General features: G+C 40.8%; 1 protein-coding gene, 1 non-coding gene and 3 pseudogenes across 4 annotated transcripts; 2 read left to right on the top strand and 3 right to left on the bottom strand.

The window, feature by feature from the left end:
- The first annotated feature begins 24101 nt into the window (after positions 1 to 24101).
- RALA (RAS like proto-oncogene A) lies at positions 24102 to 97236 on the top strand. Of its 3 annotated transcripts, XM_042963883.1 has the most exons (6): positions 24102 to 24384; positions 32866 to 33016; positions 78843 to 78995; positions 81667 to 81875; positions 86788 to 86962; positions 95249 to 97236. In XM_042963883.1, exons 3-6 carry the CDS (start codon positions 78882 to 78884, stop codon positions 95369 to 95371), a joined length of 621 nt encoding a protein of 206 aa, XP_042819817.1. In that variant the 5' UTR covers positions 24102 to 24384; positions 32866 to 33016; positions 78843 to 78881; the 3' UTR covers positions 95372 to 97236. The 3 variants fall into 3 exon arrangements, with proteins under 3 accessions (XP_042819817.1, XP_042819808.1, XP_042819820.1); XM_042963874.1 differs by lacking the exon at positions 32866 to 33016; XM_042963886.1 differs by lacking the exons at positions 24102 to 24384; positions 32866 to 33016 and adding an exon at positions 76142 to 76299.
- On the bottom strand, positions 56457 to 60318 carry LOC102971166 (annotated as a pseudogene).
- Positions 62211 to 64228, top strand: LOC102970863 (annotated as a pseudogene).
- Positions 97237 to 97942: 706 nt separating the features above from the next.
- Positions 97943 to 98978, bottom strand: LOC102970574 (annotated as a pseudogene).
- A 17340-nt stretch (positions 98979 to 116318) lies between these two features.
- Positions 116319 to 116420, bottom strand: LOC122236796. The gene has a single exon (XR_006215049.1). It is a non-coding gene; the product is annotated as a U6 spliceosomal RNA (small nuclear RNA).
- Positions 116421 to 122819: the final 6399 nt, after the last annotated feature.

The following is a 122819-nucleotide window of genomic DNA, read 5'->3' as shown; positions in this document are numbered from 1 at the left end:
ATGCCTTGACAGTTCTGTGCAGTTATTGCCTTACCCATTTTCATGGTGGTTTCTTTGGTTATCTGTAATGTGTGATTGTTTCTATTTCTGTTTTTCTTTTGTTTCTGGTCAATCGCTTCCAAATTGGAAATAATTTGGCCATCCCTGACACATCATCTGGGATTTGACTATTTCTTTTACATTGACTGAAACTAAGGAGTTGTTTTTGTTTATTATTCTTTCATAATTTATTCCATTTTGTTTATTGAAATAATTCTTTCAAATGTGAAAGTAGTAACACTTTTTAGTATACAGTTGACCCTCGAACAATGCAGGCATTAGGGCAGCCAACCTCCCGCACAGCTGAAAATCAAAATGTAGAACTTCGACTCCCCCCAAAACTTAACTACTAAATAGCCTGCTTAAACAAAAAAATGTTTTAACATTTATTTTTGAGAGACAGAGAGACAGAGAGACAGAGAGACAGAATGTGAGTGGGAGAGGGGCAGAGGGAGAGAGAGACACAGAATCCGAAGCAGGCTCTGTGCTGACAGCTCAGAGCCTGACACAGGGCTTGAACTCATGAACAGTGACATCATGACCTGAGCAAAGTTGGATGCTTAACTGACTGAGCCACCCAGGCACCCCTAAACAACCTGCTTTTGACTGGAAGCCTTACCAATAACACAGTCAGTTAACACGTAGTTTTTACATTACGTGTTTTATATACTGTATCCTCACAATAAAGTAAGCTGGAGAAAAGAAAATGTTATTAAGAAAATCATAAGGAAGAGAAAATACATTTGTAGTAGTTTACGATTAAAAAAACAAACAAACCCGTGCATAAGTGGACCCATGCAGTTCAAACCTGTATTGTTCAAGAAACAATTGTATTCTATTCTAGGTGTGACTACAGCACCTAGATTAGTGTTTGGTAATATTCATTAAATATCTCAAATGAAGGTGTGAACATTTCAAGTCAAAACCTTTTTTTAAAAATCCTTTTTTTAATGTTTGTTCATTTTTGAGAGAAAGAGACAGAGCATGAGCGGGGAAGGGCAGAGAGAGAGAGACACAGAATCTAAAACAGGCTCCAAGCTCTGAGCTGTAAGCACAGAGCCCGATGCGGGGCTCAAACTCACAAACTGCAAGATCCTGACCTGAGCCAAAGCCGGACGTTCAACCAACTGAGCCTTCCAGGCGCCCCTCAAATCCCTTTTTTAAATCCCCCAATTCCTAGCACTGGTTATAATAATACATACACAAATTGATTTTTTTCTGTCATAGAAACCAGCAAAATGTTTATCATGATTTTAATAGAAACAAAACTATTAAAAATGTGTTCTTAACATTCTCTTAAGGGCACCTGGTTAAGCATCCAGTTGGTTAAGCATCCGACTTTAGCTCAGGTTGTGGTCTCACAGTCCATGGGTTCAAGCCCCACATCAGGCTCTGTGCTGACAGCTCAGAGCCTGGAGCCTACTTTGGATTCTGTGTCTCTCTCTCTGTCTCCGTCTCTCCCCCACTCATGCTCTCTCTCTCTCTCTCTCTCTCTCTGTCTCTCAAGAATAAATAAACATTAAAAATATTTTTTAAAAACATTCTCTTAAAGAATTTTTTTTTATTTTTTTAACGTTTATTCATTTTTGAGAAACAGAGAGAGACAGAGCTCTGAGCTGTCAGCACAGAGCCCGATGTGGGGCTCGAACTCACAAACTGTGAGATCATGACCTGAGCCGAAGTCGGACGCTTAACCGACTGAGCCACCCAGGCGCCCCAAGAAGAATTTTTTTTAAGTAAATTGGATCTTTCCATTTCTACTGTAGGATCCAAAAATTGTTTTTTAAAACATGAAAATAGAACTTCTGTATTTAAATTTTTATTCCTCCCAGCTACTCCTTATATAAGGCTAATCCATTTTGATCACTAATGCTGTTATGAGCCTTTAGGTTTTCCAGAACTAAAGATAATTTGCTTCAGTAGCTGATACCCCTGTTATAAAGTACTCTTGTGTTTGCCAGGATGGACCATGACGCCAAGGGCAATTCCAGGAACTCGGCCCCAGTGTCTAGAGCAGTAAAAAAGCCCCTGCCAACACTCAGCATTTAGGGAACTGCAGCCTTATTTCAGGAAGCCATGCTTGGAGGCAGCCAGCAGATGGTAAGGTCACACATCATAAGACACCAAAACAATGACTCACTAAAAGTCCCTTTCCAAACCTAGGGAGTTGGAGGAAGTAAACACCTGACCTGTGTCACTAATATAATATGTAAGTGTCATACTTTACAGTTTGTGATTGTAAAAGCAGGAAATTCAGAGAACAAGGCAATGTAATTTCAGTACAGCCCTGCCCCATCTGCATCAAAATCCCATGTGTATATAAATGAATTATTACTGAATATATACTATATATTTTAGTCTATTAAGTATTTACTAAGACGCTATGCTACACAACAAAAGCCACAATAATAGAGTTAAGATTCCCAACACAACTTAAATAGTAATCGTTTTATGGGGCGCCTGGGTGGCTCAGTCTGTTGAGCATGGGACTTCGGCTCAGGTGATCTCACAGTTCATGAGTTGGAGCCCTGCATCAAGCTCTCTGCTGTCAGTGGGGAGCCTGCTTTGGACCCTCTGTGCGCCCCCCTCTCTGCCCCTCCCCCACTTGCACTTGCTCTCACTCTCAAAAATAAATAAGCTTTAAAAAGATGCGTTTAATCATTTTAATTTGTGGAGGTATTTGAGATGTAATTATCATCACTTACACAAATCTCACAGAGTTGTCATGAAATTAAATGATAAAATCATGATGCTTATTGAGCAGTTAGATTATGTCAAATATTGGCTAAAGGTTTTACATGGAAACTGTTATTTTATTCTCATTGAGTAGTAATGTTGTCCCTGTTTTATAGATACCTTAAGAGGCAGGAAGATTGAACCTTCTACCTGGCTCCAACCCCGCTCCTCTTAATTACTGTGATCTTTAGTGATACCCCTCAGGCCTCCTCATTAGGGGACGCACATTGGTGGCTGCCCACAGAGCTTAGTCATACACTTTTCACTGGCTGCCTTTATTTCTCCACTTTTCCACCGCATTTCCTGGGGCCCCCTATTGCAGTAGTTTGCTGGGGCTGCCATAACAAAATACTACTGTCTGGGTGGTGTAAACAACAGAAATTTATTTCCTCACAGTTCTGGCGACTAGAAATCTGAGATCAAGGTGTCAGCAGGCTTTGTTCCTTCTGAGGCCTCTGCCCGTGGCTCGCAGACGGCTGCCTTCTCCCTCTGTCCTGATTCGGTCATCTCTTCATGCACTCATGCCCCTGGTTTCTCTCCATTGTCCATACCTTCTCTACTTATAAAAACATCAGTCATGTTGGATTAGGGCCTACCCTGAAGACCTCATTTTAGCTTAATCACCTTTTCAAAGTCTCTAAATATGGTCACGTTCTGAGATACTGGGGATTAGGACTTCAACATATAAACTTGGGAGGGACACAATTCAGCCCATAATCTCTACTATATAAACTACTTCAACTGAAACCTTGTTCCAGGCATGGCTTCTTGGGAACACAAAACATGGAGGACACTGTTTGACACACAGTACTAAATATTTCTTTAGCATTTTTTTTGTAAAGTGTTGTTGTACTGGCAATGGATTCTCTCAGTTTTCATTTATACTAAAAATGCCTTTATTTCCTTTTTATTCTTTTTGTTTATATTTTTTTTAATTTAATTTATTTATTTGGAGATGGCACGAGTTGGGAGGGGCAGAGAGAGAGGGAGAGAAATCCCAAGCAGGCTCCTCCCTGTCAGCACAGAGCCCAGTTCAGGGCTTGAACTCACGAATTATGAGATTATGACCTGAGTTGAAATCAAGAGTTGTATGCTTAACTGATTGAGCCAACCAGGCGCCCCTCATTTTTATTCTTGAGTTTGGAGCCTGAGTTCTGCTCCAGATGTAAAATTCTAGATACTTTTACCAGATATAAAACCGACATAAAATTCCAGGGTTTTTTTTTTTCTTTTCAGCACATTAAATAGGCTGTCATTATTTATCATTGATGCCCTGTTTATAATGTGCTGTTTTTCTCTGGATACTTTAAAGATTTTAATTGTGGATTTCAGTAGTTTCATGAGGATGTGCCTAGGTGTGGTTCTCTTGGTACTTAATGCCAAGCACCTTGGAGATTTCACCAAATTTGAAAACACTTTGGCCATTGATTCTTCAAATTTTTAGTCATTCTCCCTCTCTCTCTCCTTATAGGACTCCATTTACACACAGTGTTAGACCTCTTGATATTGTTCAACAAGTCACTAGGGCTCTGCTTATTTTTCCCCAGACTTCCTTCTGGGTTTTTTTTTGTTTTTTTTTTTGGTTTTTTTTTTTTTTTTTTTTTCAGATTGGATCATTTTATTGTCTATGGTATTAATTCTTTCTTCTGTTATCTCCAATCTGAAGTTAAGGCTATCTAGTGAATTTGTAATATTGGGTATTTTAACACCTAGTTCTAGAATTTCCATTTGGCTAATTCTTTTTAGTTTCTGTTTCTCTACTGAGATGTCCTATATGTTTGTTCACTAAAATTATATTTTCTTTTATGTCCTTAAGTATGTTATAGTAACTGTCTTTAAAATATTTGTCTGCTAATTATAATCTGAAACCTCCTAGGGTTGGTCTCTATTGATTATCTTTTCTTTTGAGTATTGATCTCATCTTCGTGTTTCTTCTTTTCTCTAGTAATTTTGCATTGTGTGCTGGATATGGTGAGTGACACAGTGTAGAGACTGAACTTCATTATGTTCTCAAGAATATCCCTTTTTATTACAGAAGACAGTTAACTTGGCAGAACTCAGGCTCCAAACTGATTGTTCTGTGTTAGGCAGCACCTGAAATCTCTCTATTCAGTTCTCTTAGCCTTAGAGCAGCCTGGTTTCTACCCTGCATGCACATAGCACAGGGATCAACCAGATGTTCATGCAGAGTTTATTTTTTATTTTTTTATTTTTTGGGGGGGATTTTAATATAATTTTTTTATTAACTTGTTTTATTTTTTATTTTTTTAATTTAAATCCAAATTAGTTAGCATATAGTGCAACAACGATTTCAGGAGTAGTGCCCCTCACCCATTTAGCCCATCCCCCCTCCCACAACCCCTCCCGTAACCCTCAGTTTGTTCTCCATATTTATGAGTCTCTTCTGTTTTGTCCCCCTCCCTGTTTTTATATTATTATTTTCCCCTTCCCTTATGTTCATCTGTTTTGTCTCTTAAAGTCCTCCTATGAGTGAAGTCATATGATTCTTGTCTTTCTCTGACTGAGTCATTTCACTTAGCTTAATACCCTCCAGTTCCATCCACGTAGTTGCAAATGGCAAGATTTCATTCCTTTGGATTGCTGAGTAATACTCCATTGTATATATATACCACATCTTCTTTATCCATTCATCCATCGAGGGACATTTGGGCTGTTTCCATACTTTGGCTATTGTCGATAGTGCTGCTATAAACATGGGGGTGCATGTGTCCCTTCGAAACAGCACACCTGTATCCTTTGGATAAATGCCTAGTAGTGCAATTGCTGGGTCGTAGGGTGGTTCTATTTTTAGTTTTTTGGGGAACCTCCATACTGTTTTCCAGAGTGGCTGCACCAGCTCGCATTCGCATCGTGCAGAGTTTATACTCATAAACTGGAGACCCCTCTATGGCTCTCTCCTTTCTGGATTATTCTCCTTCACATTGTAGTTACTTCAAGCACCGACTCTGAATATTTAACCTGTAAGATTACGAGTTTCTAAACCTTAGCCACACCACATGATGCTGACGGAAGTCAACCCTTAGGTAGAGTCATAAAAAATGGAAAATTCATCTCATGTCCTTCCCTTCTTCCAAGTGTCGACTCCTTCCACATTCTGCCTGCTTTGGTCACTTTTCAATGCTTTCATAGAGTTGTTTTCTTCTATTTTGCACAGAGCTTCTAAACATTACCTATGGAATGGTTGATCTGATACAAGCTACTCAACCATTAATAGAAGTGGAACCTCACATTTTTCTTTAACCAAGAAAAATCTGCTCCATATCTAGACATCTGTATTGTATTTACTTATATGATCCCTGTTACTCCCTACCAGAATGTGCTTTTTTATTCACCTCTTAGAGATAAAATATTTGGAAAGAAGACAGCCTCTCCCCTCATCTTCTGGTGCTGCTATCCATTTCTCTGCTTGAAAAGAAGCTGTCAGGCTACTTTTTCTCAAGAACCTCCCTACTAATATGACTTTGAATGGTCCTGATTTATCCTTCCAATTCTATTCCTGTCGATTAATGAATAGAAACATTATAGACGGGATTTTTTTCCAAGTTTGAGGAAATGCCTGGGAACATTTCCAAGCTTTCCATTCAATTATTTTCTTTTTATTGATAAAAATATTTCTATAAATTTTTCCTAGAGGACTGTATAGTCAAATTCTGAATAAAGGGGATTCGAGTTCATATGCAATGGCATAACCATGAAAGGAGAAAGGATTGTCATGTGTGCCAAAGAAGATGGAGAGCCCTGTAGAGGGACACAACCAGGCCACACAGTCTACTCAATTCAAGAAACCTAGAAGAAGAAGGAGAAAGAGAAGTAGAAGGAGGAGGAGGAGGAGGAGGAGGAGGAGGAGGAGGAGAGAAAGACTACAATGGAGGAGGAGGAAGAGAAGGAGGAAGAGAAGAAGAAGAAGAAGAAGAAGAAGAAGAAGAAGAAGAAGAAGAAGAGAAAGAAAGAAAGAAAGAAAGAAAGAAAGAAAGAAAGAAAGAAAGATTGATTGATTTATGTGCCAAACTATGCTACTGGTCTGGTCTTACTGGGGCTGAGGGGAGGGGAAGATGACATTGGAGCACACCATAAATGTATAATAATAATAATAATTATTATTATTATTATTATTATTATTTTATTCTAGAGAGAAAGAGCATGAGTGGGGGAAGGGGGCAGAGGGAAAGAGAGAGAATCCCAAGCAGATTCTCTATGCTCAGCACAGAGGCCGACTCGGGACTCAATCCCATGACCATGACCTGAGCTGAAATCAAGAATCAGACACTCAACCAACTGAGCCACCCAGGAGCCCCAAGGATGAATAATATCTGAATAAATGACCAAAAAGTTCCTAAACAACTTTTTCAGTAACTGCTGTATTACAGATGGAGGGGGAAATGAGGCCCTCACTTCCAACTCCCAAGTACGATTATTGTTGATATCATCACACTTATTCAAAGCTGTGTGTGGTAGCAGGTAGACAGATACATGGCTGACTTTCAAGCCTGGAATGATTGGGCTTAAAGATGGAAAAAACAGAGCTTTGGTATCCAAGGAACACATTTGGAAACTGTGTTGCATCAAGCCCTCCTGAGATGAGAAGGAATCATACCTACTTCTTTCTGGCAAAGTCTGTGTGCAGCATATTTCTTTCTCTAGCTCAAGCATTTAAGTTCCTGCCCAGTTGTTAACTTTTCTCCATTGACGACATCTTTTTCTTCATGTCTCTGGTGTTAACAATTGAGTTAGAAAAGACAAAGGCAGTCACACGTGGCTGAATTCTCCATTATCAAAAGAATATATTTTTTTAGAGTTTGCAAAAGAAAGGCATTTATTATTTGGAACATTTGGGCACTGACAGAATAGAGTGTTACCAGATCTAGCGATCTGTTAAGTAACCTCTGACAATAGATCTTACTCATGAGGTAGCTAAAACGGTTCCTTCTCCTGCACCACGTTCCTGACCCCGCTCACCCCACAGCCTGGCTTGGGCTCTGGCTTCTGGGTTCCCTGTGTATTCTGTATCCTATTACTCACCACATTGCCCTGAAATGCCCTATTTACCTCTGTGTCTCCCCTATTAGACAATCTGCTCCTTGAACATATGCTCCTACCTCTCACTTCACTTTGAATCGTTGGCTTTTCCATCAGTACCTGGAATGAAGTATACCCTCAATACGTGTTTGTTGAAGACATGAATGACTGTGCCCAGGACACAAGTAATGTGGAGAAATTAATTGACATTATGATAAGTAAACAGGTTGTGTCTGTTAAAATTTCAAGGGAGAGATTTTAGAAACAAATACGATTCTACAGCTCTGGAATTGACCTTCTTTCTATTTGTGCTTCCAGTAATCATTTGTACCTAGACTTTTAAAAGACATTTCTGGAATAGGTCACAGTAACTGTGGGGTTTGCCATCATTTAATAGATTGGAAATGCAAGGCTTGTCCCTGAAATGGGGTTATTTTTGAACTATGCTTTCTTCACAAAAGAAAGGGTTCTATTAAAGTCTTTACAAATGTAAAAAATGTATACAGTTAATCTAGATACTCTTCATGTAATTATTCACCATGTGCTACATAATCAAACAGAATAGTTTCACCCTCAGTGCCGTGTGACTTATTAGAAAAAAGACAGTGGAATATATGGCTGGGCACCTGTTTAATTTATTATGGCTTTAACTTTGAGGACTTATCAGCACTGAGAACTAGCTGGCCTCAGTTTATTACATTTTGTTTTTCTTCACAAAGGCGCCATTGCTGAGTTATGTTTTTGCCTTAAATCCTGGAGAAGTATACCTCTGATCAGCCAGTTAACCCTTATCTGTTGTCTCCAGGTCATTAAGAAACCAACATCAGCAGTAGCACCAAGGTGCTGGGTTTTTGATAGGGGACGGGGTGGAGTCAAGAGAGACAGCCTGAAAACAGGATTGTTTTCTGTTCTGGAAAGAACTTAATCCCACCCCTCCACTTTCCAAAAAAAGGTTTATCTCTAAAAGGTAAGATGCTTTCTGTTCTTTGTCCTAGAAGAGTATTCCAACTACCTCCCCACAACACTTCCCAGTAGAGAACCTGGGTTTAGTATACTCTGTGGCTCTGCAGTGCAAAGTTACTTTCTGGGTAGAAAGGGAAGCCCTCGGGGCGCCTGGGTGGCTCAGTCGGCTAAGCGTCCCACTTCAGCTCAGGTCATGATCTGGCGGTCCGTGAGTTAGAGCCCCACATCAGGCTCTGTGCTGACAGCTCGGACCCTGGAGCTGCTTCGAGTTCGGTGTCACCCTCTCTCTCTCTGCCCTTCCCTGCTTGCACTCTAACTAACTCTCTCAAAAATAAATAAGCATTAGAAAGAAAGAAAGAAAGAAAGAAAGAAAGAAAGAAAGAAAAGGAAGCCCTCTAAGGAAAGGGGGAAGAAAGGCAAAGTGAGATACATAGGAAGAAATGCTGACAAAGAAGTGGGTTTGTGAATGTTGGCAAGTTAAAAAGAAAGGAACAAAGAGAAAGGGAAGAAATTACAACTCCACCCTGGACTACCCCTAGGTATTACTTTACATACTGTTCAAAGATGAAAGGAAAGACATCGTTTCAGTTCTTCCCACCACTACAAGATGCGTGTTGCTCAGCCAGTTAAGCATCTGACTCTTGATCTTGGCTCAGGTCAAGATCTCACCGTTTGTAAGTTGGAGCCCATGTATCCGGCTCTGTGCTGACAGTGCAGAGCCTGCTTGGGATTCTCTCTTTCTCTCTCTGCCCTTTCCCTACTCTCTCACTCACTCTCTCTCTCAAAATGAATAAATAAACTCTAAAACACACACACACACACACACACACACAAGATGTGTGTAAACGTACTGATTATGTAGCAGGGGAATCTAGCTCAAGTGCCAGACCATCTTAGGTTTAAAAAAAAATTTTTTTTAATGTTTACTTATTTTTGACAGAGAGAGAGAGAGAGAGAGAGAGAGAATGAGTGAGGGAGGGGCAGAGAGAGAGGGAGACACAGAATTCGAAGAAGTCTCCAGGCTCTTAGCTGTCAGCACGAGCCCAATGCGGGGCTTGAACTCAGGAACGGCGAGATCATGAACTTAGCCAAAGTCAGACACTCAACCAACTGAGCCACCCAGGCGCCCTGGACCATCTTAGGTTTAAATCCTCACACTGCCATTTGCTAGACTTCTCAGAGCCTCAGTTTCCTCATTTATAAATAGAAGTGATTATATAGTTCCTACTTTGTAGTGTTTTTTGTTTTTGTTTTTGTTTTTGTTTTTGAGAGAGCAAGCACATGTGCAAGTAGAGGAGAGGCAGAGAGAGAGGGGGACAGAGGATCCAAAGTGGGCTCTGTGCTGACAGCACAGGGCTCAAACTCATGAACTGTGAGCTCGTGACCTGAGCCAACGTTGGATGCCTAACCAACTAAGCCACGCAGGTGCTCCTGTAGTGTTGTTTTAAGGGTTAAATGAGGTAATTTACATGACGATGCTGCATAGAGTTCAACAAATATGGTTATTATTATTGTTTCTAGCTATCTTACCACATGTTTTATGATCATTTATAGTCCCTTTGTGCTTTATTTCACTCCCTCAGAACTGAAGAAGGGCACAAATCCATAAACTAAAAGTTTTTGAGGGCAAGGAGTGTATCTGATTTATTATGGTATTTCCCGTATCTAGCACAGTGCTTGGCACACAAATGGTCAATATTCGTTGAAGGAATGGAAGAACAATTATTACAAAACATCATTTCAATTACAGATGTTATGGGTTGAATTGTGTCCCCCAAGATTCTTAGGGGGAAGCCCTAATCCCCAGTACCTCGGGATGTAACTTCATTTGGAAATAGGGTTGTTGCAGATATAATTAAAATGAGGTCATACGGGAGAAGGGTAAGCCTCTAATCCAGTATTACTGGTGTCCTTAATTGAAAGGGTAGATTTAGGATGGGGGTTTGCCTGGGTGGCCCAGTCGGTTAAGGGTCCGACTCATGATTTTGGCTCAGGTCACGATCTCACAGTTCAGGAGTTCGAGCTCTGTATCGGATTCTGTGCTGACAGTGCAGAGCCGGTTTGGGATTCTCTCTCTCTCTCCATCTCTCTGCCCCTCTCCCACTTCCCCTCCCCCCAATAAACAAATAAATAAACTTTAAATAAAATTTGGGGACAGACACATACACCAGGGAGAACACCACGTGAAGATGAAGACAGGTATGGGGTGATGCATCTGGAAGCCAAGGATCACCCATGATTGTCAACAGACCACCAGAGAAGCCAGAGGGGAGGCGTGGAACATTCTCCCTCCCAACCCTGTCCTAGCAGAAAGAACCAACCCTGTCCATACCTTGAACTTAAAACTTCCAGCCTCCAGAACCTTGAGACACAAATTCCTTTTGTTTAAGCCACGCAGTTTGTGATACTTTGTTACGGCAGCCTCAGGAAATGAATTCAATAGGTCAGTTGCAACATCATCTTCAAACTGACTGTGTTATGTTGATTTGTAAGTATAGTGTTCGGTGGTTTGAACCTATTCTGAAAGAGAGGCTCTAATATTATTTTGCATAAGCAAACATTATTCAAACCAAACATAATCAAGTGCAAAATGAAATTGCTTCTTGGGTAGGCACAATTCTAAAAAGTTGTCTAAGCTTTTTGCAACCAGCAGCATATTACTAAGCTCTATGCATACTCGGTATCTGACATGACAGCTGACGTTATGTACAGAAAGCAGACTGAGATCAGCAACAGAACAAATCTCATTGTTTAATTATACTCAAGTTGAAGCTCTGTAATCACCTCTACTACTTTTATGAAAACATCGTAAAAGGTTTATGGAGCCAAGGAACACTAGTAAACAAATCTGCTTATGGCAGTATTTCTTTTGAATTTTCAAGAATAACTGACAGTAAGTGTAACAATAAACTATAAAGAACAGCCCAACTTCCTTGACCTAACTGGTCTTTGTTGCATTGAATCCCATTGAAATTAAGCAGACACTTAGGGGGAACATTATATAGATTTGACACTGACATGAAATAACAGGAGTTTGAAGTATATTCATGAATATTAGAACTTCAAGGAGACTAATGATGAAACATACTCAGCAAGTATCAACACACAGAAATACTCAATAAATATTAAATTCAGGAATGAATGAAAAAAAAAAAAGGAATGGATTAAGAGAGCAGATTACTTTTGAAAACTGGAACCACAAAAGTGTAATTAATGGGATTTTTTGTGGAGTAGTCATTGTCCTGGGATCATGTCTGCTACCTTCATCCTTTCTGGAAGCAGACTAGAGGTACTCAAAAAGATAGCCAATCAGAAAGGATGTAAGAGCCCTAGCAGAATGCTTGGTTAGAGAGACATGGTTGAATTTAGCACCAACTAAGCCAACACGGCCTCTCCCTGAAAATTCACCAGTCTGCTACTGCCGGAAAGATAACACATTCCAGCCCAATCCAGCCAATACCCCACTGAAGCGAAAACAGTGACACAGCTTGGCTTCCCTGGTGCCTAAGAGACTTGCTGAGATGTAGGTAGACAATACATGTCTAAGATGTTCTAAAGGCCAAGTTTTATTTTATTCAAAGTTTTACCACGAATAGAAACTGGTGATAAAATGAGGAATGCCCGTGCTGTAGAGGTCTGTGGCAGCACAAAAAGATTCAAAATTTCTGAGAAGATTCACACCGCAAATATTCTAGCACACTCATTGTATTAGCATTCTTGTCCATCACAGTGGGGGAGGGGGGCAGGGGAGGGAAATGTCATTTAAAACTAATAGTGACCATAGCTGTTTCTTTCTTCTAAGATGAACTGGCAGAATTCATATCAGCAGGAACATTACTCTCTGTTGCTTCCTTCCTTTGGCAGATACTGGTCGAAGAGGAATAACAGAGGGACTGAAATTTCCAAGTATCTGCCCCACTTTTCTATGCCCCCAACAGATAAGATCCAAAGTAGATGGCTCTTAATTTGGCAGTACATGTAATGAGTTTTGATATGCAAAAATAAACCCGAGTCCCTGAGTAAGTGAAAAACTAAATTAATTTGAAAACAAGGCCTGAGAATTGTGATGAAGTGCTTCTTCCTGAAGAGATTAGCTTGAAGAATGAAACCAGAGACTACTGACTATGGAAGGTGACCAGTAAAAATTTCCAATAGACAGAATTCCCTAGGATGTTTAAAAACAAGAATTCCTAATAATCCATTTTAAGGTGTTTTACTGGAGTAAAGTAAACTCTATTTCCTCATTCTGAACCTTCAATAAAGTTTGGTGTGTGCACTCACACACATACACACATACACATACCTCTGTGTGTCTGATCTGAATAGATTTTATATTGAGGAAAAGAAGCCATGTTCCATGAATGGGTGAACACAGTACATAAGGAGACATTTTGCCACAGGAGAGGAGATGAGCAATCAAGAATTAAATAGAAACAAGAAGTTGGACTTGAAGAATGTTAGCCTGAGGAACCTCAAAGAAATGTTGGGAGGATTTTGGATTTCCCACCAATTGCAAGATGAGGGTTAACTCAGTTTTTGAAATGTTCAAGGACAGATTTTATCAATTAAGATGACTTTGGCTTGCAAGTAACAGAAAACCCTGGCTCAATTTGACTTAAATAATAAGGTAGCTAATTATGTCATATTACTGCAAGGATAAAAGAAGAAGGGCAGAGAATATTGAGATGGGTTGGTTGACATTAAGGACTTAGGTCCTTTCAATATCTTCACTCTGACATTTCTAGCTGATAGCAAAGTGGGTAGAAGTTCTTGGCAATACATCAAGATACAATATCCAGAGTCAGGAAAGAGACCATTTATTGGAATCTTCCTTTTATGAATGAGGAAATCTTTCCAAGAAGCAACTCCAACAGACTTTCCTACACATCTAATTGGCCAGAACTGTATCACACGCCTGCTGTGAAACCAACCTGCTGACAAGGGGGGTTGCTCCCATCCAGAAACACCCTAAATGGCTTAGGCCAGTCAGGATTGACTCCTGAGTTGGGGATGAGTCATCTTCACCTAAGTCATAGGCAGATATAAGTAGATACCTAAAAAATTAGGATTGTTAGGTATATAGTGTGAGCTCCACTGGTGTTTGTGTCTCGAGGAAAATGACACATTGCGTATATACAGTTTAGAGAATCATTTATGTAAAGTGCTTGAACAACTTGTACTAAGGCTAGTTTATTAGTCGTATAGTCATAAATAATGGTTTCGGTGGTTCTGTCAACAAGAAGTTCCTTTTGTTTTGTGGGAAGAACAGAAACAGAGACTCAAAGTTGATTTTTTTTTTCCAGCATAAAGGAAGTAGGACACATTTAGAAAAATGTGCTCAGTTCAAGGCATCATGTTTAAAGAAAACTGACAGAACCAGAGTACATGAAGAAATCCTATATTAGGAGGATGAGAAGGGATATTTGGAGAAAAAAGCCACTTGGGAGACTATAACTAAAGTCTCAATTTATTTGAAAAGTTAGTATGTGGAATGCAGCATAGACCTATTCTAGTACTTCCACAGGTTAGAGGTAGGAAAATTGGCTGTAATTACAGACAGACACCCTTCAGGTCAAACTAACATGGCCAGCCAATAGCAGTGTTGTTGAGAGATTCTTGCTTTGGTGGGAAACCAGATCAGGTCAACGTGACTTTGAAACCTACTGTAAGCCGACACCCTACCTCATGTGTAGGCTGTGATGGACATCTGGGTATCCAGATATCTGGTCAAAATTATTCTCAGTGTGTATGTGAGAATGTTGTTAGATGAGATTAACCTTTCAATCGGTAGACTAAGTAAAGCAGACTGTCCTCCCAGATGCGTGTGGCCTCATCCAATCGGTTGAAGGCCTGAAAAGAACAAAACGGCTGACCCTCCTGAAAGGAGAAGGGAACTCCTCCTCCCTGATTGCCTTTAACCTGGGACATCAGCTTTTTTTCTTCCTTCAGAGTCAAATGGAAACATTGACTCTTTTTGAGTCTCTGGCCTCCTGGCTTTTGGACTAGAACTTACATCATTGGCTCTCCTGTGTCCCCAGCTTACTGACCACAGATCTTGAAGCTTCTCAGCCTCCATGTTATGTGAGCCAATTCTATAGAGAGAGATGGATAGTAGTCTCCTGTTGGTTCTGTTTCTCTAAAGAACCCTGACATACATGGACTGAGAACTTTTCACAAAGCAAATCTTTTCTTCAGTTCTTACAGGTGAGTAATTCATGCTCTGTAAATTAACTTTTTGCTTATTGCTGGTTTGAGGAAGACTAGAACTATGGTTCTACTTCAATTTTTATTGATCCATTCATCATCAGTGAGTTCTTTTCATTAGAAAATGGAAACGGGGTGCCTGGTTGGCTCAGTCGGTGGAGCATGTGACTCTTGATGCTGGGTTTGTGAGTTCGAGCCCCACATTGGGTGTGAAGATTACTTAAAGATAAGATCTTAAAGAAAAAACTGTTAACAGGTGGGCTACAGGATCTTTTGCCTTCCTCCAGAGGTCATGGTAAAATAATTTTTGAGAAATTCTCTGGTCTAGACCACTTCAAAAGTCTCCTAGAACTTCAAAATCCCATTATTATATTAATTTATTGGTTCCATAATTTTTTTCTTTGCGACTTCACGCTTTACTTTTTTCTGCTCAGAAAAAAGAAACACAATGAGTCAGAAGTGGAATAGAGAAAACTATAGGTTGTATTTTAAAATGGTCATTTCAAAAATATAGAGGGGTGCTTGGGTGGCTCAGTTACCTTCAGATAATGCCATCTTTGTACAGCAGTATTTGTGCAATTATTTGAATATTTTACCACGTTTGAGCTTTATATTTTATAAAAGTTAATGACAAAAATTGAAAATGTTGCCATTAATACTACAGTTGAGACAAAGTCCAAAAAAAAAAAATTTAGGTTTTCCTAATGTTGTGAATTGTTAGCCCAAATCAGATTCTTTGCTGAACTTGGAGTTGATTTCCTGTGAATTCAAATATGAAAGGAAAGAACTATATGAGAGCACATTTAGAAAACACTGGAAATTTATCCTTGACAACTGTGTCTAAAAACATAAAATACAGTGACAAAGGAAATGGAGAGATTGTTAAAGTTATGGATTGAAAATTAACATCCTTAAGTATTCCAGAGATTCAAACACAGAAAGAACATGATATAAACAGAATAAGGATGCAACTCACTAATGAACCCATTATCAAGAGAAAACTGGAATTCAAATTTTTGTCAGTAATTTTCTGAAGTTTATAAAACATTAATAGTTATGGTCAGTACTCTACAAAATACACATCAACTTCCTTCCAACATGAAAATAAATTTCATCTACTAAATGTCGCCATAAATGGGAGAAATGGAATGTGAGTTAAGAAATTTATCATTTTTAATGTTTAACCCAGGTTTTAAATATATTAGGTATACATATGGCAGGGGTTAAAAAATAAAGCCTTTGTACAATAATTAGAATATTCTAGTATTTATATTATTGAGTTACGAGCCTGGTGTAATAGGTCTTAACTTTTGCTCATTTAACTTTCATACATTTTGGGGGACCACAGTATGTACAAAAGCAGACAATTACTTGTATTCTTGGAGCTAGATCCCTCTCTCTCGGGGAGTTGAGGGAAACGTGACCACAGATGAGAATACAAAGATAAGCTGATGTTGGATTGTGTAAGGCTGTAAAAGACACACAAAAGAGTTCAGACTATCCTGAGACTAATGGAAGTATTGAAAGGGTTGAGGCAGAGGAGTTCTATGAACCTATTTGCTCCAGAAGATCATGATAGTTGCAGTATGAAGAGTGGATATGTGGGGGGAATACACTGAACTCACGGGATCTGCACTGCAGTGATAGTAAGCAGGTAATAATGGTCAGGATTAGGAAAGTGGCAGTCGAAACGGAGTGGAGTGGATGACTGTGATATACCGAAAAGGAAGGTTTAACAGATTGTGATGATAGAATGGATGTTGAGGAAGATGGAAAATTCAAAGTACACATTTAGATTTCTGGTTTGGGGCATTTGGGTGGGTGATGGCATCAGTTCAGTTTGGACACTTTGTGTTTGAGCTGGGTATGTATGAAACACCCAAGAGATACCAAGTAGGGAATTGAATATCAGTTTCAAGCTTAGGAGTGTGATCCTGGCTAGGAGTCATCAACATATGGATAGTAAAGCCACCAGCATAGATGAGATCATCCAAGAAGAATGTGTAGACTAGATTAAGTGATAAGAGCCTTACCATTCCTTGAATGGCAATATTTAAACAAAGACATAAGGTCCAAAGGTCAAGAAGGCGGGCCAGAAAGGAAACTTTGAAGTGTGGCGTCACAGAAGCTAAGAAAACAGATTGTTTTAAAAAAGGCAGAGTGGGGGAGGATGGTCAACAAATTCAAATGCAGTTGAAACATTAAGAAGTGAGAGATATTATACAATAAGGATGATATTGGTGACTTTATCAGAGTAGTTTCAAAGCAGTGTTGGGAACAAAAGCCTGATTACAACTGGTTGAGGAGTAACTTGGAGGTGAGGAAGGAGAGATAGCAAGCACAGAAAATTCTCCGAAAATTTTTCTTTAGTGAAAGAAAGGAGAATCTGGGTAGAAGCTAGAGGGAGGGAAGATATGAGGGAGATACTTTCAACAAGGAAACAGTAGAGTGAGAGGTTGAATACACAATAAAAAGAGAATAATTGACTGAGTGTGGCCCTTCAGTAGATGGGAGGAGTTGAGGTCCAAAATACAGACAGAATGACGTGGAAAGAATGAAGGACTGGATATGGATCAAAAGCTGGGGGCTGGGTTATAAAAACTAACATGCACTATCTCATGTAATTTTTAATTCTTATAATAAACTATTCAGGGTATTTTTAAAAGATTTTAATTAATTTCTACACCCAATGTGGGGCTCAAACTCACAGCCCCGAGATCATGAGTTACACGCTCTACCAAACTAAGCCAGCCAGGCACCCCCAGTATAAGTATTTTAAAAGGCAGAGAATGATAGAATTTGTTCAAGTGTCCTGCTTATTAATAATATTTTCTCTTTCAAGACTTAAACCACCTAGATTTAAGGGACCTAGCCAAACATTCCTTCCTTTGTAAGGTCTGTGGTACAAAGTCTGAAATACAGTAAATATTGAATAAATGCTAATTAAATTCCCTTGGCTGACTCTGGACTCCAATAATCAGCTGCTTCACCACTGACAGCATCTAATTCTCCCTTCTGGCTTCTCAGATCTGTACCTTTTGGTCTAATCCTCTGTACCTACTGGATCCTCCCTGACTTTGTAAATACCTTCTGTTCTGGTCTATCCCCACCTCCCCACCTCTACCCTTTTCCAGGACAAACTGATTTATGACAGTATAATTCATTTTTATGAAGTATATTAACCACTAAATTCATATTCTGCATGAAGATATGAAGGTATTCTGTGCATGTGTATACGCCCCTGCGCCCTCCCCCCCCCGCATCCCCCCCCCCCCCCCCCCCCCCCCCCCCGCCAAATATAAGAATTCGGGAGCCATTAGAAATTGCTGCTGGGCATGTGATGATTCCTCTGAAAAGTAACACAACTTATGAAATTGAACAAAAACTAAGATGGGTATCAATTTTAACAGATGCTAACCAAAGGCTTATTTTTATAGGCTTTGTCAAAATACATGAAAGAGCCCTTAAGATTGGGTTCTTCATATACTAGTGATGAAAATGTACAATCTTATTTATAGTTAACAAGTATAAAAGTTTGCTCAAGGTTGAAAGATGACAAAGAAACCTGTAGAGAAGTAGAGAGATTAAAATAGAATCAAGTTTATCTATTACCTCATTCCAGGGAAGTATTTTATTTGAAAGATCAATATGAGCAGCCAATGGCTTCTAAACAATGAATACTTGATTACAGAACAAGAAGAATTGATTTTGGAGCTAGAATAGTGACAAGAGGACAATGTAAAATACAGTCCATCATCTCACGTACCTTAGCTATAACTGTATCTTAAATAAAATCATATGAGAATACTACACAGCTACAAGTCCGAAACTTTAGTACGTATGTTATTAACATTTCTTTTAATAGATCAGAAAAGATGAAAAGAATCAATATAGAAATATTTTCAGCTATACAAATTCCAGAGCTTTCCTGATTAAAAAAAAAAAAAAAAAAAAGGCTGAGGATTCCACCATTATTTACACACGTTTTTTCTACCCAGAAAATGTTTATTATCTAAAACAATCTTACCCATGTTAACCCTAGGCAAAGTGAATGCTGTCATTAGGCAACAGACTTGTTATTTGACACTTACATGTACTTGCCACATGCCAGGTACTGTTCTAAGTACTCTACAGGTATTCACTCATTTAATCTTAAAACCATGTAACAGAATATGGCAAATAATAATTTAAAAAACTAAAATTGCTATTTTTCTCTCCTACCCCATCATATGTAGTCAGTAAAAATACAGAAAAGCCCAGTGAAAAGATATTTAACTTAGACTTGTAAGATTTGAATTTGTTTCTGGCTCTATTTATGGTTCTGGGTGACCTCGGATAAGTTACTGAAAGCAGAGCTTCCCCAACCTGACTGATGATCAGAATTCAAAGGAAGGTGTAATAGTTTATATTTGCTAGATAGATAGATAGATAGATAGGTAGATAGATAGATAGATAGATAGATAGATAGATAGATAGATATAGATAGCTATAGGTAGATAGATAGATGAAATAAACTTTACTTTGAGAGACAAAGACAGTGCAAGCAGGGGAGAGGCAGATAGAGAATACCCGAGCAGGCTTCACGCTGCCAGCTGTGGATCCTAATGTAGGGCTTGAACCCATGAACCATGAGATCATGACCTGAGGTGAAACCAAGAGCCAGACGCTTAACAGACTATGCTACCCAGTTATATTTTTATTTATGTAACTACATACATAAGGGATCACCCAAGACTTTCTGACTTTGTTTGGAGTGGGATTTCCCTTTAAAGCTGTACAGGTGACTCTGGGGAGTAGTGACACTTGGGGACCACTGATTTCAGTCTTATCCTCTAATTTCCTGACAGAAGTATGGAAATATGTGGTCCACAAGGGTGGACATGAAGAATTATAATAAAGGCCTAAGTTGTCAGACCTCTGTTCCTTATACATTCTCACCAGAGTGGCCACAAAAAAGGAGGGGGCTACTTGAATATTTAAGCAAAAATATTAGAAACGGTATCATACAAGTGACTGTCATCTATGGTACCTGTATAAGCCTACCCCTCCAAGGCCTGATGCCAATAAAAGTGAAGGAGGAAACTGAGGCAATGGCCTCACTAAGTTAAATTATAAAGCAAACCAAAACAAATGATCTTTTCCTCAATGTGTGGAAAACGTGCACACACACACACACACACACACACACACACAAACACACCCCTAAAAGTTTCCGAGGTGATTATAAATATGGGTTTTTTTCTTTAAGTATTCAACGGATCATCACAAGATACTTTTTATTTTCATCCCTAAAATGCTTTTGAGTATTTATGCCTGACATCATAAAGAAGACAAAGATGAATAAAACAAAGTTCCTGCCTTTTTGGTGAAGACACAGCCATAAACACAAGAATAGCAGTTTAAGTTTTAAAATTTTAAGTTTGGCTGAATTTTAGATTCTGCAGGCAAGCAATCTTAAGCCAGAAATGTCCCTATTCTAAATATATTCTGGCATAACTGTCATATCAAGCTGGTAACCATGGTATAAAGTCCTACAGGGAACAGTGCATTTGCAAATCTCAAAAATTTGACTTTGACTCTGCTACTTGACAATTTGTAGCAAGTCTTTAAGCCTCTGAGCCTATTTTTTTGAACAATGCGAGCCTCACAAAGTTGTTGTGAAAACAAAATGAAATAATATGTTATGGTGTCATGAGTACTATAGACAGCATTCATAACTCTACTAATGATAAACATGTATTCTGAATTTCTTTCCCATCAATAGTGACAAATTGCTAATAACCAACTGCTTTCTTATCTGGCCAATACACCCAAAGAAGCTTTTGTTGTTAACAGTTGCTCCTATACCTGTACTTATTGTACATTAATATTTTCATGAATTGGCAGATAATGAGCGTGTGCATAAAATGTGCACATTATATTGCCATGAATATGTTTAAATGTGTTTATATATGCATATACCTTTCAAAAAAAATACCAAAGCCACTAATCTAATGGGCAAAATTTCATCTACTTTAAGGATAGACATTGGACAAAAGTTCACAGGCCTATACATTTTATTTTGTATTTCTGATTAAATAATGATGGAAATGACAGAAGATTCACAGGAATGTTTCATGTTTCAGACAACCATGGAATTGCATGTCAAATTCTTATTATTCTATAGGGACATGAGTAATGCTTTCATAGAAAATTCCAGTTAAATGACTGCAGTAAACTAATCATTTATTTCTAAACAAGATTCCGACAAAAGCATACCTACCTATACATCCTCCCAAAGCATATATTAGCTATAACAGCAGTGAATCTAGGACTGTAGTTACTAAAATTTCTTTTATTTTTTCTCATACTGTATTTAACACATAAGGTTTGATCATAAATAATAAAAATTAAACACATAAGTCAAAAAGAAATCTAACCCTATCTTTTTTTTTTTTAATCGAAACCCATTTCAAAAACAGAATCCTTCATGTTGAGTTGCTCAGGCAACAAATTTAGGAATGCTCATGAGTTCTTCAGGATATTAGTGCTAATTATTAATAATATGTAGTTACAATCATACCCTTTCATCCAAGTACCTCAAAGAGCTTTTAAAGTATTAATTTGTTATTTCTTATATCTCTGAGAGGCAGGCCAGTAGAAGGCTATTATTATTTCTATTTTACAGTCAAAAACTAGGGCAGGGAGAGGTTAAGTGACTTTGCTAGGGTCATATGGTGAGCAAAGAACAAAAAAGGGACTTGAGGTCATTGTTCTCATTTCCAGTTCACTATGGTATCCATTATACAGTGGTTTAAAACACCTACATGTATTTCTATTCTAGAAAGACTGAGAATAATGTATTTGAATAATCTAAGAACTAAAGGTGAGAGTTCCTCATTTTTTATGTTCAAAAATGCGGAGTAAAAACTAATAATTAGTCTCTGGTTTGCCGCTGTAGCTATTATTTATAGGGCTTTTGTTATTTGTAGCTTTCTGAAGCCTCGGCTCAAAATAATCCATTCTATTTCTGACTGCTTTCAGCTAGGTTAACATGGCTATGAACAACCAAAAAGCAGCTGAGACAGGCTGACTAATGAACTTGTGGTTGTCTTTCATTGTGTTCCCACTGCTCACTCTTCTTGAAGTCATCCTTCTTCTAATTCTCCATTCAACAGGTATTTGTGCAACCTATCATCCTCAGTCCTTAGTCTGTGGCCACTTTAAATAAGCTAATGTCAAAAGTAAATATATAAATAAACTATTGTCAATGATTAAATTTTAAAAAAAAATTGTGAAATTAATCATGATACTTCATCTCTTGAGTTTGTAACGCTATACTAGGTACCATCGTCATATTCAGTTTCTTGTAAGCCTGACCTTTCTGGTCCTTACAAGAACATTAAACATTTGAGTATTAGCATGGGGGATTTTAAAAATGTTCTATTTCAGCAATTTGCCCAAGAAAAGGTAGCATGAAAGAAGTGGTTTTGAAACTGTGCTCAATAAAGGGAGACTGCAGTGGGCTTGGATGTGGTGATACAAAACCTGTGATGTTTTTAACTTCAGCCCAGAATCTCCCTCAGAGCTTCCAGACCCATGTAGCAACTGCCATTGGACTGCACCCTCGGTACTTCACTCACCAGGTCCCAAATGGCACTTTTCCACATCCCCTGCGGAGTCCAGCCATTCACTATCTCCTTTTTACAACTTTACCCTCCCCCCAAACCAAAACAAGGCATCATTATTGCTACTTCCGTTCCCTTACCCAGAATCTGCCCTCAGCAATTACATTTACATTCAGTTGATCTGGCATCCTGATATTTTAGGAATCCATGTTTTTTGGATGCCAACTACCATTCACATAATAGTCCTTATCCTTTCTCTGGATTTCTGTAACGTCCCTTGTCTACAAGCCCTCCTGCCCTACTCCTCCCCTCAACTAACATCCTCCACCAACAGCCTAAATTGTAAATCTATCCAGGCTCATTCCTCTATCCATGGCCTCACCAAGACATGAAACACAGTTCACGATTTGGTTCCTATCTGCTTCTCCGGACTCATCTTTTTTCAGTAACCCAGGCTTGAACTTTAAACCCTGTAATTACTACTCAGACTTCTAAACACGTATCATCTGTCCCTGGGCTGCATGTCTTTTTCGTTAAGATCTGGATTTGCCATCCCATCTCTTATGTTTGTGCTGGGAAATCCCTTATCTTGAAACTCTAACAGTTAGTGGTCATCTATTCTTTCCTCCGTACACCTTGATATATACACTTCCAATCATAATTGCTTTTATGTCTGCGCATCAGACTGGGCATTCCTTGAAGGAGGTGTGCAAAACAGGGAGTGGGTACTCAATAGGGGTGGGGAGGGGGTGGAGAAAAGGTAATAAATAAATGGCAGGAGATAAGACTCTATTTGCTAACGGATGTTAGGCAAAAGATCTATTTCGAACCTGTGGAAGGATTCAAATAAAGCAACAGATTTAGTGGAACTACTTCTAACTTAAGCTACCAAATCACAACACGGAGCCGCCGTTTGATCTCAGCGCCACACCAGACACCAGACCTGCGGTGTCCAGGGGGTTCAAGTGCTCTCAGCAAAAGATCACAGACCATCCGCGGGGGGCGAGTTCTCCAGGGATCAGCAGATAGATATGAGGCCCAGCCCAGGTACCGAAACCCTCCAGCCAGGGCAGGAGACTGACCAAACCATCTCCAAGGATTCGGCCCGCGACGAGCCACGTCGCCAGCTCCCCTTTGGGAAACCCCGGCCACAGGACAGAGCGGCCTCCACCCTAGGACAGCCAGGGAGAAGCGGCTGCCCCCCGGAAGCAAGATGGCGGCCTCTGCTTTCCCCTCCTTCCCCGGGAACCCCCTCCCGGTCCCCAGAAGAGAGACAAGGACGTCGCGGCGCCGACGCTGAGATCCGGGAACCTCCGCGGGGCCCGCGGCCACTCCCGGGCCCCCGGGAGGCGACTCCACCTCGCCGGACGCGGGGAGTCGGGTGTGGGGCCGTCCAAAGGGCAGCGCAGCCCGCCCTCGGCACGCAGAGGGTGGACGCCTGCTAGCCCGCGCCCTCCTGGCCATTGTTCTCCAGCTCCGGCCCCAACACCCCCCTTCTCCGCTCGCGAACAGGAAGTTACTCCCCAGCCGGCCCCGCCCCGCTTCCCAGCGCCCCGGAAGTGATCTGCGGCGGCTGCTGCAGAGCGGCCAGGAGGAGGGTGGATCTCTGGAGAGCGGAGCGCCCCTAGTCCTCCTCCTCCTCCTGCCGCCCAGGCTCCGCCGCCGCCCGTCGGACTCGTCCTTCTGCCTCTCGCGGCGGGGAACCTCCCAGACGACCAGGGCTGAGCTCTCTCCGGCCGAAGCCAGCTCAGCCGCGGCTTCCGGAGCCCGCGGGGCGGCAGACCGGCTTGCGGTGCAGGTGAGCGATGCCTGCCCGGGCCGCCCCGGGAGAGGTTGGGGCCGCTGGGGCGGCGGCGGCGGGGGTGTGTCCGGGCGGCGGCCGGCCGAGGCCGAGGCTCAGGGCCCGGACGCGGAGATTGCAAGTGCCGCGTTCTGCCCGGGGACGAGCCCAGGCTGGAATCCGGGGCGCGGTGTTCGCTGCTGTGCGGGCGAGTGTACGCCCGAGAGCCGGCGGCTGCGGCGCGGTCCTCCGAGCCCAGCACCTCCTTGAGTTGGCCTCGTCGGAAGGTCACCCCGCATCTCTGGCCCGCCGCGCCGAGGTCCCCGCCCGGGCGGTGCCCGCGACCTGGGGGGACCCATCGCCACCGCCGCAGTCCCCGCGCCTCACTCCGCCCCTCTCCCCTCCTTCCCTTTCTTCCAGTCCTCGCGTGTACCAGAGCAGTTGCTTTTTAAGCATCTCCGCCAAGGTTTTGTGCCAGTCTAAGGAATGGCTTTTTCAGACTGAAGTCATTAGATGCTCCGCATTGAACTGCACTGGTTTACCCATATTAGGGTAATCCAGCCTCGAAAACGAAGAAGAGAATATAGATGTTGAGCGAGGGGGTGTTTCCTTCGTGGTTCGTTCCTTAAGGTTTTCCAGGAGTGGAAGATGTGATTTGTATGCTTTAGGCTGGGTATATATGTGTAAGTGGGCAGGGATGACAGCACAGAGAGGTGGCAGTGTTGTTTCAAGGTTGAAGGAGAATTAGGGAGTTAACTGGCCTTTGCTGGGAAACCTGAACGTCCAGACTTGTGAGAGCTTATCCAAGTGTCTTTAGGGTTGTGTGAGAACTCCAGTGCCACGCCCTACGTGTCAAGCTGAAAAGCACCCAATTTACAAATTGTGTTTGGTTGGGGGAGGGGAGCTTTATAAAACGTGTGTCATAAGTTAATTCTTGTCGTGAAAGTACAGTACAACTTTAATCGTGTTCCCAAACTCGGATAACAAAATTTGTTAGTAAACTCGCAGAAGGCTTTTTTTTAGCTTCTTTTTTAATGTATTTAAATGTATCTTACTCGTTTATGTGGGTCTGTCTCTATTAATACAATATTACTATAAAATGACTTGTGACTCTTCAGACATTATTTTTAGACTTTGAATTTTTTCAGGGCAGGAACCATGTCTTATGCATCCATGTGTTCCCATGCTATGTCCCTGGAACAAAGAAGTTATTCCCATATTTCCACTGAATGAATGTGTAGGTGATCCCACAGTTGTTGCCTCAGGAAACATTTATTTTGTTGGGGTTTTTGTTTGTGTTCTAGTTTCTTGGCACATACAGACTTTGCTTTGTCTTAATGTTTTTTTAGCAGGGTTAAAGGACGATTCAAGAAGAATCCTTTGCTGTCCTTCCAAAACTGTCCTCCCCTGAAAGGTTAAAATTATATTTGGGCTATTGTGATTAGGCATTATAATAACTTGTTGTATTCCAGTCTTAAATACTTACTACTTAAGCATGTTTATCCAGAGTTATTAAGAGATTTTCTAGTGACAGTAAGTTTATGTTTGGAGTTGATAACTGTTCCCCGTCTTAATCAGAAAGAGGAAATTGGGAGTCACCACTGTTTGGAAAACATGGTACGTCACAGAATTGGTTACAGTGGCTTATTTCTCCCATGGGTACATGAAATCCTCTGACATCCTGGTATGACCTTGGCATGATTTACCAGTAGGCACTTCCACATTTCTTTTCAGAGATCCAGGTGTTCTCTAGTGTGACTGCTGAATGTGCAATCATTTGTATCACTTATTTTGAAGTAGTTCATACAACACTTCTTTGCAGGGCTCTCAGGGAGAAAGGGCCTACTTATAGGGAAGAATCTTGTCTACATTTGTTTATGGGGGAGTTTTTGTCTCTAGAGGGTAGGGTTATTTTCACTTTAGGGAGGTCCAAAAAAAAAAAAAAAAAAGTGCTGATATCTTCTTTCCCCTCCAATTGTCTGGTGGCGGTCCTGCACTGGTTTTCCAGCTCAGCTTCTGCAGAACATAAATAAATGTACCAGAATCACTTCTTGTATGTGTATCAGTGTTCTACACACTTGTATTCCTTAGTGGATGGAGGGCAAGGACAGTCACTTTTAGAATACAATGATATATTTTTTTTTTTTTTTTTTAATTTATTTTTGGGACAGAGAGAGACAGAGCATGAACGGGGGAGGGGCAGAGAGAGAGGGAGACACAGAATCGGAAACAGGCTCCAGGCTCCGAGCCATCAGCCCAGAGCCTGACGCGGGGCTCGAACTCACGGACCGCGAGATCGTGACCTGGCTGAAGTCGGACGCTTAACCGACTGCGCCACCCAGGCGCCCCAGAATACAATGATATTTTTAAGGAGGGAAAAGATTATGATTTGGAAGAAGTAGGGAGACAGTTTATGGTTTTTATTGTTTTATAAAATGTTTTAACTCTCAGACACTAAGGTGAGGGAAGCCTGCAGTTTCTTATCTCCGAAACATCACCACTATACAGAGGTCAGATTTTTCTATTTTAATTCAACAACCCTCTTGGTAATAAATCCGTATACATTGATTGCCTGCCAAGCGCTATGATAAGAGCTTTAGTTATATTATTTTTAAATCTCCACAGTACCTCTGTAAGATAGGCAGTTTTGCCGTACTTTACTAAGACTAAGTGAAGTTATTATTGGCTGGAGGCTAGTAGCTGGTAATTATTAGAATCTGGATTTGAAAGTAATGAATTCTGAGAGCATTGCATATTGCAATTAATCCTAAAAGGCTGAGGAAAAACAAGATTCTGATTGAGCTGAGCTTCAGGAATGTGAAGATAATGGGCCCTTCAGCACTCTTGGCCATCCAGTGGGTCCTGGGGTTACCACTGTTTATTTCCAGCGTGCCTGCAAATACAGTGTTCTCATCTGCTGTGTATGCCATGATGAAAAAATGGTTGGATATTGTTCGGATAGGTGCCCTGGAGGAGTAGAGTATTAGGAACTCAACAGTGGTGTTGATACCGCTTTTTTACCTCTGAAGTACCTGAATAATCCCTACTTGAGAGGACTATGGAAAACCTATTTTGTAGTGACCTTTCCTGAAATCTTGTTTTTCAGTTCTTTCATTAAAGGAGGTTGGGGTGGGGGAGGTTGTAGGGGAATTGGGAAGAATGGTAAAAGAGGCAGGGTTGTCTTGGGTCTGTTTTTACCATTTCGGACCATATATCGTTTTCTCTTTGGGTTTAGTGTAGAGGCTTAAAGGTGGCAGAACTCTTGTAAGGGTCTAATTGCTATTCACCCTTTCCCAGCCTGTGCATTTCTTTTTCCTTTCAAAAAATGCACTTAAAAAAAAATTTTTTTTTTTAACATTTATTTATTTTTGAGACAGAGAGAGAGAGAGAGAGAGAGAGCATGAACAGGGGAGGGTCAGAGAAAGAGGGAGACACAGAATCTGAAACAGACTCCAGGCTCTGAGCTGTCAGCACAGAGTCTGACGCAGGGCTCGAACTCACGAACCATGAGATCATGACCCGAGCCGAAGTCGGACGCTTAACCGACTGAGCCACCCAGGCGCCCCTCAAAAGATGCACTTTTAATGGGCTTGATTTCAAGGATGTGTTCATCTCTTGGTTTAAAAAAAAAAAAAAAAAAAAAAGTATGTAGCTCTAAGTAAAATATGGCTCATTCTCCAGTCCCCATTAGTAATAGTTTTTCTTTTTTTCTTTACATCTAAGACACCTTTTTTACTACCTTATGACACTCATAAGGATTTGGCTACCATATAGAAAAAAATGAAATTAAAGCTCCATGAGTTTTAAGAGTCACAGGAATACACTTTAGAAGAGAATTTAAATCTCTGATATAATTATACCCAAAGGTATAGTTGCTCAACATCAAGATTGTAGTCTGTGCAAGCCAAAATCAGCAAGCTGACATAAAATATTGTGATATTATTCTTAAAGGCCTTCACAGTTAGAATTCACAGTTAGAATTGTGACACACACAATCTCTTTGAAATCTGAGGTCCAGTTGGGTTGCCGAATTCACTTATTGAAACTAAAGGTCAGGGTTTGACAATGTCGTGTTGGAGAATAAGACATAGTAGGATTATGAAATGACTTCTACTCCCAGATGCATTGTGAAGGGTGGGCAAAGATCCCCGGTTTCAACAAACATCACGATTGTAGTCATCTAAGCCACAGGATCCCTGCTTTCTAACGCAGTTGAGTAGCTGGCATAGTAACTGATTGAAAATGGAGGTTGCCCACTACTGATTGCAAATACTTTAGTTCAGCTGCCCTGTCTAGGTCCGTTCTGGATTATTGCAGCAGCCTGTTAGCCTCTTGGTGCCACCCCACCTCCATCTTTTCTCCACACTTGGTTAGAGCAGTTATGACACTCCCCTACTTTAAGCCCTTTCGCAGCTCTTTCTTGCCCATTAACAAAATCCAAACTCCTTTTATCCCTAAATCTCATATAAAAAATTCTCAAGACCTACTCCTTACCTAACTCTCTAGCCTCATCTCTTCTCTTGCAGGGTATTCTGTTCCAGCAATACCAGGCTTCTTGAATGCTAGCGTTTTCCTAGTCCTCCATTTCCTCTTCCGTAGTTAGTTCTAGCCATTCCTCCTTATTCCAGTTTAGTAATGCCTACTTATCTTCCAGCACTCAGTTTAGTATCTTGATTAGATTCTTTCTCTTGATCTCATCCCTCAAACAACAGGAAACCAACCAACCAACCAATCAAATAAGAACCCCAGGAACTTTCAAGACTGGGCTGGTTCCTCCTATTATGTGCTGCCGTAAAATCTAACATAGCACTTACACTATGGACAGTGCCTTCATTAGTCTATTGTAAATTTTGTTGATCACAGTCCATAGTAACCTCATAGGTACATACATAAATAGACTCTTAAAAGCCTTCACAAGGGGCACCTGGGTGGCTCAGTAGGTTAAGCATCTGACTTTGGCTCAGGTCATCATCTCACAGCTCATGAGTCCAAGCCCCACATCAGGCTCTGTGCTGACAGCTCAAAGCCTGGAGCCTGCTTCGGAGACTGTTTCTCCCTCTCTCTCTGCCCCTCCCCTGCTCACACTCTGTCTCTGTCTCTCTCTGTCTCTTTCAAAAATAAACATTAACAACAACAACAAAAACCTTCACAGGCCTTTATCAGAATCTTTAGTTCATGACATCCTTGTCATATCAATAATTTTTTCACAGCATCCCTAGGTCAAAAGAAACACCTAACAGTTTATTAAATAGGCCCAGACAATTTAATAATTATTTATGTCCTAAAGATTTAGTAGCTATTTGAAAAAAATAATACACATAAATTAAAACAAATTACTTTTTTTTTCTTAACTGCAGAATATTCCATGGCGTATTCAACCTATGTCCTGTACTTGGACATTTAAGTAATTTCCAATATTTTTCAATTACAAATAATGTTATAATGAAAATCTTTACATATGTGTGTCTTTGTATTGTTGGAGGTAAATATTCAGGATAAATGCATATATAAGATTTGTTAGATATTGACAAATTCCTCTTCTTAATGGAACTCTACTATTTTGAATACCTTCCAGCAATGTGTAAGAGTTCCACAGCCTCAATGGACTATATTGTCAAGTTTTTGAATTTCTGCCAATCTAATAGGTGAGAAATGGTATCTCAGTATAGTTTTAATTTGTAAATTGAACATCTTTTTGTACATTAAAGGGTCATTTTTTTTACATTTAAAAATTAAATGTTCATGTTATTCACCTACTTTTTAAGTAATTTTTGGTCTTTTTCCCTCAGGTTTTAAAAGTTCTCTTTATTTAAGAATGTTAACCATTTAGGGGCACCTGGGTGGCTCAGTCGGTTAATCGTCGACTTTGGCTTAGGTCATGATCTCATGGTTCGTGGGTTCAAGCCCCATGTCGGGCTCTGTGCTGACAGCTAAAAGCCTGGAGCTCGCTTCACATTCTGTATCTCCTTCTCCCTCTGCCCCTCCCCTGCTCACTTGTGCTCGCACTCTCTCTCAAAAATAAATATTAAAAAAATTAAAAGCAAAAAAAGATTGTTAACCATGTAACTTTGATGTATGTTGCAGATACTTTGCCCACTCATCTTTGGCATTGCTTACAGGGTTTTTTGGACGTGTGAAAGTCTGTTCTTGTGTAGTTAAATATATTAATCTTAAATTTTTTGCATCTGAATTTTTCATCATCATTAGAGAGTCATTCCTTATCCTCAGGTTATAGAGGAATTCACCCATGCCGCCTTCCGGTATTCTTATAGTTTCATTTTCCGCATTTAGTTTTCTGACCCATTTGGAGTACATTTACGTTTATGGTGTGAGGAATGGGTATAATGTTATCATTTTCTACATGGCTCTCTAGTTGTCCCAGTGCCATTTAGTTTTTAAAAATCTTGGCTCCCTTTGTCATATACTAGAATTTTTATGGAGTTGGGTGTATTTTACTCTGTTGAACTGTTTATGCACCAGTACCATACTGGTTTAATCATGGGGGCGTTGTATATGATTTAATATCTGGTAGGTCTATGCCCCATTATAACTTGTCCTCTTCTGTGTCGTCCTTGCTGTTCTTGCGTGTTGTATTTTTCCATATGCACTTCGGTGTCAATTTTTCTAAGTCCATTCATTAAAAAGATCATTGCTATTTTTATTGAGATTGCATTAAACTTATGATTTAACTTAGAACTGATTTCTTGATGGTGTTGGAGACATCTTAACCTAGAACAAGCAATGTTTTTTCATTTTCTTAAATCAACTTTTGTGTCTTTGGGGAAAGGTCTATGGTTTTCTTCGTATAAGTTTTGAACATTTCTTGTAGAGTTTATTCCTAAGTGTTTTATCTTTTGTTGTTGTTGTTACCGTTATAAATAGAATTTTCTTATACATTATATCTTCTAATTGGTTATTATTCATGTAAATGAATAGTGCTGATTTCTGCATGTTTTCCTGCTACTTTGCTAAAGTCTTATTGTTTGAGTTACTTTTATCATTGCTTCCTTTAGGCTCAGATATACTATCGTGTCACCTGTAGAGATTTCAATCCTTTCTTTTCCAATGGTTATGCCTCTAAATGTTTATGTTATCTAATTGCATTGATTAGTATCTCCAGAACAATGTTAAACAGAGGAATAACAGTGTCTTCAATAAGACATGCTGATTGTTTTATTGTATTATTTTTTTCTGTGGATATACAAAAATCTACATTGTACTAGATATTATCTTAGCTATGGAAGTGTCTTTCAAAGCCTGCAGTCCTTCACTGTCTCTGTAAGAGACACTAAATGGAGATGCATGTGGTTAGAGGCAGGAAATACTGACTTTCCTAGTGGACAGAGCAAAGTACAAAGATAAGCAAGGTGAGGACTAATATAAGGTTTCCCAGTTCACACAACCAGTCCTAAGTTTTGTTCTTACCTTGCCACATAGTTCTTCTGAACTTCATTTCAGTCTTCTCTCAGCCAGTCATGCTTGCCATAGGGTAACCTCCTTTTCTCCTCTAGGCTAAAGCTGCCATGGGTCTGTGAAGATCTAAGGATTCCCTTCTAGGCTTTCGCAGTCTTTTTTTTTTTTTTTTTTTAAATGTTTATTTATTTTTGAGAGAGAGAGAGAGCCCACTCAAGCTGAGGAGGGACGGGGAGGGGGGACAGAGGACCCAAAGCTGTACTGGCAGCAGAGAGCCTGATGTGGGGCTTGAACTCACAAACCACGAGATCGACCTGAGCTGAAGTTGGATGTTTAACCAGTTGAGCCACTTAGGAATCCCTAGGCTTTCACAGTCTTAAGTGGTGTCCTCATATTGTAGACAGATAAATTAGGCTTACCTTTTATTGATGTGGTCATGGCTTGGCTCCTTGGGTCTGTAGGTCATATGGCAAGTCAGGTTTATAATTAAATGAGCTTATCCCTGGGAGTGACCTAGAGTACACAGATGTAGGGTTGTTCCAGAGAAGTTTGTAGAGCCTGGATCATCTGTTTTTTCTCCACAATTCGTTTTGGAAGACCCAGTCTTCTAGCTGGAAGTGATGTGTTTGTGTGGAATCAAGTGTTGGGTGGGCATCCAGCATATATGGTGTCCACATGCCGGTTATGGATACACACCAGTGTTGCCTCCCAAGTTCTAGAGGGTGCTTTCATTCGACTGCCATCTAAGTCACCCAGAAAGTTCAAATAGCACATTTTCCGTAAATTCTTATAATTTCACAATTATCTAGGTCCATTGGTGAACTCTCAGTCCACATCCTGTTTCTGTGTTTGTCATTCTAAGCATTTCCTTTCCCAGGAGTGCAGGGAAGGATATTTATTAATTTCTTGCCTCCTGGGCTGACGTGCTCCTCCCCCAGAAGTCCCTGCAACTCTTAGTCCATGGTCTGTTGTCCATCATCATGGTCCCAGGAGCGCTGGTAGGTGGGGTGTTTAATAATCCCTTTTGGTCCCAGCTTTGAGGAGCTCTCACTCACCAGGCCGTTTGTCCATCTCTGCTTTTCCCAGGACCCATGTTGCCTTTTTCTCTCTGGGTCACATTGCCTCACTGGCATGCAGTTCATCCTTGAGAGGTTTTGGGGATGCCTTGCTGTGAAGACCCTCAAGTCTCACCCTCCGGTAAATTGATGGCACCTTGATGGCAGAGCTTGGGCAGGAGGTTGGTTTTTTCCTGTTCCTTCCCCCCCTCCCCCCCCTTACTTTATCTACCCTCACCTTTTAAGTCTGAGGACAGTCTGTCTCCCCTCATCCTTCTGCGTAAGACATTTGTCTGTGACAGAAAATCTCCATTCCCTGAGGTCTTTGGCTGCCGTAGTCTTAATGCTTGGATTGTTGGAAACTTTCCCACTACCCTGTTAGTCTCCAAGGTCTTCATATGTCTCCATGATACAACTAAGATAATTCTTCAACTCTTCTACAACTAAGAATAACTTCACTTATTCTTATTTGCTGCTTGTGGGTTTTAGTAGCTTTTTTGGTCCTTCAGAATAAAACAAAACTTGGTCATTTTCTCTGCTTATATCCTTTTATCCTTTGCTTTGGCTTAGATCATAAAACCCATTCTTGTCTTTATATTTTGTTTTTAAAGTTTATTTGCTCACAACTGTTTAAATTCTTTGTACAGTAACTGGTCATTTATATTTTTTATTCTGTGAATTGTCTTTTTATGTCCTTTGCTTATTTGAAGGGTATGGGCGCTAGATTTTTTTTTTTTTTTAAATAACAGATTTATTGAGATGAAATTCACATACTGCAAAAGTTACTCTTTTAAAGTATAATTTGGTGGTTTTTAATACAGTCACAGAATTGTGCAGCCACGGCCACTATCTGATCTGACCACATTTTCATGACCCCAAAAAGAAACCTCATGCTCATCAGCCTTCACTCCTGATTCCCTCCACCGGCAGCTCCAGGGAACTACTGATCCACTTCCCATCCGTACAGATTTTCCCATTCTGGACATTTCTGGATTCCATGAATGGAATCATACAATATGTGGTCTTTTGTGTTTGGCAATTTTCACTTAACATAATGTTTTCAAGGTTCGTCCATGTTGTAGCATGTATCAGTACTTCATTCGTTTTTATGGCTAAATAATGTTCCAGTGAGTAAATATACCACATTTTGTTTATCTGTTCATCCGTTGATGGACATTTGGGTGCGTCCACTTCTTGGCATATATTGGATAATGCTGCTATGAAAATAGATGTACATGTTTTTGCATGGACATGTGTTTTCATTTCTCCTGGGTGTGTGTGTGTGTGTGTGTGTGTGTGTGTGTGTGTGTGTGTGTATATATATATATATACACGTATATAGGAATGGAATTACTCGGTCATATGGTAACTCTGCGTTTAACATTTTGAGAAACTGCCAAACTGTTTTCTAAAGCACCTGCACCATTTTACTTGCTCCCTATTGGTGTATAAGGCTTCCTAGTTTCTCTGCATCCTCACCAACATTTGTTATAGTCCACCTCTTATTAATTATAGCCATCCTAGTGGGTGTGATTATCTTCTTTCATCTGCTAGAATACTTTGTCTAAGCTGCCCTGTGTGTGTGAAGTAATGTACATCTTGGCATATCCTGTCTTTTTCTTCTTAGACATTTTAGTTTGATGTCCAGTTCCAAGAATGTTCTCTTTGTTGTAAAAACTGTAAATGTGGCTTTTTGTTGGAACTTCTAAGTGAACTTTGCTTTTGATTCATAGCAAGGTTTTTGCATTAGTGTGTCTGATGAGTTTCAAGCTGTTACAATTTTCAGTTGTTAAAAGCACACTGTTACAAATTGTTGCATAACAAGTACCTAGACAAAGTGCCTAATAGAGTGAAGGGGAATCATTCATAATCAACACTGACAGTGTTTTCAAGAATTGTTGGTGCTGTGTTGACTACAAAATTGGGGAACACCAATTATAGACAAGAGTAACCAAAAATGGTGCTAGGTTTAATAAACTGAGCACTTCTGTGCACATGATCTCATTTGATCTTTGTATCAGCCAAGAGAGATATAGGTGGGATGGGAAAATTTATTGACCTTCAGTCAAAATGTTTTACTGAATGTACTTGTAACGTAAAGATTTCCACACCAACCAATACCTATGTTGCTTTGTCTTAAATTATTTAAAAAGTATTGGTTAGCATTAGCATTTTCATAAAGCTCTAACTTGCTCACAGCGTAGTTATTTTATTCTTTTAGTTCCCATTTGTTCCCTGTTATTATCTGTATCTGAACAGGTATGGAATAGAGATGATGGTCTCTGTACCTCAACTATGTGCCTCTTTCTGAAATGCATAGAAAACTGCACTGGTGATTCTTTTATACTTGGTTACCTTTTAACTCTTCCCTGGCCCCCCAGCTTTGTATTTTGAAACATTTCCAACTTACAAAAAACGTTAAAAGAGTAGAATATTGAATGCCTGTATTTCCCAATCATCCTCTCTTCACCGATTACCGATTATTATTTTGCCCTGTTTACTTTATCTTTCTAAGTATAGATGCTTTTATTTTTCTCTACTTTGAAAGAAGTTGGAGACCTCATGAAACTTCACCTCTGTGTACTTCATCTTACGTCTTCTGAGAATAAAGGCATTCTCCCGTATCATCATAATACTGTTGTTTAACACATAAGTAATAATTTCATAACATCATCTACTATGTAGCCCAGATTCAGATTTCTCTAGTTGCCACCAATTGTCTTTAAATAGCTGTTTTTCCTCTGATCTGTTGGCTTATTATGTCTTCCTTAGTCCCTATTTCATTTTTTCTAATTAACTTTTTTGAGATACAATTTACATATCATAAAATTCACCCATTTAAGTTACAGTCATTTTTGGTAACTGGTTGTGTAACCATCACCAATATCCAGTTTTTAAACATTTTTATCACTTCAATAAAATCCCTTTGCCCATTTGTAGTTATCCCCATCCCTACCTCCAGCCCCAGGCAACCATTAACTTACATTCTATCTCCACAGATTTGCCTTTTCTGGGCATTACTATAAATGGAATCATACCATGAGTAATCTTTGGGTTTTTTTTACTTAGCATAATTTTTTTCTGGCTCATCATTTTGTGGCATGTGTCACTAATTCTTTTCTTTTTATTGGTGAATAGTAGGTAAGTATTCCATTCAATAGATTCACCACATTTTGCTATCCATTTACCAGTTGATGAACATTTGGATTGTTTCCCTTTTTTGGTTGTTACGAATAATTCTGCTATGAACATTCATGTACAAGCCTTTGTGTGGACATATGTTTTTATTTCTCCTTTATACACCTAGGAATAGAAATAAATGCTCAGTTGTATGGTACATTTATGTTTAACCTTTTAAGGAGGTGCTAAACTGTTTTCCAAAGTGGTCTCACATTATTTTGCATTCCCACCAGCAATGTTTGAGAGTTCCCATTTCTCTGCACTTTAAAAAGAAATTTTTTTAATGTTTATTTGAGAGAGAGAGAGAGAGAGAGAGAGAGAGAGAGAGAATGAGCGGGGGAGGGGCAGACAGAGAGGGAGACACAGAAGCTGAAGCAGCTCCAGGCTCCGAGCTGTTCGCACAGAGCCCGACGTGGGGCTCAAACTCAAGAACCGTGAGATCATGACCTGAGCTGAAATTGGACACTTAACCGACTGAGCCACCCAGGGGCCCCTCATTTTTCTGCACTTTTAAGAATGGTTATTAGGTTAGTCTTTTTAGAAATTATTATGGCCAGTCTACTGGGTATAAAACTGTATCTCGTGAGGTTTTTTTTTGCATTTCCCTAATGACTAATGGTGTCGAGCACCTTTTCATGTGTTTATTAGCCATTCACAAATTTTCTTTGGTGGAATGTCCTCTCAAATCTTTTTCCTATTTTTTAAACAGGTTATCTTGTTATTGAATTGTGAGTTCTTTGTGTGTTCCAGATACAAATCCTTCATAGATATTTGAATTGCAAAGACTTTCTGCCAGAGAATGCTAAGGGTTTTATTTTGGTAATGATGTTAACCATGAACCTTGCTTATTTTTTCTCATTTGCTGTGGGGCTTTTCTAGACAATTGGAATAAGAGCTAGATCTTTTCTTAATTCTTTCATGTGTCTAGCTAGTACAGAAGTAGAATAAACAATTAAAGACAGTGATAGTAACTGTCACCTTCGTTCTGCAGTTAAGCAGTGAGAAACTTCCTTCTGAACCACGAGAAGCAAATAGACACACACTATGGGTATTAGGGCTCTTTCAGTTGTAAGAGTCAGAAATCCAGTTTAGACTCTTCAGCAAAACAGAATTTTAGTGCTTTTCTCTCGCTTCTTCAGCTCTGCTTCTTTTTTCATTCTTTTGGCCGACTCTTCACATGTGGCCACTTTCGTCTCCAGATTCAGTTCTTCCCAGCTCAGCAGAAAGAGCCAGTCTTTCCCCCTGGCCCAAGAATGGAGTACTCTGGCCAAGTTAGGTCGCTTGCCCTGCTTTTTGCTTTTGAGAGATGTGGAGCATCCAGATTCGCAGTCCTGTTGTAACGCGCGGGAAGGAGGGAGTAGTTCCCTCTAGAAAGAGGTGCTGGGCAGACAGACTATATATGTCTGCTTCTTCAGGGGTGTTGGGGTCATTTTTTGCCCACTTTTATGAAATTAAACCAAAAGTAATGAGTAGAAAGTTGATACCTGGAGTTTTGGGAAAAAACCACATTTGTTATCTGATTAATTTTAACACTAAATTAGCCTTTACTAGTAGTACTTTTTCTTACCTAAACAAACTCATGTGATGTTTCCTTTGCATTCCTCATACCCCTTTCCCCCTCCCACTGAGGTGAGAGGCAAGCGAAGTTAGCAGTAATAACAACTTGGTAATTGTGGCTGATTTTTCTGTACTTCTTTTGAGAGTTCTTTTATGTAGTTTTCTTTAGCTCTCTGAGGCAGGGTTATATCCAACTGTCTCGGAGTGCCTACATTCCTACAGATTGCTGAAATCAATTTTTTTATAATTAGTTTCCTTCCTCTCTTTCATTTACTTGGATTCTCAAGCTCTGTCACTGTCCATATGTTGAATGATTCATCTTTGAAGTGATTTTTTTTTTTTTTTTTAAGTCAGGATAGTTCCCGGTTCCTTTTCATGACATTGGGTGTGTGATGTGCATGGTGATGGTGAAGACACTGTTGATGAAGTTGTGATTTTCCTGCTCTAAAAGGAAATAATTGTTATCACTGAAAGTGTTTCTTATCTAAAGTCTTTAATAGCTATAACTGCTATATAAATACCGTCATGAAGTTGAACAAATAACTGGATGCCGTGTCCTTGTTGTGTTGCTTCTGTGCTCTTCCAGTACTCCTTAGGATTTGTTTTCAGTATGAAACTTAAATGCAGAATTGAGAACTTGTGGTTTGAGGCTGTCTGTCTAAGACATATCATTTCTCATAGAATTAAAAGAGCGTACCTTGAAAGGTTTTCTAATGTATTCTTCCACTATTTACAAAAATCCCCTCAAAACTACCCAGCCACTAGCCATTGCTTAAACACTTACTGTAGTGATCTTGTGGAGATCTGGGTCCTTTTTAGATATGTTCATTTAAAAATTCATTCCTGGGGTGCCTGGGTTGCTCATTCGGTTGGGCGTCCAACTTCAGCTCAGGTCATGATCTCACGGTCTGTGAGTTCAAGCTCCACATGTGGCTTTCTGCTGTCAGTACGGATCCTCTGTCCTCCTCTCTCTTTGCCCCTCCGCTGCTTGTGCGTTCTCTCTCTCTCTCTCTCTCAAATAAATAAACATTAAAAAAAATTCATTCTTGTTTTGAACTGAAGTGTATTATCCTGTGACTTCTCTTTGTTCCTGATTTGCTCTCTGAAGAAGCACTTAGTACACAAACACATTTTTGAGCCCTTGCTAAACAGTGCATTTGTTGACAGAATCGAGAACAGTCATTTTACAGATACTTTTCTTCAAATAATTGAAAATAGCAGTGATACAACTGCTTTGCCGGCTTCCCAGGTATCTGCCTGTTCAGGCCATACGTCCCTCATTTCTTGAGTTAGTTCCTAACTATCCTGATCACAGGCTTCCAGAAATCATACAGTAACATTCACTTCTTTTGAGGTCAAATTTTACAGCTTAAAATATGAAACACTTAAAAAAGAAGGAGGAAACTAGAATCTACATTTCCTTCTGTGGCCAGTCCCTGACCCTAAACAATTTCAGATTCCTTATTTCCATTTAATCGTCCAGATTTAACCATATGAGGTGGAAGGTGAGGAAACTTAAAGGCTACACTATTAAGAATCAGGAAGTAAAGTTTAAAAACAAATGAAAAAAAAACAACATACCTTTGAACATCCAAAGTAGAAATGCAGAGTCCTAGCACTGAAGGCTGGTACGCATCTGATGCTCACGGGAATAATTATGCCATCTTTCAGAACTCTTACTTTATATCTAACTACAATAAGTCTGGTAATTTGCGCCCAAACAGTTTTTAGGAGTGAAGGGTGCTGCTGAAGGCAAGTACAGGGGCAGTAGTGATCAGTGAGGGACAGCTCTGAAAGGAAGGGAAGGGGTAGAAAGACTTAGAAATGACAATAGGAGAATTCAGAGTTCCACATTCTAGGGCTATTAAATCCAGGGGAAAGTACCCCGGTTCATAATAGCCTCTAAGAATTTCAGAATAGCCTCGAGGAATTTGTGAGACATACAATTCAGAGTTTAAAATTTTTGTTGAATACACCTCAAAAATTAAAATACCATCCTGCCTGGACACTGCTTCTGGTGGGCCAAATCGCTTGTTTTCTCATCGATTATCATCTCTTCATTAAATTCCCATGATGATTATTTTTTTAATGTGTGTATGTTAAGCATTAAGTAGAATAAGGCACCCAGTAAATCGTGGCTATTCACTTGTTGATGATTGAGTGGGGGAAGTAGTCTATACAGTTAGAGTTTGTCATTTCTTACAACTTTGGCTGAACCACCACCATTTTCCCACCTTGATGTTAAGGTTTATCACAACGTGACTTCCCTTTGTGTGGTAGCACATTCTGGTCCACTCCCCCTGCCATCAGTCGTTAAATATTTAGAAAATGCTGTTATTAGACTAAGCAAAACATGGTTTAAATTTTCATATAAAAATGTATGTGAATATGTAAAAAATTATCTAGTTAACAGTTGCTTTGTTTTGGATTAGGAAATAAAAGTATTAGATTATATTACTCCAGAATTACTGTAGGGTTTATCCTTCCTCTCCTCCTCTTCCAAACCCCAGCTGTTCATTTGGTTGCTGTTTTGCTATAACTAATCAAATAGCTACTGCCCTTTATTCTTATAAGCTTCAGCTGGATCTAATCTTATTACATCTTTAAATCTTTGATGAAAATATTGACAATTTGTTCTTCAATCAAAAAACATTAAGATATACGGTGCCCAAATATTTATGGGGTCTTCTTTTTGGTTGTTTAAAACCTAGTAGTAATCCTTTGTCAGAGCGTTGCTACCATTGAAGATTATAAAATAAAAGCTTATCTATACTTTTAGTGAAATTTCAGTGACTTCATATTAAGAATGGTTTGTCACGCAGTGTAGAATGCACCTGACACAGTAGTGAAAAATGTAAGAAGCCCAACCTCCGCTTATAAATTACTTTGTGCTGTTTCTTGATGTTGACGGATTAAGAATAAGAAGTAGGATACATTCAGACTTTTCAATGGCTTTCCTTAAAAACTAGACTAATTGTAATATCATTTGGGTTCAGAACTCAGGACTCATTTTTTCAACTTGACTGTCAATGTAAAATATTTTTACTTATATTAAAATGCTTGGGCCAAGGATAAACAGCAGCAGGTTTCCTTTTTGTAGTTTATTTTTGCTATATCTATTAGTCAATCAACCTATGTTTCAAGTTTCTGTTACAGTGTGGAAGGTGGGGCAGGAGGGTTTGAAAGAAGAATTCCCTTTTAAGGCAGTCATATGAAAGTAATTTTGAGATGAAAGTTGGTACTAATGTGTGTTTTCTTCATTCCAAAACTGGGACATGTTGGCAGTAATGTTTCATAAATGAAGTGAAAAAGGGAAGATTGATAGTATTTGAGAAGGTTTTTTCCTTTAGAAATTATAGTTTGTTTTTTTCATTCTTTAATATTTGAAGCTGATAGACATCCATTTGTCAGTAGAATGAAAAGTTTTTAAGAGAAGTATAGAACACTTTGGGGGAGACAGTATGGTATGGTGACATGAACATAGGTTTTGCTTAACAAAATGTTTGTTGAATGAATAAGCACCTGTTGTGTGTCAGGTACTGTGCTGGACACATAAAAGGATAGGTACTCAGCCTAGGCTTAAGTAACAAGGAGAGTTTTCCCCAAGTGGTCACCAGGAGGACCAGCAGGACTTTGGTAAAAGAAATGGATCAGGACAATCAGGTAATCAAATTCATGCCATTAAATTTAGAGTGAGTGTGGTGTATTCCTGCAGGGTGAGAAGGGGAAAGCAAAAAGACCCTGAGGGAGAGGGTTGGGAGGGTTGTAGAGAGATCATAAGGCTCCTCATCACAGGCCCTTGGGACCCATCAAGAGAATTTAGGAAGCATTATGATCAGATTTGCATTTTGATTATTCTCTATGGCAGTGCTTCTGAAATTATCTTTGGTGAAGAACTGTTATAAAAATTTTCAATATGTATCACACATATTTACATATGTATGTTTATAAAATACAATACAGATGAATTACTAGGAAAATGAAAATTTCAAAACAGAAAGCAAGCCCATTTTAAAAGTTAGATTGACAGGGTGCCTGGATAGCTCAGTCAGTTCAGTGTGAGACTCTTGATTTTGGCTCAGGTCATCATCCCAGGGTTATGGATCGAGCCCTGCGGTGGGGCCTGCACTGAATGTGGAACCTGCTTAAGATTCTCTCTCTCTCTCTCTCTCTCTCTCTCTCTCTCTCTCTCTCTCTCTCCCCCTCCCTCCCTCCCTCCCTCTCCCTCTCCCTCTCCCTCTCCCTCTCCCCCCCCTTCTACCCCGCTTGCATGTGTGCTCTCTCTGAAAAAACAACCAAATGATCTCATTAAAAAATAAAATAAAAGTTAGATTGAATAGACATAAAATTACTCTTAAGTTCTCTAGAAGTTTCCAAATGTATACTCTCAAATTTGTTCTTTCCTAGTCATTAACTAGTTAGGTTTTGAGTACCTCTGCCACGGGAGAATTATCTCTTTTTGATCACGTGCCCCATCACTACAGAATTCTAGAAACTCCCATGTGTATATTTACTTTTAAATCACATACATGTACTGCTGTGCAGTTATACAATATACATTATAAATCATAAAATATAAGTTAGAAAATAATGTTAGAAAATAAGTTATATAAGCTATTTTAAATTTAAAAGTTTTATTAATAGAATAAAAATTTTTGTTGGCACAAAAGCATTGTTTAGTGAAAGCAGTGTAATCAACTGTGCTTTATTATAACTTTTGCAGGTCTTGTATCATTCATATGCCAGATAAATAGTATATTAAATCGTCATGTTGTATACAATTTCTATTTGTCAATTTTACCTAAATGAAGCTGGAAAAAATAAGTAAAAAAACAACTATTATTTGGCCCTCTTACAGGTGCTGGGAGATATAGTAGACCATAATATATACAAAAAAAAAAAAAAATCTCTGTTCACATGATCTTCATTCTAGTGAAAGTTAACACTTTGTAAAATGGTGATTCAAAGGCTTGGTTTTAGGTGCAGTCTGTTTTATATTCATTTTAATGCTTGTCACATTTGAAATAGATGCCTCATAAAGATACAGATAAAAAATGGGAGAATGATGTTGTTAGTTGTGTTGACTTAATGATAGTCCTAAGTTAATTTTATCTAACAATTAAGGACAGAGGTTTAATGAAATATCTTGCTAATTTCCATTTTCTCTGATGTCAGTTCTTGCAGACTCATCAAAACGTGTTTCCTTTTTCGTGTGTATTTGTAATACATGTTTTCAAAATCTAATGAAACTATAGATTTAAACAGGTTAGAAATTAATTTTCAAGTTGGTGTTCAGGTGAGGTTATCTTTTAAAGTGGGCACATTTACATTCATAACAGTAAAAGCTTGCCAACTCCTGGTATATCCATTCACTAATATCACACTGTCTTAATTACTGTAGCTTTCTAAGAAGTCTTGACAGTTAGTAGAGTAGGAGTCAGCAAAGGTTTTCTCATAGGGCCAAAATATTAAATATAGGCTTTGCAGGCCATGTGGTCTCTGTTATACCCACTCACCTCAGCTGTTGTAATAGACAGCAGCCATCGTCCATACGTAAACAGATGGGGATGACTAGATCCCAATAAAACTTTATTTACAAAAATAAGTTATTTTGTCATAAACCTAAAACTGCCCTAAAGAATAGTCTGTTGGGGTGCCTGGCAGGCTCAGTCGGAAAAGCAAGTGACTGTTGATCTTGAGGTCATGAGTTCGAGCCCCACGTTAGGTGTAGAGATTACTTAAATATTTTTTAAAAATAAATAGAGTCTTTTAAAAAGAAATGCAGACAGAAGAAACAGCATCACTTTTGTGTTGTTCTTGTGGAAGATGCATAACTTGAATCTAAGCATCAGACAAAACTCAGTTTTAAGAGACGTTCTATAAAATAATTGGTTAGTAATCTTCAAAATTGTCAAGTTCATGAAAGTCACAGTATGAGAAATCATGCCAGACCAAAGGAGGCCAACGAGATGCAGCAACCAAAGGCAACAAATGATTCTAAGCCAGTGCAGAATCATGGATGGGGTCTGAGGATTCCGAGATAGGACTGTGTTAATGTTCATATCCCAACGGTAATGACTGTATTGTGATTTTCGGGGATTGTCCTTGTTTGTTGGAAATAAGCTCAGAGTGTTCAGGTGAGATGAAGCAGCATACCAGCAACTTACTCTTAAATGGTTCAGGGAAACATCTTTCTGTATTGTACTCATACCTTTTCTATAAATTTGAGATTGTTTCAACATTTAAGAAATACATATCATTAAAAGTAAGTAAAATAAGTTTATTACAGAAAAACACCCAAACAGCCTAGCTTGCCAATCACTGCATACTTTGGTGGTTGTTCTTCACAATCATCTTGGATGTTGTTGGTGTTATTGTTTCCATACAAATTTTAGAAGCAACTGCCAATTTTCACCAAAAAACCTGCTGTGATTTTTATTAGGATTGCATTAAATCTATAAATAAATTTGAGGAAGAGTGGCTTTTTTTTTTTTTTTTTTTTTTTTTTTTTTTTTTACAATGAGTGTTCTAATCCATAAACCTGAACTAAAGCATTCTTTAGGTCTTCTTTAAATTTTCTCATCAGTGTTTTATAGTTTCCCATACAAAGTTCCTTGTGGTCGCCATTCTCCAAATTTGTGCACCAAAATTTTGCCTCTTGGTATATGGTTCCCTTTCACACTGAATAGGGCTGACCAAATGACATTGTGTGACTTCCAAGACTAGGTCATGAGAGATATTTTGGCTTCTGCCTTGCTTTCTTTCTCTCAACTGGAGAAAACAGAAGTCATGTTAAGAGAACATTTAAGTAGCCCAATGGAGAGGCCCAGGTAGTGAAGAACTCGGAGGCTTTCTGCCACAACAGTGATGTGAATGAGCTATCTTAGAAGCAGCTCCTCCAATGTTTAAGCCTTTAGATGACTACAGCTTAACAACATCTTGATTATAGCCTCATGAGAGCCCGAGCTGGAACCAACTACCTAGGCTGCTCAAACTGTAGGATAATAAATGTTTGTTATTTTAAGTCACTAAGTTTTAGGGTAATTTGTGCAGTAACAGGCAACTAACACAGTCAGATATATTTTTAAGTTTTTATTCTCAAATTCTATTGTTTCCTTTTTTGTGGCAAAATACATATGCCATTTACCATCTTAAACGTTTCAATTGTATAGTTTAGCAGTATTAAACACATTCACATTGTTTTTATTTATTTTAATTTTTTTTTTTTTAACGTTTATTTATTTTTGAGACAGAGACAGAGCATGAACGGGGGAGGGTCAGAGAGAGGGACACAGAATCTGAAACAGGCTCCAGGCTCTGAGCTGTCAGCACAGAGCCCGACGCAGGGCCTGAACTCAGGGACTGTGAGATCATGACCTGAGCCGAAGTCGGCCGCTTAACCGACTGAGCCACCCAGGCGCCCCAAACACATTCACATTGTTATACAACCATCACCACCATTCATCCCCATAACTCTTTTCATCTTGTGAAACTGAAACTCTGTATTGAATAAATAATAACTTCACATTCTTCTCTTCCCATAGTCCCTAGTAACCACCAGTATACTTTCCATCTTGTTGTATTGACTACTCTAAGTGCCTCATATAAGTGGCATCTTACAGTATTTGCCTTCTTGTGTTAGCTTACTTGGCTTTGCACAGTGTCCTCAAGGTTCATTGATGTTGTAGCATGTGTCAGAACTTATTTGCTGTTTCGGAAGCAACTGGGTGGTTCAGTCAGTTAAGCGAAATCCGACTCTTGATTTCAGATCAGGTCATGATCTCATGGTTCCTGGGTTTCTGACAGTGATTCCTGGGTCCCTGCTTGGAATTCTCTCTTCCCTTTCTGCCCCTTCCCTGCTTGTGCATGTGTGTGCTCTTTCTCTCTCAAAATAAATAAACTTAAAAATTTGTTTGCTTGTTAAGCCTGAATAATAATATTCCATTGTGTGTATATATACATATATATATGTACACACACACACATACACACACACACACACACACACATATATATACACACACACACACACACATATATATATATATATGTATATATACACACATACATACATACCAAGTTTTGCTGATTCATCTACCCATGGATGCTTAGGTTGCTTCCATGCTTTAGCTGTTGTGAATAATGCTGCTATGAACACAGGTGTACAAATATCTGAAGACCCTGCTTTCAATTCTTTTGGGTATAAACCAAGAAGTGGAATTGCTGGATTGTGTGATAAGTCTAGTTTTCATTTTGGGGGGAACTGCCATACTGTTTTGTACAATGGCTGTGCCATTTTATATTCCCACCAGCAGTGCACAAGGGTTCTGATTTCTCCATATATTTGTCAACACTTGTTTTCTGGTATTTTTGATAGTGGTCATCCTAATTGGTGTGAGATGGTATCTCACTGTAGTTTTGATTTGCATTTCCCTAATAATTAGTGATGTTGAGTATTTTTTTCATATGCTTGTCAGCCATTTGTTTATCTTCTGTGAAGAAATGTCTGTTTGTTCAAGTCCTTTGCCCATTTTTAAACTAGGTTGTTTTTTTGTTGTTGAGTTATAGGAGTTCTCTGTATATTCTAGATATCAATCCCTTATCACATATATGATTTGCAAATATTTTCTCCTTTCCTGTGGGTGGCCTTTTTACTCTGTTGATAGCATCTTTTGATGCACAAAAGTTTCTAATTTTCATGATGTCCAGTGTGTCCATTTTTTTTTTGTTACCAGTGCCTTTGGTGTCAGATCCAAGAAACCATTGCCAAATTCAGTATTGTGAAGTTTTTGTCCTGTGTTTCTTCCAAAAGTTTTATTATTTTAGGTCTTACATTAGGACTTTGATCCGTGATTACTTTTAAAATACAGAAATAGAATGTTCTAAGTTAGGATCAGATTTTCAACAGTTTTGCTAAATTCACTTGTTAATATTGATAATTTAATTCTTTTGGAATGTTGCCTGTGAGTAATCTGTTTTGCTTCTTCCTATCCAGTCCTTTGCCTTTTATTTCTGTGCTTGCTTTATTGTACTGACTAGAATTTCCAGGACTTTACTGACTGGAAGTGATGATAGGAAGCAGTCTTGTCTTATCCTTCATCTCATGGGGAAAACACTTCCTATTTTACCTGTTAAGTTTTTGTAAAAATTATTTATCAGTATAAAGAGGTTTCCTCCTTTTTCTAATTTGCTAAGGCTTTTCTTGTGAATGAATGTTGCATTTTTGTCTGACTTTTTTGCATCTGTTGAGATAGTTGTGTGATTTTTCTCCCCTTTTGTGAATTACATCAGTTTGTTAGTGGAACCTTGTATTCCTCAAATCCAGTTGGATCATGATTTTTTTAAATGTACCGTTGTATTTTTTTTTTTAATTTTTTTGACATTTATTTATTTTTTGAGAGACATAGAGAGACAGAGCACAAGTTCAGGAGGGGCAGAGAGAGAAGGAGACACAGAATCTGAAGTAGGCTCCAGGCTCCAAGCTGTCAGCACAGAGCCTGATGTGGGACTCAAACTCACAAACTGTGAGATCATGATGTGAGCTGAAGTCGGACGCTTAACCGACTGAGCCAGCCAGTCGCCCCAACCATTGTATATTTTTAATATTTTCCCATTTGTGTTTGTGAGAGATTGGCCTGTGTTTTTCTTTCTTTTCAGGTTTTCATATCAAGATTATGTTGGTGTTACAAAATGAGTGGGGATGTGGTCCCCATCCTTCTCTGTATGTTTAGGGTCTTATTTTTATAAAATGAACCATGTTAATAACATAGCATTTTGTGCATTTCCAGTTTCAGTTTTGTTATGTTAGCTGTCAATTATGCAGAGAATAAATTTCAGATGCAGTGCTACCTGTGTGTGCTTACCCTAGAATCTCTTATTCATCCACATAGCTCCATCAGTGGTATATTTACATTGTTTTTCCATGTAACACACTGTTTTTATGAAAGAAGCAATTTACTTTTGGAGATAACCTTCTCTGAGACCCCTTGCTTTCTTAGCAAATAAAAAGCAGCTCTTGTGTGCTGTTATTTTAGAAGCTAGAAAATACTTTAACTGACATGTTAGAAACATTTGCACCTTAATCTACCTGTCCAAGAATTTTATTCTTCTTGTTAGCCAAAAACCTGTATGTTTTCCAGTATTTGTTGCAAATTCATTTTAATTTGACCTTTTGTTTTCTATGTTATTTTAGACATTTTGACATGACAGGAAGAACAAGTGTTAATAGAATATAATGTAGATTTCACTATTAATAGGAATGCCTTAATGGATGCTTGTGAACATTTATCGTTAAGTTCAGAGTAATTATATAAAGTTTTGCTGCAGTATAACATTAATTTAAAGAGGACTAAAAAACATGGAGGCTTTCTTGTTCCAGACACATAGTTTTGTTTGTGTGTTTTGTTTTTTAAAGTTTATTAATTTATTTTGAGAGAGAGAAAGCACACACAAGTGGGGAAGAGACAGAGAGGGAGAGAAAGAAAATCCCAAGCAGGCTCGGCACTGACAGTGTGGAGCTGATTGTGGGGCTTGAACTCACAAACTGCGAGATCGTGACCCGAGCCGAAGTTGGACACTTAACCAACTGAGCCACCCAGGTGCCCCTCAGACACTTAGTTTCTAAATACCTTAATAATCCTAATTGTCTCATACTACCATTCCATAATTCTTTTATCTAAAATGAATGTGTTTTAGGATTTAGAATTCTTAGAACTTAAGAAAGATAATTTTATGCATATACTAAGTATTTCATAATTTGGTGTAATACCCTTTAATGAAATACTATTTTTGCAGCAAAATGTACGACTAGTCACACTAAGTAAATCAATAGTACAAATAGTCTCTAGTCTATTCAGTTCAGATTTTGCCTCACATCAGTTTGCACCATATTTACAGTGGATGGAGGGACTTCATTATTCAGATCTTTTTGTTTTTTGTATTTTGATACTGTGGCTAAATCTTGGTTAATGAGGAACAGCATGAGGTTTATCGTTTATACCAAGTGTTGGAGACAGCTTATCTCAATGTTCCCCTTCTTTTGTAAATGAAACTCCCAGATATTAGTGGGGCTTGCCCAGAATAAAGACTACAAATGCCAGTCTCCCTTACAGTTAACTGTGTGGCCAGGTGACTAATTTCTGGCCAGTGAGATCAAGCAGAAATGATTTGTGAAACTCCAGGAAGGGCTCTTAAAGTAGAGAGGGTTGCATACCTTAAACTTATTTGTAATGACTGGGAATCCTCTGTACCATGGGTACAGCTGCCCCCTAAAATACTGGAAGCATACTGGTTGTTAGATAATTTTGGAGCAACGTTGTCAGTCCTGGATTGCCTGTCTCTGTATACTTCTATCATCATGGAAATTAATGTCTATTTTTAACCGATGTTTTGGGTTTTCTGTCAGAGGCCAGACCTAAACCTAATAGAATTACATACATAAATGCATATTGCCATTTCAGTCCTCCATTTTAGTTTGGCCTTCTCAGATCTGATTTACTTTGCCATCGTTTTCTTCCATGAAACTGATGAAGAGCTTATACTAGAAGTGAAAATGAGTTAAAGCTCTGCCGTTGTCTTGTTGCTCACCTGTACTTGCACGAATCTTTTCAATTCATGATTTCTTTTCAGGAAGCTTATTAAATTATCTGTCTTGTAAAGATGTTTTAGGTAAAACGTAGAGAATAATTTTTACACATACCTACCTGGCTCATGTAAACTAAAACACACTCTAATATCCCGACAGTGAACAGCTGTGAGAGCACTACTCTCCACCTCTCTCGGGTTGCTCAGTCTTCCCTCAGGGCCTACGTCTCAAACCCCACATAGACCTTCCCCACTTGACAGAGACCCAGCGAGGATGCCAGTGTCAGTATGCTGGCTATTAGTAAAGCTTAATTTCTCATTTTCTAACATTATAAACACATGTAAATACAAGTTCTGATTTTTCCCATATTCCAGTGGTTCATTTTATATTCATCCTGGGGTGCCTAGAAGCCTGCTCTCAAGATCGATATTCTAGAGAATGCATTGGAAGGGGTCAGGCTATCAGGCGAGGATAATACGACTCTTAGAACAACTCAGGCCAATACGATAATGTCCTGAATTGGATCAGGGGAATTAAGAAAAGCAGATGCATTTGAAATGCCGAGGAGGTAGAATGTGTAGGGCTTGAGTGATTAATTACACATGAAAAGTTAAGGAGAGGCATCAAGAATAACGGAAGTTTCTGGTGTGGGTTCCTGAGCCTGAGTGGATGAGGATGCCATTCATTGAGAAGGGGAATATAGGAGGAAGAATATCATGATTTTGAGTTTGAGTTGTTTGTGAATATCCAAGTAGATAGATCTGAGCAGTAGCGCTTGGAAACAGATGGGCTCTGTTTACATCAGCTTGTTAATATCAAAGATTTGTAATATCTTCCACAGTCTTTTGAGTCTAGTATTTTGCATCTATTTGATGCCTGCCTTACAGGGTCATTTTAATAAATACTGCAAAATATTAGAACACGGTGGGCATTCATCCACAAATTTTAGCTTCCTTTCCTTGAAAAATAAGTAGGAGTATGTATTAGTTTTTATGAAGAAATATAACTGAGTATCCCTATTTGTTTAGGAGTGGATTCTTCCCAGTAGGAAGTCTACATAACCTCTGCCCTTATGGGGCTTATTCTGGGAACTCTGGAATTATCCTTCATAGTGACCTGTGACTCAGCTAGGAAGATAATTTTTGTAAATATGCTAGACGTAGAGCCCAGTTAGTTGTCTCTCTGATCAAAACATTCCATCAGTTTCTGTTGCCATCCCAGATATGTTGTGTCCTTGTAACCAAAACTTTTGGTGTATGATACATTAGGAATAGTGTAGGTTGGGATTTCATAGACCTGTATTTGAATTTTAGCTTAGCCATTTATTAGTTGTGTGACCTTGGACATGCTACATAATTTTGGGGGCTCATTTACACAGTCTATTACAAAAATCTAAACAAAGAAAATTCCTATTTACTTTCCAGTGTTAATTGTATCTAACATAAAGCCTTGGACATTTTCAGCCCTTTAATAAGTGTTTGTTTCACTTCTGTGTCACCAGCTTATCAGCTACTCTGACACTTCTCCTGTATAGCAGGACATTTTTTTCCAGGAAGTTAGACTTCCCTGTCAACACACCTTTATAGAGGCTGTGGTCAAATGCCTGTGGGTTTGGAAAGTATCTGTCATTGTATAAGTCTCTGAAGTCAGATGCAAAATTTTGTTTACTGATTTTAAAGGGTCCAAGGCTCCTTGTGCAGTCATTAATGAAAAACTGAAGTCTCTAGAGGCTAGTAGTATGTGGTACAACCTAGGACCACTGACTCGTTGCTAGTCTTCTTTCTGCCATAAGTTACCAGGGGCTTTGATTATGTTTAAAAAATACTTTGAAAGTAGGAAGTGAGAAAAAAATTAACATACAATTTATTTTACCAATAAGTTTTCTATTGCCTTAGAAAGTATTTTTTGCCTCTTCTCACAGTTGACTCATTTATTCAACAAATATTAAGTATCTACTATGTGTTGTGTACTATATAAAATAATGGAGATGTAACAAACAGGAAACAAAGAAAAATTCCCTGCGTCCATGAATCTTCTATTCTACCCAGGGGAGTCCTAAATAATGTGAAGCAATGAGCCATGTGTTTCCCTTCTAGTAGAAGGACTGGTAAGATAACTTAGGACCTTACATTTCATTGTAAGACTGTTATTGTTATTCAGAGTAACATAGAAATTCTTCTCAGGAGTAGATACATTTTGAGGGTAGAGCTTACAGATTTGCCAGGAGATCAGATGTGGGCTATGAAAGAGGAGGCAAAAATGACTCGTATGGCCTGAGCAACTCAAAGAATGGGTTTACTGTTTACTAAGATAAAGGAAAAACTGAGAGAGGCAGGTTGAGGTAGGTGAAATTAGGAGTTTAGTTTTGGACGGTTTGGAATTGGGACAGTTAAATTTGGAATGCAACCAGCTGAAGCTGTCAGAGGCAGCTGAATGGGAGTCTGGCCTTCAGGAGAGAGATGAAATCTGGAGGTATAAAGTTGGGTGGCATCTCTTATTGAAGTATACTGAGTGAGGTTATGAAGGAATGAACGTAGACAGAAAAAAGAGGTTCAAGTTGAACCCTGAGGTCCACCACACTTAGAACAAAGGGGATCGAAAGGGAGCGCCATAGAGATTTGAGGAAAGCCAAGTGATTATGGTGTCCTGGAAATCAAACACAGTATTTTAAGAAAAAGGGAGTGATCATCTGGGTCATCTATAATGAAGGTTGAGAATTGACGATTTGACTTAACAGTGTGAAGATATTCCAGGATCTTAACAAAAGCCTGATTAAGAGGGGAGGAGGAGAGGACCAAATTTAGACACACTGAGCTGGAGAAATGGAAGCAGGATTGAGAGTTTTTGTTTTGTCTTTTAAGATAGTTGAAATAACGTGTATATTCAGTAAAGAGGAACAAAATTGATGCATTGGTTGGGGGGCCAGGGCTTTGTGGAGCAATATATGGAGTCGGCTAGAGGGAACGGAATCTGCTGCCTGAGTTGGAAACATTGGTCTTACTAGTTTTCATTTATAGCAGGTTGGCAAGCCACAGCTCTGGAGCCAAATTCAGCTTACCGACTGTTTTTAAAATAAAGTTTTGTTGGAATGCAGCTGCGCCCATTTATTTAGATGTTGTCTATGGTTGCTTTCAAGCTGTAGCCGTAGGATTGCATGATTGCTGCAGAGAAGCCTAAGATATTTGCTATCTGGCTGTTTGCAGAAGGGGTTTGTCAACCCTAGACTTATAGTAACTGAAAGAGGAGATGAAATATGAGTGGGAGAAGGGAAGTAGAAGGCAAATCTAAGGAACTGAATATTTTGTAAAAGGTATTCAGATGCCTTTTCTGGTTTAGGTCAGACCGGATAGGAAATCAGAACTTTGAATTTAGAGCAAAATGGGTTATAGCCTAGGTGCTTTTTCCTAAGGTGGGTTCTTAGAAGGACTCTGCTCTCCAAAGGTGTAAGCTAACTATATAGTCTGCTATTGCTGTGTTAGAAATTGTCACGATCTTATTGGCTTAAAACAACAAACATTTATTATCTCACAGTTTCTGTGGGTCAGGAATCAGAAGCAGCTTAGCTGTGTGGTTCTGACTCAGTCTCTCATGAAGCTACAATCAAGGTGTCAGCCAGAACTCCTGTCATCTGAGACTGGGCTAGGTCTAGAAGGCTGGCTTCCCGTCTCACTCATGTGGTTGTTAGCAGGAGGCTTCGGTTCCTTGCCACATGGACTTCTGTCCACAGGACTACTCACAACATGGTTCCCCCCAAAGGGAGTGATGAGAGAGAGTGTCCAGGACAGAAACCTTAGTCTTTTATAACCTAATCCTAGAAGTGACATGCCGTCACTTCCACTGTATTGTAATGGTCAAACAGGTCAGCCCTGGTACATAACAAGAAGACACTACAGAAGGGTGTGAATACCAGGAGGTGGAGATTGTTGGGAGACATCTTGGAGGCTAACTACACAGACTCACTTGAATGTCTACAAAATTGTGTGTTATGTTGTGTACTTCCAGCTTTGCCGGGCATACCAATGTTTTCGTAACTGTCCACAGCAGCTATTAGTGACAGTTTGATTATATTAAAGCCCCACCACAAAAACACTGTTTAAATATCTTTTTCTTTTTTCCTAAGCTTTTTATTTTCTGATCACAAAAGTAACATGGCAGAACACTGGAATTCAGATAAGTAAAAAGCCCTGGAAATTACACATTTCTCATGTGCCGCCCCTGTTTAGAGTTCTCTTTCTGAAATTTTATTTCGCAGTCTGATGTTTTTCCTGTTTCTACTAATACATAATCTGTTTCAAGAGTTCATACATGAGGGACGCCTGGGTGGCTCAGTCAGTTAAGCGTCTGACTTCAGCTCAGTTCATGACCTTGCAGTTTGTGAGTTCGAGCCCAGCGTCAGGCTTTGTGCTGACAGCTCAGAGCCTGGAGCCTGCTTCAGATTCTGTGTCTCCCCCTCTCTCTGCCCTGCCCATGCTCATGCTCTGTCTCTCTCTGTCCCTCAATAATAAATAAATGTTAAATAAATAAATGAAATAAAAGTTCATACGTGAATATTATTTGTAAGCTGCTTTCACAGATTTTGTGAACATATTCCAGGACCATTCAGTACTCAGCATCATTTTTATAATTGTTTTATAATCCCATTTTGTGGCTATCCATAATTTAATTCTTCACTTAATTATTATGGATGTTACAGTAAATATCCTTGTCATTAATTTCTCTGTGCACAGCCATGATTATTATGATAGCCTTTTTTTTCAAATATCAGTTCTTACTAATGATTCACATACAAATTCAAGAAAAGTAATAACTGCAGGTATAAAGTGTATTCTATTTGTATTTGTTTTTAAATAGGGCCATGGTGAGGCTTCTGTGTTGAGGATCTGTAGAACCTTATTAGGTTCTCAAAAAGGACTGGGATATTCACGTCCTTGGTTAATTTGCAAAAATAGGTCAGTGACCATAAACTTATCTTACCTAAACCTCTTGGGTTGGATATATGAACATAACACATCTACTGCCCCCCAAACTCCTAAATCTTATAATACATATATAAGGTAAGAAACAAAAAATGTTTGCAGAAATTTGCCACTTGCTGTAGTGATCTTAGTAAGTGACCTTATTATCAGAAGATTGAATTGCTTTAGGTCAGATGTTATGTAACATTGACATGATTGTATTAATCTATTAAGAAAATTGCATGAAGAGTCTGCTAAATTTAGAATTATTTCTGACTATTCCATTTTATTTTTTTTCGGAGGCTTTGTTTGAACATTAGTCTTGGGGAAACTAACTTAGCTTCAGAGACCAGGGTTTAATTTGTCCATAATGCATAACACATTGCAGTTACAAGTAATACAATATAGCATTATCAGATGTGGGAGCAGCGCGACTCTGTTGCCTGTGCCGACTCTCCTTTAGCAGTTCTTCCATAGCCGTTCTGTCCATAGCAGTTCTTTACTGGAGTTCCTGTTCTTCTTGGGGGAATGTCTCAGGATTTTACCACTACCAATTACTTTGTTCTCCAAAGTCATTTTCTAGAGTTTAGTTTCTTTTTCGAAAGTGTATGTACCAGTTATTTGTTGTTAGATACTGGGATTACAGACCTGGCGGGGGGGGGGTGGGTAGCTCTTTGCTGTTGAAAAGCCCCTGATAGTTAGTGTGGTGAGATCCATTGATAGACCTTTTGTCCAGAATGCTCTGGAACCACCAAGGAAGTAGCCACTCAGGCCCAGAGAGCAGTTGGAAGGCTGGAAATGCTGCACAGAAGAGGTTCTGTGTAAACAGCTTTCTTTACCCTTATGCATACATTTCACATCACCCTGTTAGGCCACAATGTTTTCATTGAAAATGTTTTGATCAAGTTGTATGGATCAAGAACTTTTCTCACCACTGATTTAATATGGTATCAAGTATGCATTAAATTGGTTATCTCAGAAATAGCTGAAAAGTACATTTACAGAGTAAGAAGCAATTTAAATTTAATTATCTCAATCTCTACCACCTTCTTTCCTGATCTGTTTGATTCTTTTTCCTGGGAGCTTATAGACGGTTTTGTTTGTTTGTTTGTTTGTTTAAGAGAGAGAAAGCATGGAGGACAGGACAGAGAGAGAGAGAGAGAGAGAGAGAGAATCTTAAGCAGGCCAGCTCAGAACCCAGTGCGGGGCTTAGTCCCATGACCCTGGGATCATGACCTGAGCCAAAATCAAGAGTTGGACATGCAGTTGACTGAGCCACCCAGGCACCTCCATTCACTTTTTACCAGAAAAAATCATTAGAACCTGCCAGTGAGCTAGAATTTGCCTTTGTCTTTTCCTCAGTATTTTGTTTTAAATTCGAAACATTTTCTCCCATTTTTTTTCTTTCTTTCTTTCTTTCTTTCTTTCTTTCTTTCTTTCTTTCTTTCCTTCCCTTTGCTTTTCTTTCTTTCTTTCTTTTTCTCTTCTTTTCTTTCTTTCTTTCTTTCTTTCTTTCTTTCTTTCTTTCTTTCTTTCCTTCTTTCTTTCAGATTTTAAGTATTCTCTATACCCAACATGAGACTCGATCTTACAACCCTGAGATCAAGAGTCGCATGCTCTACCCACTGAGCCAGCCAGGCGCCTCTCATTTTCTTTTTGAAAGGGGAAAAATATTTTTTAAAATTATAAACTCAATCCATTAGATATATCCCAAAGGATGTAATACTTTTCTTCATTTATCAGTGAAAGAAGTTAGAAATTAGCTTAAAAAAAAAAAAGCTCAGCAAATGGCAGACAAATCTCCTTGGAAGTCACAGTCCCATGTAAAGTGCATCCCAGAAAAGAGGAGGGGCAAATCAGGTAGCACCTGCTTTTATGGGTTTCATCAAATACTGGACCTACCCAAGGGGAGGCAGAAGAGTCACCTCTCAAAAAGGAGTGTGTTACCTGATGAGGCCATTACTACACACCTTCCTAAGAGCACCAGTGGGGTGGTGGGGGCTGGGGTTGGGGACGTGTTTTCTAAACTAGATCTAGGAAGTGGAATGTGGAATCAGTTTTGTCCTGTTCCCCTTAAGGGCTGTCCACTGGTTGATGACACTTTTTTTTAAAGACTAAATAAAACAAAACAAGCACACACCCTAAAAATGGAAAAGAAAAAATACCACCAAGATGTCCCCGATTACTCTCCACAGTGGAACCGGGGAGAAGCTTCAGCAACCCAAATTAGTTGTTACAGAGTCATCACAAGCGGGCCTCTCTCTTAAACAACAACGAAAACTTTTTTTTTTTTTTTTTTTGGAAACAACAGAACAAAAACTAGTACTTATCACTTTTCTGACAATACAGAATCACTCAGAATTAACTAGTATCAGGGGAGGCAAGGGGGCCATACCTATGGGCCTTGTCTCACACCAGCGCATGTGGGTTAAGTGCAGGGCATTTGTCATTATTGGAAAGACAAATTTTAATTTTTCATCTTTAGTTTGATTTAAACATTGCTTTTAGTATGATGCTGACACCAGCTGCGCAGAAAGGGCTCTGGAGAGAGGTTCATAGCAGCATACACCTGCGGGTTTTCCGGTTCTGGCTGTGGGCCCTCCAGTATTGCTTCCTCAAACACGTTCATTCCATAGGCATTGCTGTATGAGTTCAGAGCACTCCATATACTCGATAGCCTGCGAGCAGTCTCTGCAGTGACAGGCCTCTCTGATTCTTAAAGTTCCTCAGTAGTGGAGGGGTTATCTCTGAGATCAGTTTGGATCCCAGCAAGCAAGAAAGGAGTCTTTGCACAGTGGTGAATTATCTCAGGCACCCACTTTTCTTTCACGTTTTGAGTGAGGACAGAGAAAAGAGTGAGAAACAGACTAGAGATACATGTGTTTGTGGATAACTCAATGGTCATAATCTGTTATAATCCTCTTGCCCTGCTACATCAAAAAGTCCAAGAATATATGGCTCTCCACCAACCATAACTATGACTGCATAGTTGTCAAAAACAGTTGGTACATGTTCAGATGGAAGTGTGTCCGGTAGGGTATCAGGAGACACATTTTACCAGTGGCACCATCACCCACAACAGTGCACTTACTTGTCTGCCATGCTGAGACAGTTTTGCATCTATTTCGAATATTCAGATTCCACGTTGACTTCAGCTTCTCCACTGGGACCTTTCTATCCTTTCATTTTCTTAACTTTTATCTTTTGAAGGCAGAAAATACGTTTTTAAAAACTGATTTTATTTGAATATAGTCGGCACAATGTTACATTAGTTTCAGGTATAATATAGTGATTCAGTAAGTCTATATGTTATGCTGTGCTCACCACAAATATAGTTGCCATCTGTCACCATTATGGAATGAATAAATCATAGGAATAAAAGGCACATTGTAGGGAATGTAGTCGATGATTGTAATTGTTTATTTAACTGTCTTTTAAAGAACAGAAGTTTTTAACTTTGAGGTAGTCCAGTTTATCAGTTTGTTCTTATGTGGATTTTGCTTTTGGCATTCTAGCTAAGAAATCATTACTTAACTCAAGGTCATATGCCTAATCCAAGGTCATATGCCTAACTCTCTGCTTTCTTCTAGAAGTTTTGCAATATGGATCTCAGTTCATTTTTTTGCATATGGATATCTTAATTGTTCCAATATCATTGTTGAAAAGACTATCTGAGGGCACCTTGATGGCTCAGTTAAGCATCCAACTCTTGATCTCAGCTCAGGTCTTGATCTCAGGGTTGTGAGTTCAAGCCCCACATTGGGCTCCAAGCTGGGCATGGAGCATACTTAAAAAACAAAAAACAAAACCACAAAACTGTCCTTTCTTTATTGCATTGCCTTTTACACCTTTGTCAACAGGTGTCAAAAACTGTAAACAACCCAGATGTCCACCAATAGATGAATGGATAAACGAATTGTAGTAACGCTGTATAGTGGACTACTGTGCAGCAGTAAAAGGAAAAGAGCTACTGATACAGGCAACAACAGGGATGTATCTCAAAATTACATGGAGTGAAAGAAGCCTGATGGAGTTCATACTGCATAATTCTAGAAACTATAGAAAATGCTAATTAATTTATATAGAAAACAGAGCAATGTATTAAGGGGTGTGGCAATGCTAGGGGGGATTACGGTGGGTCATATTTAAATATGTGCAGTTTATTATATGTTACACCTCAATAAAGCTGTTACACATAAAATTCTAAAAATTTTATAGAATAACAGTAGTTAAACTTGATCACTAAAATTTTTCTTTTCCTACTTGTTAATCTTTTCTTCATACTATAATCCCTGTTTTATTGTTTTACTTAAAAAATGATAAGTAGATCTGGACATAGTATTCAGAACATGTGATCATTGTAAACTCGCTTCAAGTATATCTTTTGCTTCAAGTCCTGTGTCATGCCAGTTCCTACAGGGCCTATTAATCTTTCCTCGGTATCATTGTTCAACTACCTACGACCTACTTTGTTATTGTTTAATCCATACTCCCCCCTCACCCAAACTCCCCCAAATGTCCACACATACTTCACTAGTAGAAATTGGAAAATGCATAGGATTAAGATATATAAAGTTTGAGGGGAGAAGCATAAAAAAGGGATCAGGGGCACGTGGTATAAGGAGACAATGTTATAGAATTTAGATTTCAACCTAAGAGCACTTATGGAGTCTTTGAAGAATTTTAGCTAAGCCATGTCAAACTAATTTCACTTTTTATTGTGATAGGTTATAGTTACATAAAAAGGCAGACATTATTAACAATAAGGGGCGTTGAGTCCCTTTGGTATTTTAGTTAATACATAATTTTTGGGGTGGCAGGGTCAAAACTCTTATTCCAGTATCTTAAATGTATTCCCAAGCTTTATACATTATAATTGCATCCTTTCAACAGAAATAGAACTAGTAATTCAAAGTTCAGAACTACCTGAACTTTCCTGTTTCTGCTTCTTGGGTTTATGTGAATGACAACTATATTTAGGCTTAAGAATTTAGTCTACTGGAACTAAATACAGGCTTCATCTATTCATCCTTGCTGGTTTTCAGTAGGAAATCTTGTAAAATGGCCTGTAAGAGGTTTTACTATTTTATTTTTCTTCCTTTCAAACCTTTTGAGTCAAGGTTCACTAATTTGGAATTAGTTATGACTCTCTGTAAGGCACTATTGATTCTTGATATCATCTCCTGATAGCAAGAGATGGCAAGAACCCAGAAAGGAAGAAATGTGATTTCTGAGCAGCAGCCAGTTATCTGGAAACAGGATCCTTTGTTGTTAAAGAGGGTTTACTGGAACAAGTTTCTGTGTCGTCATACAGCACCGGCCACTGCCTAACCCAGACCATGTTTTTCAACACCTGGCATAACATGAAATTTCTAGATCACATGAGACCAGTCCTTCAGGAGGTTACTTGAACTCAGTCATCCAGTATGATGGATTGGTGACTGTGGAAGCCTGTAAGTGGGTACCAGTTACTAATAAACATGCTCAGCCCATCCCTTGAATTGAACTCCGGGTTTTGGGATAGAGCAAGAGAATGAGGATATGGGATACTGGCTTCTAAAGTCATTTGTGAGTACACAGTGATTGTACGCCTGCTCTAACTGCACTGGCACAGATACGTAGATTCTGCGGGATCATACCGTCCTGGGTCAGTTCCTAGTTTTAACTCTACCACAACTTTCTGTGGAATTTCTTGCAAATGACTTAACTCTTCTCTAGCCCTTATTTCCTTTTATGAAAAATGAGAGGATTAAGAATATTTTAAGACTTCCTTCTGTGGTTCTTCAGTTGTATTATGTTTATTTGATTTAAAAAACATCTTGCAGTGAAACTTCTAGGTAAAAATGAAAATAATTTGTTAAAATCCTATCACGTGTAAAATTGGAAGAAAGAGGCTAGTATACTGAAGGAGATATTTTACTGGATGAAATCCCTGGGTAAATCTCACTTTCTGTGGAGCCTGGACCTTCCGAATGTTATCTCTTTGAGCATCAAATTGTCGTCTGTGCTGAAGCCTGTAACCTTAAGTGATAATGAGCTGCAACACCTTTGCTTCTAACCCCTATTTTGCATTTAGGTGCACATGTTTAATGTTTTAATTTTAAATGTATGGTTGGCTTTTGGTGATACAGTTTGAAGAGATTGAAAGCTTACCTGTGTGTGGGTCTACTTCCCAGCCTATGATTCCCAACCGTCCCTGATGAGCCATGACTATCCCCAATGAACCCCTGATACCCACTGTCATTCACCGTCCACCCACTCCCGCTTAGAGTAATTTGACATACACTCTGTTCCATGTTCTGCCTGTTAGATGTATTGGAAATGACCAAGGAGTCTTGTCCCTTTCCTTGGCCACATAGGCAGTTGCTGTATGTGGGACTTGTTTTATTTATTTAATTTAATTTCTTAACTTTAGAGAGAGAGTATGAGCTCAAGAGAGGGGCAGAGGGAGAAAGAGAATCTTAAGAAGGCTCCATGCTCAGCACGGAGCCTGACGTGGAGCTCGATCCCATAACGCTGGGATCGTGACCTGCGCCAGATCAAGAGTTGGATGCTCAACCAACTGAGCCACCCAGGTGTCCCAGGGACTTGTTTTAAATTACTGTTGTCTGGTCTCTTCTGCCTCCATCGATCCATCAAGAACCCCAGTGGTCTTTATTCCAAATACAATGATGATTTGCTCTGTGGTATCATCCCTGACTCACCTCCTCCCCTTCTCAACTGCCTCTCTTTCCCCCTCACTTCCCCACACAAAGTCTGGGGATGTCTTTGCCCACTTCTTGGCTAGTGTTATAAAACTGGCAACAACAGGTGCACAAAACTTAGTGCCTGGTACAAAGTAGTATGTTCAGTAAATGTTAGCTGTTTTTAGTCTTAGGCCACTATCTATTGAATGAGTCATGAGGTGCCTGCCTGTCTCAGTCAGTTAAGTGTCCGACTTTGGCTTGGCTCATGATCTCGCGGTTCGTGAGTTCAAGCCTCACGTTGGGCTCTGTGCTGACAGCTCAGAGCCTGGAGCCAGCTTTGGATTCTGTGTCTCCCTCTCTCTCTGCCCTTCCCCACTCGCATTTTGTCTCAAAAATAAATAAACATTAAAAAAAAATTGTTTAATAAAGTTTATTTTAAAAAATAATAAAATAAATGAATCATATGAAATTGCTGATTTCTAAGTAAAAAAAGAAATCTAATGTTGGCAGTTTTATATAGTTCAACTTTATGATAATATGGAGTGATGATTCTTAACCAAGATACAAATTAGAATGATCAGGTCAGCCTTTTACAATATACACTGTCCGCATCCTAGCTCGTTCAGTGAGGATCTTCATGCATGGGTCCTGGGTAAGTGCATTTTTCAAAAGTTCCCCAGATGACTCTAGCGCATACACCTACTAAAACACCTGTGAGAGAATCTTCCCTTCAGGTTGTTTTTCTTTTAATGTACAAGTTCTTTTATACAGACCGGTATGTTTTTCATATAGTCAATTATATAGTCATGAACTGAAACTTTATTTTCATGAGTCAACAAATTAGTCATTTTTAACTGTAAGATATGATCAAATCTCAAATTAAGATTTATCAGTACTCAATCTTTGGAAGGAAAATCTAGGTGCTAAAGGATGTTTTCATGATTTTCAAGGAATTTCCAAGTCTTTTTTTCTTTCTTTTTTTTTTTTTTTTTTAATTATGGTTCTTTATTTTTGAGAGGCAGAGAGAGACAGAGCATGAGTTGGGGAGGGGCAGAGAGAGACAGAGACACAGAATTCGAAGCAGGCTCCAGGCTCTGAGCTGTCAGCCCAGAGCCCGACACGGAGCTTGAACCCACGAACCGTGAGATCATGACCTGAGCCGAAGTCGGATGCTTAACCACCTGAGCCACCCAGGCGCCCCAACTAAGTAGAATTTAAATAAAAATAAAAATAAAGCCTTGAGTTATATACACAAAGAAAGAAATAAACATAAGCTTAGTCTATTTTCTATATTCGTTGTTAGAGTTTTTAATTAAAAACCGTGATATTTCCTGTCATTTTGCTGTGCCATACGTCTACAGTAAACCGCACAGAGTACGTACCAAATGCTTAATGTGAATGGATGGATGTGTGATGCCGCACACAAGAGCAAGTCAGAATTTCAAAGGTTACTAGTTCGTGTTTTCTTTCTTTCTCTGTTTTGAATGGCTCCCTGTTGCTATTTAAAAAGAACCGGCAGCTGGCCCTCCACTCTGCCTTGCAGTTACCCACTGCCTTCTTGCCACCTGCCCTGGCCCTGCTGTTCTCTGGCTGTGTCCTGTCCAGGGTCACTACCACCTTCCACCCAGGCCTCACCACTGTGGCCTCTGGCAGAGCCGGCTCCTGGTGGACCCGTATGGAGATGGGGCTCCCAGATCCCATCCTGGGAGTCACAGGAGCCTTTAAGAGAAACACCAACAGCAAACAGATCAGTCTGGGAGTTGGTGCCTACTGAGATGATAATGGAAAGCCTTCTGTGCTCCCTAGTGTCTGGAAGGCAGAGGCCCAGATTGCTGCAAAGTATTTGACAAAGAATACCTTCCCATTGTGAGACTTGCTGAATTTTGTGAGGCATCTGCAGAACTAGCCCTGGGTGAGAACAGCAAAACGTTGAAAAGTAACTGGTATGTCACCATGCAGACTGTTTCTGAAACTGGGGCCTTGAAGATTGGAGCCAGTTTTCTGCAAAGATTTTTTTTAAGTTCAGCTGAGCTGCCTTTCTGCCCGAACGCTTCTGAGGAAATCACACGCCCATCTTCAGGGACACTGGCCTGCGGCTACATGGTTAATCAGTACTCTAACCCCAAGACGTGCAGCTTTGACTTCACAGGCGCTAAAGAGGACGTTTCGAAAATGCCACAGCAAAGCGTCCTTCTCCTGCATACCCGTGCCCACAGCCCCACGGAAGAGGACCCTTGCCCCAAGCATTGGAAGGATAGAGCAACAGTGGTGAAGAAAAACAATCTCTTTGCATTCCTCGACATGGCCTATTTACCAAGGCTTTGCCAGGGATGATGGCAACAAGGATGCCTGGGCTGTATGCACTTCACTGAACAGGGCATTCATGTTTGTCTCTGCTAATCCTATGCCAAGAACATGGCTTATTTGGTGAGTGTGTGGGAGCGTTCACTGTAGTCAGGAAAGATGCTGATGAAGCCTACAGGGTGGGGTCACGGTTGAAGATTTTGATCTGTCTGGTGCATTCCAACCTTCCAATCAGTGGAGCACGGATTGCCTCGACCATCCTGACCAGCCCTGACCTGCAGTAACCATGGTTGCAGGAAGTAAAAGGCATGGCCAACCACGTCATTAGCGTGCAGACTCAGCTGGTCTCCCTCCTCAAGAAGGAGGGCTCCTGCCACAACTGGTAGCACATTGCTGACCAGATGGGCATGTTTGGTTTCACAGGACTAAAGCTCGAGCAGGTGGAGAGGCTGACCGAGGAGTTCTCCATCTCCCTGACAAATGATCACCTCAGGCAACGTGGACTACCTTGTCCATGCCACTTACTAGGTCACCAAGTAATTTCCCTGGTTAGAGGGAACAAAGACCACCTTCCTGTCTACAGCCTCTGTGGTTGTGAGATTCACACAGAGGAAGAAGGAGGGTGGATGGTGGTGAGCAAGTCATTTCTTTCAACCACAGTACTTAACACTCAACCATTGAATGTGTTTTTCAGAAAAGAACATGTAGTGAAATGGGGCAGAGGCATCTGTGGCTGGTGTCTGAAACTTTGTGGCTCAAAACCAAACTCCTGCTCATCCTTTAATTCCAGTGTTCCAAAAGAGTGTACATGTGCAAGATAGAGCCCCCAAAAAACCTGTCGATCACGCCAGTGCAATAGATCAGGAGCTTTAACAGAAGCACCTTTTGGTGTTGGGGGCACCTCTGTAGCTCTAGAATGAGAAGAGCACCTACAAGAGGCATTGTGGGAAGACCTAGTTCTAACATGAGCAGTCAGCCCTGTGTTTGTCCTCTGGTGATGGGGCAAGCTTATCAACAGACCTCGTTCCAGAAACCGTGTTTCATGAACTGCTGCCGCTGCAGTGAGGAAAATAAAAGATGTTGTTTCCTGTCTTATTTAAGAAAAGTAAGGGGCGCCTGGGTGGCTCAGTCAGTTAAGCGTCCGACTTCGACTCAGGTCGTGATCTCATGGGTCGTGGGTTCGAGCCCCGCATGGGGCTCTGTGCTGACAGCTCGGAGCCAGGAGCCTGCTTCTGATTCTGTGTGTCCCTCCCTTTCTGTCCCTCCCCTGCTCATGCTGTCTCTCTCTGTCTCTCAAAAATAAGTAAATGTAAAAAAAAAAAAAAAAAAGTAAAGAAAAAGAAAAAAGGCCTTTCTTTTTAATACTTTCAGACATTTTGATGTTGCTCTCTTCTCCCTTATTATTGCTGTTCTTTTCCTGAGGCACAGAGATCTATAACTAGCCTAGATTTTCATCCTATTCTGCTGCTTGATGGACTGTCAGCCCCATCCTATAGGATTGACTTATTTGAAGAAGTGCATAATTTACTTCTCATCCCATACCCTCACTTTCCTTATCAAAGAATAGCATGGAAGAGGTAACTGCACTGGATTTCAGCATCCTCTTTAGTGATTGTCTCCTGACGGGATGTTGCCTCTGCCCAGTTGGACCCCTTAACTTCATTCAGTGCAGTTGTGCAGTGTCTCATCTCACGTCACGAGTGGGCAATGCAGGGCAGAGTCAGGAAAGAGGGTATCTGGGCTCTGGTTTTAACCTTTTGTGTGCCGCCAGCTGGGCTCAGGCTTCACCCTTTGGAAAGATAACCACTATCTGCTCCAATCATGTAGACTTATTGAACCCTGGTTTCTCTCTTAAAATAAAGTTACTGCAGACCCCCCCTCCAAATAAAAATAAATGAAAAGAATTGGCTACCGTATTTCCACAAAATAGAAACTCAGCGAGTGGTCTATTATAGAGCTGTTGTGGAGATTAGTTGGTACAAAGGGAATTTCTCTTTATTGCTGTAGAGTTGATCTTTAGCTTTAAGTTACTGATTTATAAAAATAGTTTCAGTACTTAATTTGCAGAGCATGACGGATCAATATGTCCCTTTATAAATTCTTAGTTTTAGCTAAGCTGTCCCAATGCTATAAAGAAAACATTAGAAAAAAAAATCATATCAACACTTTTCTATAGCAGTGAAGACCACTGGCTGACCTCTTTTTTTCTTTCTGTGTGATTACTTGGTCACTTATATCAGGAAACCTATTTATTCTTAAAATTGATACTGAAAATTGATAATTGATACTGAATACTTAAAATTGATTGCATTCTTTAAAACTGAGGTTTATCTTAACTAGACTCTTTAGTTGAGATTTTCGAAGTTCCTGAACTTGAAATATTTGGGATTCCAAATAAGTCAACTGAAGATTTTAACTCATTTGTACTGAAAGCCAATAGACTGACTCCTCTGTGTCCCCAACTTCCTGTGACATGACAGAGGAAAATAAAATTTATAAACAGAAATTTGTAAACTCACAAGCACTGAGAGTAGGAGCAGATGGAGTGGCCATGAGCAAAGCAGAGACTTTCCAGGTTTTAGAAGGCAGGAAACAGATGGCACTGATGGGTGGGCCAGGGTGGAGGAAGCCCCGGTCCAGCATACCCATGAGGAGAGGCTGCGAGAGGAATCTATGCTTTCAGGAGGAACCGAGCAGAAGAGATGATAGGACATGATATTATGATTGTATGCATTAAGAGCCAACTAGACATCCTGCCCATACACCCTACCCATACAAATGCTGCAACAACATTGGTTCCCATGCTAATTTTGGAAATCTGCTTTCGAAAAAAGTTTCTTTTTAAACTCTCAGCCTGAGGAGGATTAGGAGTTGCAGTGAAAGTGTTAGTGACACATGGTAAACTCTCCTTGTTTTGATATTTGAAGAAGAATCCAACCTGTCGACCTGTTCCTTGCCCACGAACGTTGAAGGAAACACACCCATTAAAATGACAGTGAACATGGAGTCTTTGACTTCTCCAGATCTGTAATGGGAAGTAGATCTCTCCACCACTGGAGGAAACCTGCTGTGGTAGACTGGGGAAGCTAGAGGAAAGAAAGTCTAGTCAGTGGTGACTTGGAATTATAAATGAATTAACAATTATGAATTAACAATTCACAAAATAACCAAATACATAGAAAAAAATTCACCCTCCTCCTGTAATCAAAGATGGAATTAGAAATAACAATGAGATCTTTTTCCTAATATGTAATTAGCAGATTTTTTTAAAGAATACCAATTGCCTAATAGGAATGTTGTGAACAATTATACAGAACTTTTGAAAAGCAGTTGGACATTATGCCTGATAAACCTTAAACAATCCATTCATTCAATTTCTGTTTCTTATGGAAACAGCATGAAAAGCATTTTAAACATAGAAATAGATGGTCATTAATTGTTATACTGAATAATTCTGAACGGCTGTCATGTCTTACACGACTCAGTAAGTGAACTGCTGCACATGCACAAAATGACATACTAAATAGCCATTAAGAATTACAGCCATGAGGTCAACAAAACAACACAGAAAAACAAGTATGACTTAAGTGGAAAGGGATGCAGAAGGCAAACTTGTGTTATAACTTAACCTCCTCCCCACCATGTCTCTGTACTTCATGGTAAAATCCTTGAAGTTGGGGATCCTGACTTACCTATGTGCCCACCCACTCCTGCCCTCCAATGCCTAGCACAATACCTGACTCTGAATAATTCTGTGTTGACTCAGAAGACGGGCATAGGAAAAAGAAACAGGAAGCGAAATAATAAGCCAAAAGATCAGAGAAGCCACTTTACAAAGAGAGAGCTAACTTACTAGTGAAAAATGCATTAAAAAGTGGAATTTAACAGATGTCTTCATGTAAACTTTGATGCCTTAAAAATATTTCATGTGCTAGTGGGGCACCTGGGTGGCGTCATCGGTTGAGCGCCTGACTCTTGATCATCAGGTCATGATCTTGAGGTTTGTGGTTTCAGGCCCTATGTCAGGCTCTATGCTATCCCTGCTTGAGATGCTCTCTCTCCCTCTCTCTACCCCTAGCTGCTTGCACAGATGCATGTACTCTCTCTCTCTCTCTCTCTCTGTCTCTCAAAATAAATATTTAAAAAATATATTTTATGTGCTTATGACTGTTTACTGTTAAACTTTTTGTCAATATTTCTTCTAATGTCTAAGTTTGATCTAAGCCTTACTTAGTTGAATAATTTTTAAGCTGGATAATTCAGACAGGATTAGTTCAATTATTTTTTCTGGTTGCATTTTTTTTAATTAGCAAAGCTTTCATAGACAATATGAAGTTCCTAAATATATCAAGAAGAAACTGAGAGTGTATATACACTAATTTATAGCTCATACACAGTAGAACCTAAAGCAGGTATAACTTATCCAAATTATACTTTTTTTTTAGATCACTAAGCATCCAGACTCTGAGTATTATTTCTTCATGCAGTTTTGTACCTGGTAAATTGAGTAAAAATATTTAATTTATTTAATTTTCAATTAAGGAACATATTCACATGTTTCACAATTCAAATGGTTACTGTTATTTATCCTCCCAGAGTTAGCATAGGAATATAGAAGCAAAATGTATATTCTTTATAAGTATTAACAATTTAATGTTTTTCTAAAGTACATAATCTTATTTTAAAAGCACACTTAGGGGTTAAAAGACAAATGTTAAAATAGCCATCGATAGTAGTTTATAGGTTTTTTTTACTCTTTTACCTTTCGGGTTTCACCCTGTTACTTATTTCTCGGCATTACTGAAATCAAGTCATAATGTGCTAACAAAACTACTGGGGCCAGAGTGAGAAAACCTCTTATATTTCAGCTATACAATCTTAGATTCAATTTTTAAATTATTTTGAACTATTAAAGTGATTTCCATCATTTCCTTGCATGAACTCTTCTCACCACCTACCCTTACCCCACAAAAGGCTGTTGCTTCTTCTTTTCCTTACCCATGTCCATCCACTCTAGTCAGAGAGTTAAGTAATTTGGCTTGAGCTTCCCCTCTCCTTCACCCCACACATCTAATAGGTCCCCATATTGGTTGAGTCTTTTCCCTTAGTGTCTCTTGAATTCATCAGCACTTCCCTAGTCCACACTCAAGTCACCATGGCCCTGTAGGCTTCTAGCTGTTCTCCCTTCTGAGTCATAGTCTCTCGCTTAAAAACTCCTGGTGGTTCTCCACTGCTTTGAGGACAAAAATCATTACATTCCTGGTACATAAGGTTCTGTTTCTGGCCCTTTTTACTTCTTACAGCTTTATCTCCAACCATGGCTCCCAGGTTCACCTGGTCTACTATTGCTTTGTCTTTCAAGTCTTCGCTTAGCCATCACTTCCTCATTTGTTCTAGAAAATTTTTGTTAGTTTTAACTGTGGCAAGGGTTTTACCTTTGTGCTGCTGTTAGTAATTTTGCCCTGAATGGGGGCTGAATATATGCTGCATTAAAGGTACTATCTTCTAAAAAGATGCGTAGGGGCAGTTCAGGTGATGATCTCGTGGTTCAGGCTGTCTGCTTTTAGCACAGCGCCTGCTTCGGATCCTCTGTCCCCATCTCTCTCTGCCTCTCCCTTGCTCACATGTGCACTTTCTGTCTGTTTCTCTCTCTCAAAAATAAACATTTAAAACTAAATAAAAAGATGCTTATCGTACATACGCTGTTTTATTCATGTTAACATTGGCTTTACAAACAAGCTGACGCCCAAGGAGATAAAGTAATTCAAGCCTTTGTGATTTTAGGTCTGTGCTTTGATATCTGACAACGTGTCTGGCAAGTCATGTAAATAACTTTTACTATTCAGACAAGGCAAAATGTTAAGCCATCTTTAAGCAGTTTCCAGCTACTGTAACCTTAAAATAGTATTACTTTCCTTAGTTCAGTCTTTATTATAATTTTGTGTTCTTGTTATTCAGTGAAGCTTGAATAGTTGGAAAATATTATGTTGTTCCATCTCAAAAATAAAACAGTGTTGCAGGGACTTTCTAACTTTGAATGCTGCTCATATAGAGCTTAATTGTATTCTTCAAAATGAAGGAAGACTTTAGGGTGTCAGTTGCTATTAACGTTGTTTCACCTGGACTTCCTTCCACCTTCTCTTTTTAATAATGACTAATTAATAAAGTTTTGTTTATAAATATTAAAAACAATAGTTTTTTTGTCACTTAAAATTTGTCAAAGATTTATTGGGATTCCAAAAGCATGAAACAAAACTATGATAAATTGGACTTCGCCAAAATAAAAGCTTCTCTTCAAAAAACATGTAAAGAAAATGAAAAGATAAGCCACAGACTAGGAGAAAATATTTTCTGGTAAAAAAAAAATTTTGTTCCAGAAAATATAAAGAACTCTTACAACTCACTAAAAAAAATTTTTTTTTAAATGGGCAAAAGATTTGAACACCAAAGACCTATATAGATGGCAGATAACCACATGAAAGGATGCTTAACATGGTTAGTAATTAGGAAAGTACAAATTACAACCACAATGAAATACTAATGCTGATGTCCTAGACTGCCTAGATGATGACAGTACCCTATGTAAAGCAACTGGAAATCGCCTGCTTGTTAGTGGAAATGCAGAAAAGTACACCACTTGGAAAACATATTTAAACAAACGTACCGTGCAGTTTAGCAATCCCACTCTTAGGTATTGCTACCAAAAGAAGTGCGCAGTGAGGCGGGGGGGTGGGGGGGGGATACACACACACACACACACACACACACACACACACAGACTTGTATATGAATGTGTATAGCTTCTTCATCTTTAAAATTTTTTAAATGAAATAACCCAAATAAATGTGAATAGGTAACCAAATTGTGCTATTTCCAGACAGTTGAATACCATCCAACGTTAAAAAAAAAAAGGTATATGCACTTCTGGTACATGTAACAATATGGATGTATCTCAGAAGCCATAGCTGAGTAAAAGAAACCAGGCACAAAAAGCTACGTACAATATGATCAATTTATATAACATTCTGGAAAAGACAATAGGAACTGAAATTGGATCAATGGCTGCCAAGGGATGGGGTCATGGGGGGATATTGACTGCAGGGGGGTCAGAAGTACATTTTAGGGGTGATGGAAACGTTAGGGATCTTGACTGTGGTAGTGGTCACGTGACTACATTTATCAAAACTCATTGAAAAGATGATTTTATTGTATGTATACCAAACTGCCTTTCAAAAAAAAGCCAGTTTTCAACATCAGAAATTACCTTCACAGGGACATCTGGGTGGCTCAATGAGATAATAAGCGTCCAACTCTTGGTTTTGGCTCAGGTCATGATCTCATGGTTCCTGAGTTCAAGCCCTGTGTTGGGCTCTATGCTGACAGCTTGGGATCCTGTCTCTGCCCCTCCCCTGCTTGCACTCTCTCTGCTCGTTCTCTCTTTCTCTCTGTCTCAAAATAAATAAACTTAAAAAAAATTACCTTCACAAATTTCAGGGTAAAGAAAACTCTAGAAGATAGATCAGATGACTCCTAAATCAGGTCCTTAGTCTTTTGATTCAGTGGTGGTGTTTTTTTATTGTGAATACATTTTCATATATTAAAAGTTAATAGTCTTTTATTATCAAAATTTTGTTACCAGTGTACAATCTTCTTGCCCCAAAACAAGATCTGTCTTCATTTATTTGAGTCATCCTTTATAAAGTTACCTAAATACATTATTTAATTGTCTTCATGTATATCTTACACAGTTTGTGTTCATTTCATTCTCTGTTATGTACTCTTTGTGAGTGCTCTTGTAAATCGAGTCTTTTCTTCCACTCTCTGTATATATTGTTGTTGTTAGACATTTGGTTTCCACTTTTTGGCTACTGTGAAGAAAACTATGAACATTCTTGTACAAGTATTTTTGTGGACAGATGTTTTCATATCACTTGAGTAAAATGTAGGAGAACTTTGGGTTATAGGGTATGTGTTATGTTTACCTTTTTGAGAAATTGCCGTTTTTCAGAATGATTATACCATTTTTATACTCCCACCAGCAAGGCATGAGAATTCTGAAAGTTCAACATCCTTTCCTACATTCAATGTGGAGTCTAATTTTAGCTATTGTAGTGGGCATAAAGTAGTGTATCCTTGTGACTTTCATTTGAATGTCCTTCTGATATTGAGCAACTTTTTATGAACTTTTTGGACAAAGAAATATCTTTTATGAAGTGTTTATGAAGCTCAAGTATTTTGCCCAGTTTTTATTGGGTTGTTTATATATATATATTTTTTAATGTTTATTTATTTTTGAGAGAGAGAGAGACAGAGCACAAGTAGGGGAGGGGCAGAGAGAGAGGGAGACACAGAATCTGAAGCAGGCTCCAGGCTCTGAGCTGTCAGCATAGAGCCCGATGCAGGGCTTGAACCCACAAACTGCGAGATCATGACCTGAGCCAAAGTCGGAGGCTTAACCAACTGAGCCACTCAGGTACCCCTGGGTTGCTTATATTTTTATTATTAATTTGTTAGAGTTATTTATATATTTTGGATGCAAGTCCTTTGACAATATTTTCTCCCAGCCTGTGGCTTACCTTTTAATTTTCTCATCAGTCCCTTTTGATGAGTAGAGGATTTTAGTTTTGATAGTCCAGTTTTTCAGTTTTTTCTTTTGTACTTCATATTTTTTGTGTCCTCTCTAAAAAATCTTTTTTTCCCTCAGAGTCTCAAAGATACTTTTCTGTTTTTTGAAGACTATATGTTAGCTTTACATTTGAGTCTATCATACATATCAAATTAATTTTTTGGCACAGGGTGAGAAATGAGTAGAGGTTCTTTTCCTCCTAAGGTTTATGCAATTTTTCCAGGACTATTTGTTGAAAAGATTGTCATTTCCCCCATTTAATTGCTTTGGCCCCTTCTTCCATTATACATTCTAACCGTTTATTTGAAAAGAAATTCATTCTTTATACAACATATTTGGTATAGAACCATTTACCCTTTGAAATCTCTTTTTGATAGCAATTTTGCAGTTGATTCCTTTGGCCTAAGTATGAAATCGTATTATCAGTTAATAATGATCATTTGCTCCTTATTTCTCTTTCTGATGTCATCAGATGCCACTTCCAGAACAATGCCAAAGAGTGGTGATAGTGGACATTCTTATTCCTGAAAAAAGCATTAATGGAAATGCTTTTATTTTATGAAGCACAATGATACTTTTAGGGTGTGGGCTTTAAGGTAGCCAGTTTCTATATTAAGTGAGTACCAATAAATTTCTACTTAAGGTTTTTATGAGCAGCAGACTTTGGATTTTACAAATAGTATAGGCTTTATACAGATAATAATATGATTATTTTCTTCTATCAATTTGAGGAATTCTATTGACTTCTTAAAATATAAAGCTATTCTTACAATATCTGGTTGAATTCTACTTGGTCACTTTGGTTTATTCTTTTAATATGCTGGATTCTATATGGTAACATTTTTTATTTAGAATTTTTGCACTGTATTCACATGATAGATCAGTTAATCTACATTTCCTTTATTATCTCTTTGTTAGAACTTTATGAATGTTAAGCTAGCTCTCTGAGGAGGATTTGGAAGCTTTTTCCATACTCTGGAGCATTAAACACTATTGATAATACCTGTGCTTTATTTAAATGGCTGGAAAAATTGGGGCGCCTGGGTGGCTCAGTCGGTTGAGCTTCCGACTGTGGCTTAGGTCATGATCTCACTGTCTGTGAGTTAGAGCCCCGCGTCAGGCTCTGTGCTGACAGCTCAGAGCCTGGAGCCTGCTTCGGATTCTGTGTCTCCCTCTCTGTCTCTGACCCTCCCCCATTCATGTTCTCTCTCTGTCTCAAAAACAAATAAACATTAAGAAAAAAAAATTTGGGGGGACGCCTGGGTGCCTCAGTCAGTTAAGCGGCCGACTTCGGCTCAAGTCATGATCTCGTGGTCCATGAGTTCAAGCCCCGCGTCGGGCTCTGTGCCTACAGCTCAGAGCCTGGAGCCTGTTTCAGATTCTGTGTCTCCCTCTCTCTGACCCTCCCCCGTTCATGCTGTGTGTCTCTCTCTGTCTCAAAAATAAATAAACGTTAAAAAATAAAAATAAAAAAAAGATGTTAAAAAAGAAAAAAAAGGGGCGCCTGGGTGGCTCAGTCAGTTAAGCATCTGACTTTGGCTCAGGTCATGATCTCGCGGTATGTGAGTTCAAGCCCCGCGTCGGGCTCTGTGCTGACTGCTCAGAGCCTGGAGCCTGTTTCAGATTCTGTGTCTCCCTCTCTCTCTGACCCTCCCCCGTTCATGCTCTGTCTCTCTCTGTCTCAAAAATAAATAAATGTTAAAAAAAAATTTTTTTTTAAATTTTTTTAATTAAAAAATAAAATAAAATAAATGGCTGGAAAAATATACCAATATTGTTATTTGTGCCTGGTAATAAACCTAAGTAGTCTTAAAAAAAAAAAAAAAAAACTCTTTCAAAAAGGAATAGTGTATCTTGTTTCCTTGGTCAGGTATATTCTAATTCTTCTGAAATTGTTAATTTTATAATAAATTCCTTGGAATTTTTTATTGAGCAGATACTGTTAATGCAGATAGGGAGTGCCATGGGTGAGTTGTTGTATGAAATACTTTATATTCTGAGAGTGAGTCACTAATTTGGCCTCTACCTACATGTGATTAGTAATGGTTTGATAGGAACTGAACTTCTGGTGATCATAAACTTTTAATGCACTATTGAAATAGGAGGGGAAGTAAATGATTCATTTAATCTCTTTATTGACAAAGAATCTCTCATTAAGAACTTTTACCAGTCAGAGGGGCACCTGGGTAGCTCTGTTGGTTAAGCAATCGACTTCAGCTCAGGTCATGATCCCACAGCTCCTGGGTTCGAGCCCAGCGTCCAGCTCTGTGCTGACAGCTCAGAGCCTGGAGCCTGTTTCAGATTCTGTGTCTCCCTCTCTCTCTGCCCCTCCCCTGCTCATGCTGTCTCTCTCTATGAAAATAATAAATAAACATTAAAAAAAATTTTTTTTAAAGAATTTACCAGCTAATATTTTTGCTAGACTAATAATAAGTACCTTTATTAGGAAAGTCTAAAGATAATGAGCTCTGGAAATATGAAGATCATTGGGTTTTTCACTTTTGGTGGCCAGAGAATATTTGATACCTTATTTGATAAGAGTATTCTTTATTCAGTATTGGAGAACTAGGTTGATCGTTTCTAGAAAACTTCTTAAAGTTTAAAATAGAGAGTTTAGAATTTGGATTGAAGGTTTGTGGTCTGAAGCACCTTGACCCACTTTATGTGGTAGGCTGAATAATGGCCCGAGATACTCATATCCTAATCTCTGGAATCTGTGAATCTTACTTTCTATGGCAAAAGGGACTTTGTGATTAAATCAAGGATCTTGAGATATTATTTTGGAAAATTCTGGTGGGCCTTAAATGTAATCACAAGTCTCCTTTTAAGAGGGAAGTGGAAGGAGGTTTGACTACCGTAGAAGAGAAGGCAGTATGACCACAGAAGCAGAGATTGTTGTGATGTAGCCAAGAGATGTAATTCTTTTTTCAAAGAGATTTAAGACTGTTTAAGAGCCAAGGAGTGCCAGTCTCTAAAAACTGGAAAAAGCAAGGAATACATTCTCCTCTGGAGCTTCCAGAAAGAATCTGTCCAACTGATACCTTTATTGAGCCTTAAGACTCATTTTGGATTTCTGGCAACCAGAACTGTAATACAATAAATTTGTATTATTTTAAGCCACTATAAGTTTGTAGTAATTTGTTACAGCAGCAACAGGAAATTCATACAGTATGCATACACCTCAGCTAAACATGAGGCAAGACCCTAGACCTGTGGAGTTCAACTCCATAGCCTCAGCACCAAAAGCAGTGCCTTTGTTGATGGAGGAAGGAAGAGAAGGAGGGGGAAAAATCAGGTAATTCATATTTAAATGAATATTTTGAGCATGGTGTAGGTGTCTAATTTCTGAACGAAGCAGAGAAAAACAGCTTGAAAACTCAAAACCCACCCCTAACCAAATAGGTTCTATAGTATTATTCTAGCACATCACTTTAAAAAATTGAACAGTAGGGGCGCCTGGGTGGCTCAGTCAGTTAAGCATCTGACTCTTAATTTTGGCTCAAGTCTTGATCTCATGGTTCTGAGATCGAGCCCAGAGTTCTGAGCTCTGGTGCTGGATGTGGAGCCTGCTTACGATTCTCTCTCTCCCTCTCCCTCTGCCCCTCCCCTTCACCAGGTATCATACTATTTTTGGTGCAGTTGTAAATGAGATTGTTTTCTTAATTTCTCTTTCTGCTGCTTCTTTATTTGTGTGTAAAAATGCAACAGATTTCTGTATATTAATTTTATATGCGATTTTACTGAATTCATTTATCAGTTCTAGTAGTTTTATGGTGGTCTGCAGGGTTTTCTATGTAGAGCATCATGTCATCTGCAAATAGTGAATGTTTTACTTCTTCTTTATCAATTGGGATGCCTTTTACTTCTTTTTCTTGTCTGACTGCTGTGACTAGGACTTCCAATACTATGTTGAATGAAAGTGGTGAGTGGACATCCTTATCTTGTTCCTGAATGATGGTAGCTGTATTTTTTCCATATATATATATATATATATATATAATAAAAATTATGTTGAAGTGTGTTCCTCTAACCTACTTTGTTGAGAGTTTTTTTCATGAATGGATATTGTACTTTGTCAAATACTTTTTCCGCATCTAATGAGATGACGATATGGTTTTTATCCTTTCTGGTGTTAATGTGTTTCTGCCTCTTTTGGATGATTATCATATGAACATCCATTAATAACGTTTTAAAAGCAACCAAACAAAAACTCTGTCCATCTATGGCCACATTTCTTCATCTTCAGAGTAAAAAAGTGCATTTCTGTACCTCCTGTTTTCTCTTCAACACACCCCATTCAGGCTGTGATTCCTACCTCACTGGTGAAATGACTTTCCCCAAGGTTATTAGCAATCTCCATCTTGCCAAAATCTAGTAATCAATTCTCTGTAAATTCTTATCTTCTTATATTTCAGCTCAGTCTCCCAGCAGGATTTGACAGTCAACCAGTTTCTATGTACAATTACTGGATTTCCTCCTGAGTGGCCACTTTTCCTCCTGAACAAGTCTGTTGAGCTGTCTCAGGGATATCTCTTCTGCTGCCTTCTCTTACCCATCTTCATCTTATCCCAAAGTGAGTTCATTCAGTTTTGTGACTTTAAATACATCTGTAGGAGCTCCTGAGTGGCTCAGTTGGCTAAGCGACTGATGCTTGATTTCATGATCTCACGGGTTCATGAGTTCAAGCCCTGCATCGGGCTCTGTGCTGACAGCACAGAGCCTGCTTGGGATTCATTCTCTTTCTCTCTCTCTATCCCTTCCCAGCTCATGCATGCACACATACTCTAGATAGATAGATAGATAGATAGATAGATAGATAGATAGATAGATAAAAATTGGTAGCTACATAGTCATGAAATGATTATAGCTGCCAGCAAGTAAGGATCATAATAGTGAGGATCATTTCCTGATTTATATAGGAACACCAGCAAGAGCATGTTCCATAAGCTACTGAGGCTTAGTATACTTAAGGCTTTTAGTTATTTGAATAAGGCTATCAGTTATCCGAAATACACTGATATTTTTCACTATTTCTGAGCAGTGATAGTCATTCACAATCTAATGATCATGTCCTTGGTACCCAGGAAAAAGGGGGGGACTCAGTTCTTGTCTGTTGAGTTGATGAAACTGCTAGCCTCCAAGTGTAGAGTCTTTACAATACACTTCACAGTGCAAACTGCTTCTGCTAAAATGTTACAGAAATAAGAACGGGATCAGAAATTGCACGGATAGTGTCAGAGTTACGCTCCACGTAGATTGAAAGCAGTCTCAAAGTATAACATGTTCATATTAAGTGGGTAGTAAGATTATGAGTTGTTTCTTTCTTTCTTTAAGACTTTTCTGTTTGGGCAAATAGTCATATGGGCGTGATTTCTGGGCAGAGCCTGAGAAGGGCCCAGCTCTTGGCTTATAGCCAGTGTGTGAGGCACAGACCCACAGTAGACTGTCCTTGCCCAGACTTGCGATTGAATCTCTAGTAGCAATGGCTACTTAATACCAGTACAGTCTAAATTACTCCCCAAGGTTGTCAGACTGAGAACATTTGTTTATTCGTTCAGCACATGCGTAGTGAGTGGCTGACTTTACCCAGCCATGTTAGTCACATTAAGCATAAAGTAAACCAACTAGACTATGGCCCCTGTACTCAACCCGCTTCTGGTATGTTTGGGAAGAAGACCCATATTAAGCAACTAACACATTCAAGCAATTTCAGCTCGTGATAATGGTCGTGAGGGAAAGTATCAGATGCTACATGAGCGCACAGGGCAGAGGAGAGTGTAATTTAGGTCGAGTTTCAGGTAAGACTGAGATCCAGAAACAGAGAGGTCTTAGCCAACTTGCATAAGAATATGCCAAATACAGGATACTGCATGGCAAGGGCCAAGAGGCACAGAAGAGCATCTGAAGAACTGAAGGAGGCCGGCGTGGGACTGATGCAGCCGAGTGGGGAGATGGACAGGACGGAGAGGCAGGCAGGATCAGGTGTGGTCCCGTGAGCTGCAATTTGGGAAAGCTGTCCCGGGACCAAAACAAGTCAAAAGACGCTGAGAAGGAAGGGTGCTGCAGCCGCCCGCAACCCCTCGAGCCTCTAGTAACAGAAAGGCTCCTCACTTGGGCTCCACACAAGCCCCGTGTTTGCCGTGACCTCCCGGCCAAGAGACCTGCTTTGGAGCCAGAGTGACGGGGTGCCGTTAGTGTACAGCAGCACCCCAGCCTCTGGAGGATCCGGTCTCCACACACTAAGCACGTGAGGGCAGTAAACAAATGCACTTTCTGAAGAAACTGAGGGTGCACTGGGTCCAGGGATTTAAGTCAGATCGGCCATCTCCTCCACGATGTCCCTTGGGAGCTCTGATCTACAGTATTGGATTCTGTCTAATTCTGCTACCAAGTTACTGGCATGAGGTTTCTTTTATAAACTAACAGTGAGTAAGCCTTTCGATCAGCAACCTTGGTTTTTGTGTGTTTTTTGGTCAGTTGTTTCTTCCTAGACTTAGAAGAAACATCTCTTTAATTATTGCCAATAAAGGTTAATATGAAGACCAAGTGATTGGTAAGCCTGTTTTCCTAATCTGTGTGATGATGTTCTAATACATCTAATACTTCATTATTGTCAGCGTGTGGTTGTGCTGCAAAATTTTCACCTTTGGTCATAGCTCATTACTGAAAACTAGCTATTGTAGGAGAAATGCCCTTGAGTCACATACTTGTATTGTCATGGTGTTCTCTCATAAGTGATTCTTTTTTTTTTTTTTATTTTTGGGACAGAGAGAGACAGAGCATGAACGGGGGAGGGGCAGAGAGAGAGGGAGACACAGAATCGGAAACAGGCTCCAGGCTCCGAGCCATCAGCCCAGAGCCTGACGCGGGGCTCGAACTCACAGACCGCGAGATCGTGACCTGGCTGAAGTCGGACGCTTAACCCACTGCGCCACCCAGGCGCCCCATCATAAGTGATTCTTGAGCATGCTTCGTTTGCCGTTTGTTGAAAATCACCGCAGAATGAAAACTAGTATCTTGAAGCCCAAGGACACCTTATCTCTTTCCTACACTTGGAATTCTGAGGAAGACTGTACTGAGCATTACTTTTTTTTTTTTTTTTTTTTATTCTTCTAGATTCTTCTTAAGCCTTTGCTGAAAACTCTTTGACACAAGATGGCTGCAAATAAGCCCAAGGGTCAGAATTCTTTGGCCTTACACAAAGTCATCATGGTGGGCAGTGGTGGTGTGGGCAAGTCTGCTTTGACTCTACAGTTCATGTATGATGAGGTAAGTGCCGATTTTATAATGGATATCGAAGTTTGGGCTTTCAGAGAGTATTTCTGTGCTTAGTTTTGGTGCTGTTTTAGGTGTATTCCTTAAGTCCTTGAAAGCTACTAATCATTTTTTCCTGTTTTTAAATTCAGAGCTATTTGTACACATGTTGATTTAACGAGTCAATAATTCAAGATCCTTAAAAACCTTTACTTTAAAAACAAAACAGAACTGGAAACAGTACCTATTTTGAAGCAAGCTAACTTTGGCTTTTTCATTTGAAGTGTTTTAATGGAGATTCCCACCTTGAATTAATAGAACTAGTAGGTAAAGTACCTAATTGAGACTTAAAGTTAACGTACATAGGTGTCCTGTGATAACTTTAACAATAGTAATGATAATAATAATTTTTTTTAAGTTTTATTTACTACTCTCTACACCCAACGTGAGGCTTGAACTCATGACCTAGAGATCAAGAGTCACATGCACCTCCAACTCAGCCAGCCAGGTGCCCCAATAATAAAATAATTTTAATAATCATGGAGAAATCAATTGTGGTATTTGGCTTAGCATATACTCATCATTAAACAAGTAAAGGCTATGGCCCTAAAATATAATCACTAGAAGGTTACAGATTTGTGTTCCTGTATTTATGTTGGACTTTATTTCCCTAGAGTTAAGACAGCAATATAGCCTTTCCCCAGAGGGCTCTTATCAAGCCTAAATGATTTAAGAGTTGATAATCCAGTTTAAACATTTATCCTCAATTCTTCCAATAGAAGCAGGGTTTTATGATTATTCTTTCTTACTTAATCTTCATAACAATCCTGCATGGTATGGTAGTATCCCCATTTTACGGATGAGAAAACAGAACCCCAGGGAGATTACCCAACCCAAGAAGAGTGATCTCCGATGAGTGACCAAGCTCTAAGCCTGGTCTCTTGACAACAAATCCTGCAGATCCTTACCACCCGATGTCTCCTATTTCCTGCTCATCAGCATTCTGTCACACACAAAACGCTTCCATCAGTTATCTTGTTCGCTGGGGACTATAATAAAAAATTTGGAAAGAGAGGAGATTGAAATGGTACTTTAAATGAAATTGCTGATTTATCTGTTCAATCTGTTTTCCCTACTACTCATTTTAATAACTAGTCTTTCAAACTAATCGCTAATTTCAGGCCCCTTCTTGACAATATGGAGGAGGTCAAAAGTAAGACTGTTCACAGGGTGCCTGAGTGGCTCAGTCGGTTAAGCATCCAACTCTTGATTTCGTCTCAGGTCATGATCTCATGTTTGTGGGTTTGAGCCCCTCATCTGGCTCTGCACTGACAGTGTAGTAGTGCCTGCTTGGGATTCTCTCTTACCCTCTCTCTCTGCCCCTCACCCACTGTGTGCATGTTCTCTCTCTTTCTCTCTCTCTCTCTCTCAAAATAAATAAATAAAAAAACTTTTAAAAAAGGTAAGACTGCTCACATACCTTACATTTGATGAATGCTTAACTTTTCATTTAGTATTGATAAATACTAATATTCACCATAGTATCTGATGTGCTATCTGAATATTTGTATTTGATATTCATAAATATGCAAATAAAAATTAGCATGTAAATATGGTAGAATGTCCCATAGCCTTTATAGTTACAAATACACTGTGTTTGTATTTTTAATAATTATTTAGTGAGCGTCTACATGTTTCAGGCATGTTCTAAGCTCTGGGAGATGGAGTGATGAGTAGAATAGTCAAGTCCCTACTCCCAAGGGTTAAATTCTAGTAGAGGGATATAGACATTGAGCCAATATATAGGAACATATCAGATAATGAAAATACTTATAGGAACTAATTAAAAAAACCCTACAAAAGTGTGTATGTATACATCCTTACATGCTAACAATGATACAGTGATCAAAAATATCAAGGGGAGATTTACAGAGTTGAAGATAGATGTGGGAATGTAAAGTTGTTTAGTTGTACTATTATTTTAAAAATCAGATGTTTAGAGAGAGATCTAAAAGTTCATGATTTGCCACTCTACTGAGTAGTATAAGTCACTTTTTTGATTTGGTTCATTTTAGAAAAGAGATTTCACAACTCTCAATGCTTACCTAAATATTGAGTTACTTTCAAGTTATTTCCACAATTCTGGCATGAAAATTTATATTTAGTGTCACATTGAAAAGAATTTTTATGTATTTGATTAAATATGTTTATAATCAGGGTGCCTGGGTGGCTTGGTCGGTTAAGCGTCCAACTTCGGCTCAGGTCATGATCTCATGGTCCGTGAGTTCGAGCCCCGCGTCGGGCTCTGTGCTGACAGCTCAGAGCCTGGAGCCTGTTTCAGATTCTGTGTCTCCCTCTCTCTCTGCCCCTCCCCTGTTCATGCTCTGTCTCTCTCTGTCTCAAAATTAAATAAACGTTAAAAAAAATTTTTTTTTAAATATATGTGTAATAGCTTTTGTAGGTATGGTGTTTTAAGGAAGAAAACAGCACCGTTTTCAAGCTGTAAACAGTCTAGACTTAATCATTTAACCCTGGCTTTTTACAAATGTCGAAGCCACCAAATTACCTAAAATGAAAATTTAAATTAATGAGTTTTTACTATCGGGGAAACCTGAATGAAAAGTACATGGGACCTCTCTGTACTATTTCAGCAGCTTCACGTGAATCTCTATTTCATCTTCTGTAGTTTGTGGAGGACTACGAGCCTACCAAAGCGGACAGCTATCGGAAGAAGGTCGTGCTGGATGGGGAGGAAGTGCAGATCGATATCTTGGATACAGCTGGGCAGGAGGATTACGCTGCAATTAGAGACAACTACTTTCGGAGTGGGGAGGGTTTCCTCTGTGTCTTCTCGATTACAGAAATGGAATCCTTTGCAGCCACAGCCGACTTCAGGTGTGTCAGGGACGAATGCCGTTGTACAGGTGTCCTCCCCAGAAACAAGTGGACAACCAGAGGTGGTTACTTGTTAGTCTTTCCCTCTGCGTGCAGTTGTGTTTATTCCCTCTTTGATGGTAGTGCGTGACTCCATCCACAGTGCATGTACACTCAGGTGTTCCGTGTACGTCGTGTAATCTTCCAGCCATCCCCGTGCCCTCTGTATTGGCGCGTGAGATGGTGGCAGCCTCAGTCCCCAAAGTCTGTTAGGCGTTACTGGAGTATTTCTCTTCAGAGTACAGTACTGATGCTGCTGGAATAGTTGATGCTTGGATCACATAATGGAGCTCTGACCCAGATTTCAGATCTTTCTGCGTTAGTCACTGGCTTTACAGCACCTGTGTGATGCTGAGCGGGCACATCGCCATCCTCCTCACCACACAGATGCCCCGACAGTGCACACCGATTATCTTAATAGAAGTAGGGGCGCCTGGGTGGCTCAGTCGGTGAAGCGTCCGACTTCAGCTCAGGTCATGATCTCGTGGTTTGTGAATCCAAGCCTCACATCGGGCTCTGTGCTGACAGCTTGGAGCCTGGGGCCTGCTTCAGATTGTGTCTCCCTCTCTCTCTGCCTCTCCCCCACTTGTGCTCTGTCTCTCTCTGTCTATCAAAAATAAATAAATGTAAAAAAAAAAATTAATAGAAGTAATAATACCGTAGAGTGGTACACTGGGTTGTGTGATACAATAGTTTTTATATTTCACTTACTATTTGCCTAATCAAATTCTGTCATCCATTTGGTTTGCACGGGGGCGGTTGGTGAAGGGGAGAGGGGTTCTTTTTTTTGTTTGTTTGTTTTGTTTTTTTGGGGGGGAGAGGGGTTCTAAGGGAAATATGCCATGAATAAGTTCTTGAATAGCCTCAGTTACTACATGCGTAATCAAAAGTAGTCTTTTTTTTTTTAATTTTTTTTTAATGTATATTTATTTTTGTTAGAGACAGAGCACAAGTGGGGGAGGGGCAGAGAGAGGGAGACACAGGATCCAAAGCAGGCTCCAGGCTCTAGGCTGTCAGCACAGAGCCTGACGCGGGGCTCGAACTCACAAACCGTGAGATCATGACCTGAGCCGAAGTCGGACGCTTAACCGACTGAGCCACCCAGGCGCCCCAAAAGTAGTCTTTAATTATATATTTTTTATTTCTGTTTAAGTGTTTGCCTTGATATAAGGGACACAAAAGAAGCATGTGGTGAACCCTCTGTTTTCAAGATTCACACAGCCTAGATGATGAAGGCCTGAAACCAAGAGCAAGGTAGTGACAGAGTAGGAGATGTGGGCAGTGATGATTACAGGGACCAGGAGAGGAGAGGAGCTCAGAGGCCTTCTTGAGATAGATGAGCATGAAGGATGAGAAGGATTTCCACAGATAAGGAAAGAAGTTTTCCAGCACTTGAGCAAGAACTGAACCTGGGCTTACATAAAGCCTCCTTTCCGTGTGCATTCGAAAGTGTCAAGAACTCAGGGAATCTCAAGGACAAAACACGTCATTGAGAAACTTTTAAAATGCACATCTATTTGTAAAATTAACTTTGTTGTCTCTAAAGAAGGAGTTATGTATGGGATAAAGTGCACACGGTGGCAGGCCCTGCTAACTTACAGTCCTGGGAGACGTGTTGAAAGTTAGAGAACTGTCAGTGCTTATTCACTCATTCAGCACATATTTGAGCGCTTATTATGGAGCAAGTCCTGTTCTAGGTGATGGGATAAATGTGTCACCGTAGTTGCCAAAGCCAAAGTGGTGTCTCAAGGGAATAAAGAGAGTAAGAATCTTGGGCTGTGGCTTTTACAGAAAATAAGTGAATCATTCATTACTCTTCTGTTGTCCCTCCAGTGTGTTGCCCTTCCCATAACAGTCCTGGTGACTCAGTGGCGACACAGGAAAGGCATTTTTGAGACAGTCCGAGTGGTTGCGCTCCACCTGGTCTGACCTGCAGAGTGTGGCACCAGCGGCGGCTCCTCTCTTCAGCCTTCCTGGGCCTCCTGTCCCCAGGGCGGAACCCACTGCTTGCTCCTCTGTGTGCAGAGTGCCTACCCCCACTCTGAGAGCACACTCGCTGCACTTGTAGCATCAGCTTGATTTGCATGTGTTTTTCCTGACCAGGAGAAAACTCTTGAGAGCAGGACCCATTTCCTATCCACCTGAGGATCCCTGGGACCCATATTTGGTACCGTTCCTGGCATATATCATACAGGGCATGTTTAGTAAACGTTTGATAGAAATGTTAGAAAATGTTCTTTTTTTTTTTTTTCTGGTTCTCACTTTTCTTATGTCAAAAATGAAAAAGTTGGACCAGTTTATAAAAGTACTTTCCTATTCTAAAATTCTATAATAGCCTCTAAAACTCCGCTTAAAGGGAGCATCACATTAAGTCAAATGCGTAGGAAGGTTGTAGATATAGCAGTGCCTTTCTCTGACATCCAGGAAAGTAGCTAATTAAAACCAGCTAATTAACTCTCATGAATATTGTCTTCTCACCTCTGAACCCAGAAGGTCCAGGCTTTCCAACGCCACATTTCTGATAGCATTAATCACACTGTATTTTCAGTATTGGTCTTCCTGGAGCATTGGACTCAGTAACTTATGAGGTATTTATTAAGAAATAAGTTAATGACTATATCTACATGCGACCAGAAGTACTGGTCACAAATGCCAGAGTCAGTCTCTGGTGGTTAGTGAGATTAAGTGGTAAGTCAGGTGTTGTTAACATCTTAGTGTGAGGCTGTTGATCACAAAGGAAACTGGTTAAGGAGGTTACAGCAAATTTGTTGTCACCAGCAGTAGAAAAAGATTTGGACTGGCTGATATCCCCTTCACAAATACGTCATAAATTTAATAGTAGTGATGGTGAGTGTTGATGTGCTCTTTGCAAGAGATCATGTGGATGGTAGACAACATCACAGCCCTGTAGTACAGCTTAGCATGTGTCACCAAGTCCCTGTGCCTGGCTGACATTGTAACTTCTTCCTAAAAGGATGGGTAATAGGCTAAGTACCAGTCAGTGGAAGATGGAGGTGACTATATGGTCTACAATCTGTTCACAGTAGAAAAACTAGGAATTAAAAAAAAAAAAATTAGGGGGACCTGGATGGCCCAGTCAGTTAGCATCTGACTCTTGATTTTGGCTCAGGTCATGATGTCACAGTTCATGGGATTGAGCCCTGTGTCGGGATCAGGAACTGGGTGCGGAGCCTGCTTAAGATTCTCTCTTTCTCCCTTTCTCTCAGCCGCTCCCTCTCTCTCTGTCTCTCTTTTTCTCTCTCTCTCTCAAAAAAAGAAAGAAAAACTAGGAATTCAGGTCCAAAGAGCTGCCTACAAACACTGAGTCTGTTAGAATATTTACAACAACATCAGAAATCAGGTGAATGAAGTGATATGAAAGGTAGTAACACTGCCTAATACTCATACAGTGCTCACCACACACTAGACACTTCGAAGCATTAACAAGACAAGCCAGATACTAGCGAATTTCATGGATTCTAAGGCACCCATTTTTTACATCTTATCTCTTAAAATCAGAAGCACAAAATCTAAGAAGCACAAAATGGACAAATCTGAGATCAAGGCTTGATGAAGATTCATACTCAGTCTCTCAAATGTATCTTATCATGATAGATCCTCGCAAAACCAGGTATACTCTGCTGACCTGTCATCCCAATAATCCCTTTAATTTTCTCATTTTCTCTTAGTCTGAACTATTTGTGTTCCTGTAGTTCCAACGTCTTTTAATAATTTCAGAGGGGAGGCACCGGTAAGTTAGCAAGAAAGTGTTGATTTTATAAGAAAACCACTTTCTCCAATACAGTAATAATAATGATTAAGAACAGCTAGCGTTTACTGAATATTTACTACGTGCTAGGCACAACTCTAAGTACTTTGCGTTTCATCCTCATAGCAACCTTATAAGGAAGGTATTATTGTTAGCCCCATGTTACGCATGGGAAACTGAGGCAAAGAATTACTTTGCTCACAGTCACCTAAGAAGGACAGAGAGCCATGATACCTTTGGAACTGGTGACAGCATATAACTTCTCTGTGAATACAAAAGCTGTACTCCAGAGCAGACTTGCAGAGATTTCTGGCATGTGTGGGGTTTTTTAAAACATTTGGTAGGACCATTGATATGATGTAATAGGAATGGCACTCTCTCCTTCTGTGGTCTTCCTCCCCAAATCCCATGACCCCAATTTAATCATGAGAAAAACATCAGACAAATACCAGTTGAGAGATTTTCTACAAATTAGCTGACCAGCACGTCTCAAAACTGTCAAGGTCATCAAAACCAAGGCAAGTCTGAGAACTGTCAGAGTCACATGGAATCTAAGGCAATATGACAGCTAAATGTCATGTGGTGTCCTGGATGGGATCTTAGGACAGGAGGGAAAAACTGAAAACATCTGAATAAAATTTGGACTTCAGCTAATAATGATGTATCAAGATTGGTCCCTTCGCTATGATAAATGTACCACGCTGACGTAAGGTGTTAACAGTAGGGGAAACAGGGTGTGGAGAATACGGCAACTCTCTGCACTGTCTTCACTACTTTTTGCAAATCTAAAACCATCCTTACGTTGAAAGCTTATTTTCAAAAACACTTGGAGGAAGTAGCCTTTGACACTTTGATTTTGTGCCTCCACTACCATATTGCTACTCTCTTCAGTGTATTTTCCCTTCGACAGTGAAGTGTGTAATTCAAGTGGTTGGTGGTAGAATAAGGAAGAGGTGCAGCACACGCCCTACCGTGCCATGAATGAGTTAATTGTTATGTAGACACACACACACGTAAAGGCTAATGGCAGATGGTGTTAGTTATTTTGTTAGCTTAACCTGTGGGGGTGATATTAATATTTCTTTCTCATTTTCTTTTATCCAGGGAGCAGATCTTAAGAGTAAAAGAAGATGAGAATGTTCCATTTCTGCTGGTTGGTAACAAATCAGATTTAGAAGATAAAAGGCAGGTTTCTGTAGAAGAGGCGAAAACCAGAGCCGACCAGTGGAATGTCAACTATGTGGAAACATCTGCTAAAACTCGAGCTAATGTTGACAAGGTAAAGGGTGGCTGTCCTTACTGCTACATCATGTTAATAAGCTGATTTGCTTTAACTCAGCTGCATTTTGTCCAGAGATTTGTGAAACTTTCAAATGGTGATTTAGTATGTGCTGATTATTATCTGCCCTAAATGCTCAAGTGCAACATGTTAGGCATTTCTCACTTCACCTTGTCCTCAGGCTCCCAAGAGACATTAAAACATGAGACACCACAGCTAAGTGGTTTTTTTCTAGCGCTAACAGGATTTCTGACCCGAATCGCTGCCTTTTCTTAATTTTTCTTTTTTCTTACCCTGAGCGGCTGGATAATTTAGAAGTGTCCTCTGAGCTGACACCTGCCCAGCCCTATTTAAGTTCTCAAAAGTAAAGGTACCTCCAAAGACAAAGGAGCCCCAGATAAGAGGGCTTTGAAATCTGTTACTACACCTATGCCCCTACCCTCACCTCTGTTTCCCCCTGAGCCCTCTTCTTTGTCCACATTGGCCCTTCGCCGAGTCCAGGCCAGGAACACCCTTGCCTTGTTCCTGGGAACCTGCCCACATACGTTATTTCATGCTGCTGCCGAGACCTGCGTCTTCAGTGTTTAGGAAGACTGAGGCACCACCCCCTTGAGCCCTCCACACGAGGCCTCTTTTAGCCTCCAAGCATCTAGGCTCTACTGAGTGCCTCTCAAACTCTAACTGGCAGAAGTGTCTATGAAACTTAATACACATGGATTCCTGGGTCTTACCCCCAGAGATTTTGCTTCATTTGCTGTGGGGTGGGACCTGAGAATTTGCATTTCTAGGAAGCTCTAGGTGGTACAGACTGTGGCCTGGTGGACCACACTTTGAGTAACACTGCTCTGGGTGGCTTTAAGTTTTAGCGAACTGGTCTGCTTGTGCCTGTAGACTCGTAATACCAATACAGAAATCATTGGGTTAAAAAAAATTAGTCTTTCTTTTCATTTGCTATGGGTTTTTTTTTTTTAAGTTTATTTATTTAGTTTGAGAGAGTATGCATGAGCAAGTAGAGGAGGGGCAGAGAGAGAGAGAGACAGACAGTCCCAAGCAGGGTCCGCAGTGTCGGCACAGAGCCCAACACGGGGCTCAAACTCACAAACCATGAGATCATGACACGAGCCAAAACCAAGAGTTGGACACTCGACCAACTGAGCCACCCAGGCACCCCCAATTACTGTAGGTCTTAAGGTAATGTCACAATACTGTCTTAAGCTGATTAAATTTCTTGTCACATGGTGAGATTCCTGTAGTTCCAAGAGATCTGTACAAAATGAGTGTTATAAGATTTCTACATAGTCTATACCAGTTTTCTCCAAAGTTATGGCAAATGTATTTAAAGTACTAATAAAAATAGGTTTTAAAGTTCAGTGTGTTTGGGGTTTTGAAAGGCAGCATTGAATATTAGTGTGTGTGTGTGTGTGTGTTTCGTTTCTTCCAAACTGATGAGCAGTTGTGGAACACACTCTAAAACCTATTCAGACTAAAGACAGTGGGTCCAAGAGGTGAGCAGTAACCACAAAAGCTATGGAGCGGTCATTATAACAATCTCTGTGCTGTCATCTGCTGGCGTGAATTTTTTGCCATATGCATGTATTTTCAAAAGAGGAAAGTTGAAAGTGTAGGGCTATTTTAGTTACTCTGGCTGTGTAACAAAATATACCCCCAAAACTTATGGGTGAAAGTAACCATTTATTATGCTCATGGAATCTCTGGGCCAAAGTTTTGGACAGATCACAGTGGAGTTGGCTCGTTTCAGTTCCACAGTGTCTCATGCCTCAGCTGAAAAGCTTGAAGTCTGGGAACTGGAAGCATCTTCAATTAGGTTCTGTTCTTTTCTTTCTTTTTTTTTTTTTTCAATTTTTTTTTTAATGTTTATTTATTTTTGAGAGAGAGAGAGAGAGAGAGTGTGTGTGAACAGGGGAGGGGCAGAGAGAGTGAGAGACAGAATCCGAAGCAGCCTCCAGGCTCCAAGCTGTCAGCACAGAGCCTGATACGGAGCTCGAACCCACGAACCATGAGATCATGACCTGAGCCAAAGTCAGAAGCTTAACTGACTGAGGCATCCAGGCCCTCTGATTAAGTTCTAAAGACTGTCCACACATGCCTGATCCAGGCAGTTGACACTGGCTGTTGTCCAGGGATGGCTCGGTTCCTCGCCATGTAACCTTTTCTGTTGTGTCCTACTTTAGGCTTTCTTAGAGCAAGAGCCAGTGTCACAAGAGAATAAGAACCAGGCAGAAACCATGTCATCTTTTATGACCTAGACAGGGAAGTTACTCAGCATTATTTCCACTTCATTCTGTTGGCTGGAGTAGTCGCAAGCCCTACCCAGGTTTGGGAGGAAGGGGAATGGTCTCCACGTGCTGATGGAGAATGGTAAGATGCTGGAAGAGTGCGTAGGGAGTATTGCTGTGGCCGGTTTTGCAAAGTATCGTCTGTACTCAAGGGTCACCTCTCCAAAGCAAAATTACATTAAATGTGGACGCTTATAAACCAAGGTACGGGGGCAGAGCAGGGTGGGGGTGGGCGCCTGGGTGATTCAATCGGTTGAGCGTCCAACTCTTGATTTTGGCTCAGGTAATGATCTCGCAGTTCGTGGGATTGAGCCCCACGTTGGGATCCACATTAAACGTAGAGCCTGCTTAAGATTCTGTTTTCCTTTGCCTGTCCTCCCACTTGCACGGATGCACACTCAGATAGATAGATAGATAGATAGATAGATAGATAGATAGATAGAAAGAAAGAAAGAAAGAAAGAAAGAAAGAAAGAAAGAAAGAAAAAGGTACAAGTTCATATGGAATACTGTAACTTGATGTACTACTCACCCTGAGGAGTGACTGCCAGATAAAATACCTCAGTGGCTAAATAAAAGTAACTTGCAGCAACTATTCAGTTTCTAGAATTAGGTTATATTTGGTTTCTTGCTGAGGAAATAATGTTAATAGGTAAAGGAGCTAATATTCAATGGTGTCTGTAAGACCCAGGCACTGTGGCCAGCACAGACCATTTGTCTTTAACTCTGTAAGGCATACTCTTCTCGTGCTCACTGTTTAGATGCGGAAAAGAAGTGGAAAGATTATACACCTGATTCAACTTCAAAAGGCCTGTGATGGCATCTGCTGGCTCTGGGTGCAGCCAACCCTGGTGCTCGTGTCATTTCCACACTGTTTTACTCGACACAATGGTGTCTCCTGTGGTGTCCCCCAGGCTGTATGTCGCCCGCTACTGGAAGCCTGGCACAGATTGTCGGGGGGTGGCAAGTGTTAATACTGGCTCCTATTAAACTGGCATGTATCTTGTTTGTCACAAAAAACGAATACTAACTCCTTACAAGAGTAAGGTCTCATGTCTTGTCCTCATCTGGATTCCAAATAGACCATTGGGTTGAAGTTTCAAAGAGGCAGATTTTGAATCCTCCCTGTGAAAAGCTTCAGGACCATCAGAGTGGTTGAGCCGGCTCGAGAGGGAGAGAGAGAGAGAGAGGAGAGGGAGAGGGAGACGGGGCCTCGCCTGTCGCAGAGGCCATGCCTGTCACAGAGGAGTCACCCAGAGGCAGAGGAACACATGGAAAACCTGCTTGTGGACTCACTGGGTGCCAGGTTCATCTGATGACCTTGTTAGTAGCCTTCTAGCTAAATGCTCCGGCTCTTTAAATCATGGCTCCAAGGTTGCTCTTAATTTTTTTTTTTTTAAGGTTGCTTTTAATTTTTAAGGAACATCTTGGAGTAATGGAAACAGATTGAGCAAGTAGATGTCAAAAAGGAGAGTGTGATTTATTATGTCAGGAGAGCCAATTTAGGTTGGGGAAAGAATTATAGGAGAAATGTAGTCTGTTTATTTTTAAGTGTTTTCATTAAAAACATGAACACATGCTTATTATATAAAGAAAAATCTGTAATATGGAGAAAAAGTGAGTCACTCCCCTCCCCTTCCTGTAAGGTAACCAACCACTGCTGATCAGGTGTGTCTTTCCAGACATTTATCTACACTTACAGACCGGCGTGTAGAATCTGAGGGAAAGCTTGTGTTTGCTTGTTTTCCCCCCATATAAATAGGACTTTTGTAGTGTATGTAGCACATTTATATACATATGGTGTATATACAACATATATATAGTATTTCTGTGTATGTAGATCATGTATTTCTGTAGTTTGCTTTGTAAATTTCATAACAGATGTAGTTGTTTCCATGCCGTTACATATAGACATACCACATTCTTGTAAACATCTAGGAAGTGTTTAATAGTTGGGCTTTTTCGTAATTCAGCCATTTTCCCGTGAGTGACGTGCCGATTGCCCGCTGTGTCTTCTCTCACAGCAGTGCTGCGGTGAGCTTTCTGTGCACCCATGCAAGGTGCATTGTGAATTTTAATAACCGGGTGCCCTCCAGAAAGCGTCCTTACTTGCACCAAAACCCTCTCCCCACTGTCTTCCCAGCACCAGGTAAAGCAACCTTTCAAAGTCACCGGGGAGGTGGCTAAACCATTGTTTCTTGATAATTAATGAGACGTGTTATAGTTGATTCATGGGCCATTCCATTTGTACATTTTCTGTGAACTCTGAAATTACTTTCTTTTCTGCCCATTGATCTTACGGCTTTATTATTTTGATTCCTAAAGCGTACTTTATAGTAAAGACATTAACCGTTTGTCCATTTATGTCTGTTGTGGATATTGTCTCCTAATCCATACTACATCTTCTAACTTGGCTGACTCTTGTCTTTTGCCATGGAAAAACACTAGGGATTATGTTGTGAAATCTTTCAGTGTTTCCCTTTCTAACTCGTGGGTTCTGTGGCTTTCTTAGAAAAGCTGTCTCCCATCCTAAACTTAAAAACAATTAGAAAGTTAAAAAAAACTTACCTATAATTTTTTCCCTTCTTTTTTGTTGGCTTTTATGGTAGATCCTTAATCTGTTTGAAAATTTAATATTGTCTAAGTGCTTAAACAAACAAGGCAGAGGTTTAGATTTAAGCTAATGTCTGTTGCTGCTTTTCAAAAGAGAGGTGTTTGTCGTTTCTAGTAACTTTTGTTTTTTCAGCTGTAAGTATTGTAAGCCTAGCATTCTGAGCCTGTTTGTATGTTTATCTAGTTTTGTCTTATTTTGACTTGTGTGAGAAGGATATCCTGTGATCTCTACTCTGGATTTAGAAGAGCCAAATTTTGTGTATACCAGGTTGCCCTAAAATGGGAATGGGAAAAGAAAGGAGACAGGAGAAGAAGAGGTGGGAGCAAACAGAGAAAAGTAATTTTGAAGAGTCTATATTAAAAAAAGTCAAAGGCAGCCCTGCGCTTTGGGGATGATCATGTGCCTGAGGTTGTCGAAGCCAACCCTTTATTCTTTTTTATTTTTATTTTTTTAGAGAGAGAGAGAGAGAGAGAGAACACGCAAGTGGGGGAGAGGGACAAAGAGAGAGAGAAAGATTGAATCCGAAGCAGGCATCACACTCAGCACAGAACCTAACACAGGGCTTGATCCCACGACCCTGAGATCATGACCTGATCTGAAATCAAGAGTTGGACACTCAGCCACCTGAGCCACCCAGGCACCCCCACAGCCCTTTATTCTTATCCCTAGTTATGCGTGTCCTTCCATGTGGCCATTGGAACAGAGCTTCCATTAGCTTTAGCTCATTATAGTAGCTGATGCAGACTTTACAAGTTCCCCACAGCGTTTGCTAGTTAAGATGACCTTGGCGATTTCTAATAGGGATTCATTTGAAGTTCACTGCAGATACTTATCTAAAATTAGAAATTAAACCTTCTTCTGATGTCTATTCCATAGTGATAAGTCCACATCTGAAAGCCGCAGGGGAGTCCTCGGATATTACACGTAGCTAGTTTGGAAGCTCCCTGCCCTGATGGCCAACTGTGGACTCGAAGCACAGGGTTCTGAAATCTCCATCCTGGGGAAGCTGAGCCCATGGGCCCATGGGGTCTGTGTCACCTGTGTGTTTTGGTCTCCTGCATCCTCTGTGGATGTTCTTTGCTCACTTTTTCCCTGTTTTAACCATTCCCCTCACCTTGTGTGTTGGTCCTGTGTCCATTTGACTTAACCCACTAGTCTCTGATTGTTCCTTGCCTTATTATTTTTTTTTTAATAGCCTCCTTGCTTTCTGACTGTTTGTTTTTCACTCCAGATCAGGAATCGGCCACTTTGTCTAAGAAATGCTGGTTCCGTTGGCAGGAATGGTATTTAGCAGCCAAAGCCTGGGGACTAATTTGCTTATTGCTGTTGGGCTGTCGTTGCTTTGTGTCCCTTCAGTGAAGTGCTGGCACATATGTATTCTTACAAGGAAGCAAATCCTGAGAGGCCACCGTTACTTCTGATTCAGGTTTAGCACTCGGGATTTTGACCCCTCTTCTCTTACACTGGAAGTCTTGGTTCCTAACCCACATCAACATAATTGCTCCCTTACACTGTCCTGTAGCATCTGTATAAAACTGTTCAAAAGGACGATACCACTGCTACTGGTAACAGCCAAGTTACAAAGTGATGTTGGAGATCCGTCTTTTTTATTTGTTGAGCTTTTGTTTTTGTTTTTCTGTTCGGCTTCTCTTCTGAGACGTACATTCTGTATACTGTGTTTTAAAGTCCCTCGAAATAATCCTGTCCCCCGTAGGATTATGTCACCAACTCTACGTATAGTCTTATTTGTTTTAGTTTGATTCTCAGTTTTTGGTCCAGTTTCATTTTTCAAGACGTAAGACATGTCCATTTCCAAAATAGAAGTTGTATAACGAGATGTATTCAGAGATGCCTCACTGTTCCCTGTACCCTGTTCCCTTCATCCTCAAAATAATACTAGTGTTTGGTTTCATTGTTTCTACTTCACATGCAGGCGGATCCACGTAACCCATATTCTACACACACACAGGCTCACTCTCTACCTGTGCTTTTCGGCGCCTTGCTTTTCCAGTCGGTCTCCTTTAGAGAGCTGAAGGCATGTTTGAAAAGGCACACTGGCCGTTACGTAACCCACATTTGTTGACCTAACAGCATTCAGAATGCACAAGCTAACCAGAATTTTTTAAATGTTTGGGTTTTTTTTTTGTTTTTTTGTTTTTTTTTTTTTTAAACGTTTATTTATTTTTGAGACAGAGAGAGACAGAGCATGAACGGGGGAGGGGCAGAGAGAGAGGGTGACACAGAATCGAAGTAGGCTCCAGGCTCTCAGCCATCAGCCCAGAGCCTGACGCGGGGCTCGAACTCACAGACCGCGAGATCGTGACCTGAGCTGAAGTCGGACGCTCAACCGACTGAACCACCCAGGCGCCCCAAAATGTTTGTTTTTAATCGGTGTGGTGTCACTTCTTATTTCATGTTCTTGAGAAAAATAAAAAAATAAAATAGAAGTAATAACTGAATTTTTTAATTCAGAATTTGGGTATAAACCATAAAAGTTATTCATCCATTCATCACACACATAACTATTCGTGTACAGTGTGAGCCCTTATCCTTCTAGGCCCTTGTCTGTCTGCACTCAGACATTTGCTATTGATATTTAACTTTTGAGTTGTTACATTAGTAATTTTTAAATTATTATACTAATATCTCTCCTTTGCCAGTTTCTAGACATCAAGACAGACTTGATAAATTCTTAGCCTCTGGTATCAAAATGACAAAGGAAGCACTCACTTTCCTTAGCTTTGTTTCTAAAAATGGACCTGAGGAAAAACCAGTTATTAAATATAAATTTTGTTAAACATTAATTACTTTTAAAGATGAACTGGTAAGATACATTTATTAATTGTAAATTGCTCAAAGACGATCCATTGAATTTTGTCTTTGGAGCTATCATCACTCGTCTTGAAAGTTGGGATGGGAAGATCAGGTTATATTTTGTGAACATTTCTACCAAAAAGCATAACTCAGAACATTTCCCGATTTTCCCAGTGTACTTGAAGAAGACTCTAGTTTTGTGCTTTCCTGTCCCTACACGCCTCAAACAGGAGCTCTTTTTTTTTTTAATGTTTATTTGAGAGAAAGAGAGCACGCATGGGTGGGGGAGGGGCAGAGATGGGGAGAGAGAATCCCAAGCCGGCTTCACACTCAGTGCAGAACCCAGAGCCCAACACAGGGCTCGATCCCACGACCACAAGGTCACAACCTGAACTGATATCAGGAGTCAGACTCTCAACCAACAGAGCCACCCAGGTGGCCCCCAGACAAAAGCTCTTAAGTAGTTACTCTTACTTATTCCCAAGGTTTACCACTCCGGTTCCAAGAAGTACCAAGCTCATACTATCTGGTGGCTTTATTTACCCTATTTTTTTCTTTCTAGGTATTTTTTGACTTAATGAGGGAAATTCGAGCCAGAAAAATGGAAGACAGCAAAGAAAAGAATGGAAAAAAGAAGAGGAAAAGTTTAGCCAAGAGAATCAGAGAAAGATGCTGCATTTTATAATCGAAGTCCAAACTCCTTTCTTATCTTGACCATACTAATAAATATAATTTATAAGCATTGCCATTGAAGGCTCAATTGACTGAAATTACTTTAACGATTTGGAAATTGTTATGTATCACTAAAAGCATGAATTGGAACTGCACTGAGAGTCAAATTCACTTAAAAAAGAAATTAATGTGGCTTCACCAAGAAGCAGAGTTCAACTTCTCTCATAATTGCCTACATTTATCGCGGTCCTGAATGTAGCGTATGGGCTTGTGTGTCGCGGGCAGTCTTTCTGGAACTGTTAGAGCCGAGACGGGGTGGGAGGGATGAGAGGAAAGGCTACTTCCTCTGGTTTATTACAAAGCTTAAATTTTATATCATTTTAAAATGTCTTGGTCTTCTACTGCCTTGAAAAATGACAATTGTGAACATGGTAGTTAAACTGTACCACTTTTTTTTAACCATTGTTATGCAAAATATAGAAGAAAAGTTATTGGCATGATTGTTGCATATAGTTAAATTGAGAGTAATTCATCTGTGAACCTGCATTAATTACCTGGTGATTAACGTAGAAAAGTGATGTAAACTTGTACATGGAAATTTTTGAATATGCCTTAATTTAGAAACTGAAAAGTACCCGGTTGTGTCATTCTGGATGTGTCCCCGCTGGTGCCGTGGGCCCATTGCCCCACGTGTCCTGGTGAGAGTATTTGCCTGGTATGGAGTACAACTTTTGTATAGACGATTCTTGCAAAATAACTGTCTGCTAGGAGTCTGTCCAAACTTAAAATGTGTGCCATACTCTGGTTCTCGAAAGTAAGGGTCCAGAGCTCCTTGATCGCTTTTCATTAACCATAAGGTAGTTTGACATGAAGGGCCAGCCCATACTTGTAAGATAATTGTAGACTGTGGGGATTCAGTACAGTTGTTTCGGTGAACCCTCGGTCCCTGGAACTCCCTTTTTACAAGTGGTGAGCTTGTGTTAAGTTGTTGGTCTCTCGGGGGCAGGGCACAGGAAAGGTGTCGTTAATGCTAATGCATTTTGCACTAGAACATTCAGGAAGGTGTGCGTGCTTGCGGCCGGTTCATTTCTACATTTGCACTTAGGAGGTGACAGTTTGGCTGCGGGAGAGTTACCGGGAGTCCCTGTAGTCCGTGTTCATAATGGAGAACACCGGAGCCACACTTTCCTAACGCTAACATCACGCAGTGAACCCCGAGTATGGTGCAGAAGGCATGTTTGGCATCTGCAGACCGAACACCAGCCTGTGTCGCCCTGGCGTGCCGTGCCCACTGGAGGAATTCTAGCATGCTGTTTGGGAACATAATTTCAATGGGAAATATACCACTGTCCAGATTTTTGTTATCTTCTTCAGAATGGGGCTAAGACGGCTAATTCAATAAACTTTGTCTTTCTTTTTGCTCAGTCCTGATTTCAACAAGTGAAAAATGCATTCAGGTGTTCCAGGTAACGGGTGTGTATGTGAAGTTAACAAAAATAGGCTTTTTAGGAACTCAGCTCTTTAGATATTACATCTGACTTGTCATGTTAAATATTTGTCCTCAAAGGGTTTTTGAGATGTACATCTTCCGTTTCGTATTTTTCATAGGCTATGCCGTGTGCAGAATTCAAGTTACCAATGTAACCCTGGCCCCGCGGGCCCGGCGGTCTCCGTGTGTACTCATCACAGTCTTATTTAACCAGGGGTCCTAACCACTAACATTGTGACTTTGCTTTGAGACCTTTCCTCTCCTGGGTACTGAGGTGCTATGAAGCCAACTGACAAAGACGCATCACATGTCTTAGGCTGATGCCACTACCCGATTGGTTTATTTGCAATTTGAGCCATTTAAAGACCAATAAACTTCCTTTTTTTAAATGCTTGTGGTGTTACTTGATATTTACAATATATGTAACATGTAAAATTCAGACGACCCGACCTGGGCCTCTTCATCAGAGATTTTAAAGCCACTGAGTGTCTTGAACTCTCAGTTTAGGGCTTTCTTTTGAGTGATGCCAGATTTCCTGGATAATAGAGTCATTGCTCAGGCTCAGGGAGGGCTCAGAAATGGGAGGACCCCATGTGCACGATTACGTGGAAGATACCGTTATGCGGTCACAACTGCGCATTACTTTTAGAAGACTGCCAAACTAAAATGGCTGGGGGCCAGCTTTATATCATGTTCTAATCGGAATGATCCCCAGAGACCATTTAATTTCCAATTGTGGCAGGAGTAACCATGCTGTTACCTACCATTCCTTTCTTTTCTTTCTTTTTCCTTCCTTCCTTCCTTCCTTCCTTCCTTCCTTCCTTCCTTCCCTCCTTCCTTCCTTCATTTCTCCTTTTTTCTTTCTTGTTGATAAAGTAAAAATTTGGATTATTCATCTGTTCATGACACAGTACACAAGAGGCAAAGCGTTTCACATAGGTGTCCCTTCCAACTCCCTGAAATGTTAATTTCTTTCACTAAAAAGACTAGACATGAGAGGCAGACGGTGCTTAGGCAACTGAAATAAAGATGGTGAGGGGACACTGCTAAGGTCATCCTCACGGGGACGGGCACAAGGGGGCTGTCAGTCACAAGCTATTTTCTAAAACTTAGCTGGAAACAAAGCACCACTCCTGGCCGCTCCTGCTGTCGTGGGCCTCGGTCACCCCCATCACACAGGTATGGCAACGCTTTCTGATGGTTGCCCTTCCTGTCTTGCTGGATGCTGTACTATGGGGACTTGCTGTACTTTCTCATGAATTCAGACCTCATTTTCACCAGGTCCGCTGCACTGCGAGAGACCATGATTCTAGTCAGGATTTTATCATGAGTATCCTTGCCCTTCATGGAGTCGTACAGTCAGCAGAATACTGGGGCTTGTCCTGAATGCACTGGACCGGGTTCAGGAAAACATCTTCCAGGTGTCCTTTGACTCCTTGATGCTCTCCAGCATGTCATAGCTCAGTAGCTTTTTATCCCTGGAAGTAGCCAGACACTTTCTGGAGGTGACACACTCTTCACTCATGGTGCGGATCCACTTGAACACATCAGTTCCTTTCCTCTTCACTCCAGCATCATAGAGATCCTGGGCATCTTGGTCAGTCGGTTTATGATCGATGACAGAGTCGTCTTCCATTCTACCCTTTTTGAGGGCAACCGTCGGCTTGCAGAAGTCACCAGATGTGTCAGAAACGATGTCCTCCAGATCAGTCTTGTACATTTCCTTGTAGATTCTGTTAATTTCTTGAAGCTCCTGGTTGGTCCTTGAGCAGATGATCTCAATGAGAGAGTCCCCATCAGTCCCTAGCCCCTTCATGGAGGTTTTCAGCTCAGAAGCATCACACGGAGCAGGTGGCTGGACAAGGCTAACTTCAGAGCTGATGCAAGTTTCTTTTTGGTCCTTCTCTGGTAGGCAAAGGCAATATCCTCTGTTCTTGGTGCGGTTGGTCAAAATGTTGACAATGGTGACCTCATCCACACCTTTGGTCTTGATGGTCATTTCAGTGTTCAGAGGATCACTCTCAGGCTGATCAAGATTGGTGTGCTCTTGGACGGACCTGTATGCACTTGGGAATGTGGAGTGATCACCCTCCAAACTGAGCTTGGAGAGAATTTCATGAACAGCAGACATTTTTTTTAAAGTTTTATTTACTTATTTTGAGAGAGAGACAGAGAACACCAGTGGGGGCGAGGCAGAGAGAGGAGAGAGAGAATCCCAAGCAGGCTCTGCACTGTCAGCACAGATCCCGACTCGGGGCTCGATCTCAAAAACCGTGAGATCATGACCTGAGCCAAAATCAAGAAGAGTCGGACATTTAACCGACCGAGCGGGCCAGGTGCCCCACTTTTCTTAGTTAATTCATAAGCAGTGCCAGAATGAGCACATATAAGTTATAACTGGCATAGTTTTAACCTCACTGGACCCATGTTTAACACCAGTATGGGGTATGATGTTACATATATACCAAACAGAGGTTAGATTAAATTCTGGTCTTAAACTAAATCAGAGTTTCATGTCTCACCATCTGGGACAAGGACATAAAACTTAATATTTGGCAACCATCAAAGCATTTACCAAAAGTTCCTGTAAAGATTTCAAAGTAATGCTTTTGATTTAACCCAGTGTTAGAAGTCTCCTTTAGCAAATTACTTAGGAAGTCAAGAGTGGCAGGTCAATAGAGGTCTTCATTCATGCCTTCCATTTTCTGTAGATTTGTATATCCCCCACCGTGGGCACTGCTGGGAATATAGCAGATGAAGGACAAACATGAGTCAGAGACAATTACAGAGATTCACACGGAAGAAACTACCCCGGTGTCCCATGCCGATGGAGAGGAAGTTAAAAAACAACAACAAAGATTAGGTATTCGGCCTCCTTACTCTGGGCTAGACCGCCTATTTCTTATGATTGTCAACATGAAAAATAATTAAACTGTGCATCCTATATGCAAGATACTGTATATATGTATTTAATTTTAGTGTTAATCCTATGAGGTAGGTGCTATCATTTACCCCTATTTTGCAGATGAAGAAACAGGCCAAAGAACAGCAGAATAACTTGCCCCGGGGCCACAAAGCTAGCAACTGTTACCTGGCACTGGAAGCATAGTGGTCTGGCTCCGTGCACAATGCAGAGTGGAGACGAGAATTCATGGTGGGAGACGCCCCACACGTCCCCAAGGCTGCAGCCGAGAACGAGAGGTGGAGGCGAAGGGGCCTCCTGTGTGTACAGCCTGGTTGCTGAGACAAAGACCAAGCGCCGAGAGGGAAAACTTTGTGCAGAGCTCAGCTGTGGAGTCAAGCCTTACAGCGTTTTTCCCATAACGTCAGGAAGGAGTCAGCCTGCCTCTGGCAGGCCGGAAATCTCCTCCCATATTTTCTTAAATGCAGAATGACTTTCCAGGCCTTTGCTCCAGCAGCCCCACACAGGGCAGGGGCCTGGAGGCAGGCGGGAGGGAGCTTGGCCGTCAGTCCGTATTCTCCGTCTTTACAGGACGCTGTTTCTGGGGATGGGGAGGGGCCTGGGGAGCACTGAACTGTGCTCAAGAGAGGCCATGAGAGAGAGAGCACTGAACTGTGCTCAAGAGAGGCCATGAGGCCTGTGATAACTTGCATGGCTAATCTGATAGAAGAACAAGATTCCTTTTATCAAAAGCCCCGATGAAAACAAACAGCTGAAGTGTAAAGGTGTTTGCAAGCAGCTAGCAGGAAATGCCCCTAAGGGCAGAGTGTTTGAAACACCCAGGGGCCCCTGGGTGGCTCAGTCCGTTAAGCGTCCGACTCTTGGTTCTCTGGCTCAGGTCACGATCTCACGGTTGGTGTGTGGGAGCCCCGCATCGGACTCTGCACTGACAGTGCGGAGCCTGCTTGGGATTCTCTCTCTCCCCCTCTCTCTGTCCCTACCCTGCTTGTGCTGTCTCTCTCTCAAAATGAACTTAAGAAAAAGAAAAAGAAAAGAAACAGCCAAAATACAAGAGTGTGTTGGATTGGAAGGGAAAGGAACAGATAGATATGAAAGCCAACATCTGGGCCCCAGCTGAAAGGTGGGTGGAGGAAGGGTGAAGAATTTCAGCCTGTAACCCCGAGAGTTGTGCGCAGACTGATCTTTGCAAAGGATGCCAGATGTCGTGGAAAGACACGGAGATGTATTTTCTAGAGTCCTGGAGGTTGGCTTAGGAGGGGCCGTAGCCAAGATTCCCTCAGATTACAGGCCAGAAGCGGGAAGTAACTTGCCTAAAATCACACAAGTGATGTAAGAGCCAGAATTAAAGCACAGGTCTTGGCTTCTAATTCCTTGTGAGTGGGGGAGGGGTAGAGAGAGGGAGAGAGAGAGAATCCCAAATGGGCTCTGCAGCATCAGTGGGGGCTCGAGCCTACAAACTGTGAGATGATGGCCTGAGGCAAAATCAAGAGTCCAATGCTAACCGACTGAGCCCCTCCAGGCGCCCCTGAGGGTGCTTTAAATGGAGATAGCTCGGGGCACCTGGGGGGCTCAGTCTATTAAGCATCCAACTCAATTTCAGCTCAGGCCATCATCTCACAGTTGGTGGGATCGAGCCCCACTGACAGCATGGATCCTGCTTGGGACTCTCTCCCTCTCTCTCTCAAAACAAATAAATAAACATTTAAAAATAAAATAAAGTAAAAATAAATGGAGACAGCACAAGAGAGACTAAGGTTTCCAGAACCTGGTGAACCGGATTCCAGTCCAGCCTCTGTTGCTTCTCTCCGGCCTTGAGGAGAGAGTCGGCGGATTTCAGATTCTTGATTGTAAAACAGGCATGCACGGCCTACCTCCTAGGATTACTGTGAGGACCGCAGAGGAGTCCTCACCATTTTTGCTACAGGGCATGGATTTCGTATATGCAGAGGAAGGTTTTCACTGTGCCTGGCCCCCAGTTCCCAACCAAACCCGTGTCTGTGTGACATTCTGTTTGGCATTGATTAAACTGCCCAGATGCCTTCCTGAGCCCATCTATTTCACGCTGACAGGTGAGAAAAAAGGAACTAGGAAACTTGTTGAAGGAGCCAGAGATTCAGGTTGTCCCACATCGGTCCTCAGCGAATCTTAGCCCTGAATGGACCCTCCGATGACGAGTCACGGGGACTGGAAAGTGAGGTCTGCAGAGACCGGGTGGCCTGTGCAATGTCACAGCAGGAAAGGCAGAATGAAGACAGTCCTGCTCTGCTGGCTGAGTCCACTCCATGCGGTTCTATCCCACTCTGGTACCTCATGAGAGTCAGGAATCCTCCCAGCGAGGTGGGGGATACTAGGCATGAGGATCGTGGAAAGAAGGACAGGTCGGATACAGCTCGTGATTCCTCAGCCTCACTGGAGCCCTGGGGGAGAGGCAAAGTCAGGAATCCTTAACATGGGCATAAGTAATCACTCTGGCCTCTGACATGAACCCTCCAGCCTAGGGGAAGCCTTCAGGACACGTATTGACCGAGTCTGGGGAGATCCAATCATTCAACGTCTTTTGACACTTGGTGTGCAGGAGGCACACAGTTGAGCATTGCTGAAGAATTTTGGGCCTGAAGATTTTCTTTTAAGATTTTATTTTTTAAGTAATCTCTACACCCAACATGGAGCTTGAATTTACAACGCCAAGATCAAGGGTTGCGTGTTCCACCGACTGAGTTAAAGCAACCCAAGGTACCAGCTCCAAGAACCAGCACCCCCCACTTCATAGGCTATGCATGAGGTTGCATTTGGGAAGGATGGGGGGCTCATTGACTCAAATCACCAAAGTAGAATCACCTCTTCACCTTGATCCTCCGTTCCGGTGGTCGGTTTGCGATCACAAAAAGCAATCTTCTTGAGTGGCCAGTAGCATACGGGAAGCACACGGGTGAAACAGGTACGTGCACCTACATATACACATCATACCGTGCCTCTCTCTTATCTGGCCCCCAGCGTACAACATTCCTGAGATAAGGAAAATGCTGTAAATCTCAGAAAAGTGACAGTAAATGAAAAGGACAGTACATGCTGAGATGGGCCAAATAAATTGTGAAACCTAAGTCACGGTTGTATGTATTTATTCTGAGACAGAGTAACATTCGTGAGCTTGTATCAACATAGGACTCAGAAAGGCCAGCCCCAGCCAGCACCATATCTGGGTTGCCTCCCTGGGCCCCACCATGCCCTACTGGGTGTCTGCCAGAGAGAGATGGAAACATTCAAGACAATCAGCAACTGCTTTCTGCCTTTGCTCCTCTGCTGGGAGAGGCTTCGGCTGTGTCATTGTCCTGATGCCAAAGATAATGGCTTCTAGGGGAGAAGGCACAAACCTTCTGAGGTCATCGACTATGTGGGCCTTGGAAGGCCATCCTGAGATGGTCAAGGTCGGCAGGTCTCAGCAGTGCAGCAGCATGGGGTGCTTCTAGAGTGGAAATCTCGATGCCAGGAAGCAGGTTCCTTTTGTTCCATGACAGACCATTCATTCATTCATTCATCCATCCATCCGTTCATTCGTCAAACATAATTCTTCATTCTTCTCCATCTTTACCACCAGCATCCTCATGCAAGCAAAATGAGCTATTCCAATAGCCTCCTAGTTTCTCACTGTACCCACTCCAGCTCCCCTCCTGGCCCTGAGTCAGGCCATCCTGGTTACAGCAGTCAGAGCAAAGGTCAGAGCTGATCAGGTCCTCCCTTTGCTTAAACCATCGCATTAACTTCCAATTTTTTTGTTAGGATAAACACAGAACTTAAAAAAAAAAAAAAAAAAAAAGATGTGGTAGGCTGAACAACACCCTCTCAAAGATGTCTATGTCCTAACCCCCAGGACCCATGAATATGTTACTACCTTACATGGCAAAAGGGATTTTGCAAATGTGATTGAGTAAGGCTCTTGAGATGGGGGGTCATCCTGGAATATCTTGGTGCACTCAGTGTAATCACAAGCATCCTTATAAAATGGAGGCAGAAAGGTCAGAGTCCAGGTTGGAGACAGAGACAGGACAACAGAAGCAGACAGCCAAGCCACTGGCTTCCTTCCCTTCATTGGCTTCCAGTAATTCAGGACCCAAGGACATGATGACCCCCCTGGATTATGTATTCAATGAGTTAGCAACAATGTTGCTTTTACTGACCAGCCTGTCCCCCTGGTACATACTAATGCTCAACAAGCACTGATGGGAGTGACTGAGGTTGGTGCAGAGATCAGACAGCCGCAAGGAGCCTCCACACCAGAAAGGAAGCAGTTTCTGTGCACAGCGTCAAACAACATAGGAAGTGCTATCGAAGTGTGAAAAAAAGTGGGGCGTCACTAAGCCACCCCTATCCACGGAGCCGTGTTGTCTATTTATTTAACTTTTTACGATGGAGAAAATCATTCACGCACACCTGTATCTTCCATCCAGTTTCAGTAAGTAGCAACATTTGCCAATTGTTTTCATCTTTTTCCACAACTACTTTTTTTTTTTTTCTGGGGTATTTTAAAGTAACCCCAAGAAATTATTTTACTTTACCCATAAGCACTTCTCTTTTGTTTCTGAATGTTTTAACTTTTTTTTTAATGATTTGCCCAAAGTCATATGGGCTTTTTTTTTTTTTAAGTTTATTTATTTTTGAGACAGAGAGAGAGCATGAACAGGGGAGGGGCAGAGAGAGAGGGAGACACAGAATCAGAAGCAGCCTCCAGGCTCTGAGCCATCAGCCCAGAGCCTGACGCAGGGCTCGAACTCACGGACTGCGAGATCGTGACCTGAGCTGAAGTCGGATGCTTAACAGACTGAGCCACCCAGGCGCCCCTGTTTTAACTTTTTAAAAAAGGCGGCATCATGTGTATTTTATTTATTTATTTATTTTCTTATTTTTAATGTTTATTGTTGAGAGAGGAAGCATGAACAGAGGAGGAGCAGAGAGACAGGGAGACACAGGATCCGAGGCAGGCTCCAGACTCTGAGCTGTCAGCACAGAGCCCAACCTGGGGCTCAAACCCACGGACCACAAGATCACAATCTAAGCCGAAGTCATACACTTAACTGACTGAGCCACCCAGGCGCCCCTATTTATTTTTTTAAGTAATCTCTACACCCAATGTGGGGCTCAAACTCCTGAGATCAAGAGTCTCATGTTTGTTCTACCAACTGAGCCAGCCAGGCGCCACCATGATTTCTGAATATTTTATTTGTTTGTTTTAATTTTTTTAAATGTTTATTTATTTATTTTGAGAGAGAGAGAGAACATGAGGGGAGGGGCAGAGAGAGGGAGACAGAGAATCCCAAGCAGGCTCCGTGCTGTCAGCACAGAGCCCCACGCAGGGCTCAAACTCATGAACCGTGAGATCGTGACCTGAACTAAAATCAAGAGTCAGATGCTTAACTGACTGAGCCCCCCAGGCACCCCGTTTCTGGATATTTCGAAACAAATTCCAGTTCTCACGTCACTTCACTTACAAACACTTCAGGATACACCTCCAATAGGTGAAGGTGATTTTTGTTCGTACACATGACATCATACCTAACAAACCTAAAAATTCCTTCAGATTGTTTAATACCTAGTCTGTATTCAAAATTTTCCTGTTTTCTCCCCCCCAAAGTCTCTTTTTCATTTGTTTCCGTTGGGATCCAAATACAGTCCACACATCATATTTTATTGCATGTTCCAGTCTTTTCTTTTATAAATTTTTATGTTAGAATAATTTTAGATTTACAGGCACGTTGCCAAGATCGTACAGAGTTCCTGCATACCCTTCTCCCAGCTACTCCCAGGTTATGTTAACATAACCAGGGTCTTGTCACAAGGAATAAATTAACACTGGTACAAAACAGTTAAGCTACAGACTACGTGAGATCTCACCACTGTTCCCCCTTTATCTGTTTCACGGTCTAATCTGGAACCCGCACTGAACTTAATCTTCACGTCTCCTCTGTCCCCTCCAGTCAATGACAGTTCCTAACAGAGATGACCAGAAAGCGTCGGGGCACAGGCCTTGTGGCAGAGAAGGCACTCGGTCACTGTGAGCTCCCCACTTTGCCTCACTGGCAATATGTCTAAGTCCCACTCATCTTCCCCGCCATCCTCTTTGCAGTCGGTAGGCATTGGCATATAAAATGGTGGGTCTTACATTCATTCAAAAGACATGAGGTTGTCGACCAAGGCGTGGGGAAACACACACAGCTGGGAGGGCGATTTGGCAGGGTCTATTAAAATATAAAACGTACGGGCCCTAATGCTCACAACACTCCCTTTCTCTGTGTCTCACTAAAGAAACACTCTCACGTGTGCCCAGAGTCATGTTCAAGGTGGTTTCCTGCAGCATTGTTCACTGGAGAAGCACCAGGAACCACTTGTCTAGGAGCAGAGGTGTGGTTAAACAAAACATAACACAGTCATACAATACAGTGCGTTTACAATAGTGTAAAGGAACATGGGGAACCTGGGCGGCTCAGCCAGTTGAGCGTCCAACTCTTGGTTTCCAACCGGGTCATGATCCCAGGGCCGTGGGATCAAGTCCCGGGTTGGGCTCTGGGCTGAACATAGACCTTGCTTGAGATTCTTTCTCTCTCTCTCTCACTTTCTCTCTCTCTGCCCCTCCCCTGTTTGCTCGTGCTCTCTCGCTCTCTGGCTCTGTCAAAAATAAAAAAAAATAAAAGTTCAACAGTGTAAAGGAACAGACTACAACTATTTATCAGCATAAGAAGTTCTCTAAGCCTGTGTGGCTCAGTCCATTAAACGTCTGACTCATTTTCAGCTCAAGTCATGATCTCATGGTTTGTGAGTTGGAGCCACACATCTGGCTTCTTCACTGAGCGTGAGAAGCCTGCCCAGGATCCTCTCTCTCTCTCCCTCTCTCTCTACTCCTTCCCCGCTCACACTCTCTCTCTTAAAAGTAAACTTTAAAAAAAATTCTCTAAAATATCCTTAATTCAAAAATGCATCTTGCACTGTGATACAAACAGTATGATAACTTTTTTGTAAAACCCATATATGAAACAGCACCATATACATTCTTTGAGTTTGTATATCTTGAGAAAAGCATTTTTAAAAAATCTAGATTATATACCTCATATACATAATAATGGTTATCACTGGGCAGATGGTGGAAAAGGAAAGGATTCAGGGATTGAAACCTTATCCAATTTATTTTACCATATTTAAATAAGGAATGCATTTGGGGCACCTGAGTGACTCAGTTAAGTGCCCAACTTCGGCTCAGGTCACCATCTCACGGTTTGTGAGTTCAAGCCCTGCATCAGGCTCTGTGCTGACAGCTCAGAGCCTGGAACCTGCTTCGGATTCTGTGTCTCCTTCCCTCTCTGCCCCAGCCCTGCTCACACTCTGTCTCTCTCTCTCTCTCTCTCTCTCTCTCTCAAAAATAAACAAACATTAAAAATTTTTTTTAATTTTTTTTTAACGTTTATTTATTTTTGAGACAGAGAGAGACAGAGCATGAATGGGGGAGGGGCAGAGAGAGAGAGAGAGACACAGAATCGGAAGCAGGCACCAGGCTCCGAGCCATCAGCCCAGAGCCTGACGTGGGGCTCGAACTCACGGACCGTGAGATCGTGACCTGAGCTGAAGTCGGATGCTTAACCGACTGAGCCACTCAGGCGCCCCTAAAAAAATTTTTTTAATAAATAAATAAGAAATGCATTCAGGTACTACTTACATAACTGAAATTAATCTTTAAAGCATATGATCACACATATCCAACAAAGGCCTTGTATCAAGAATATATAAAGAGGGGCGCCTGGGTGGCTCAGTCGGTTAAGCGTCCGACTTCAGCTCAGGTCACGATCTCGCGGTCCGTGAGTTCGAGCCCCGCATCAGGCTCTGGGCTGATGGCTCAGAGCCTGGAGCCTGCTTCCGATTCTGTGTCTCCCTCTCTCTCTGCCCCTCCCCCGTTCATGCTCTGTCTCTCTCTGTCTCAAAAATAAATAAAAAAAAAAAAGTTAAAAAAAATTTTTTAAAGAATATATAAAGAATTCTCAAAGCTCAACAGTAACACACAAACCCCAATTAGGAAACGGACAAGAGACATAAACAGGTATTACACTAGATGGCAAACACATGAAACACATAAACACATGAAAAGATGTTCATCATCATTAGCCATTAAGAGAATGCAAATTAAAGACACTGTCAAGATAATGAAAAGATAAGCCACAGACGGGGAGAAAATACTTCCAAAAGGCACATCTGTTAAAAGATTGTTATCCAAAAACATGCAAAGAACACTTAACATTTAACAATAAGAAAACAGGGGCACCGGGTGGTCCATTCGGGTTAAGTGTCTGACTCTTGATTTCAGCTCCGGTCATGTTCTCATAGTTCCCTGCATCGGCTCTGTGTTGACAGCTTGGAGCCTGCTTGGAATCCTCCCCTTCTCTCTGCCCCTCCCCTGCTCACTCTCTCTCTCTTTCTCTCAAAAATAAATAAATAAACATTTTTTAAAAAAATAAGAAAACAATTCAGTTACAAAATGGGCCAGAGACCTTAACGGACACCTCACCAGAGAAGACATACAGATGGCAAATAAGGATATGAAAAGATGCTGCACGTCATGTATGTCACCAAGGAAATGCAAGTTAAACCAAGGAGCTACCACTACCCGCCTATTAGAGTGGCCAAGATCTGGCACATTGACAACACCAAGTGCTGGTGAGGATGGGGAACAGAAAGAACCCTCATTCACTGCTGCAAATGCAAAACGGAACAGCCACTTTGAGCCCAGCGATTAATTTTATAACTATTATTCTAAATTCTTGTTCTGTTATATGGCTTAAATCGTTTTTGATCAGTTTGTTAGCTGTCACTACTTCCTGGAGTTTCTCTTGAGGAGAGTTCTTCCGTTTCGTCATTTTGGGTAGTCCCTAGGGTAGCTTCAAACGGCAGGGCACTTCCCCTGTGCTGTCTGGAGTAACTTGTGTTGGTGGGCGGGGCCGCAGTCAGACTGGTGTGTACCTTCTCTTCCCCTCTCCCACTGTGGAGTGGTGTGGCCCCTGTCTGGGCTACTTGCACACTGCCAGGCTTGTGGTGCTGCTTCGATGGGATCTGGCGTATTAGCCGGGGTGGATCCGCAAGGTGCACAGGGGTGGGAGGGGCAGGCTTAGCTCTCTTTGCCCATCAGAGGTCCCCTGTGGGAGGGGGAGAACAACCACTTTGAAAGACAGTTTGGTGGTTCTTACAAATCTAACTATCCTCATGCCATGCAATCCAACAGTTGTGTTCCTTGGTATTTACCCAGAGAAGCTGAAAACTTACATCCACACCAAAACCTGCACTTGGATGTTTACGGTAGCTTTATTTTTATTTTTAAGTTTATGTGTTCATTTTGAGGGAGATGTGGGGGGAGGAGGGCAGAGAGAGGGAGAAAGAGAATCCCAAGCAGGTTCCATGCTATCAGCACAGAGCCCTGCAGAGCCCTTTGTGGGGCCTGAACTCACGAACTGTGAGATCATGACCTGAGCCAAAACCAAGAGTTGGACACTTAACCGACTGAGCCACCTAGGTGTCCCACAGCAGCTTTATTTATTTATTTATTTATTTTTTAATGTTTATTTATTTTTGAGAGAGAGAGACAGAGCATGAGCAGGGGAGGGGCACAGAGAGAGGGAGACACAGAAAGTGAAGCAAGCTCCAGACTCCGAACTGACAGCACAGAGCCCGATGTGGAGCTCAAACTCACGAGCCATGAGATCAGGACCTGAGCCAAAGTCAGACTGACTGAGCCACCCAGGTGCCTCACAGCAGGTTAATTTTTAATTGCCAAAACTTGGAAGCAACTATGATGTCCTTTGATAGGGGAATGGATACATAAACTGTGGCACCTCCAATAGTGGAGTATTCGGTTCTAAAGAAAAATGAGCCTGGAGGAGCCTTGAATGCACACTACTAAGTGAAAGAAGCCAACCTGGAAAGAGTACATATTGTATAATTCCAACTACATGACACTCTGGAAGAGGTAAAAAGTAGTTAAAAGATCAGTGGTTGCCAGGGTTTAGAGAGGAGGGGTGAATGAACAGGCAGAGCACAGATGATTTTTAGGGCAGTGAAAATATTCTGTATGATACCATAGTGATGGATACATATCATTATAAATTTGTTCAAACCCATAGAATGTATGACACCAAGAGTGAAACCTAATGTAAACTCAGGATTCTGGGTCATAATGATGCATCAATGTAGCTTCATCAATGGTAATAAATGTACCGCTCTTGTGGGGATTGTTGGTAATGAAGGAGGCTATGCACCTGTAGGGGCAGGAAGTATACGTCTCTTAATTTTGGACCTAAAACTGCTCTAAAAAATAAAGTCTGTTTTAAAAATGCATGGAAGTGGTCCCTGGGTGGCTCTGTCGGGTAAATGGCTGACTCGGCTCAGGTCATGATCTGATGGTTTGTGGGTTCGAGCCCCGAATCAGGCACTGAACAGACAATGCAGAGCCTGCTTGGGATTCTCTCTCTCTACCCCTCTCACATTCTCTCTCTCTCTCTCTCAAAATAAATAAATGTTCAATTCAATTTAATTCAATTCAAATGCGTGGAAAAAAACCTCTCTATCTGCAGATGACATGATTTTGTATATGTGCTGCCGAAGCAAGCACAGATGACATGATTTTGTATATAGAAAATCCAGAAGGATCCACTGAAAGCTATTACAACTAATAAGTTCAGCAAGGTTGAGAATACAACATCAATATGCAAAAATCAGTTGTATTTCTATATACTAGCAATGAACAATCTGAAACTGAAAATAAGAACAACAATTTCATTTACAATAGTGTCAAAAGAGTAAAATACTTACAGATAAACTTAACAAAAGAAATGCAAAATGTATGGTCTGAAAACTTAAAAAAAATTCTTGGAAGAAATTAAATACAAACTAAATAAATGAAAAGACATCCTGTGTTCATGGGTTAGAAGATTTAATATTGCTAAGATGGCAGTACTTTCTAAAATGATCTACATATTCAATGAAATCCTTATCAAAATCCCTGATTTTTTGCAAGAAGTGATTCTAATATTCATATGTAAATTCAAAAAATTCAGGATAGCCAAAACAATCTTGCAAAAAGAACAAAGTCCTGATTTTATTTTATTTTATTTTATTATTGATTTCTTTAGAGAGGGAGAGAGAGAAAGAGAATGGGAGCAGGAGAGAGGGGTGGAGAGAGGGGCAGAGACAGAGAGAGAGAATCCATGCTTAGTGTGGAACCCAACACGGGCTAGATGCCATGACCCCGGGATCATGACCTGAGCTGAAATCAAGAGTTGAAAGCTCAACCCACTGGACCACCCAGGCACCCCCAAAGTCCTGATTTTAAAATGTATTACAAAGCTAGTGTAATCAAGACTGTGTGGTAGGCATAAGAATAGACATATCGATCAATGGAATAGAATGAAGAATCGCTTGCAGTCAATCTATTTTGGACAAGGGTGCCAAGACAAATCAAAGGGAAAGAATAGTTTTTCAATGAAATAGTGCTGGGACAACTGGATATCTATATACAAAAGAATGAAATTGAACTCTTTGTTCATACCATACAAAAACATTAACTTGAAATGGATCAATGACCTAAACATAAGGGCTAAAACAACAAAAGTCTTAGAAGAAAATACAGACATAAATCTTCATAACCTTGGATTAGGCAAAGGTTTCTAAAGCTATAAGACAAAAAACATACAACAATAGAAAAGTATATAGATAAATTGAACTTCATCAAAATTAAAATCTTTTGTGCTTCAAAGAATACCACCAAGAAAGCATAAAGAATGGAAGAAGATATTTGCAAATCATATATTTAAGGGACTTGTACCTAGATTATATGAAAAACTCATACAACATAACAATAAAAAAATGAATGACCCAATTTAAAAATGGACAAAGGATCCAAGCAGACATTTCTTCCAAAGAAGATATGCAAATGGCCATTAAGCAAATGAAAGGTACTCAATGTCTTTAGTCACTAGAGAAATTAAAATCAGAACCACAATGAGGGGCACCTGGCTGGCTCATTGGGTGGGGCGTGCAATTTTTGATCCCAGTGTCATGGGCTCAAGCCTCACATTAAGTGTAGAGATTACTTAAAAATAAAATCTTAAAAAAAAAAAAACACCGTAAGATCCTACTTCACACCCACCAGGATGGCTATAGTCAAAAGACATAATAAAAAGTGTTGGTGAAGATGTAGAGAAATTAGAACCCTCATACACTGCTGGTGAGAACGTAAAATAGTATAGCTGCTTTGGAAAACAGTTTGGCGGGTCCTGAAAAGATTAAACATAGAGTGACCATATAATCTGGCAATTCCACTCCTAGATGGAACAGCTGAAAAAAAATGAAAACGTACATCCACACAAACACTTGTATGTAAATGTTCATAGTAACATTGTTCTTAATAGCCAAAAGTGGAAACAACCAATCGATTCATAATAACCAATCAATTCAATCAATTCATAGTAGCCAATCAATTCAATCAATAAAATAGCCAATCAATTCAATCAATCATAATAGCCAAAAGTGGAAACAACTGATAAGTAGATAAACAAAGGTGCTATATCCATTCCATGGAATATTATTCAGCAATAAAAATGAATAAAGTACTGATGCCCACTGCAGCATGGATGAACCTTGATGAAATTATCCTCAGCGCAAGAAGCCAGATTACAAAGGGCTAAAATTATATGATTATAAGTATGATATGATTTCTTTTGTATGAAATGTCCAGAACAGGCAGATCTCTATGGACAGAAAGCAGATCAGTGATTAGTAGTTGCTTGGAGCTGAGGGTTTGGGAGAAATAAGGGATAAGTGCTGATTGGTAGAAAGTTTCTTTTTGGGGTGACACAAAGGCTCTACCTTGACTGTGGTGATGGTTGTAGAACTCTTTTAATATATTAAAAACCATTGAACTGTACACTTTGAATGAATGAATTATATGGTCTATACAAGTTGCATACACAAATGAATTCAGATTAAAAAAGAAGTGATGGAAAACTGAATAAGAACTGAATAAGAACAGTAATATGCCAAGGTCAATGTCCTGGTTTTGATGCTATACTACAGCCAAATAGGATATCACTAGTGGGGGGGAGTGAGGTGAAGGGTACACGGGACTCTCTGTACTAATTTTACAGTGTCCTGCGAGCCCATAATCATTTCAGGATAAAAGTTTTAAGATAAAATAGAATTTCCCAAAATCGGAATGCTCTCTCTCCTGAGAAATGATGATTTCTCCATTGCTAGAGTTTTAAAAATGTTGTGACTCTGAATCAGGATCGCAAAAAATATATAGTTCGTTCATTCATTTGAGGGCTGGTGATCAATAAGGCTTTTCTAGGGCAAATTTGGACCGGCTGCTATACAAGCCTAGGTACCCCTCCTCTATTTCCTAGGCCTGCAATGTGTGATCTGGAATGTGGAATTCTCCCAAAGGGCCAGGAAGGGCCACCTGTCCTCAGGGTTCCAAGGCTGACACACAATATCTCAGTTCAGCTCTCCCTGAGCAAACCCTTCTCAGTTCAGCCCCAGCTCTTAGGTAATGAAGCTGGGAGTGGTGGGGTGTGGGGAGCAGCTCTCTCCAGAAGCATCTCTGATAAGAAGCAGAGTGACTTCCCGCTCCAGGAGCCATGTGAAGATAGAGACTGAGTCTTACTCTTGAATATCCCCTGCCTAGTGCTTTGCCCAAAACAAGAGAACTGGCTTGTGGATACAGACCTCTTGAAGTTCCCTCTTGAAGCCAGTGGGTCTCAATTCTGACTACACGTTAGAGCTCTGAAAACATGTTCTATATCCAGAGCAGTTAAATCAGATGTATTTGTTTTTCTTGCTTTCCTATTTCATAGCATCCTCGATGTCATTCTTACATCAGGCTCAGTGATGAGCTTCTGAGGGATGTTTCTGACGATGACCTTCAGTAGAGAGCAGCACCCATCAGTCCCGAGGAGGGTTCGCTTAAACAGGATGTCAACTCGATATCCAGTTTGGGGCTTATCTAAGCTTCCACCAGTTTATTTTATCTATTTTATTTATTTATTATTTAAAAAAAAATTTTAACGTTTATTTATTATTGAGAGAGAGAGACAGAGCATGAGCATGGGGGGTGGGGCAGAGAGAGGAGGAGACACAGAATCCGAAACAGGCTCCAGGCTCTGAGCTGTCAGCACAGAGCCCGACGCAGGGCTTGAACCCACAAACCGCGAGATCATGACCTGAGCCGAAGTCAGACACTTAACTGACTGAGCCACCCAGGCACCCCTATTTTATCTATTTTAATGTACGTGTTAGCAAGCCCTCTTGCTCAACTATAAACCCCAGCTGTTAAAGCCAGAAGTAGACAAGACCACTTAACTCATGCTCTAACTGCAACCCATTGTTCTTATTTCTTATTGCACTTTCTTGAGGCATTGAAGAAGATGTTTTGCAATGACCAGAACATTCCAACTGCCCTGTCAGGAAAGCCCTGATAGCAACGGAATGCCTAGAAGACCACACCCTCCACGTCCCTGCCCCTGCCTACGATCCCATGCTGAACACACACTACCATCCCCCGCTGTGGTCACTTGCTCTCTGCCTGCTCTCTTGCACCTCCCCTGCTCCCAGCACCTGAAATAAATCTCTCTCTCTTTCTCTTTTCCAAACCCTTGTCTCTTGAGTTATTGGCTTCTCTTGTGACAGGCTTATCCGAGTTTGGTCAGCAACAGGGTTGGCAAACCCAGCCAGGAGCTATGTGTCCAGCTCCCTGGGTTCTCCAGGACGGGGCAGTTCAGCTTGCCAGCACCAGGGCTCACCTGCTCATTTCCTGAGTTAGTGGCTGTGATAGGTCATTGGGTAACACTTACACATAGAAAGCATAAGCCCCAAATACCAAAAGTGGTACAGTGAGAAGGAAGTGTACTTCCCACCTTGGCTCCCCAGAGGCCACCATTTGTACCAGCTCATGTTTCTTCCCAGACAACACACCCATATAACCTTAGTAGAGATGCATCTTACAACTCTCGTGTGCTTTGGTGTGTTGTAAATGGTTCTGAAAAGAAAGATACATTTAGGAGTGACAGTAAAACCTTGGATTGCGAGTAACTGTTCTGCGAGTGTTCCGCAAGACGAGCAAACGTTTCTAATAAATTTCAGCTTGATGAAGGAGCGGTGTCTCGCAATACGAGTCGTACGTGTCGCCGAAGGTCACGGGATCACACCTGAGCCGAAGGTGCTTGGAATTCGCTTTGATACGCAAGTGCTTTGGATCACAGGCATGTTTCCAGAACGAATTATGCTCGCAAACCACGGTTTTACTGTACTGCACTCTATCTACTTCACAGTGTATATTTGCCTGGTAAAAAGCTCTGTTTCTCAAACTTATTTGAACCCAGAACTCTTCTTTTGGAGAAGAGTCTTTTTTTTTTTTTTTTTTTTTGAGAGAGAGAAAGGGCACAAGTGAGTGAGGGGCGGAGAGAGAGACAGAGAGAAGTGGGGCTCACCTGGGGCTTGTGTTTTTTTTACCTGATGTGGGGCTCGTGCTCACTTGAGGAAGATTCTTAAAGACATTTTCTAGTACTGGCATTTTCTGACACCACATATAGGAGAATGCTCATGTGGCAGGGTCCTGTTTGATAAATTAGTGAACGTGTCTTCATTCCTGGTCATTCCTGGGCCTTTTGACCTTTCCCCTAATAGGGCATCGGCATAGCATTCTGGGCTCACGACCCCAGAGAAAGGAGGAGTACAGCAACACAAAAAAAATGTCCATTCTGGATTTCTGACTTTCAGATTACATCCTTGGGACAACAGGATGAGAGATAAAGGCTTTGAGTTTCAAAAGTCAAAGCCCTAAGGGACTCGGGGCCGGCAGTTTATAACAGAAGTCACAGATTTGGATGGCTGTAAGGGAATAACTTTTTCCCTGCCTTAGGAGACCCTCTGAATTGAGGAAGGGAGAAAAATATCAGAACAAGATGAGGCACCAGTGAGTGTCCCAGAGAAGGGGAGGACATGATAGAATCCCCAGAGAAGTTTGCTACTTCCCCTTGGTAACTCCGAGGGGAAAGCAAACCCCACGGGGAAGTCCCAAGTCCAGGATGGCACAAAGCGTCTTAATGAGAACTGGGTTTTGCCGCACCGAGTAGAAACTCCACACTAAGGGATTTATACACTTTGAAATTTCTTTTATCTTTAAACAAATTATTTTAATTCCAGTAGAGTTCACACACAATGTTATATTCGTTTCAGGTGTACAATCTAGTGATTCTGCACTTGCATTCATCACCCAGTGGTCGTCACTGAAGGTGCCCTCCTTCATCCCCACCACCTGTTTCCTCCAGCCCCCCCACCTCCCTCCTCTGCTAACCACCAGTTTGTTCTCTACAGTTAAGATTCTGGGTTTTTTGGTCTCTCTTCCCACCCCCATCCCTCGTTCACTTGTTTTGTTCTTAAATTCCACACATGAGTGAAATCAGATGGTATTTGTCTTTCCCTAACTGGCTTATTTCACTTAGCACTATACTGTCTAGATCTATCCATAAAAATATGAAATGCTTCATGAATTTGCATATGTCATCTTGGCTCAGGGGCCATGCTAATCTTTGCATGGTTTCCAATTTTAGTTCTGATTTTTAGTATATCAAAGCGAACACTAAAACTTATTTCTCGTTAACGTAAAAGTCCGGGTTGGTCATCCAGGGCTAGAAGCGTGCTCCACATTGTGAAGAACCCAGGCACCTCCATGTTGTTGCTTTGTCTCCCAAGGCCTCAACATCAGATTTCCAGTTCTGGGCAACAGGATCGAGGAAGAGACAGCGAAAAGACAAAGGGAACCCACATGCTGTTTCCTAAGAAAGGTCTATGGAAGCTCCCATATATTTCTATCACATTCATTTCACAGGAAGTTACTCGCCTGGTGTTATGGGTTGAATTATGTCCCTCACAAAGATACGCTGAAGTCCTAACCCCCATACCTGTGAGTATGACCTCATTTGGAAATAAGATCTTTGCAGATGTAATCAGTTTAAGATGAAGTCATTAAGGGTGGGCCCTAATCCAATATGACTGATGTCCTTGTAAGAAGAGAGAGAGACACGGACACTGGGAGAAGACAACATGTGATGCTGGAGACAGATGTGGCTTTCAAGTGGGATTATGATGTGAGGAAAGCTGTATTCTAAGGAGACTATCTCCTCACTGTGTCATTACAATTCTTAGTGGCTGGCAAAGGAGCCAGCAGGGGCCGGATCTCGAAGGACCTCGAATAGCAGGCTTAGGAGGCCTCCGAGGGTGGAAAATATCTGCAATGAGATGCCTTCGCTTACTCTTTGAGAGGATCCTGAGACAAGGTCACACGCAGAAGGAAGGCCATCAGCAGACCTTTCTGTCTTCCTTTGGTCCATGTGTTCCATAAATGAGCAAAAGATGGCCTTTGTGTATGGGTCCCTAGGTCGTTCATTTCTTCACTGCGGGCCGAGACCCCTTAGCTCAAGAGCCCACCAGCACAAAACTCAAGTTTTTACACACCCTCTTATTTTATTTTATTTAAAATTTTTTTTAATGTTTATTTATTTTTGACAGAGAGAGAGAGAGAGAGAGAGAGAGAGAGAGACAGAGCATGAGCGGGGGAGGGGCAGAGAGAAAGGGAGACACAGAATGGGAAGCAGGCTCCAGGCTCTGAGCTGTCAGCACAGAGCCCGACGCGGGGCTCGAACTCAAGGACCACAAGATCATGACCTGAGCCGAAGTCGGACGCTCAACCGACTGAGCCACCCAGGCGCCCCAGACACCCTCTTATTTAAAAAATAACTCAAGCAAGCAGATTTTTAGCCATTTAGAGTCTGTCTGCTTTGCATACTTTGCAAGACACAGCTCACCCCATATCTGTGAGCCAGAGATAAGATAGAGCCTGACAGTTATAAGACCCCAAGCTGCTCTTTGACCCAGACACTCCCCACCATGTTGCTGAACATGTAAGCCCCTCTCTGCATCCCATACCCCCCCCCTCTTCTGGATGGGAAGGATCCCTCTCATTTGCTCGCTTTAAACTTCTTATGTCTCATGCTGTCAGAGACTTGCTCTGGAATGTAATCCTGTTCAAGAACAACCTTGTTAAAACTTGTGTGTTACTGCCTCTCATGATCATGTTTGTCCTTGGCCAGTCCCAAGTCCCTCGAATTGTGACACCATACCCCTCTTACTCCTTCCTGAGACTGCAGCTCAGGGTAGGGCTGAGGCTTGAACACAGGCCCTGTTCTTCCTAGGTGAATCCTCTGATTTGACCAAAGGGGAGAGAACATACTGGGTGGAGGGGATGGATACTAGCCAGGGACCTGGAGATGTGGCCCTGAGGCCCTGTCCTTAGCTCTAGGGAAAGGCAGTTTTCAGGATATGGCCAGGATGCCATCAAGAAAGGGTACACTCCTTAGTGAAAACCCAGACAGTGAAAAACACATACTGCATGGTATCACTTATATGTGGAATATTAAATTTTTATTATTATTTTTTTTTAGAGAGAGAGAGAGAGAGAGAAAGCATGTGAGTGGGGGAGAGGGGAAGAGGAAGAGAGAGAGAGAGAGAGAGAGAGAGAGAGAGACACCCAAGCCCATGGATCCTGATGCGGGGCTCAATCCCACAACCCTAGGACCATGACCTAAGCCAAAATCAAGAGTCATCGGATGCTCAACCAACTGAGCCACCCAGGTGCCCCTATAGGTGGAATCTTAAAAAAAAAAAAAAAAAAGTCAAACTCATAGAAACAGAGTAGAAAATTGGTTGCCAGGGGCTGGGATGTGGGGGAAATAGGGAGAGGCTGGTAAAGGGGTATAAACTTTCAGCCATAAGATAAACTATGAGTAAGTTCTGAGGACCTAATATAAAACATGGTGACTACAGTTGAAAATACTGTATTGTATAATCGAAATTTGCTAGGAGAGTAAACTGTAAATGTTCTCTCATGAAAGAAAGAAAGAAAGAAAGAAAGAAAGAAAGAAAGAAAGAAAGAAAAGAAAGAAAGAGTGGTGAATATGTTAATTAACTAAATGGGGGAATCCTTCCATGAATACATATATCAAATCACTGAAATGTACACTTCAAATATCTTAAAATTGTATATGTCGATTATACCTCAACAAAGCTGAAATTTAAAAAAAATAGGGCCACGTCTGGTCATGATCTCTTCGCTATGTTCAGTACAACGATCACTTATAGAGCAGAGTCTAGGTATTAGAGTCTTTCCAGCAGGTTCGAATGTGCCCTAGAATATTACCTCCTTGAGGGCAGGAACTTTGTGGTCTTATGCATTACTGTATCCCCAGTTCTTGGAACAAGGCCTGCCTCACAGCTGGCCCTTAACATCTACTGAGAAAGGGAGGGGCGGAGGAATGATTGACTTCCCTCCAGGGACCCCCTCCAAGCTGGGTTGAGCCAAGTTCTGGTTTGCGCCAGCCTTCTAAGGAACAGCCCCAGAACCTTCTGGGCCCAACGAATGGTTGACAAAGACACCCCCCTTCCTCACCCCAACCACAAATACCAGTGAGGAGATGCCTGTCACACAGGAATGTCCACTCTGGCCTCTGAGGCTTACAGACCCACATTTTCCACTGTCTGCTGGCCACCTCCAGCAGGAGGAAGTGGAGACAGGCTTCATATGACTCGGCTCCGGCCAATCCCTTCCCTCCCCCATGTACACCTCAGTTAGCTGAGTAGACTTCTGTGTCCAGACTTCTGTGTCCCTCCTCCACCCTCCCCATCGAGAAAAGTCCTCCCACCCTTACCTCCCGTTGCTACCTGAACCCCATTCAGCCTTTCCAGGCGGAATCAAAAGTCAGCAACCGGATTTCTTAGCGAGGGCTTCTCTGACCATGCTCCTCTCCCATTCTCCCCCACCCGACGGCCACCGGCGTGGAAACCCAAGGCAGGAGGAGCAGGTGGGGGGGGGGGGGGCAGGTGCATCTGGGGCGAACACGAGAGGAGTGACTGTGAGACACCCAGCAGGAGAGTAAGCTGTGACTCTTGGACTCCCATTTTACTCCTCATCCCGCACCATCCTTCCCAACCCCTGCCCAGAGGCTCCAATCTCCGCGGAGCTCTGCTCTCGGCCAACGCTCACCCAGCTACCGGCGACGTCACAGGAATCCCGCTATCTCATTGGTTGAAATTTCCTCTCCCCCTTGCGTGGGAAGGAGGGGAGCTGTGGTCCCCGGAGTCCTGGGAGGCGGTCTCCGTGGCGACTGCAGCCTGGCAGCAAGGGAGGAACCAACTTGGACCTCCCCCGGCCTGCTCTAGGAGACGGGATCCCCCCGGCAGAGGCGGCTACGCCCGCAGTGTCTGGAAACCGGAAACCGGATCTTCCCCTCTCTGGCTCCGCCGCACCACCGCAGAAGGGAAGCGCGGTGAGGGAGGCGAGCGTCCAGCCTCCAGCGGGACCGCGAATGTGCTGGTCTCCAGCTTTGTCTGTCTCACAGTGGCATCTCCTCTGGGCATGTTTTTCCTGTGTGGATCCGGGGAGAAGGAACTGTCCGCGATGGCCCAAAAGCAGCTTCAGCTTCAAAATTAGAGGTTCTTATTAACTAGAGGAGACTGGATTCTAGACCTGGCGTTGTCTCTGGCCTCAGTTTCCTCATCTGTAAAATAGGGATATTTTAGGTTTGGCTTGCAGAGCGGGAGTGCAGGGGCATTAGAGCCCCTCTGGGCCTGTGGTTCCAAGCTGGGGGCCTCTCAACTGCCAGGTGTCAGGATGAAGGGACTTGCCCCAGGTCCCAATTTGACAAGTGGCTGAGTCAGAACATAGGTCATTTCCAGCGTTTCTAACCAGCAAGACACTGGGTGATCTTTCAGAGCCTCCATTTCCTCATTCGGGGGCTGAAAAGCGATTCAGTGGAGTGTCCCCAGAATCACGTGAAATCATGGAGAAAAGATATCAAGCACATGGCACTTAATAAATGGTCATTATAGTGTTTTAAATTAATTTTTAGTAAAATGAATTTTTGGAGCATCTGGGTGGCTCAGGCAGTTGAGTGTCCGACTTCAGCTCAGGTTATGATCTCACAGTTGGTGAGTTCCAGACCCCCTTCCCCGCCCCCTTCCCTCCCTCCCCCTCCTCCCCCCCCCTTTTCCTGGGCCTTGGGTTCTGTGCTAACAAAGGGACTGGAGCCTGCTTCGGATTCTGTGTCTCCCTCTCTCTCTGCCCCTTCCCCACTTGTGCTCTCTCTCTCTCTCTCTCAAAAATAAAAAAAAAAATTAAAATTTTTTTAAAAAATAAAATGAATTTTTGTTAAATGCATATTCTGTATTGGGTCTCATGCTTATTCTGTTAACTCTGTCCCTCTTTGGCTAATCTGGCTTCCTGTGCTTCTCCCCACCACCCCACCACGCCATTTCTGTAATTCTTAGGGACTCTGTTTGCTTCTCCCTCATCCTGATCACTTTACTATCCCCTGCACTAGCCCAACCTGCTACTATCTGGTAGATTCCTCCTGTCCTCACTATCCCCATGGACAAGGCCACAGACTTTGCCATAATTAACAGTTTTGTAGTTTTTACTATAGGAGCACAGTTGGGTGCCAGAAAAATAATGAACGAATGTGATCATGAAGCTTAAGGAAATGATACCAAGGTGTAATGTGACTTCTCTGCCAGGCACTTAAATATTGGCATCCCTCTGGTTACTGGCCTAAGCTCACTTTCCCTCTCAAGTACATGTCTGCAGACTGTTCCCAAATCTCTGTTGCCAGCTCATCTCCCTCCTGACCTGTGGACTCAACTGTGTACTGTGCAATGTCCTCATTCTTCCATTCAAGAACGTGGACCTAGAACTATATACCAATTTCCCTGATGAACATGGATGCAAAAATCCCCAACAAGATATTAGCCAACTGGATCCAACAATACATTAAAAAAATTATTCACCACGACCAAGTGGGATTTATACCTGGGATGCAGGGCTGGTTCAATATCTGCAAAACAATTAACGTGATTCATCACATCAATAAAAGAAAGGACAAGAACCATATGATCCTGTCAGTAGATGCAGAGAAAGCATTCGACAAAATACAGCATCCTTTCTTGATAAAAACCCTCAAGAAAGTAGGGATAGAAGGATAATACCTAGAGATCATAAAAGCCATATATGAACGACCCAACACTAATATCATCCTCAATGGGGAAAACAGAACTTTCCCCCTAAGGTCAGGAACAAGACAGGGATGTCCATTCCTGCCACTGTTATTCAACATAGTATTGGAAGTCCTAGCCTCTGCAATCAGACAACACAAAGAAATAAAAGGCATCCAAATCAGCCAAGAAGCGGTCAAACTTTCACTCTTCTCAGATGACATGATACTCTATATGGAAAACCCAAAAGATCCCACCAAAAAACTGCTAGAACTGAATCATGAATTCAACAAAGTTGCAGGATATAAAAATCAATGCACAGAAATCGGTTGCATTCCTATTTACCAAAAATGAAGCAACAGAAAAAGAAATCAAGGAATTGATCCCATTTATAATTATACCAAAAACCATAAAATACCTAGGAATAAATCTAACCAAAGAGGTGAAAAATCTATGTACACTGAAAACTAAAGAAAGCTTATGAAGGAAATTGAAGAAGACACAAAGAAATGGAAAAAGATTCCATGCTCCTGGATAGGAAGAACAAATACTGTTAAAATGTCGGTACTTCCCAAAGCAATCTACATATTCAATGCAATCCCTATCAAAATAAGACCAGCATTCTTCACAGAGCTATAACAAATAGTCCTAAAATTTGTATGGAACCAGAAAGACCTCAAATAGCCAAAGCAATCTTGAAAAAGAAAACCAAAGCAGGAGACATCACAATCCCAGACTTAAAGCTATACTACAAAGCTGTAATCATCAAGACAGTATGGTACTGGCACAAGAATAGACACTCAGCTCAATGGAACAGAATAGAGGACACAGAAATGGACCCACAAACATATGGCCAACTCCTTTTTGGCAAAGCAGGAAAGAATATCCAATGGAATGAAGACAGTCTCTTCAGCAAGTGATGCTGGG

Source organism: Panthera tigris, chromosome A2 (assembly GCF_018350195.1).
Source record: "Panthera tigris isolate Pti1 chromosome A2, P.tigris_Pti1_mat1.1, whole genome shotgun sequence".
Lineage (NCBI taxonomy): Eukaryota > Metazoa > Chordata > Mammalia > Carnivora > Felidae > Panthera > Panthera tigris.
The sequence above is the reverse complement of the archived record's forward strand: the minus strand, read 5'-3'. Positions and strand labels throughout refer to the sequence as shown.

Coding starts and splice junctions, on each gene's coding strand:
- RALA (XM_042963874.1), top strand. CDS start 78,882: ATGGCTGCAAATAAGCCCAAGGGTCAGAATTCTTTGGCCTTACACAAA. Junction 78,996..81,666: donor TACAGTTCATGTATGATGAG/GTAAGTGCCGAT, acceptor CATCTTCTGTAG/TTTGTGGAGGACTACGAGCC. Junction 86,963..95,248: donor CTCGAGCTAATGTTGACAAG/GTAAAGGGTGGC, acceptor TTTTCTTTCTAG/GTATTTTTTGACTTAATGAG.